The 116,649-nt window shown below is 39.6% G+C and overlaps 4 protein-coding genes and 1 pseudogene across 6 annotated transcripts; 3 read left to right on the top strand and 2 right to left on the bottom strand.

Moving 5' to 3' along the window:
• The first annotated feature begins 24,844 nt into the window (after nucleotides 1-24,844).
• Nucleotides 24,845-38,640, top strand: LOC129778819 (ero1-like protein). The gene is made up of 5 exons (XM_055785934.1): nucleotides 24,845-25,421; nucleotides 25,669-25,920; nucleotides 37,147-37,418; nucleotides 37,480-38,205; nucleotides 38,263-38,640. The coding sequence occupies exons 1-5, from the start codon at nucleotides 25,242-25,244 to the stop codon at nucleotides 38,312-38,314; spliced, it is 1,482 nt and encodes a 493-aa protein (XP_055641909.1). The 5' UTR covers nucleotides 24,845-25,241; the 3' UTR covers nucleotides 38,315-38,640.
• Nucleotides 38,641-46,865: 8,225 nt separating this feature from the next.
• On the top strand, nucleotides 46,866-113,018 carry LOC129780401 (cilia- and flagella-associated protein 298). 2 transcript variants are annotated; one of them, XM_055788653.1, is made up of 4 exons: nucleotides 46,866-47,053; nucleotides 47,113-47,507; nucleotides 47,565-47,792; nucleotides 105,138-113,018. In XM_055788653.1, the coding sequence occupies exons 1-4, from the start codon at nucleotides 46,915-46,917 to the stop codon at nucleotides 105,249-105,251; spliced, it is 876 nt and encodes a 291-aa protein (XP_055644628.1). In that variant the 5' UTR covers nucleotides 46,866-46,914; the 3' UTR covers nucleotides 105,252-113,018. The 2 variants fall into 2 exon arrangements, with proteins under 2 accessions (XP_055644628.1, XP_055644629.1); XM_055788654.1 differs by lacking the exon at nucleotides 105,138-113,018 and adding an exon at nucleotides 62,661-62,770.
• LOC129780712 (U4 spliceosomal RNA) lies at nucleotides 63,535-63,617 on the top strand (annotated as a pseudogene).
• Nucleotides 67,833-76,478, bottom strand: LOC129780400 (protein tipE). Of its 2 annotated transcripts, none has more exons than XM_055788652.1 (4): nucleotides 76,262-76,478; nucleotides 75,821-76,190; nucleotides 75,524-75,760; nucleotides 67,833-69,297 (listed from the first exon to the last, which is right to left on the bottom strand). In XM_055788652.1, exons 1-4 carry the CDS (start codon nucleotides 76,476-76,478, stop codon nucleotides 69,249-69,251), a joined length of 873 nt encoding a protein of 290 aa, XP_055644627.1. In that variant the 3' UTR covers nucleotides 67,833-69,248. The 2 variants fall into 2 exon arrangements, with proteins under 2 accessions (XP_055644627.1, XP_055644626.1); XM_055788651.1 differs by having other exon boundaries at nucleotides 67,840-68,320.
• Nucleotides 76,597-81,352, bottom strand: LOC129780399 (uncharacterized). Its single transcript, XM_055788650.1, has 3 exons — nucleotides 81,212-81,352; nucleotides 77,690-79,095; nucleotides 76,597-77,329 (listed from the first exon to the last, which is right to left on the bottom strand). The coding sequence occupies exon 2, from the start codon at nucleotides 79,053-79,055 to the stop codon at nucleotides 77,700-77,702; it is 1,356 nt and encodes a 451-aa protein (XP_055644625.1). The 5' UTR covers nucleotides 79,056-79,095; nucleotides 81,212-81,352; the 3' UTR covers nucleotides 76,597-77,329; nucleotides 77,690-77,699.
• Nucleotides 113,019-116,649: the final 3,631 nt, after the last annotated feature.

Raw genomic sequence — 116,649 nt, 5'->3', positions numbered from 1 at the left:
AACATGGAAAAGTTGATCAGGCGCGAATGGTTACATCAAACTGATCATGTAACTAGAATCGCAAAAGAAAGATCAGTTTGAATAGTGCTTAATAGGCGTAGGTGTCGACTTCGGGACAGACCACACAATCGTTTGTAGTTTGTTGTCGAGAAAAATGTACGCACTATGGGTGACTGGAGACTGGTGGCACAAAATCGAGAATCCTGGAAAACTATGATTCATTCGGCTTTAATAATGTGATATTTTGCATTGATAGCCGTAAAAGTAGGCATGTTAGCATGCGAACAAAGCACAGAACAAAATGGTTAATCATCGATTGTATTGCAATTGTGTCAATGCAGCTTCGATGCGCTTCTAATATTTGCATTTCATTTATCTCCAAGTACGGGTTAATTTTTGTCAGAGGCTTGGCGTACTTGAGTGTTGTCTGTAACAGGTCTCCATGATACGCCACACTGAATTATCCAATGGATTAAGATAAGGACTGGATGGCAAATACGACGATAAGACTTCGCTGATGTACCTCTTCCGTTTGACCACTCACTACGATGTCATCCAAACAACCAACGCTACACGGCAGGCCGGCGAACATCGTCTCCATCAGCTGTTAACCTTTGCGGGTGTTTATGGTGAGCATCGGTTGACTTTCCGGATCGACCTCTGGTAACGGGTAACGGTAGTAAGTACTGATTCGGCTCGATCACGCTATTGAGATCGGTCGGAAACTCAACACAAATCCAGACGGTACCATTGGATTTCCAAATCACTATGATTGGGGATTGGGGAATCAGTGAAATTCACCTTCTTCAGAATACACTGGTTCTCCAAGCGTCTTGTCTTGTCTTCTACTAAACCTTCCATGCAGTAAACTATCGGATGCTTCGGTTTGAGTTGAGTGTTCGCCTGACCCATATGAATCCATTCAGTTGATCCCTAGAATATCTAGACTAACGTAAGAAGAGGCGAAGAAACACTACTCCTCTCAGTGGCTTCGTTGAGGGAAATGTTGCACCACATTCCGGAAACCAGATCGAGTGGTTCGCCAAACCGATTTTGACCCACGATCGGCGCGAAGTCATCGAAATATCGGATCCAGTGTCCGAGCGCAAAGCGACACGTTGTTGACCTCGAGCATTACTGGCTGATGTTCTGGACCGTCACCGTCTTCGTCGACGGTTGCTGTTTTCCGTTACCGACAAACACGGCATGCGTTGGATGAATACCATGATTGGAAGCAAGCGCAGTAGCCCGCTCGATGCCCTACTTGGCTGCACTTGTTGCATTTTTTGTCTCAGGAGCGGCATTCCTTGTTGTAGTGCACCAGCGAGATGGAAAATGAAAGGTGGGAAGATTTTTTAAATCTGTGACGTCACAAATTTTGTTTATGTATGTTATTTTTCTTATAATAGTCCACTACATAGGAAAAGTGTTGTTATTAAAAGTAAAAATAAGCAAATGAAATGAACGTACTAGTTTTTTTCCTAAATCAATGCTAGCGTTCAAAATCAGAAGTGCCCGACATTTTAACAGAAACTGAAATTTCAGCATTTTTGAAGTGTTCTAAACTTAATTTCAATTCAATTCTACTTCTCGTTACGTCGACCAAAAACGTAAACGAACAAAGTCAGAGTCACACAATCTTTTGTTCCTTTGTCCGATAAACATTTGACAGTGCATGGGAAAAAAGGTTGCAAGTTTTTTTTCATGTAAAATGAAGTTGGAAAATAAATTGAATTGACTCCGTATGACTTTTTTTTATCCCTTTTGTTTATTTTAGGCTCATTAGCATTTTAGCTGTAACAGAGCCGAATTTTAATCGTGTACATGTCACATATTTATCATATCTATAATTAGCACATTACACAGTTGCCATTTTTCGGCGTTAGAATATTCCCTTCTATACCATTGCAAATGGTACATATTTACACAATAGCCATTTAGGCGAAAGAGTTTTCTATCTGTTCTTCCATTATCCACAGTTAAGACTGGACAGCGGAGACAGTCGTTGATCCATTGTTGAGTTATTTATAGAACAGCAGCCCGATATTTCTGCAGAGCAGAGCAGTTGTATGGATGAATCGATCTTATTTCGACCGTGGATCGATCTCCATCGCTGATGATTGTTGCGTGGACGTAATTATTCTGTAACAATACAAAGATGGCCAATGGGGGCCCTGAGTTTTGAACTCACGATCGATCGCTTACTAAGCGAACGCGCAACCAATGTGGCTACGGAGACCCCCTACTCCGTATGACTTAGATTGAGACGAACAATTTTCCGCTTGCGTCTTAGTTTTAGACGACTGAAGTTTTCAGCACCCTAATTGTGAAAAAAGTAATTACAATTGCTGACAAAAGTCAAAGTTCCATAAAGTTGCTCTAGAACATAGTAGACATTAGAATACTATTTCTGAAATCAAAGAAAAAATTAAACATTTTAGTTCGTGATATGTTTTGTTTTTTTCAAAATGCGAAAAATATGATTTGGAAATCTGTAATTAGCTTCTGTATATCCTCTTTCAACGTTATTCGTAGACACATTCAATTTTGTAACATTTGAGTAACTGCCTGGTATGCCTGGTATGTGAACTTCCTATCTTCCTGGCTACTAACACAATCAAAGTTCAATACGACCAAAACCCGTGAATCTTCCCACCTTCTATTCTTCATCTCGGTGCACCAGGACGTCTTAGGTTGCTCACGTTGATTGAACGAATTCGATGCTTCTGACTGATGCTTTGACTCTGGACGCTTGACGTAGGCAACGGCATTCATCGAGAAAGATGGATTTTCCGCTAGCATAGGTTGATTCAGGTTGATTAAGTTGTTACACTCATCTACGACTTTTTGTACTGTCAAATTGACATTCTAGTTCAGCTTGCTTTCTAACTTCGGCATCCTAATTTGACTCCAAACCACAGACGGCACAGACATTTGAACTGCTCTTCTGTTAATTCCGAAAGCTTGTTAAACTTACACGAGTATACCAGGTAATCGTCACTCTCTTTCTTCGTGAGCCGGAGACTGTTGATTCAACAGTGTTGAATCGCCGGCGGAAGATGGAAACTGTGGTTTCGAATGGCGACTCCAACCTATGGACGGGCTTTGTACACAAAACCTCAAGAGCGTGCCTCGGCAGAATGAATCTATTGAAGTGTTCCAGGTCGGGTGGGCTGAACTTCCGCAGGAGTAATTGCACTCAAGGTCGACACACTTGGAGAACCTTGCATCGAACGTGTGGCCGTTGTTTTTATCGTACACGACATGTTGCTCGAGAGTGAATCCAACACCATTTCGTCGTAGGAGAGAATACGGATGGCAAACAGTATCTGTTCGTATCTGCGCTTACGCAAACTTTCTTCACCTCCCCTATCATTGCTGAATCGTTCCATGTAACGGTCCAGAGACGTACAAACTATTGAGATCAAAATTCTTTGTTGCGGCAGCGGCAGCTTCTTTGATTAATTAAATTAAATTAAATTTATTTCACAAATACAACAGGCAACATTTGCCCTAATGTTAGATACTTAAGTACTATTATCTTAATCTATTTCTACAAAGCCTACTAAAACTATTACATTAGATGTTTCACATTATGTGAGAGCAACAACATACCATTTTTTGGGGGACGAACGAGAGAGATGACAGTCAAAACAGGAGCGACAACGGTTAAACACACGGCACATGCTAGTTAAAGGTTCGTGGTATCCGTAATTTGTTCGTGTTGAGGAGAGGTACAGAAAATCACGAGAACGCAAATTACGACGATTAACATTGAAATTGATTAACTGGAGGAGCTCAGGACAGTCGATGTTCGAAGTAAATAGGGCCTTGGCAACGTTTCTTCGTGAAACTAGTGAGTCGAGTCCTATTAGCTTGCATCGATCCTCGTTGCTAGGGAGATTTATCGGATCATTCCATGGTAAATTTCGTAGTGCGAATCGAATGAATTTCCGCTGGATCGACTCAATTCGCTGAACGCTATTTTGGTAGTAAGGCGACCACACCACACAAGCATACTCTAGAATCGAGCGAACTAACGGACAATAAAGAGTCTTGATGCAGTGCACGTCCTTAAATCGCTTTGTGACGCGGAAAATAAATCCAAGTGTTCTGGATGCTTCAGAGATGATGTAGGATACGTGATCGCGAAAGGTTAGTTTCGAATCCAGCATAACGCCGAGGTCTTTAATAGTGCTAACACGATCCAATTGAACACCATGTAGCTTATATTCGAAGCTTATAGACGAACGCTTGCGTTCGTTGCGATATTACCGAACACTTAGATGGATTCAAAAACATCCTGTTGGTTGCGCACTATTCGGCGAAGATGTTGAGTTGCTCTTGTAAAATCTCAGCATCACCGGTGCAGTTCACTGGAAGGAACAATTTGAAGTCATCTGCATACGAAAGTTTGAGACACTTCAAAATAAAGTTGACATCGTTGAGATACAACAAAAACAAGTAAGGACCAAATTGACCTGGGGAACACCAGGTGTTACTCGGAAAGGAGTAGATATTGTTTCGCCTAATTTAACTGACATTACACGGTCAGTGAGGTAGGAGTGAAGACATTTCAAAAAGGGGCCGTTGAATCCAAGACGATGAAGCTTAGCTACTGCGATGTCATGGTTGATAATATCAAACGCTGCCGAGAAATCAGTGTACACCGCATCAATTTGTTTTCTTGAACTGAAAAAAAATGTTCGAAGAATGTTTCTCACCGATGAAATGTGTTATTTGCGAGTCTGCTGCTTCTAATTACATTCAATAATTTTCAAATGTTCATTTCGATTACTGCTATTTTTGCTTCGACGTCCTGACAATGTATATATATATATACTCAATAAGTTGAGTTGAATCTATTGCACTCAATTTGCTACAGAGTTCATCTATGAGTAGTTCAATTTTTGAATAACTTCTTATATATCTACTTTCCAGAAATTGAAATGAACCACATCTGATTTTTTTTCACTCGAACGATACAAATATAACTTTTGATTCCGCGGTCATTATTTTCATTTTCACTTAGCACTTACGTATTACAACACGTCAAATACTTTGAAACTATTCTACAGCCACTTTCAATCTTCTTCTTCGGTTTTAAATATTTAACACATCTGTATGGAGCATGTTACATCAAGACACTGATGGTTGCGAAAATGTTAAAAGCAATGCGAAAGTGGAAGAAATAGTCGATGGATTGGAAAAGGTGTAAATAGAAAAGAAAGAAAGCAAAAGATTATTTGATTTGAACTGTTTTGACTGAAGCGAGTTCCTCTTCTGCCACAAGTCTCTTGTTTTGGGAAGAACGTAAGTGCCGATCACCTCATGTCAGCAATGCGCGTAGAAAAGCAATTTGTACTGAGATCTGATTTATGATTTATCTTTATAATGACTCATCTTCAACTCTCCTGTAATAGCGCGCAAAATCGTAACTCAACTGTGCGTGTCTCTGTAATTTTACTATTGTGTATTTTAGGCGTTATTGCCTAAAATGAAAGAACCCCAGAAAATATTTTTTCTTTAACTCCATTCAGTTTAAATAGTCATTTTATTCAGCCACCTCATTGATTTTCGGTATGTCATACCTATGCGCGAGTATAGGAAGGTTGATTGATTCATTCGACATGAAACGGGTGTAACATGTGCAGTAATAGCGCTGAATGGCTTAATTCTGGAATACATCTAAAATAATCTGTCTGTTTTCCATGGCAATAGTTCGCTTATGAAATATTACACAATGATTATGCTTTTCATCTTCATGAATCGTGCAAAAGAACTTTGAATCCTTTTGAAAATTAGAAGAAACCGATTTTCTCCGATACATTTCTTACTTTTAGAATATCATACTTTTATTTTTTACATTTTTCATTTTTCTTTCTCTCTAAAATCAGTTAACTAGACACGAGACAAGAGAATGAGCTCAGTTCAAAAGATATCGTTAAAAAAAACTTACACTGACTTCCGCTATTAAACCTCCATAGAATTATTGCAAAATACGTCCTCTTTGAGGGCATATATGACCTAGGTGCAGTTTCCTGCAGTTCTAGAAGATATTCAATTATTTGTAAGTCAGCGTCAATCGCTCCTTAATAATCTTTTTTTTTGGTAGAAATCATTGAGAATAAAAGAACCTCACGCATATTCCGCTATTTGATCACTTATCTTCCAGAAGATAGTCCGGAGTATGTTTACAATTTTGTTTACAATTTTCGTTTCACGTATTGTTCTAAACTCAACAAAAGTGGAAAGAATGTCATCGAAGAAAAAACAAAAATATGGTGAGTAGCAGAACTGGTTTCTGATAATGCCCCAAAAGACCTAGCTTTTGCTCCAAACATTTCTGGGAATCCAATTTAGCAACCCTACTTAATGAAGATAGCAACAAGTGCTCAACGCCTGTTCAAGCACTGACTCTTTTTGATGAGTGGTTTGAATGGCAATTTCTACGATCCAAAATTGTACTGCATGGACCACCAGACCTTTTCTTTCGGCGTTCAAAATTATATCCACGTTTTAAATGAAACTATCCACAAACTTAGAATTCGTTTTATTTTCCAGCTTGACTCTACAACGTCTTCTTATCTACTACTCTGGCCATCTCGCTAACGGTCATCGCGAAGCTGTATCGCGTGATCGTTACACGTATCCTTTTTCTGAGCACGATCGTTGTCCGATAGAGATGGTCATTTTTATTTATTTATAACAGTTTTAATTCATTGACAAATTCATTTTAATTTGTTTAAGTCTTAACTGTTGCAAAATAGCTTTCTAAACCGGTTTTTTTTCTTGTGTTGGTACGACCTTAAGACGCACATCAGTCAGGTTTTAGTATTCACCTGATATGACCTCGTGCGACTTTTTTTTGTTCCTCAAGTTGAAATGGGCACTTCGTGGAGAGAGATTTCGGTCGACCGAGGAGATCAAAAAGAATGCGACGAGGGAACAAAAGGCCATCCCTTCGTCGGCCTACCAGGGATGCATGTAGGACTGGGTCAAGCGTTGGCACATGTGTGTTGCTTCAGAAGAATTATATTTTGAAGGAGATAAAATAAATTTGCCTGAAATTTAACTCTTTCTTGTTTTATTCAAAAATTCCCGGTACCTTCTGATCATAGGGTAGATCTGACGGATCGGAAATATATTGCGCTTCGAAAGGTGGTAAACCGTTCACATAAAGATTGCTTTCTGTATGTCCTGAAATAAGCAAAGAATAAAATCATCCCGGAAAACATTTTGGGTTTCGGAGGCATCAGCAATGAGTCATTGACATTCAGGACTCAACCGTTAACAGTATTGTTAAAACCTTGCACATAACTAAGCCTACAAGAACGAAATTGATCTGTAAATGGGACATAACGGCAGTTCTGGACAAAGTACTTACAAACAAAAATTTTCAAATGAAAATGCAACAGATAAATCCTTCTTCTTGATTGCTATGATGCCAATCAAACTAATTGATGTTGAAACAGGAGAAACCTTGTTTCTCCTGTGGCGATGGCACAAACATATAATCGGCTGTAGATGTGTGTATGTCAACTGGGAAAAAGTTCGTCACGATAAATATTAAAACCATAATACCAAGAAAAAAACGCTTGCAATGTTTGCTCGATGCAATGAAAGTTCACAAAACTGACCTTCTGACAGTTGCCGAAAGTTCAATCAAACTAGACAAAGCATTTTTTAAACTTGAGTATGCAATGAACCCTCTTCTCAGCTTAGAAAAAGAACCCGTAAGACATAAATTTTGGAAAATCGCGCAAATCGATGAAATAGTAACAACTGATAGATGTCTCTCATTTTTTCGTATTTCGAGTATGGTTCTTGAAATATTTCTAAACAGCCATTCCATGCCAAACCTATATAGTGATTCTCAGATAACCGTGAAAAGCGATAGTTTTGTTCCTTATCGCAAAATATTAGACCTATTTTTTTGTTAGATTTCCCATTTCTTTTCAAGGGTGGTCAGAAAAATCACTACTAGAACTACTGAACTACTAGACCGATTCCGATGATCGACATACAAAATTACAGTCAATAAGCGATATACCTGCGCTATATTGTTTTATATTTTTTTCTTGAAAGCTGAGGTTTTTTCACATAACATATCCAAAATTCAGGAAGGCGTTATTTTTTGTTCTTCAGTTATGATTTCTCAAAATTAACCGATGGTCCAAAACATCATCTACAGCAGCTACATGAACTTCCAAAGAGAGCACTCATGACCAGTGATGTCCATATCCTCTTTGTAGCAAAGATAAACTTAAATTCTCGCGTAACTTTTGAAAACGTCCTAAGTAACAAATGTAAACAAATCGAGTTAATGGATTCACACTATTAGTTATCAATCATTTAATGCATTGAGAAAACAATCGTTCAAGTATCTATCCTTTTCACCTTTTTATCGCCGATACAAAAAATGACCAATGTACAGATTCGAATTTTAAGCACTCGACTGTTACTTCGGACACCACTTTCCTCTGACGCTCGATACATCCGAAGTAACAAATCAACCAATACAACACGAAATCGCACTTCGGTCATTTTGAGTTTTTGTTATTCTGGGTGTTGATATCGTTTTTAGTTCAATTCAACGAGTTATAACAATAATGATCTGCTTTTAGCACGAAGTGCAAGTATTTGGATCGTTGTTTAGTAGTTATTTTCAGATTCTCATCGTGCAACGTTATTTGTCCAATGTACAAAGCGGGCAGTCAAAACGTCCAATGTATCATTTTTCGCTCGAAGGCTTGAATTTCTAACTAAAATCACATGACAACAGTTACGATTGGTTTTTCAGAGTTATTATTGACTGCTAGTGGTAAAAGTAGTGATAAAGATCGATTCCTTTTGAAACAATTCGCGGAACAATATTCCGATCTTCAACTCCGTTTTCCTCGAGTTGATGTGAATGTTACATAGGACCTTTTCAAAAGTTACGCGAGAATTCACCCATCCACTCCGTCATTCTCAACGAGAACGCTCCTCTTTAGCCTATAATCACCACACTTCTAGATATGTGCGAGCGCAAGAAGATGGAAGAGCAGTTTAGTTTTTGCACTCAACACTTGGCTGCTTCAGAGTGTGTAAAGAGAACGTGGGGAGGCTGACTTCAGCGACAAATTGAACACATTATCTTATCCTAAATTCTGAAGCGCTACTAATATTATTATGTTCAATTATGTATAACAGACGGCGCCAGTGGTTGTGTGGTTAGCGTAACAGCCTCACAATCCGATCGGCCTGGGTTCAATCCCAGCTGGCGTCGTTGGGATTTTCTGAGGCGAAAAATCTCTGGTTACATCATCCTTCGGAGGGGAAGTAAAAGAAGTTGGCCCGGCTCATGAGTTGTTGAGTCTGATAGGTAGGAACAGGTGGAGTCGCCTCCCTGTTGTCGGTGATTTGCACTAAAGTGGCGGAAATAGGCCGACGAAAAATAAGCGAAGATAAAAAAAAATAAAATTATGTATAACTAAATGTTATAGCTATTATTGATTTGGCGATGTGGATGGCAGTATCCATATAACGCTAGCAAGTATAAAGTGTATAGTAAAAAAACATGCTGTATTAAGGTGAAATGGAAGTTTACATAGTTACCAGGGTATGCTTGTTTACATTGTACTACGTAAATATGTATTATAATACATTTCTATAATTGAAAAATATATATAATCGATGCAATAATAGTTGTCATGTGCTTACATGTGCTTACGATACGGATAGTTTCTGAAAGAAATTTTTCGTTCAAAATAAATTGATTGGGTGTGTTTTTCATAGAAATTTACATTCTTTAATTGAATCTTCGTCGTGGAACCATTTTTGCATTACTTTCGAAAAATTGTATACGTTAACTTAAATAAGCATTCTGGACAGTATGATTCAACCCTCCCCGGTTTGGTTTCAGAAATATATCAATAGTTAGTGAATCTAGTCTTTTTCGCCCTTTTGTTTCGTTCGCATTCAATGTATAAAAAACATCTTCAATCAGTTTCCGAAAAATGTGGGTTAATGAAGAAATTGATGAAACTCCTCAATACAGGAAAAGCTTAGCATCAGTTAGCCTGTATTTGTTGTTTTGTTTTTGTGTTGCATTTATATCAATGTCTCCGCTAGAAATTCTAGAGTTGATTTCTCGGAACTCGTTTTCCAACTCCTGATGATTTCATTTTTTTAAAGATAAGAAGCTTCTATAAAACTTCCTGTAAAGACGAAAACCTTGAATCCTTGCAACGCCCAGCAATAGAGCATTTTACAGAACATCATCTTCAGAACGGCTTTTAGATTTTCCGAATAAATCTGAAGAGTTCGGGTGTTTCAGTATGGAATGTTTTATTCAACAGTAAAATAGGTTTTGAAATCGAGTTGTTCAATCGATTAATGATTAGTTTCGCTATTTGGTCTCGGTCGTGGTCGATTCGGATATCGACGAACAATTTCATTTCGTTGAACCTCTCTAGGATACGTTACGCTTTTCCTGTATTGAAAATCTGTATATTCTGTATAAAACTCCAAAAATCTTTGATCTGTAACTACAGCTTCTTGGCCTCAAAAAGCTGAAAAATCTGTAGGAATACAGATTATTCTGTAGATATGGTAACCGTGGCAGCGATAGCAGTGCAACGTTGTGTGTGTAAAGATATTGGTCATTTGTAGCGCCCAGTGGCCGAGTGGTTAGCGTCTCACATTATCATGCCGGGTGTTCGGGTTCGATTCCCGTTCTGGCCGGGGGATTTTTCGTCAAAGAAATTTCCTTCGACTTGCACTGTGGTCACGCGTATTCAAGAGCTTGCTCCTCGGAATACATTCAAGGCGTGTTATTTGGCTTAATAAATTTCAACTAAGCATTAATAAATGACGCTAGTTAATTGAGATTTTTGAGACGGCAAAAGTTCCACAGGGAACGTTAACGCCATTCAAGAAGAAGAAGCGCCCCGTTATAAATATACTTTATAAGATTATAATCTAACTAGAATATAGGGAAGAATCCAATAAGGTTCCTCGAATAAGGACATTTTTCCATTAGCATGGAAAATTACATAAATCATACGATAGGTAGCAGTAGATACATAAATAGAAAGTAGGTAGCGAAATATGTGAACACCGCCAATCGTTAGAAATTAAGATTAAGAATATTGCATCAAGAGAAATTGAAGAAGTATACGAGAGCCTGAATTCACAGCTTGGAATAAAAAGTTGTTTTGATTTTTTTTAAAAAAGTGCCTTGGACCGCTTGCGCGCTTCACATTTAAGAAACTTTGCTTACTTGAAATGTTCAAAAAATAATTAGACTACTTTTTGAAAATGGCCAATGTTTTTCCTTAATTTTTTGACGTAGGACTACGTCTAACCGGAAGATATAGGGGGTGAAATGAAAATCTAGGCACTGAACAAGTAGGAAAAATGCAAGATTTGGAACGCCTATAACTCGAGCATTTCTCAATAGATCGCAAAGGTTTTTGCATCAATTGATAGGAAATATATCTACGCATCTATCATAACGAATAACATTTCATTTTTCTTGAGATAAATAATTGAATAATTGTGAAATATCACGCATTGTCCAAATGCACTTTGTGTCCATTTTTGATTGGTCCATTTTGTGCTCCTCAAATCGTACCGACCAAAACGGGCAGCCAAAGCAGCAGCGAAATACAATGAAGCACGATTGAAAAGGAAAAATAAAAAAATGAACGAAACATTGGTCGCAGTCTCACACATGCGTAATTCTCGAGCCAGCCAGTCAGTTCCCCGCTCCGCTGCCGTAACGATCATTCTCATTCAAACCGTACACCACATCGGTTCGCATCACAACACATCAACAAACCAACCCAAGCAGCCATGTCTGGACATGGTAAAGGAGGAAAAGTGAAGGGAAAGGCAAAATTCCGCTCGAACCGTGTTGATCTGGAGTTCCCCGCAAGGGTAGCTAGGCCGAGCGCGTTAGTACCAGTGCACCAGTCCACCTAGCCGGCGTTATATAGTTTCGGCCGGCGAAGTGATCAAGTTAGCTGACAAAGTTGCTCGCGACGATAAGAAAACCCGCATTCTGAACAGAACACATTCGGTTCGGTGGACATCAAGACAACAGGCAGTTGCAGCGAGTGGCGAGTGGCAAACGCAATCGCAAAACGGCAGCTGGTAGCAGAAGAAAAAAGTTTGTTTTTTATACAATCTGCTTTGGTGGCAATTCCAGAACAAGGCAGCATCGAGGGCGTTCGAAATGGTTTTTTTTCAAAACCACGAGTACTAAGTTTTCTTAATTGTAACCATTCCATAAAACAAGGCGCTTTTCAGGGCCATTAAACCTTCCCAAAAAGAGTTTACGAAATACAGTTTGCTTTCTAAAACAATATCCCAAATAATAATAAAACACAAATTGATTTTTTCATAATTTGTTTGCCAGGATCTGATGAGTATGTGAATTTGGCAGTTGTTCTGAGCTTATTGATGGTTGGGGATTTTCCCGATTATTCAATTTTCACCAATTCTTAAATTGCTTCCAGATTGAAAGTACAGTAATTTACATTTGGTTCGACATTTAGCTAATTGGACGGACATGCAATGCGACATATTTAGTTGGACATTTTTGTAAACATAGAGTGCAGGGTCCAAATTATGATCCCACATTGAAAGTCGACACTGTACCACTGTCATCGCAAATGTTCAATTACAGGTTAAAATTACCTCCAATCCGACACTGAGTGGTGGTAATGCGACGTGCCATTGAATGTAATTTACTGTACAATATGCCACAAGCTGGATGTGAAGAAATTTTCCAACTGTGAAAGCTATGGCGAATGGCAAACGCAATCGGTAAACAGGAAGGTTTAGCCGAACAAGATGGGGATATCGAGTGATAACAAAACAATAAACTCTTTACATTGAAGATAATTTTGTGATCCTGAAAAGGACCCTTTTTAGCCTGCATGTGAATCCAACGAGCGAACAAATCGTAATGAATGTATTTTTTTGCCATCGCTGCCTTTTAACGCTCTTTCGTTCGTCTCGTTGGACTCGCCCCTTTGGCTGAGTCTGCCGATTGGTCTTTATCCTGTGAGTGTGTACCGCTAGAGTACAAAACGCGCGGACCCCAAAAAAATATCTCATTTTCTTTCAAGCCGTAAATCAGTGTGGTTGTATGGCATCGTTTCACATCACATCGCATCAACGGATTGATGCCGGAGCACCAGTATACCTAATAGCGGTTATAGAATTTCGGCCGCCGAAGTACTCGAGTTGGCTTGCGAAGCTGCTCACGACAATAAGAAAACCCGCCTACAGAACAGAGCACATTCGGTTCGGTGGCAACAACTAGTTTCAGCGAGTGGCAAACGCAATCGCAAAACGGCAGCAGGTAGAAGAAGGAAAAAGTTTGTTTATACAGACTGCTTTGGTGGCAAAACCAGCCACCGTAAAACACGGCGCTTTTCAGGGCCATTAAACCTTTCAAAGAAGAGTTATTAAAAGTTTTTCACAATACCAATGCATTCTAAAGTGACATAATATGACATATAATATAAACTGATTTATTTTGGTTATGCTTGTTCTTGAACTTATTGGTGGTTGGGGTCTTTCAAATTGATCATTCAGTGTTCACAAACCCATGCATGGTTTCCGAATTAAAAGTGGCTTCACATTGTATGCAGGATGGCATTAACGAATTTTCTCGGTAGCAAGAACTGCTTTCTTTGGTTGATAACTGATGTTGAAAATTGACTGACGTTACATCTGCATTGTATAGAAAAATAACTAAGGAGCAACATGATGAGCTATGTATTTCCTGCTGCTCTGTTCTTATTTTAAAGGACTTTAGTCCGAAGGTCATCCGTCCCTGTATTTACTGTTGGTTTTTCAGAACGCTTATAGCTCGTTTATTTCTCGACAGATCGTAGAGTTCGTCTCCAAAACCTCAGTTCTTTTTCATTTTTATTTACTTTGTTTGCGGAGACTACAAATCTTACAATTCATTCGTCTCTGAAACCACAGTTTAAGGTACGGTAATGTGCTCAATAGTGAAATATATGATAGTGAATGAGCTGATGACCACCTATGCATTCCCTATCACAGCCATCATTTTGATTGTACGATATGTGCATACGCCGAAAGATGCTCGGCGTTGAACATTTAATAAGTACAAAGCCTTCAGAAAAAAATCATGAATCAATTTTGTAAAAAAAACGCAAAAACACAACACCAAAGGTTCTTTTCAGAACCCCCAATGTGTTCATAAAGAGTAAACAGTAAAGTAATCCATTTTTGCAGGTAGATAGGTAGGTATTCACGTAGGAGAAGAAAATAAAACAATATATTTAAAATATATATTTAGCAAAAGCTGTCCCCTTTGTATAGTCCTACGTCACTCCGGTTATGTCCCCGACATTACCCACCCGTCTTTTGACGTAGGACTACGTCTAACCGGAAGATATAGGGGGTGAAATGGAAATCTAGGCACTGAACAAGTAGGAAAAAATGCAAGATTTGGAATGCTTATAACTCGAGCATTTCTCAATAGATCGCAAAGGTTTTTGCATCAATTGATAGGAAATATATCTACGCATCTATCATAACGAATAACATTTCATTTTTCATGAGATAAATAATTGAATAATTGTGAAATATCAAGCATTGTCAAAATGCCCTATGTGCCCATTTTTTATTGGTCCATTTTGTGCTCCTCAAATCGTACCGACCAAAACGGGCAACCAGAGCAGCAGCGAAATAGAGTGAAGTACGATTGGAAAGGAAAAAGAAAAAAATGAACGAAACATTGGTCGCAGTCTCACACATGCGTAATTCTCGAGCCAGCCAGTCAGCTTAAAAATCCCCGCTCCGCTGCCGTAACGATCATTCTCATTCAAACCGTACACCACATCGGTTCGCATCACAACACATCAACAAACCAACCCAAGCAGCCATGTCTGGACATGGTAAAGGAGGAAAAGTGAAGGGAAAGGCAAAATCCCGCTCGAACCGTGTTGATCTGGAGTTCCCCGTAAGGGTAGCTAGGCCGAGCGCGTTAGTACCAGTGTACCAGTCCACCTAGCCGGCGTTATATAGTTTCGGCCGCCGAAGTGATCGAGTTAGCTGGCAAAGCTGCTCGCGACGATAAGAAAACCCGCATTCGGAACAGAACACATTCGGTTCGGTGGACATCAAGACAACAGGCAGTTGCAGCGAGTGGCGAGTGGCAAACGCAAAACGGCATCAGGTAGCAGAAGAAAAAAGTTTGTTCTTTATACAAACTGCTTTGGTGGCAAATCCAGAACAAGGCGGCATCGAGGGCGTTCGAAATGGTTTTTTTCAAAACCACGAGTACTAAGTTTTCTAAATTGGAACCATTCCATAAAACAAGGCGCTTTTCAGGGCCATTAAACCTTCCAAAAAAGAGTTTAGGAAATACAGTTCAATGCTTTCTAAAACAATATCCAAAATAATAATAAAACACAAATTGATTTTTTCATAATTTGTTTGCCAGGATCTGATGAGTATGTGAATTTGGCAGTTGTTCTGAGCTTATTGATTTTCACAAATTCTTAAATTGCTTCTAGATTGAAAGTACAGTAATTTACACTTATCTCGATATTTAGCTAATTGGACGGACCTGTAATGCGACATATTTAGTTGGACATTTTTGTAAACATAGAGTTCGGGGTCCAAATTATGACCCCACATTGAAAGTCGACATTGTACCACTGTAATCGCAAATGTTCAATTACAGGTTAAAATTACCTCCAATCCGATACTGAGTGGTGGTAATGCGACGTGTCATTGAATGTAATTTACTGTAAAATATGTCACAAGCTGGATGGGAGGAAATTTTCCAACTGTGAAAGCTGTGGCGAGTGGCAAATGCAATCGCTAAACAGAAAAGTTTAGCCGAACTAGATGGGGATATCGAGTGATAACAAAACAATAAACTCTTTAGATTGAAGATAATTTTGTGATCCTGAAAAGGACCCTTTTTAGCCTGCATGTGAATCCAACGAGCGAACAAATCGTAATGAATGTATTTTTGTCATCGCTCCCTTTTAACGCTCATTCGTTCGTCTCGTTGGACTCGCCCCTCTGGCTGAGTCTGGCGATTTGTCTCTATCCTGTGAGTGTGTACCGCTAGAGTATAAAACACCCAAAAAAAAATGTCTTATTTTTTTTCAAACCGTAAACCCGTGTGGTTGTACGGCATCGGCATCGTGGACGTAACAAAGGAGGACAAGTTAAGGGAAAGGCAAAGTCTCACAAACCATGCAGGTCTCCAGTTCCCTGTTGGTCGCATTCACTGATTGCTCCGCAAGGGTAACTAGGTTGAACGGATTGGTGCCGGAGCACCAGTATACCTAACAGCGATTATAGAGTTTCGGCCGTCGGAGTGCTCGAGTTGGCTTGCAAAGCTGCTCACGACAATCAGAAAACCCGCATCAAGAACAGAGCAGCTTCGGTTCGGCGCTCATCAAGGCAACAATTAGTTTCAGTGAGTGGCAAAGTGTTTCTCCGGCACGTCGCATTAAATGTAATTTACTGAACAACATGTCACAAGCTGGATGGGAAGAAATTTTCCAACTGTGAAAGCTGTGGCGAGATGCAAACGCAATAGCTAAACAGGAAGGTTTAACCGAACAAGATGGGAATATCGAGTGATAACAAAAACACAACACCAAAGGTTCTTTTCAGAACCATCAACATATTCATAAAGAGTAAACAGTAAACTAATCCATTTTTCAGGTAGATAGGTAGGTATTCACGTAGGAGAAGAAAATAAAACAATATATTTAAAATATATATTTAACAAAAGCTGTCCCCTTTGTATAGTCCTACGTCACTCCGGTTATGTCCCCGACATTACCCACCCGTCTTTTTTTAATTTATAATTCAAAATATATAATACCTACAAAATTTTGTTCAAAGAATGAGATGTAGAAAATTGTTTAAATTTTCAGAAAAAATATCAATATATATTTTTTTAAATTACACTGAAAAAAATAAATTTTAGAAATTAAAATTAATTTTTCTCAAAAACGTATTTTTTCAAAATTAAAAAAAAAATATGTATGAATAGCCCTTCCCAATAAGTCATACATCGGAAGATGAACACTTTTACAGGAAAAAAAAAGTTTTTCTAACACCAACTATTTCATGTTTTCTTTGAAAAAATTACAATTAATTCTAATTTTGTTTAAAGTTAAGAGACATAGTGTATTCGACAAAATTCTAGATGAAAATATGTATTTTTGTCGAAGACGTCAACTTTCTATTTCTTTCTATTTCTATAAAAAAATACCAAATGTTAGTTGGAGGATGAAATGTAGGAAATTATTTATTTGTTCATTGAAAAATATCAAACTTTTTTTAAGTATTGAAAAAAAAAATTAATATAAAAATTCATTTTTCTCAAAAATATGATTTTCAAACTTCTGAATAAAACATACTTAAATAGCTCATATAATTACCAACAAGACATCCATAGATCGGAAGAAGGTCACTGCTATAGGGAAAGAGTTTTAGTCGCAACATGTTTTCTTTTCATTGTTTTCTTTGAAAAATTACTATGTATGTTTAACTTGTAACATTTATATGTGTAAGCTATCGCGATTGACATGTTCCGCAAACTTCTTTCTGTTTAGAAACATTGACAAGTTTGACATGTCAAACGCGAGAATTTACACACAAAAATGTTACGAGTAAATTATTTTTTTTCAGGAGTCGAACATGCCATATATTCCAGAAATTATAAAATATAGAAAGTTGGTCTCTTCGATAAAAGTTCATATTTAATGAGATTTAAAACTTTGTCGAATACGCTATATCTCTTGACTTTAAACAAAACACGAACTCGCCAACTCGTCTTAGGAGTTGGCAGCACTATTTCAGATTGAGTGATTTTTGAAATGACTATTTTTTTAAATCGAACTTAAGTTTTTGAAACAAAAATTTTCACAGTACAGTATAGCTTGAAATATATTTTCTATTTTTTTTTATCATTCAAACAATTTTCCACAAGTCATTCATAGAACACATTTCTGTAGGAGATGCCGCATTTGCCACATATTTCACAATACACCCTTTCCAGATAGCAGCCCATTGTCAGTTTGTGATTAGATGAATTCCAAAATGAGTTAATAGAGTTAGCTTTCCACTAATTATACTTACGATTGCTATCTTTTTCTGATCATCAGACAACACAGGAGGGTCAAATTCGTGCATACGTGGGTCGACAAATAGGGCAGCAATAAACGCCGGACTATCAAACAACATTCCTTGTCGATTTTGTTGTGCTTTGATAAATTGCATTGCTAATGAGTTCTATCAATTCCCAGCATAGTTATATAGTTATATATCCTGAATCCTTTTTTTAATGTGTACAACAAAAGTGCCCTTATATCCTCTCCTTTTCCAAAAGAAACTGTGTCACCCTTCTAATCTCGAGTCGACCGCGAGTAATCGGTTTCCTACTTTATTAACCCTAGATTTAAGGAAACATGTTGTATAGCTAAGTATAGCTAAGAGTTCGGCTCCTTTAAACCTATGTAACTGAGCCTGTAAAAATAAATGACTTAAATAAAATAAAAAATTATAGGAGGTTGTGTCCAAGATACGACCGCATTGTTGACGTAGAACTACGCTGTTATATTGGGCCTGATTCTCGAATACACTTCGAATACACTTCACGGTGGAAATGGAATGAAACGTATCCGCAATGACAACGGTACGGTGTCGATATCTGGATACGAGATTAGTTTCCCACTAAACTTATCATAATAATATCAATTTATCTTCAGATTAAATTTTTGTATGAGATTATTATATCACATGAAGAAAACAAAGGTTTCTACTCACATTGAATACCAGTTTGATACGAAGAAGTTAATTTTTATTAATGATTTTTTTATTTGAAAAGTGCTCATTTGTACCGTATGTCAAACTGGCAATCAGATATTTTTCCAATTTCCACCACATATTTCAATGAAAAAGGTTTTTATTTAGTGTCTAAACTATCAAACACAACAAACAAGTTTCCAATCTGAGTTATTAACTTAAGAGAAAGTCAATGAAAAGAACGTTTATCAAGTGATTTGATTCTGCTTGTTCATGCTATCCACCACTAACCGACTATGGCGCTGCGCACAGTACAACTGTAGCCATGTACAGCGGTAAAACAGGTCGGTACAGGTACAGCCAGGGTTGCCAACTATTTTTTTGAAAAATCAGGGAGAATGAAAAAAAAAATCAGGGAAAATCAGGATAGCTCATATTGGGTTGTCCGGAAAGTTCGTACCCATTTTTGAGAAAACAAAAGTATTATTTTTTGAATTTTATATGCACAGTGTTGTTTTGCAAACAATTCAGGAAGTGCTGAAATCTTTCAGGTAGCCTAACAATTCTAAACATTATTTAATTATGGAAGCTAATTTGTTCAGTTGGGAGCAGTATTTGTGGGAATGTATCGACTGGTTGCTTGGTAGAAACTCACAATACAGAATTCCTCTTCAATACCACCTGAACCAGATCATAATTGTTTTTCAGGTGAAGACCGGGTCAGTCTGATTATTTAAAATGACCTGTTTTCATCACCCGCCACGATTTGCTTAAAAAAAATCGATGCATAGATGAAACGCACAAGTCGTAACGATTTACGTAACCATGTTTCAACTGATGCACATGAACGGAGATTTTAAACATATGTAGTGTACCTGCTAATTCATTTGTCGTGTCTCACGGATCATTCTTACAACTTCTTGCTTTACAAACAATTTAATATATTTTCTTCAAGAAATAAAACACTTTTTAATAATAATTACAGTTTAATAAAAAAGATGCTTACACATTCTTACTTCTAAAATTCTTGTAAATTGGATGTTATTTGCTGCGAACATGTAATGAAACCTGTATCGTTTTTATTTAACTGTACATAATTTTTGGTCGCTAATATTCCTTTCATCGTTTTCGTTCCAATTCTGTTTCTAATCTTCGTTTTATTGAGATTGAATTGCAAGAACCTTCGGGCATATGATTCTTATAGATTATATTTCTTTCACGTTAACTTCAAAATTCAAAAAATGTCGACATTGTACCTTCGAAAATGCGAAAAGTATAATCGAAAGAAAAAGTAAAAATTATATAAGCGCGGATCGTAGAGCTTTTTTATGTAGACTATTATGACAGTTTTCATATACAACCAGCAAAACTCCCAGTATATTTATATGGATTTTTTTTTCTGACCAAAAAATAAAAAGTAAAAAATGCAAAAAGCAAAAAGAAAAAAATCAGGGAAAATCAGGATCATTTTATAAAAATCAGGGAAAATTGAGTGTTTGTCAGGATATCAGGGAGCGTGCCAAAAAGTCTGGGAAATCCTGAAAAATCAGGAAGGTTGGCATCTCTGGGTACAGCGATTGTACCGAGTTGCTTGCATGGTTCTAGCGCTGTACATGGTGACAGACATACAATTTTCGAAGTACAACGCAAGTACAGCTGTATGTCTGTCATAAGTATAAGACGATTCCTTTGCTTTCGTTTGAACGATGAGAACGATTTATTGCAAGAGATAGTTAAGAAACACCTAAATTAGTGGATTTAATTAACATTTTGGAAGTGAAAAATTTAAAAGATAGTGGATTTGAAGGTGTTATTAATTTTATCCGAAAAATTCATCATAAATGTGCGCTTCTCGCTGTTTATGAAGATTCCCCAACGCTGTAACACGTTTACCTGCACAAAAGTCCGATGAGGATAGAGGCCGAGTCATGATGTTCCATGTCTACTTTATACCAGGGACAGACATACAGCTGTACTAGCGTTGTACGTGTACAGCGTTGTACAGGTACCATCGTAGCATGACAGACATACTTTGGTTGTACATTGCACCGCATGTCAAACTGACAATCAAAAATTCGACCAATTTTCACCACATGTTTCAATGAAAAAGTTTTTTATTTAGCGTCTGAAACATCAAACACAACAAACAAGTTTCCAATCTGAGTTATTAACTCAAGAGAAAGTCAATGAAAAGAATATTTACCAAGTGTTTTGATTCAGTTTGTTCATGCTACCCACCACTAACCATTTGTGGCGCTGCGCACAGTACAACTGTAGCCATGTACAGCGGTAAAATAGGTCGGTACAGGTACAGCGATTGTACCGAGTTGCTTGCATGGTTCTAGCGCTGTACATGGTGACAGACATACAATTTTCGAAGTACAACGGTAGTACAGCTGTATGTCTGTCATAAGTATTAGCATTGCTGGCTATGGCCGATGATGGGGTATGTATGTCGACTTGAGTTCAGTGGACATTTGTACCACATCGATAACACAGGTTGACAAATTACCACACAACTCCCATCTACCCCAAAAAAAAAATACATAAATCTGTTTTTTTAAAATTATTTTTACTAGTTTGTTGAATCAGTAAACAAATATATCTTTTTTGTTTTGGTAATTGTTGATTTATTTTAAAGGATTTCATTATGTGTTGTACAGACCTCGTTGTGTATCCTCTAATGAGTATTCTTTTTCCTATCAATCTAACGTAATCTTTCAGGTGTTCCGGTTCTTTTCTTTCTCGGAAGTCGCGTGTAGAATTTTTAACTAGATTTTTATTAGGTTTCTGTTGATCCCTCGACATATTTTCATCTTCTTCACGACATATAGATACTATTTTTGTTTGTGACAAGTGGTGCTTCGTTGTGTTCCGTTTTTCCCTGACACATTCGAGCACTTCTGCGTATGTCCTCACGCTTCGTTCCTGCCAATTTATCCTTATGGTCTCTTTCAATGAGGGGAATCCCTTATCAATGACAACTTTTTCGAACAGACAACAGACTTTTTCCGACGAAAACAAATTTTCAATAGGATTGAGAGCAGACGGATAGAGAGCAAACACAAAAAAAGTGAACGTGGATTTCGGCAGGAATAATTGCTGTGTTGACGTGTTGATTTGCTAGCGGATAACCCCTTATGATCAGATTTTCACAATAAATAGTGCTGTATTTCGGATGGTGAAGAATTATAGTGTTTGTTATAGGACTCAGATCTTCAATAATATCAATAATATATCAATAATATATCAATAATATATAATAATATATCAATAATATATCAGTTGGCGATCTAACGTACAAATCTACACCTACGCGGCGCTGCGGTGAAAGTGATGATGGTTTAAAATTTTGCCATGTGAGCTTATGGAAGGTTTGTAGTTCTTTCCATGAATTACAATGTTATAATCATAAAAGATTATTTGATTGCGATGAGTTTGTCTTCTTCTTCTTGAATGGCGTTAACGTACCCTTGTGGAACTTTTGCCGTCTCGTCGTATGCATTAGCTAGCGTCATTTATTAATACTTGGTTGAGATTTCTTAAGCCAAATAACACGCCTTGAATGTATTCCGAGGGGCAAGCTGTAGAATACGCGTGACCACAGTGCATGTCGAAGGAAATTTCATTGACGAAAAAATCCCCCGGCCAGAACGGGAATCGAACCCGACGCCCGGCATGATAATGTGAGATGCTAACCACTCGGCCACGGGTGCACAATTGACGAATTTACGTTGGATTTACAACCAGATGGCGCAGCGAGTGAAATGAGGATGTTTTGTTTTTTTGGTATGAAATTCGTTCAAATTTTCTAGAAAAATCAGAATTTATCTTCATAGTTCCCGGTTTCATGTATTCTATCCACGCTGAAAAGGCTAGAAAATCATCATTTTACAATGTGTTATGTACATTACGAGGAATGGCTTGTTCTAAGTATTGTAACTTTGATTTTTTTTCAACTAAGTAAACGATGAATAGAGTGTTTTGCGCTAAAAATACTGTAAATCCTTCTCGTATCGACCCCTACATAAGCAATGATATCAGCCAATTTGATATGATATCGTTTTCAACGCAATTATCCATAGTATCAATAATCGGTATGCATTATCAAACTTAAAATTTTTGAAGATTATCTATGACTTTGGTCAAATCACGTGTTGAAACCATCCTAAATATATATAACTCTAACATTCTTACCATATACTGACGACATTCAATGGCTGCAATGAATCTAAATTGAAATAAAATGAATAATCACAACTGAATCTTGCTTTTCAGTGCGTAAAATAAACAAATACCCTCACTTTTGTGGTTCTGAGCTCTAATGTAGATGTCGCATGAGCTGATTTAGCTTTGCGTAAATTCGTCAATTTGTTTTTGTGTTTTAGGTCATCATTATCATCATTTTCTTAGTTCAAAAACAAAATCCAGATGTCGTTTACGTTTTGCGTTAGATTCAGGGGTATGACTAAAACGTCAAATCCCTCATATTGCCAGTGTACCCAATATTGCTGCGGTTCACTGACATTTGTGTTCTGTCGATTACTGTTGTTTACAACTCGGTCCAGTTATATAGTCGAATAGTGGCTAACTTTAAACTCCATGTTAAATGTGAACACCTCCATGTGAAACTGACATATGAAAATCGCTCATGCAGTTAGAAATAAACATACTATCTCCGTGATTTCAACGATTTCAATCATCGCAAATGATATGTTGGTAAACAAATGACGCCATATTGATTTTGATTTTGGGTAGCCTATATTCAATTGATGTATTGGCGATCTAACGTACAAATCTACACCTAGGCGGCGCTGCGGTGAAAATGATGATGGTTTTAAATTTTGCTATGTGAGCTTATGGGAGGTTTGTAGTTCTTTCCATAAATTACAATGTTATAATCATAAAAGATTATTTCTCGCGTAACTTTTGAAAAGGCCCTATGTAACAAATGTAAACAAATCGAGTTAATGGATGCACGCTATTAGTTTTCAATCATTGAATGTATTACAAAAACAATCGTTCACGTATCTATCTTCTTCATCTTTTTGTCGCCGATACAAAAAATATCCAATGTACAGATTCGAATTTTAAGCACCCGGTTGTTACTTCGGACGCCACTTTCCTCCAACGGCCGAAACGTCCGAAGTAACAAAGCAGTCAAAACAACTCGCAGTCGTACTTCGGTCGTTTTGGAATTTGTTTCTTACAGGTGTTGTTATCGATTTCAGTGCAATTCAACGAGTGATAACAATAATAATCAGTCTTTAGAACGAAATGCTGATATTTGGATTGTTGTTTATTAGTTAGTTTCAAATTTTTATAGTGCAACGTAATATGTCCAATTTGCAAACGCGGGCAGTCAAAACGTCCAATGTAACATTTTTCGCTCCGAGGCTTCAACCTTAATCTCAAATCACGGAACAAAAGTTACGATTGGTTTTACGAAGTTATTCTTGACAGCTAGTGGTGAAAACAGTGATAAAGATTGATAGCTTTTAAGACAATTTGCGAAATAATGTTCGGGTCTTCAACTACGTTTTTCTCGAGTTGGCGAAAATGTTACATTGGACCTTTTCAAAAGTTACGCGAGATTTCATTTATAGTGAACCAAGGCGCCTAGAAGTATATCCTAAGGTGGGCCAACTTCCTAAAACCACTCTTCAGCCATCTTGGAAGTCTACTGTGTTTTGTTTGTAAACAAAACACAATACGCTAGGGCCGAAGCTCGCTCGTGATCAGTCGATCTCTTTCACGCTACAAGCAAATAATTCCCCTTCTGCTTTCTTCCGTTCTGTTTTCATATACCGCTCCCCTAACCAACTTAGTGACGAAACGGCCTCACCTAGTACCATAGACCCGTCTTGTAGTGAACATGAGACATCTAGATGTCAACTTGGTTAACCTTCTCCTTCGCGACGGAGGCGTCTCGCCGCAAATGTGTGGCATATCGCAACCTTCACCGTAAACAAAGCATGTCTCAAAATGACATTTCATTCGGTTTCTTTTTTTCTTTTTTTTTACGCGCTACATCAGGAGGATGTGTGGTGTGGAACTCACTGTTTATCAGCGGGTAGCTCACGGCAGCAACGTTTCCCACAGCGCGTTTACATTTCAGTATGCGTTACGCCTCCGACGAAAACAAATTTCCAATAGGATTGGATGAGAGCAGACGGATAGAGAGCAAACACAAAAAAAGTGAACGTGGATTTCGGCAGGAATAATTGCGGTGTTGACGTGTTGATTTGCTAGCGGATAACCCCTTATGATCGGAATTTCACAATGAATAGTGCTGTATTTCGGATGGTGAAGAATTATAGTGTTTGTTGAGTCCTATGAGATCTTCAATAATATCAATTTTGACTAACGAAAGTGAATAAAAGTGCTGATCTTGCCAGGTGTAAATAAAAACATTCGTAGCTCATGGTATGAAAGGGACAATGTCAGTGTCAACGACATTCACGCGGACGGTATTTTTCCCTCATCAGTGCCGGATTTCGTGGAGAATTCCTCTATTTTTGATTGTGCTGGGCATAATCAATTATTCCAGTGGTTATTTCTTTCCTGATGGCGACAGTATAGCCAAGGATCGATTCTGTTTCTGTCAGGTAAGTAACAATTAGGGGGAACCGCCCACTCACCACAACCTGAGGTCTAGGTTTTTCGAAGCACACCGGAAGAAATGTTCCGATTGTTGAAAATTGCAAATTGGGGTAGTGCCGTGACCGCGAAAGTTCAACGACTTTGAATTTTTTTACGCGTATACTTCCACATGTGTTCTCCGGAAAATAACTTGAACTACTGATTTTCTCATACGTAAATTACTAATGCTGATTGATTTCAACGTTTTCTCAGCTCCAGGGTACCATTGATGACTGCAGTTGCAGTGTCGACACCGTGGATTATTACAACAATGTGAAAATTTATCCACGTCTGCGAAGTCTTCTGGTTAAAGATTTTTTCCGGTATTATAAAGTGAACTTGGGGAAAAAATGTCCGTACTGGGTCGATGACAGCAAGTGTGCAATGCGCTTCTGTCACGTACAACATTGTGAGGAAAAAGATATCCCGCCTGGACTCAAGGGTGATGTTTCTTCGTATCATAAGGTTAGTTGTAACATCCGCGAATGTGTTGTGTATGACGGATTTCGCGTCAACTCGTCTATGGGATTGGCATGACCCTCTCAAAACCTAATGAAACTTTCTTGGCGTGAAGACCTTACCTAATCAAGCAACTTGGCATACTTATAGCGAATTCGTTTTTGTTCAGTTTCAACCCTAGTGCCGCACTAACTGCTGTCACTCATAGTGATCCCCGATAATCGTTCGATTAATCGATTAATCGAATACTTCCTACAGAAATCGATTATTAATCGAACGAATACTGCGCAACCAATAATCGAAGCGAACGAATAGTTTACGTCGATTAATCGATCCAAACCCAGAGAAAAAAAACGTATGGCCGCTGCAGTTTTTTACTGAAATTCAATCATTATCTTTGACGCTCCTCTGGGATCGTAAACAAAGCTCAATGGCGTCAATGCGAATTGAGCTTCGTTAACGAGTTTAGGGGAGCGTAAAAAATAATAATTGATATTCAGGCGGAATGAACACTTTTTTGATTCAAGATGGCTTTCTAGCAAATGAGGAACATTAGTCTAACTAATTATTTCGCTCAGTGTAACGATTAATCGATTAATCGATTATTTGGGGCGATTAATCGTATCGAATAACAAACTGCTGAAAAGTATTCGATTAGCTGATGAACGATTAATTTAAAAAATCGGGGATCACTAGTCACTCAGTTTCGCACTCAGTGTCGCACTAGTTCGCCCCGAAAGCTGTTAAGCCGGGTTCAGACGGTGCGAGCAAGCATACGAGTCGGTCTAGTCAGTTACTGCAGTGCAGCTACTCACACCGTGTGAACACATCATGCCAGTTATTGTCATGTGTGATCCGGCGTGCGAGCTACTTCAAAGTTTTTTGAATTTACTCGCACTCGCATGCTTCAAAACGTCAAAAACAGAATTTAGCGTTCGAATCAGGGATGCCAAATGTAAAGAAATGTCTCTATTTTTAAGATATTTGAAAATATGCGAAGATATTTATAGACTTGAAAATTATTGGAAAAACAAATAAAACCCTCATAGTTTCTTAACGAAATCATTGTTATTCTGTTTTGCACGCTGGCGGGGCACGCTTTCTTTTTGAGATAGTTTTCTGGAGAATGTCTAATATAGAATCATTATCAGGCACAATTTTCATTCAAAATTCACTCACAACTTGCGAAAAAAAGTAAGGTTCTAAGAATCAGAATACATATTCGATTTAAAAAAGTACATTTTCATTCATTATTTTAATTTTTGACGCGTGTGAATAAAATTTTAAAAAGTCTTCTAGACTATCATTTAAAGCATCACATACTTCCGGAATTATCTTAGCTATGGATGCTTTCGAGATTCTAAAAAATATCGACAACAATCTGAACAATATTCCAGAAGAAAGGCATATCAATGTCATTTATATTATCACTCTTGCAGGTACAGCATCCTTCATGAGTGTATCTTGGCGTTGTATTTGTGGAGCAATTAAATTCAACAGTTTTTCCACTTGTTCAGGTGTTATTCTCAACACTGCTCTGTAATCTCTATAAAATTGTGTAATGATACATTCAACTGAAAACCTAAGATGAAAACTACCAATAAAGAAGTCGATTTCGGACCAATCATTTGACAAATTCGGACCTGATTGCTGTTTCTGACTATTTGATGGACATTTGAAAAATCGCCTGGCATCCCAGGTAAACCCGTGCCGTAGTATCTAGTTTCTCGCCAGCAGCTCACACTATGTGAACGGACAAGGCGAGTCAACCAATTGTCAAGCGAGTCCACCGGGTCAGTAGCTGCTCATTGTCAAGTCAGCTACTAGCAACGTATAAATGGGCCTTTAGTTTCGCACTGAGATGTTTCACGGGTTGGCACTCGGGTTCACCAATACAACTATACTGAACTGTCAAGTTCCGAGTATTGTTTTGGAAAATCTGAAAATAAAGAAAATGGAAAACCTGCTGCTTTTGCTTTTGTATTTTTGGAATCGTAATCCAATTCGGATTCTGATTTTGAAGAGTATATTCGAGTAGACAGCATTAAGCTACGTGTTCTTTCATTGGGAGGCGGAAATAATGATGGATATTCAGGTGGAATAAACCTGCTTTCAAAATCATGATCTAATGATGATTTTATATTATAATAGTAATTATTTGTGGATCAAACAGGAAATGAATTGACAAATGGTTAAGTGAGTGTTAGAACTACATGTGTTAGGGAATCAAACAATATGAAGTAAAAATTTTCATTCAAACTTTTATATTTTTACACTGCACTTGGTCCTTCTGATCTGATAGAGAATAATTTACCTCCCAAGCACGAATATCGTCGCCAGATGTCGACACTGTACATTAGTCGTAGCAAATATAAACAAATCAAACTATATAACGCACACCAACAAACCACCGCATTCGTGAAACTGAAAACGTTTTTTTATTACAGAGTCAGTTTGGCACTGACTCAGTTTAAAAACGAATTCGCTATTAGTTTTCCGAAATTTTTTCCAGACTAACATATGGAAAGAGCCAAATATTTTTGACCATTTTTTTATAATTTTTTTATTCAAAAATGTTAAGTCCTAGAAAAAAGTGATCCATGGAACAGTTTTAGGAGAAAAATTTAATTTTCAGAAAAAAATACTGAAAATATATTTTTTGGAATCCTACACTAAAAAAATCGATTTCGAAAACTAATAGACGGGTGGGTAATGTCGGAGACATAACCGGATAGATGTAGGACTATACCAAGCGGTGTGCATTATTCGAATATCATGGAGCACAGATCCCAGAATGACCAACTTTTCATGTACAAAATTATAGAAAAAAATCAAAGGATAAAATAAAACCTCAGCACTCAGCAAACACTCAAACGTTCAGATAATACGAAACGAAATACGAAAAAATCAAAATTTGTCGTGCAAATGTCGTGCGGTGCAAATGTTGTAGGGGTCATTGTTCAGCCGCCAACGAACACACACTTGATGGCAAGCATATCGTAATAGGAATTTACCGTCTGGTATCGTGATATAATTGGGCTTTGCACTCCTCATGAATAACTGTGTTCTACTAGTCAAGTCCTTCATTTGATACCCATATTGATGGAGTTAAGAGAAAATACTTAATCCGCCATTTTGTGGTGGCGGCCATTTTGGATTTGCATTTTTAATAAATAACTGTGTTCTACTATTCAATCCCTTTTGATTTGATACCCATATTGATGGGGCTTTGAGAAAATATGTAATCCGCCATTTTGTAGCGTTCACCATCTTGGATTTTCAAGATCGCAGATTTCAGATCAACTGGTCAACAGGAAAGGGGTCAAATTTCAATTAATGTGGTACAGCGCCATATACAAACATGTTACATACAAACATACAAATATGTCACAGATACAAAAAAAACCGTTTAAAAACTCCAGAATTCTATCAAATTGAGCGCGATCAGCCACTCATTCACCGGTGCGACGCTTCCACCGCTTTTAACACACCTCGATAGGCTCTCCTGTCCCACATCCCATTGAAACTCCTGTCTCTCACTCTTGCGGTATTGCACCGCATACATATCCGGCAAATGCAGCGATATCTCTTGCTGACAATCAATTTCAAGATATCGTCCATCCTGCTTGGTGTCCGATGATAGAATGTGGCCAAGCCCCACCATCGCTCACTTTATATAGCCATATAGTTAACGTTGTAGCGATCGCCTATATTTATTTAGAATCTCTTTTTTGTCTCCCTCCTTCACCTTGTCCATACGTCTCGCCCGTACCCGTGGTTGCTTGTAATGAATAGCTGTTTGCTGCGGGAGCGCAGGCAAAATGTATGCGAAAGTAGGGAATTCTTTCTTCCAATTTTTCATCAATTTGAACTTTATATGAGCTGAAATCCGTAATGTGTAGCATATAAACAATTGCTGAGGATATTTCCTACCAATATGTGTATTTAAAACCAAAATCCATTCATTGATTGAGGAGGTATTAGCGTTCAAAAACTGAACACTTTTTCACACCGAGATATTGAAATGGGCCCCTATATTGAAAGGTTAGACGTAGTCCTACGTCAAAATTAGCGTTCTCAAAATGGTCAGCTCAGATTTTGATGAAGTGGTGGATAAATTGTAGATAAATATGTTTCCTACAACTCTTCCATGCATCGCAACTTGTGCATATTTAAGACAAAAAGGATTTCTAACAAAAACTTTTTCAATATTTTATTGAAATTAAGTTCATTTCTTTTTTCAGTACAGAAAGCCAACCCAAAACAAAAAAAAATCCTTTATTTCAAATCAAATGTGATAAAATTTATGACATTTTTTGTCATTAAATTCATCTTTATTCATCTGATCTTATAGAATATAAGTTAACATGTACATGGTATAAGATCCAATCATCATATCTTTCCTGTTTCTTCTTTTTATCTAACATTTTGAAGATTTTGGAATCATCTACTAAATTTGAAAACCTTTTAGCTGCGATTTTATTTTCATCTACAGGAATAAACATTGACATTTTTGTGTTCCCGATATTAATTTCGCGTGATTGAATAGTTCCTAAAGCTCACTTGCCTTTTTTGTATGCTGTTCTTTGGATGACCGCAACTTAGTTTTTGATATCAATTTTTTTCAGTGTAGAATTGGAAAAAAAAATTTTTTTCAGTATTTTTTTCTAAAAATTTAATCAACAATTAACAATTCTTAAAACTTCCATAGATCACATTTTTGTAGTACTTACCATTTTCAAGTAGAAAATTGTTATAAAAAAATGGTCAAAAATATTATGTTTTTTTTTTTATTAATTCGTTTATTTTGACAGGCTCGGTTACTTAAATTTAAAGGAGCCGAATTCTTAAAAATAATTTTAAAACTATATATATATATAAACAATTTTCTTACATCTATGGTTAGTAAGGTGGAAAACCGATTACTCGCGGTGTACTCGAGTTTAGGAAGGTGACATATTTTTAGGAGAACGATGGGATATAAGGAAATTGTAACAATGTTGATCATTTCACACTCATTTCATAAATCTATTCGTATATCTATAGTGTATTTACATTTCAACTTATTCTACTATTTATAGCAAGGGGACGAATTACCCGCAAAGGAAGGAAAGGAGGGTATAAGGATGTAGGGACAATCACACACGAAGATCTATAGCTTTAAGGAAAACATATATATGGGACATGTAATCAAGGTCTAACCGAGCCAACACATCTCTCACCGGCACATTGGGCTGTCTTCCTCGGGCCCGAAGGGAGTTTTCTAAATTCGATCTGGCTACCAGATACACCTCGCACGACCAAACAATGTGCTCGATGTCGTGATAACCTTGGCCACAAACGCAGAGATTGCTGCTGGCAAGATTGAAACGAAAGAGTAGTGCATCTAACGAACAGTGATTGGACATGAGTCGGGAGAAGGTGCGAATAAAGTCCCGACTCAAGTCTAGACTTTTGAACCACGGTTTGAGGCTAACCTTAGAGATAATTGAGTGAAACCACCAGCCCAATTCATCTTCATTCCACTTGCGTTGCCAGTTAGCGATGGTATTTTTGCGGACTGAAGAATAAAATTCATTGAAGGCGATTTGACGCTGATAAATATCGCCTTCAATTGCTCCTATCTTTGCTAATGAGTCAGCCCTCTCATTACCCGGAATGGAGCAATGTGAAGGGACCCAGATAAAGGTAATGACATAACAGCGTCTGGATAAAGCACTCAAAATTTCTCGTATTCTCTCAAGGAAGTACGGCGAGTGCTTTTCCGGCCTCACTGAACGGATAGCTTCGACAGAGCTAAGACTATCCGTTACAATGTAATAGTGTTCAACAGGTCGTGAGGCGACGCTGTCCAGCGCCCAATGTATTGCTGCCAATTCAGCAATATACACTGAGCAAGGATTCTGAAGACTGTGTGAGGTGCTAAAAAGTACATATTATCACAATTGATACCCCCATACTTTTCTTCGAAGATCGTTGGAGCGATCCTCGATCGTTGGTAATCTGAATATCCATGGATATCTTGCCTCATGGACAGATCAAAATGCACAGAGGAATTGATGTAGTCAGGGAAACAAATACGGTTGGGAATATACGGAGAAGGATCAACCTGCATGGAGATGAATTCATGATATGAACTCATGAATCCGGAGTGAAAATTTAGCTCGATCAGCTGCTCAAAATTTCCGATCACCAATGGGTTCATGACATTACACCGGATGAAGAACCGAAGAGATAATAAATTGAAGCGATCTTTTAGTGGGAGTAGGCCTGCCAAAACCTCGAGACTCATGGTATGCGTTGAGGGCATACATCCCAACGCGATACGGAGAATTCAGTATCTTGAATTCGCTCGAGTTTAATGAGGTGTGTTTTGGCAGCTGATTGAAAACAGAAACTGCCATACTCCATCACTGAGTGAATAGTTGTTCGATACAATATTATAAGATCTTCTGGGTGGGCTCCCCACCAGGTGCCGGTAATTGTACGGAGAAAGTTTATTCTTTGTTGGAATTTTTTACTCAGATACCCCAAGTACATTTGGAGTCGAACCAGACCCCAAGATACTTGAATGACATAGTATGAGTGATCGGTTTACCCAAAAGTTGAAGCTTTGGTTTTGCTGGTCTATGCTTCCTAGAAAAAACCACCATCTCTGTTTTCTCCGTGGAGAATTCGATCCCTAGCCCAATGGCCCAGGTTGAAAAATTGTTCAAAGTATCTTGTAAGGGTCCTTGCAGGTCGGATTCGTTTGATCCTACGACAGACACCACTCCATCATCTGCAAGTTGTCTTAGGCTCAAGCAAACCATTTGTCATGACAATTGTCATGCGAAAATGCGAAAACAGAATAGAAACTGAGAGAGGTTGGCGTCGACATCATGCCTCATACCGTATGTTTCTATTCTATTTTTGCATTTACGCATGACAATTGTCATGACAAATTGTTTGCTTGCTTAGGCTGCAATTTTGTGTAAGGCAATTGTCGATGTCGCTTACATAGAAGTTGTACAAAGGGGGCTTAAACATGAGCCCTGGGGGAGGCCCATGTAAGAGACCCGACTTACTGCCAAATCTCCGTGAGAAAAGTTCAAATGTTTCTCACAAAACAAGTTATATAACATATTATTCAATAGAGGCGGCAGACCCCGAGAGTGTAATTTGTCCGACAAAACCTCTATTGAAACAGAATCGAAGGCCCCCTTTATGTCTAAGAATACTGAAGCCATTTGTTTTTTTCGGCGTAAGCCATTTGAATTTCTGAAGAAAGCAACGCAAGACAATCATTCGTCCCCTTGCCCCTGCGGAACCCATATTGTGTATTTGAGAGTAGGCCATTCGTTTCAACCCATCGATCAAGGCGAAACAAGATCATTTTCTCCAACAATTTCCGTATACAAGACAGCATTGCTATTGGGCGGTACGAATTGAAGTCGGACGCGGGTTTCCCGGGTTTTTGAATAGCTATAACTTGTACTTGTCTCCAATCATCTGGAACAATATTATTTTCCAGAAACCGATTGAATAAATTCAACAAGCGATGTTTCGCCACTTCAGGGAGGTTTTTTAGCAAGTTGAACTTAATTCTATCCGATCCCGGAGCAGAATTGTTACATGAAAGAAGAGCAAGAGAGAATTCTACTATCGAAAACTCGGAATCAAGATCGCACCTACCTTGTGGTATATCTCGAACAATTTTTTGCACAGGAGCGGAATCAGGACAAACCTTCCGTACAAAATTAAAAATCCATCGATGTGGATATTCTTCGCTTTCATTCGTTGAAGAGCGATTTCTCATGTTTCGAGCCACTTTCCATAATTTTTTCATTGACGTTTCTCGTGACAAACCTTCCACGAAATTTCGCCAATAAGCACGTTTTTTCCCTTTGATTAAGTTTTTAAATTGATCTTCAAGGGCTAAATACGTTTGAAAATTTTCAGGGGTTCCACGTTTCCGAAAAGTTTTAAATACATTCAATTTTTCTACATAAAGCTTGGAACACTGGCTATCCCACCATAGATTGGGAGGCCTTCGACGAATAGTGGAACCTGGTATGGGTTTCGTTTGAGCGCGAACCGCGCTGTCATAGATCAAACGAGAGAGGAAGTTATACTCCTCCAATGGAGGTAAACCACCTCTGGAATTGATGGCTAGAGCAATCGCGTCCGCATATTTTTTCCAGTCAATGTGTCTTGTGAGGTCATATGCCATGTTTATAGATTCAGAAGAATTCGACCCAATGGTGATGGAAATTTTGATTGGCAAGTGATCACTACCGTTGGGGTTCTGGATTACATTCCACTTGCAATCTAACGATAGTGAATTCGAGCTAAGCGAGAGGTCAAGAGCACTTGGGTTAGCAGGAGGTTTAGGTACACGTGTTGTTTCCCCAGTGTTCAAAACGGTCATATTGAAGCTGTTACAAAGGTCATATATCAACAATGAACGATTGTCGTCGTACTGTTTCCCCCAGGCAGTTCCGTGAGAGTTGAAATCTCCTAAGATCAATCGTGGCTCAGGAAGGAGTGAGCACATGTCATCAAGTTGTTTGCGGCTAACCGCAGCTCTCGGAGGCCAATACAAGCTGACAATACAGAGGTCTTTGCCTCTGATGTTTGCATGACAAGCAACAGCTTCGATCCCTCCAATAGGTGGAAGGTCAATTCGAAAAAATGAGTGGCACTTATTGATCCCCAATAGTACCCCTCCGTATCTGTCATCGCGGTCCAAGCGTATAATATTAAAATCGTGGAAAGAGATATCATCTCGCGAAGAAAGCCAAGTTTCGGACAGAGCAAAAACATCACAATTGAAGTTATGAATTAAAAATTTGAATGTATCCAGTTTAGGGATAAGACTACGACAATTCCACTGTAAAACAGTGATATCTCCGACCTCTCTATTTAAATTAGACATCAAGAGAGATAATTATTGCAAGGAGGGGCCATGTTTGCATCAATTGTTGCAAAATTGTCTTTAATACTGGAAGCATTGAGATGACAATGGTGATGGAGTCGGAAACATTAAAACACTTGAAGATTTGATCCAAAAGGTCAGACAACTTTATAAATCCCGATTGGGAAGTTGAACTGGACAGAAAAATAGGGACAGTTGGGGTTTTTGATGTCCCCTCGAGTGCTGGGTCGTTCGAAGATGAAATATTCCCACGGAAGCCAGGAGGAACCTGATTTTGCTTGTCCGCTGCACTCGATTTTTTAGGCAAGCTAACAGAGGATATAAACGTGGGGACTTGTTCTTGAACTTTGGGAGTGGTCACATTTTTGCGCCGGGGATTCCCTTTGAAAATAAACGGTGTGCCCCCGCTAGCTGTGTCCGCTTCCATTTCATCAACTGGCAACGTGGAAAAGGTATTGTGTGTTGAGATTGTTTGTTCTTGTTGTTGGGTCGCCCTTCAAAATTTCCGCAAATGTGCGCTTCGAGCGTTCCTTTAAAGAGCGCTTCTGTTTCTCCCAGCGACTCTTGTAAGTTTCTCAAACTGAGAGCTCGTGTGGGGATCCCCCGCAATATGGACATTTATGCTCAGTCGCACTGCAGGATTTCCCCTCATGTTGCTCTCCGCAAGTGGCACAGCGCTCCTTGTTGGCACAATAATACGAAGTGTGACCAATTGACTTGCATTTGTTGCAAGTCATGGGCTTTGGCACGAAGAGTCGCACAGGTAGTCTCAATTTGTCCACCATAACGTAGTCAGGGAAGGCGGCACCAGCAAAGGTGATTCGAAACGAGTCGGACGGCGTAAATTTAGTTTGGTCCCCATCATGGGAAAGTTTCCCGAGTTGGCGACAGTCCAAGATTTTCACTTCCATTGAGGGGAGCTTCTTGAACTTGCCTTTTCCTTCTGCTTTTATTTGTTCGCTCGTCAGACCCGTTTCAGTTATCACCCCCTCAATTTTCCGTTATGGGAGGGTATAAATGTTCGATATTCGAGAGTGAAATGTTGATCAGCAACAATCTCGTTTGCGTGTTTCCGGTCATTCACGACAACTCGCAATTTGTTCGGTCTAACCCTGCGAATTTCAGATACAGAAGTGTATCTGGCCAGATCTTTCATGATCTGAATCATGTTAAGGTTTTTTCCTTTCGGTTTTGGCCGGAGGAAAACAACCCACGGGCCAGTTCCAGGTGCATCTTCTGGATAAACTCTGACACGTGGAGCGGAGACAACAGAGGGGGAAGACGAGGACGAGGACGAGGACGAGGATGAGGATGAGGATGAGGACGAGGATTGTGTTGGATCGGAAGCATCAGAAGGGGGAAGCGAAATCGATGATGGGAGAGGGGGAGTGGAAGTAACAGTGGGTTGAGAAGGGAGGCTTGCAATTTTCTTAGAGGGGGGCTTGGTAAGATGGGCGGATTCGTCCCCAGAAGAATTATCTTCCTTATGAGGGACTCGTTTATGTTTTTTCCCAGATCTTGTATGAGATTCATTATCGGAGATCTCCATCTCGGGAGATCCTCCACTATTCTCCATTTTACAAAAATTTCTGTCTTATTTCTAATTTATTATTGATTTTAACAATAATCTCAAAAGAAATAGCAAAAATAAATTATGATAATAATATTAAACAATGAACAAATGAATTGAATATTAATAATAAATATGTGTACCTTAATATAAAAGTTGTTCCAATAATGCGCTCTACTGCCCTAATCAGGGAGAGACAGAGGCTACGCGCTACGGAGACAACACAATAGCGCAAGAATAGCTTACGGAGCCACGTGATGATGAATCCCGTTTGCGACAGTCACGCGATAGCGATCCCGTTATGCCGAATCAGTTCAACAGCCGCAATCCGGCTCGCTGCAAGAGCGCTGCTTCCTTTGTTCCCTCGTTCCACTTAACAAAAGGTTAGGTCGAAAGCGGACTGCAATGACCTTCACTCGTACACGATTCACTCGTACCAACAGCACAATAGCAAAAGTGGCAACGCACAATACCGACACTGAACTTCACTCGTCAAGAGTTGGATAGCGAATGAAAAAAAATATTATGTTAGTCTATATAAATTTTCGGAAAACTAAGTATGACAAGTTGCTTAATTAGGTATGGTAAAGTAAGGTAAGGTAAGGTAAGGTGTGGTAAGGTAAGGTAAGGTAAGGTGAGGTAAGGTAAGGTAAGGTAAGGTCTTCACGCCCAGAAAGTTTCATTCAATTTTGAGAGGGTCGTGCCATCAAACTATTTTCGATATTCATTTTTCGGATTTTTTCAGTACATGAAAGAAGTCCAAACATTGACGAATTGCGACGAGGACTTGGATATTGAACTCGGTTATCTCAATACGAGCATTAGCGATAAAGTGCACAGAGAATTCAAAAAGTGGGCCGATTACGACGAAGCTCAGGATAACTTCTGCATATTGGACGATCATGAGCCAGGTTCGGAATACGTAGACTTACTGTTAAATCCTGAGCGATACACCGGTTACCGAGGGGAGTCTGCAAGAAGGATTTGGAGTAGTATTTATCTGGAGAATTGCTTTCAGTATGAATATCATGATTTGCACCAACTCGATTGGATAACATTTTCTCCTGTTTATTTTCAGATCCCATTCGGTTCGTAGAAAAAATCCATACTCGGCCATGATTCCATACAAAAATATGTTCAACAACGAAGTCTGTCTGGAACATCGTGTTTTCTATCGAATGATCTCCGGTTTGCACTCCAGTATAAATATTCATCTCTGTGCGAACTATTTGCTCTCCGAGAAGGTCTCAATGGATTTTGTTTCCCCGACGGGAATCTGGGGTCCCAACATGGAGGAGCTTGAGCGAAGATTTAGCCCTCTGACAACGGACAACGAAGGGCCACATTGGCTGAGAAACTTGTACTTTGCGTATCTCGTGGAGCTACGAGCGCTGGCCAAAGTTGCCCCTTATCTGCGGAACGAGGAATACTTTACGGGACGTGAGAAAGAGGATCGAGAAGTGAAAATCGCTGTCGATGATTTGCTCGGCGTTGTGGAAGAATTTCCATCGCATTTCAATGAGTCCGTTATGTTTAGCAGCGGAACTTCCTCGGTGAAACTGAAGCAAGAATTTCGTGAGAAGTTTATGAATATCTCTAAAATCATGGACTGTGTCGGTTGTGATAAATGTCGTCTGTGGGGGAAATTACAGGTGCAGGGAATGGGAACGGCTTTGAAGATTTTATTCTCAGGAAAGTTCGATGAAACAATCGAATCCAGTATAGCACTTAAAATTAATGCGGAAAACACCCAGTTCAAATTGAAGCGATCGGAAATTGTGGCGCTTTTTAATGCGTTCGGAAGGTATGTATTTTCTCAATTTCATTTATCATATCTCATATTACATATTTATGTTTGCAGGCTTTCAACGAGCATTCACGAATTGGAAAAGTTCCGACAGAAAATGCGATGAGCCCTTCGAATGTTTAACTTAGTAGTAGTGCTTCAGGCTAATAGTAGAAAATGAATTCGTGATAAGGGGTGCTTTCAGCAGAGGCACTAAAGCTCATAATATGACACTAGTGAATTACAGTGGTTGGGGAGACTATTCAATTATGTGTGCCGAAATTTGTTGCAGTAACACTCCATATATTGTGAATAAACGATTTGAGGTTTATGCCCTTTTATAAATTATTCAGACAACGAGTGTGTGAATATGGTTATCGATACCATAGACGTGAGATACTTATACATTATTTATATAGAAGACTATATTGATTGTGATTTTGTAAATAAATGGATGTCAACAAAAATCCTCTTTTCTATTTGATTTGTTTTTGCATCTTTATTTATTTTTTATTTATTTAGACTTAACGTCTTTTCAACATGGCCTGATTCACAATTCTTCTCCAATTATGTCGGTTCGTGGCTATCAGTCTCTAATTCCGCGGACACTCCACGATCACCACATCCTTCCACTTGGTCTAACCACCTTGCTGTCCTCGTCGACTCGTATCAGCCGAATTCCCGATGAACACCATTTTTTTTGCAGGATAGTTGTCCGACATTCTTGCAGCATGTTCCGGACTAAAAACGGGACACTTAAGCAAAAAAAAACAAAAACCCATTTTTTATTAATTTTATTGATTTTATTGAGTGAGTTATTGGGGTAAAAATTGATTTTTTGGACCACCCTAATGAAAAAAAAGGTCTAATATTTTGCGACAAGGAACAAAACTACCAATTTTAACGAAAGCCACCCTATTGCTTCGGGCAGGAATGCCTGTGTACAGCCTTGCACCAAAATGGATTTTATTTTTCGTAATTATTGATTGTAATCGTTTTTTATTGTTTCCATGGTTTTGGACTAGAAGGCGCTATATTTTTCCTTGAAAGCTGAGGAAACATTGTTTTTTTGAACCATCGATTAACTTTGAAAAATCATAACTCAAAAACGAAAGAAATAGTATCTCTGATATCGAGATATGTTATGTGAAAAATGATCAGCTTTCAAGAAAAAATATGAAAAATATAGCGCCATTTTGATCTTGTTCCTTGCAAACACAACACAATTAACGAGATTGCAGCGTTTACGAAATAAGATCATGCGTTTGAATTTAAGATGTAGTAGATACCAGCGTTTCCAATGTTCCAGTTTAAACTGGATTCTTCCAGTTTAAACTGGATTCTTCCAGTTTATTTCAATCGATCCAGTCAGTTAAATCCTGAAATCTTCCAGTTTTTTCAATTATTATCCAGTTTTATCCAGTTTTTTTATATATGTGTCAGTTTCACCCATTATATGTAAAATAAATTCACAATGAACAAACATCCATCCCTCACCAATCTTATCAATTGACTTTTGTTTTTTAACATTTATCGTTCGATCGATCCAAAGTGTACCGATTTGTCTCAAATTCCGAACATTTAAGCTTTGTTGGCCATTAAACAGTGTCTCATTACTAGGAATGGTACTTTTTCGCGAAATTAATGTGGTTTTTGGATACAATAAAACCTTTTCTTTCAGTTTACACCATAAAATTGATTTACAAATACATATTCATGGTGAAAAACTAAAAATATGTTTGATCAAACAGCAATAATGCAAAAAATAAAAATCATAATTTTTTGAGTTACTAGTTCGATTCAGATGATCGATATATCAAACTAAAGCCAATTAGCTGTTCTTCATGAAAAACGCGCCGCTGTTTTTGGTCAACGATCAACAAACGCGGCATCAACGTACGGATTGCTTTTTCATGTCCAATGTGTCGTGCCAAATGTATTCCAGTCGTTCTTTTGAAATGCCTACGACCTCAGCTAACTCGCGTAACATCACTTTCCGACCGTTCAAAACGATTGTTTTACGATTTCTGGATTCGTAGCCTCCTTTGGTCTTCTAGAGCGAGGTGCATCTGCGGTGCTTGTGCGGCACATTTCAAGCTAAGACAAGACCAGACAACTGGCTTCTTACTCTTCTTCGTCATCCAAAAACGAAGCCATGACATGAAGATGCCAGAGCTGCCAAATATTATAAAATATCGGATTTTTCAAATTTCTATTTTAATGAATCGTAACATTTGGTTGGTGCGAATTCAATGATTATTGCATATTTTCAAATAGACAATCTCAAAAATATGCTTTAAAAGGATAAAATAAGTCTTTTAAATACCCATATCTATAATATAATCGTTTCCAAAACAAATTTGGGATTTTTTTTAGCAAATAAATCTAATCTGACAACCGTTACAGCGTTATGCAGATTCTCATTGTCTGAACCAAAACATTCTATCTTATTATATGAGCAGGAATACAACCAAAACAACGTTAGGAAGCCATTTTATTCATACAAAACGTAATTCAAAAATAAAAATGAAGTGTAAAGCCTTAAATTGTGAGCGAAGGACGGATACTCATCCTGAGTATAAATTTTATCGGTTCCCTCAAGACAAAAATATTCGGAAAGAATGGATTCGATTTTGCGTGAACAGTGAATTAGAAGTTCCATTCTTTGAAATCAAATCAAGCACAAGAATATGTAGCGTAAGTATTAAAAACTAATTCTAAAACATATCCTAATACTAGTATATATACAGGCTCATTTTGTTGATGGGAAATACAATGAAAATGGAGTTACGAAAATTCCGACCTTAGCTGCATCCGCGAATGAGGAATGGGAAGAGATACAAAGTATTGAGAACGATTATGATTTGGTTGACGTATATGAAGGAGATAAACAACTACAGGAAGAAATATTTCGTTTGAAACATCAAATTTCCAAGCTGAAAAGGTAGTGTGTCAAAAAATATGTTATTTTCTAATATTTTATATTGATGTAACCGTTAATAGAATTGTAAAACAATGGAAGAAAAAATGCGGATATCTGACCTCGAGAATTCGTGGAAAACAACCCTTGAAGAAGCTTTTCAGAGAAGATCAAATTAAGCTATTAACAGGAGAGGTTAAAAAAGTGAAACGTTGGTCCAATGAAACGATTACGGAAAATTTACAAATTCGGTTTGCATGTCAAGGTGGATACGACAAGCTTATTCAAAAAGGCTTCCCGTTCCCATCCACGAGGACTCTACTACGCCAAATTGAAGGAGTTCGTTTCAGTCCTGGTATGTAATTATAATCATATGTCTCATCGCATGTTAATATATGAAATGATATTTTGTAGGTATTCTTGAAGATATATTCGAGCTGCTACAACATAAAGTCTCCACAATGTCGGTTGAAGAAAAGGACTGCGGATTGGTTCTAGACGAAATGAGCATAGACGAGGCAAATGAGTTTTGCCAAAATACGAAGCAGTTTGTTGGAACAACAACGCTTCCTATGTCCCAAACTTTAGCCTGTAAAGCTTTGGTATTCATGCTAGTTGGAATCGCAGCGCGCTGGAAACAGGTGGTTGCTTTCGAGTACACCGGCAACTCTATACAAAAAGAGTTTTTGAAGAATGCTGTATTGTCTGCAGTTTCAAGAGCAGAGGGAATCAGTTTGCGTGTCCATTTTATAACAACAGATTCCGGGTCCGAAAACCAGCGCATGTGGAAGGATTTGGGGATCGATATTCGTCGCAAAAATGAGACATTAAATGCTGCGATACCTCATCCAAACGCTGAGAACAGAATGCTAGAGATCATACCCGATCCCGTACACGTATTTAAAAATACAGTACATGGCTGGTTGAACAATGTCTACCTGAAAGTTCCGGATTGGTATGTTCGTGAAAAAAAGCTAACATCCAATATTGTTCATCGAGACCATTTAACCACAATCGTGAACTCCGAAATAAACAACACGTTGCGGCTTTGTCACAGACTAAAGGCCTCGGATGTGTGCTTTGACAACAGAACATCTTCAATAGATAAAATGAAAGTATGCAACGCAACAAAATATTGCAACAGGACGGTGGCTGCAGCATTGAAGTTTCATGCGGAAATACGAGAATTACCGGAGCTTCTTACTACCGCATGCTTCATAGAAGACTTTGCTCGATGGTTCGAGCTTATCAATAATAGGGCAGAAGAAAAAGTATTTTGTTTGAATGATCCTATGAAATATGACGAGGATATCGCTCATCTGATGACCATGGTGCGGTTAATGTATGATCTCCAAGTAGGACACGGACATTGGAAACCATGGCAAACAAGTGTAATCGTTTGCACGAATGCAATTGTGAGGTTGACAGATCGGCTTTTGCATGAAGGACACCCACAAATATTTACATCGCGGTTAGTCCAAGATTGTCTGGAGAGTCTTTTCTCATTGATTCGTGCAAAGCAACGACGCCCAACTCCATTGCAATTCAGCAATAACTTGAAAATTGTGACTCTTTCGCAATACATGACCGTAGTACCGAATGCTTCGTATACAGCCGATACACAACAACATCTTATTGGATTGATAGATTTGCTATCAAAGCGGCGTGAAGAATGTTCAGCCCAGAAATTGATGGACAATGAAGCAGCATCGACATCATATCGAATTTCAGCTTCATCTAATTCTAGTGATAATGTGGATGATATGAATATTGAATTCGACTATGAGTACACCGTCGATGAAGCGAAAACTTTTCTCGACAGAACAGAACAAAATTCGTTGTTCTATATAGCTGGTTTCATCATCAAAAAAATTATTCAGCGGGAAAGAACATGTCAGCAGTGTAACAAGAGATTGGTAGTCAGCAAAACACAACCTAGATTGTATCAACCGTCTCTTTTTTCATATTTGCGAGCTACAGCTTCTAACTCTCCCATCTGCATAGTGAATGATGAGACTTTTAATTTCTTCTTAGCAATGGAAATTCTATTCCGAAATATGAAATCGCATTTGGAACCTAACGAAGCTGATTTGCCGAAGAAAATGGCAGGAGAAATGTATGTTTTGCCATCCACTTTATTCCATTGTGAAAAAACAAGGAATGACATTATAAAAAAAATTATATCTTTTCGTTTAAAAAGCGGAGAAAACAAAAAAACAAGGAAACGAAAATTTGATAGCAGGAGCATGGCATGGTAGAAATAAAATATATTAGTATCAGAAACCAAATAGATTATTATTAAACTAAACTTATGTCCATTTCCATTTTAGTGTTGTCCGAAAACTCATTTTTTCCACTTTTTCCCAAAAATGACTTTTTCAAAAAATCATAACTTTTGAACCTCTGAACCGATTCAGATGATCAATAAATCTAATTGAAGCCAATGAGGTATATTTTTAATAGAAAAAATATTGAAAAAAGTATTGAACTTGGAAAGAGGGTTCTAGAGAGGTGTTTTTTTCGTTTTAGAGTCATTATTTTGTAAATTTAACATGTTTTAAGTCTTCGTTCAATATTCTTATGTGACTAGACTAGACCTATGCGACTAGAATCCTATCTTTCCGGTAAGTGTGATATTTTTTCAAAAAAGATTGGCTTATTGGCTTCAATTTAATATGTCGATCATCTCAATCAGTTCAGTAGTTCAAATGTAATAAATTTTTGCAAAAAATTATTTTTGGATAAGAGTGGAAAAATGATTTTACGGACGACCGGTTAACTTTGAAAAGTCACTCAAAAACACAAAAAAGCCTATCTGATATCGAGATATGTTATGTAATAAATCCTCAGCTTTCAAGAAAAAACATAAAATATAAAAACATAAAAACAAAAAACATAAAAATAACAAAAAACAACTACAATCAATAGTTACGAAAACAAAATTCGATTTCTTGGTAAGCCTAATATTTTTCCAAAAAAGATTAATTGGCTTCAATTTGATATATCGATCATCTAAATCGGTTCAGTGATTCAAAAGTTATGAATTTTTAAAAAAGGCACTTTTAGGAAAAAGTTGAAAAAAATGATTTTTCGGACCACCCTAAAATAAGAAAAGGTCACCCTAACGAAAAAATAAAAAATACGGGTCTAATATTTTGCAATAAAGAAAGAAACTACCACTTTTCATGGAAATCTGAGGAGCACTATATCGGTTTGACATGAAATGGATGTATATATATATATATATATATATATATATATATATATATATATATATATATATAAATTTTTCAATTCAATCAAAATATAGTAACAAAATAATTAGGTAAAACGTGTATACAATTCCTTCACATTTCCTCTAAACTAAGTATCGTAATATCAATTAAATTAATTTTTTTTCTAAATTCAATACAAACCCAACGTAATTTATTTTTATTGGCAACACTGGAAAAATCGACTTTGTTTACAAAATTTATCGAAATCGACCAATCAGAAATCAGAACGACTGACAGAAATTTGGTCCGTATCTGACAGAAATTTGGTCCGTAAAAGACCCCCTATTGTCTGATCTTATCTTAGATTTCAAGTTAACTAAACCACGTATAGGGCTCTGTTCCAGAAGACGAGACGAGCAGACGAGCGCTCGTCTCTTTTGTTTTCATATTCCAGAAGCCGAGCTCGACTAAAAACAGACGAGTAGCTCGTGAGGCTTGACGACCGTTCGGCGCTCGCCGATGAACCAGTCGAGTCGTCTAGTTTGTTTGATGTGTTTTTGCACCTTGTGGATTTAAAGCATAGGTATTCTTCTGTTCGCCTTTATCTTCAAAAATTAGTTCACGGTTAAACTAGTATTGCATAAGCTATGTAACTGCAACCATCAAATACAATTCAGTAATTGCAAATTTTTACAGATTTTCAAATGGGCATTTTCCGAATCACACAATCAAATGTAAACATTGAAATTCATTTCCAGGGATGCCAGGTTACTGTTTTGAATATATTTCACGACACGAAAAGTGTCTTCACAATCATATTGAACGAAGAAAAATAATTCAAATTCAATTTTTGAGCAATTTGGCTGAACCAATGTTTTTCTTTACTGATTTATATTTCACAATAATGCGTTTCATTCGTCCTACCTATTGTTTCGAGCTTTATTGCAATGAATGTGAACACAATTTGAGTACATTATTGTGCAACTGTTAAGGGAAATATTAATGGAAATCGTGGATTAGGTGAATAAACATTAGCCTCAATAAGTCCAAAATAACGAAATGTCTGAGTGATGAAACCATATGTTAGTAGAAAAAAAATATCAATAACACAAAAAGATATATGAAACTTATTACTCTTTATTGATTTTAGGATTTTGGCACTGAGAAAAGAGTCTCTGTTGATCAATTTTTGAAATGTTTGTTTTACTCAAAATAAAAACATGTCTTCACATCTGACATCACTGATCATACCGAGATAAACTGTCAGGAGCCTTTCCAGTCTACCAAATAAAACATTTCAATGAAACTCGTATCCGCGTTGACGGCATTGAGCTTCGTATTACGAAATGGGGGAGCAGGCATGACAATATGGGTTTGCAAAAGACATAACCGTGCTTTTAAAATAAAAATTGTGAATGAAAATTATTTTTACCAAACCAAATTAGTACTCTAGGTAAACTAAAATCACTTTTGCTTGCAAGTAGTAAAAAAATATCATACACAAATTGTGTTTAAAGATAATTTTGTATTATAATGGCAAGTTTTGGTGAGAATATCTGAAAATTGATAGAAAATAGTTCAAATTGGGATCAGAACAGCGTACTTATAGAAGGCAAATAACGCAAAGAAAAAAATTTCATTCAAATTTTAGCAATTTAAAACTGCCTTAGGGTCGACTAATCTGATAGAGAATAGTTGACCTCATACAAACTAATATCGTATTCAGATGTCGACACCATTCCGCCGTCAACGCGAATACTAGAATAGGATATTTTGCTCGTCTCGACAGTGACTGAAGCTGAGACGAGACGAATTGCTCGTCTCGTTTTCTGGAATAGGGCCCATAAACGGTTGTTCTCGAAGGAGTAGAAGTGGAATAACATTTCATCAACCACTGCATTGATTGTTCAGGAGTTTTTTCCATTAGAAAACACAATTTGACATTTTCTATACGAATGCTCAGATAGTGACACTTAAGCAACTGTAGATTGTGAACAAATAAACGAAATGTCATGAAACACATAAGCTAATGAACCTCTTGAAATGAATCTTGTTCATTTTTTAGTGGCGGCATCTGTTGAAAAATCCCAGGACTTTTCAACCCATGTAGATAAAGATAGAAGATATAGGAATGCCTTATTTCGCTTGAAAATTTATTCCCACTCTCAACCAAAAATCAATTTCGATAGCGCAAACATCAAATGGATTCACAATGCTTATCATAATGTAATTGTAAAACATATGGGAATTCAATTCTCCGAATTATCCGATCTTCTTTCAAAGTTTTTTCGGAAATTTTCCGATTTGTAATGCCTACGACTTACTGACATATGTCAGAAAGATCAACACAGTTACTATGGAACTCGCTTTCGCAGATAACCCGCACTGCGGATCGTCTGCTCGCAGATAATAAAGATTCTACTGTATTGTATTTTATTTCCGTTGGTATCCATGCTTACCGAGCACGCAAAGCGTATCCTTGGAGATTTCGTGCGTTGAATAAGTTTGTTTGTTTTGTAGTTTCCATTCCTCATTTGAGCACAAACCGTGTTTGTCGTGATACGTAAAACAAAGTAACTCTCGAGAAAAAAAATGGTTTTATTACACGTGAAACGGGGTGATGAAAATCAGTTTTTATACGAGACTAATCTTTCCATAGCTGTAAAAGATCTCACCGCTCAACTAGTAACCATCTACAATGGACGATTGAAAGTTAGTCGCGTTTGTGCAGGTGGGTCATAACTTTCATTCTACCGTGTTCTCGAGTTTGAATCAATTTCAATCCTGTAGAAATGGAGGAATTATCCAAACATGGTATCATGCTGCCACCGGAAATGTTAGGACTTACTGACGAACAGGTAGAGGAGCTTCATTTGGTTGACGAATGGGGAGAAAAATGTGTCCCGTCTGGAGGTTGGGTGTCAAACCCAGACCCGGTGGGGCGCCGAAATGGTCGCCAGCCGCAAGAAAAGATGCAGGAGGTCCTGGAGAAAGCAATAGCAGACGCTAAGCAGCTTGTATCGAAAAAGCGGATGGATCATGGACAAATCATGCAACAGAGAATAGTTCAAGATGCTCTGGACTTGTTACGAGGGGCAACAATGATTGTTTATCCAATGCAACTGCCGCCGCACGATCCGATAAGAATGGAGTTTACAAACACTGAAGATCTCTCAGGGACACAGGTAGGATGAATCTGAATAGAAAATAATGGTATGTTTCATTAACGATAAGTCTCGTAGGCTTCTCTTGATGTGATTGAGCCATCCAAAGCTCAGTTATGGTTCGCTGGGAAACAAATGCTTCCCGAGTGCAAACTTGGCGATATAATTGGAAACAACGAGAAAACAAAAATTATCATAAAACTCACCAAAATTAACGAAGGAGCGCCCGGCAGAGAGCCCGTTGTTTCGGAAGAGGCTCGAAAACAAATGATGTTGCATGCTTACCGTCGACAGGAGGAACTCAAGGTAAGTGAAAACTTTGTTTTGGTGTATTTCCTTGCATGTTCATTATGAACAAATAGAAATCGAATATTGTTTCTATTTTTCAAGTGAAAAGTGTCGGAGTGTATATTATAAGTAGCTAATATATCATTTTTTTTAAATTTTATTTTAATCACATTTAGTTTTCTCATACTTTGATTTCGTAATTGTTGGGAGAGCAACTAAAACTTAAATTTTGATAGAAAAAAAAAACTCAGGATCCATTTGTGAGAAGGTAATTGATCATCTCGCGTTAGAAAGTGAAGAAACCGGGGTTGAAGCAGAACTTCTAAGCAGTAGAGTCCGAAAAAATGTATTCTACAGTAAATTAAGCCACACGGAGGACCTGTGAAGTTCAAAACAACAGAACAACAGTACTCCGTTGGTTGTTCTATATTTTCATTAGAAAGTGCAACACGTAACCTTTATTCTACCATTTCTTATCGAGATTGGACTGATTTTAAAGTTCCGAATTCCAAGCGATGGATTATTTAGGATTATTTCTGATCTGTGACGCTCTTATAAGATACAACATCAAACTTTCGGTGAACTAATCTTTTTAATCATTCATCAGATTTTTGGTAACTTCAACAAATATTATCAGAGATGCCAATCCTCCTGACTTTTCAGGATTTCCCAGACTTTTTGGCATGATCACAGATATCCTGACGAACTCTCAATTTTGCTTGATTGGCCTGATGATGATCCTTATTTTTCCTGATTTTGTTCTTTTTACTTTATCAGATTACACTCTTCTTTTTTAACGCGATTTTTTGCGTGATTTTATTTTACGCAATTCTCTCAAAATTATGCGATTCGCTCGAAGTTATGCAATTTTTTTACGTGGTTTTCTTGAAATTACGTGATTTGGTACTGCCTACAGTTGCTTTTTTGGAAGAGAAAGAGAAGAATGAAAATTTGCGAGAGCATGTGCGAGTGTGGATGTGACGAGCGCGCACTGGGCACATAGGGCAATCTTTTTTACGCAATTCTTTCGAAATTACGAAATTACTGGGAGAGTAGAACATGTAAACTGCCTGAATAGCGAAAGATTCTGGGGCAAAACTGTGCATATAAAAAGTAACAAATACATTACTTCTTGTAAAAATACTGCTTCTAGTTTCCCAAAAATTGGCACGAACTTTTCAGACAACCCTGATTCCTTCCTGACTTTTGAAAATAATAGTTGACAACCCTGCCTATAATTATTCCATCATATCTCTCGACATAGGCACATTGTAATCATAGTTCTTTGCGAGAAAACGGGATTTTAATAAAACTGCGAGACCTTAGGTTTATTCTTTATATGTTGGAATTTACTTGCTGTAAAAGTTCTGGGCAATGAATGTGCGACAGTATGAAACCTGATGTAAACAGTTTTTGGCAATCTTTCGATGATCATACGATATTTCTATTCCGATCAGTTTGCAGCGATGCTCATATTGGTAGCGATGGGGAGATTATGGTAGATGACGCAAAGCTGTCGGGCGGTCTTCCGGCAGTTTGTCGGAACTTTCACCATTACTGTCGAAAACACACTTGTTGGAATGTTTTTAATTTTTTCTTAGCTTTATTTATTAGTTATTTCTCCGTTTTCGCTATGAAGTTGTTGGAGTAACCCTCCGCTTCAGGTTCTTGATGTGACGCAACTGGAGGACGATCGGAGGGTTGACGGACTTCTGGAAAAACATCTATCTTCAAGTGGTTCATCTCCTCCAGCGACTTTGTCGGGTAATGGGCAAATACTAGATCCGGCTATCATCCTCGTCAGGATGATGTTTTTGGATGAAGGAGGCAACTTCCAGCACAAAGTGTGTAAATTTTGTCTCCACCGCGAGTCCCGAACGGATGAATAGTGACTTTAATATCTCCATCCCCTTCTTTGGGAACTTGGTTTGGAAGATGTACTTCACCAAGCTTACCTCCTTAGTGGGGGACGTAAAGTAGCTGGTTTTCTGCCAGTCGTTGCCATCCAGCGTTAAATGCGTCTCGTCGTCCACAACGACCGCGACTTTCCACTTCGCCAGAAAAATTTAATTCTTCATCACTTCAGCCTTTGTTTATGGGTTACAGTTTGCTGTTCCGACACGGCCGGTCTTGACTTACGTTTCCGCATGATAATGTCCATATAAACTTGGTATTTTTTCACTGCCTGGCCCGTTGATCCGATCTCTCGGCCCAAACCCCGGAACGATGTAGCCACCTCTCCCTCCGTTTTCTGCTTTAGTTTTAGCTGCAGTTTACGATCGCGTTGCACTGTTGGACGACCGGAACCAGGCATCCGTTTAACGTTGAAAATGACTCCAGAAGTGGAAGGATATTATAGATACCGGAACGGGTGTATCCGGTGGATTCAAAGTATTTGACGATGTCCACTTTCCTCCCAACGTGATGGAGTTCTCAGTACGCACAAATCATGGAGCGCAGTTGCTTTACTGTTTTCGTCTTCTGCAGTTCAACTGATTTTTTTTTCCAAAATATATATTTTTATAAAGGCTCATATGGCGTTAGCCTCACGGGGCCGGGAGTTCAATACAATTTTTCTTATTATCTATGTTAGTAATATGTAACCGATTACTCGCGGTTGGCTCGAGGTTAGTATTACAAGTGTTTTCGTAATTGGGATGTTGCTGTCTCCAATGCTCTGTACGTGTGCCCGACACGGGATACTTCCTATTGGGATGCAGCTGACCATTAATCAGCAACGCACCCCTAGTCTGTACCTCATATCTAGCGTGGTGCGTCTTTCTCGACTCGAGGAATCCAGGATAGAATGGTCACTAGCCGGCGCAATCATCAGTTCGTGTAGAGTTGTCATGAGCGGTACAACCTTTGGCTCTTGTTGAATGATCAGTGGACTGCACAACCTTTGGCCCGTGTATCTGTAAAGAGTGTGTGTATGTATTGCCGCGACTAAGTAAAAGTTTATCGATCGGATAGGAGGGATATGAAACGGGAACACAACGAAGGAAACATCATTAAACGTTGACATCGGCGTTTCTGAGGAACAGGTATAGATGAAGCAGAAGATCAGGATCACGGCTACTTAAGATATCCCGGACGGGGATATCCGATTGTCTGCCTTGTGCTCTTAGTGCTCTAGAGAGCTGAGAGCGAGCAGCATGGAACTGGATACACGACCAGACAACATGCTCGATGTCGTGGTAGCCATCGCCACAATCACAAAGATTGTTTGCTGCGAGCCCAATGCGATAGAGATGCGCGTTTAGGTTGTAGTGATTGGACATAAGCCGAGATATCACGCGAATGAAATCACGACCTACATTCAATCCCTTGAACCATGCCCTCGTCGAGACCTTAGGGATAATCGTGTGTAACCAACGACCGAACTCATCTCCACTCCACATGCGCTGCCAACTTACGAGCGTATACTGACGAGGAATGTGGAAAAATTCATTATAAGCAATTTGCCTTTCAAAAAGAGTGCCTTCTAAAGCGCCCACCTTAGCTAGCGAGTCCGCTTTCTCATTCCCCGGAATCGAGCAATGAGAGGGAACCCATGCTAAGGTAATCGTGAATAATTTTTCGACCAAAACACTCAATAGTTGTCTTATTCTTGTTAGGAAATAAGATGAGCGTTTATCAACCTTCATTGAGCGGATTGCCTCTAATGAGCTGAGACTGTCTGAAAAAATAAAATAGTGGTCGATGGGCAATGTTTCAATGATCCCCAGTGCGTAGTATATCGCACCCAGTTCAGCAACATACACGGAACAAGGATCTTTGAGTTTGAAAGAGGCACTGGAATTTTCATTGAAGATGCCAAAGCCAGTGGACCCGTTTATGAATGAACCGTCAGTAAAGAACATTTTATCAGATCTAACTATGCCCCCATATTCTGCCGAAAATATCGGCGGAATAGAATCTGAGCGTAGATGATCTGGGATTCCATGGATTTTTTGTCGCATGGACAGATCAAAATTGACAGAGGAATTGCAGAAGTATGGGAAGCAAACTTGGTTGGAGATGCCTGGTGAAGGGTGCACGTCGTGGGTAAGGTACTCATGGTATAAAGACATAAAACTTGACTGAGGAATCAGTTGGAGTAGATTTTCGAAGTTATCAATCACCAATGGATTCATGATCTTGCAACGGATGAGAAATCTGTAGGATAATTCTGTGAACCGAAGAGTAAGCGGGGGTACTCCTGCCAAAACTTCGAGACTCATCGTATGTGTCGAATGCAAACACCCCATTGCTATACGCAAGCAACGATATTGTATTCTCTCCAGCTTGAGAATATGAATCCTGGCAGCTGATCGGAAGCAAAAACTGCCATATTCTAACACTGATAATATCGTTGTTTTGTATAACTGAATGAGGTCTCCTGGATGGGCTCCCCACCATGTTCCGGTTATTGTTTGGAGAAAATTGATTCTTTGCTGGCATTTCTGTTTCAAATACGCAATGTGTATTCCCCAGATACATTTAGAGTCAAAATATACTCCAAGGTATTTGAAAAACATCGAGTGCTTGATCGTTTTGCCGGATAGGTGAAGCTGGAATTGGGCGGGTTCGTGCTTCCTAGAAAAAACGACCATTTCGGTTTTCTCCGTAGAGAATTCGATACCCAGCTTGAGAGCCCACGTGAACAGATTGTTCAGGGTATCTTGCAAGGATTTTTGCAGAAAGGCGGGATTAGTACCCGTGATGGAAATAACTCCATCGTCTGCAAGTTGTCTCAGCGTGCAGTCTCTAGTTAGACAATCATCTATATCATTGACGTAAAAACTGTACAAGAGGGGGCTTAGGCAGGAGCCTTGTGGTAGGCCCATAAAACTGTATCGAGAAGATTTCAAGCTGCCATTATTGAAAAACATGTGCTTTTCTGACAGTAAATTGTACAGGAAATTATTCAGAATTGGTGAAAGTCCACGATTATGAAGTTTCTCTGAGAGAATTTCCATGGAAACTGAATCAAATGCCCCTTTGATATCGAGAAAAACGGAAGCCATTTGTTCTTTGCGAGCAAATGCGATTTGGATTTCAGAAGATAGCAACGCGAGACAATCATTTGTCCCTTTACCTCGGCGGAAGCCAAACTGCGTATTTGACAGCAAATTGTTCGCTTCAACCCACTTGTCCAAACGAAGTAGAATCATTTTCTCTAACAATTTACGAATACAGGATAACATTGCAATCGGCCTATACGAGTTGTGATCGCAAGCCGGCTTGTTGGGTTTCCGTATGGCTATCACTCTCACTTGTCTCCAGTCATGCGGGACAATATTCAGCTCCAGAAAATTGTTGAACAAGTTCAGCAAACGCTGTTTTGCCAAGTCGGGAAGATTCTTCAACAAGTTGAATTTAATCTTGTCCGACCCCGGAGCTGAATTGTTACATGAAAGGAGGGCAATTGAGAATTCCACCATCGAAAAATTCTCATAGTCGCATTGGAGCGGAATGTCGCGTACGACGTTTTGTGCAGGAACGGAATCGGGACAAACCTTTCTTGCAAATTTGAAAATCCTACGGTCAGAGTATTCCTCACTTTCATTTGTATGGTTCCAGCCACGCATTCTCCTAGCCGTATTCCAAAGAGTGCTCATAGCGGTCTCCCTTGACAAACCATTGACGAACTTTCGCCAATATCTACGCTTTTTTGCTTTCATCAGACCTTTTAGTTTGGCTTCTAGAGCTTGGTGCTTTCGAAACCATTCCACTAGTCCAGTTTTCCGGAATTTTTTGAATGCGGATGATTTTTCAAGGTAGACCTTTGAACACTCCTTGTCCCACCAAAGTGATGGAGGACGACGTCGTAAAGTGGTAGCAGGAACACGTTTCTTTTGAGCTTGAAGTGCGCTTTCGTAAATCAAACTCGATATAAAATTATACTCTTCGAGTGGAGGAAGTTCATGCATTGAAACAAGTGCTTCAGATATTATTTCTGCAAATTTTCTCCAGTCAATATTTTTCGTGAGGTCATACGCAATATCGACTGACTCACGAGAACCTGATTCATTGGCGATCGATAAAATTATTGGCGGGTGGTCACTACCGTGGGGATCTTGGATTACCTTCCACGTGCAATCCAGGGATAACGAAGAAGAGCAAAGTGATATGTCTAGCATGCTTGCCAGTGCAGGAGGGTTGGCTATTCTAGTTGCTTCCCCAGTATTCAAAACTGTCAATTTGAAGTTGTCACACAGATCATAAATCAAAGTGGCACGGTTGTCATCGTAGAGTGAACCCCATGCTGTTCCATGGGAGTTGAGGTCACCTAAGATTAGCCGCGGCTCCGGCAGTGCCTCGATGATATCAAAAAACTGATGGCGGCCAACCATAGTTCTTGGAGGAATATATATCGAAGCAATGCAGAGGTCTTTGCCATTGATTTGTGTCTGGCAAGCGACAACTTCAATGCCTGTCATCGATGGGAGAGTGACTCTATAGAAGGAGTGGCATTTTTTGATCCCCAATAGTACGCCACCAAACGAGTCATTTCGATCGAGGCGAATAATGTTGAAATCGTGGAAAGAACTATGAATTAAAAATTTAAATTTATCTAGTTTAGGGATGATGCTTCTGCAATTCCACTGTATTACAGTGGTCAAATCCTTGACCTCTTGCACTGAATCAGGCATCGAGGGAAATGAACGCTGCTAAAAAACCACATTTTTCTTTCAAAAATGTTCTCACAATCGGAAGCAAACATAATACTATGCTTTTAAGAGGGTCATTTATATTTAAAGCATTTAAAATATTGTCCACCAGGTCAGAAAGCGCAAGCAAGCCAGATTGTGGCTGTTGCCTCGACCGCGAAAAAGGAACAGACGTGTTGGGCTCTGCTCCGGGAAGTGCTGAGGACCCCTGGTGCGTAGAAGAACCGCTTAAACCAGGAGGTACTTGCTTCGGTCTATTCTCAGCACGTTAGATACGAGGTTTCATTCCAACTTGGGAAGTTTCGGTCTTCTTTCTGGGGAGTGATGGAAAAGAAGTAATTTTTCTTTTCCTAATGGCACCCTGCGATGTACCGGAACTTCCTGAATTGGGAGCGTCTGCAACAGGCTCGTCGTTCTGCAGAATGGAGTAGGGATTGTCCTGAGTCGTTGGAACGGAACTCTTAAGCATTTCTGCATAAGTCCGCTTGGAACGTTCCTTTAAGGAACGCTTGATTTTTTCCCCTTGTTGTATGTACACCGGGCATTGAGAAAGATCATGGGGGGCCCCGTCGCAATGAAGACACTTGCGCTCTTTTGCGCAAGAAGTCCCATCATGACTCTCTCCACAATCTGCGCAACGTTGTTTATTGCAACAATAGGCGGCCGTGTGACCGAGTTGCATACATTTGTTGCATTTCATTACCCGGGATACAAACAACCGAACAGGTAAACGAAGAGCACCTATTGCAACGTAGTTTGGAAGAGCGGAACCCTCAAATGTCCCTCGAAAAGAGTTTGTCCGATTGAGAACTCGTTTGTCATTTTTAAGTGACACAGACTTCAGTCGATCGCATTCAAGAATCTTCACACTTTTAAGTGAGGAATTCTTGAAGCGACCGACACCATCGAGTATCTCTTTTCGAGTCAAACCCTTTTCGTTTATTACACCGTCTATTTCAACGTTGCAACAGGGTACGTATACGCGATACTCAATCGCAAAGAGATCACAGCGCGTTATTGCATTCGCTTGGGTCCTGCAAGAGACGACAACTCGTAATTTGTCTGGCCCCATCCGAGTAATTTCAGTAACTTTGGAAAATTTCTGCGTTAGTTCTTTTGAGATGCGAATGACATTAAGAGGTTTTGATTTTCGTCTAAAGTATACAATGAATGGACCTTTGAATCCCTCCGGGTATTCCTTTAGACGAAAATCATGTTTTTCATCAATTTCCTCATCTTCAGAACTTTCTACTTCATACACAGAATTTTCCTCCTCAACGTCTGCTTCATCCTACTGCTCTTCAGGAGGTGGGTCAGCATCAGAAACATTCAATGACGTGGATGGGGGATCCTCCCCACCCTCAGCCATACTAATTCATTAGTCACCTGTTCGATGTGAACAGTGTAGAATAATAATAAAAAATAGACAAAAAAATAAATGAGTAAATCAATTATATTTGTATTCAAGGTATATATAAATTATATTTATTTCAATTTTTTATTGTATAAAATTCAAAAATGAAAAAAAGTTTCAACAAAAGTTCAACGGTAATGTAAGAAAGATGTACACCCCTAATGCCAACGCTTGCCGATTTGGTAAATACAATGTTGGACAATGGTGTAAATCGTACACAGGAGGTTGAAGGAATGATATATGGAACAATAGAAAAATAAACTTCTACTTGCCGCTGATGTGTAGCGTGTGATGAATGTGTGTTGATCTGAACTGGATCCTCAGCGTCTCGATCGTGCACCACTTTTAATTGAGCTCGCTTCACTCGCAAGCACTGATGAAAAAAAGCACAATATAGATCTGCGTGAAAAAAAAACACCGTTATCGGATCGATTCTCAAACTTGTCCGATCAGCTCGCGAGTTCTCGAACGAAAAAAACTGATAGCGCTGTTAAATTTTGTTCGAAAAATCATGGGTTACTATGATTGACGATGCACAAGTGGTCACTTCATTAGGTGAACGCATGAAAAAATGGTAAAACTTGTCCATTTTTCCAGAACTGCAACCACCCGGTGAATGTAGTATAAGTGTAAAAACCATGTGTAATCCATTGTTGTATAGAGTTTCTCTGTTATTTCTTACTATATGAGTCCACTTCGTGTTTCGTGAAGAGCTCTGAGGTAAACTATAATCTCTCTGAGTAAATACCGTCTCAAAACATAGGTTTAGTACAAGATGATATTTGTCGCTTTTGTAATGCCGAAAGCGAAACCTCGGAACATTTGCTCTGCAATTGCGGAGCTCTAACAAGACGCAGACTTCAACACCTTGAAAAGGCTATTCTGGGGCCCAAGGAAAATTGGTCTGTGTTGCCGATCAGGATTATAAATTTTATCAGGCAGATGGGTCCTGATTGGCACCTATATCGCTACAGCTTTCAGTCTACTTGTTAATCAATAAGTAGTAGATAAGCTTGAAGAGTAGTAAAAAAGGGGCATACCACAAAAGTTTAAAATAATGGACGCAGTGATTCACACCCAATAAGGTTACAGAAACAGAGTCTAGCCTCTAAAGGTAAAGGTAAAAATCCGGACACGGGAATATTGTTGGAGTTTTTAAAATGCTTTTTATTTTGCATAGTTCAATGTAACATCTATACATTAGTAGATATTATGGTTATTACTTGAACTTTTCTTTTTGATCGGTTCATTATCTTGTGCACGAGCTCTATTGTCGCTTGTTTGGCTGTCAATTTCCATTTGTAGTGACAGCCTGCTAAGTCCGGCCACAATATACAATCAATCTCATGCTTTTTCATCAAAGACAGTAGTTTCTTCCGTCTGCAGTCCTTCTGGCAAACTTGATGATACAATCTCCCAGAAGTAACAGAAGTTTCGTTTTTCAAGCCACAACTGCAGTTTGCTTGCCAGACAAGAAACTTTTTGAGTGATTGGGACTTTTTTTAGTTTATATTCAGCCATTCTATGCCAAACCAATATAGTGATTCTCGGATTTCCATGAAAAGTGGTATTTTTGACGTAGGACTACGTCTAACCGGAAGGTATAGGGGGTGAAATGGAAATCTAGGCACTGAACAAGTAGGAAAAAATGCAAGATTTGGAACGCTTATAACTCGAGCATTTCTCAATAGATCGCAAAGGTTTTTGCATCAATTGATAGGAAATATATCTACGCGTCTATCATAACGAGTAACATTTCATTTTTCTTGAGATAAATAATTGAATAATTGTGAAATATCAAGCATTGTCCAAATGCACTATGTGCCCATTTTTGATTGGTCCATTTTGTGCTCCTCAAATCGTACCGACCGAAACGGGCAACCAGAGCAGCAGCGAAATAGAATGAAGCACGATTGGAAAGGAAAACAGAAAAAAAATTAACGAAACATTGGTCGCTGTCTCACACATGCGTAATTCTCGAGCCAGCCAGTCAGCTTAAAAATCCCCGCTCCGCTGCCGTAACGATCATTCTCATTCAAACCGTACACCACATCGTTTCGCATCACATCACATCAACAAACCAACACAAGCAGCCATGGTTGGATATGGCAAAGGAGGAAAAGTGAAAATAAAGGCAAAATCCCGCTCGAACCGTGTTGATCTGGAGTTCCCCGCAAGGGTAGCTAGGCCGAGCGCGTTAGTACCAGTGCACCAGTCCACCTAGCCGGCGTTATATAGTTTCGGCCGCCGAAGTGATCGAGTTAGCTGGCAAAGCTGATCGCGACGATAAGAAAACCCGCATTCGGAACAGAACACATTCGGTTCGGTGGACATCAAGACAACAACAGACAGTTGCAGCGAGTGGCGAGTGGCAAACGCAATCGCAAAACGGCACCAGGTAGCAGAAGAAAAAAGTTTGTTCTTTCTACAAACTACTTTGGTGGCAAATCCAGAACAAAGCGGCATCAAGGGCGTTCGAAATGGTTTTTTTCAAAACCACGAGTACTAAGTTTTCTAAATTGGAACCATTCCATAAAACAAGGCGCTTTTCAGGGCCATTAAACCTTCCAAAAAAGAGTTTAGGAAATACAGTTCAATGCTTTCTAAAATAATATCCAAAATAATAATAAAACACATTGATTTTTTCATAATTTGTTTGCCAAGATCTGATGAGTATGTGAATTTGGCAGTTGTTCTGAGCTTATTGAAAAACAGATCTGATGAGTATGTGAATTTGGCAGTTGTTCTGAGCTTATTGATAGTTGGGGACTTTCCTGATTATTCAATTTTCACCAATTCTTAAATTGTTTCCAGATTGAAAGAACAGTAATTTACAATTAGTTCGAAATTTAGCTAATTGGACGGACATGTAATGCAACTTATTTAGTTGGACATTTTTGTAAACATAGAGATCCAAATTATGACCCCACATTGAAAGTCGACACTATACCACTGTCATCGCAAATGTTCAATTACAGGTTAAAATCGACACTGAGTGGCGCTTCGGCATGTCGCATTGAATGTAATTTACTGTACAACATGTCACAAAGCTGGATGGGAAGAAATTTTCCAACTGTGAAAGCTGTGGCGAGTGGCAAACGCAATCGCTAAACAGAAAGGTTTAGCCGAACAAGATGGGGATATCGAGTGATAACAAAACAATAAACTCTTTAGATTGAAGATAATTTTGTGATCCTGAAAAGGACCCTTTTTAGCCTGCATGTGAATCTAACGAACGAACAAATCGTAATGAATATATTTTTCTGCCATCGCTGCCTTTTAACGCTCTTTCGTTCGTCTCGTTGGACTCGCCCCTTTGGCTGAGTCTGCCGATTTGTCTCTATCCTGTGACCGTGTACCCCTGAAGTACAAAATGCGCGAATCCGCTGAGAAATATCTCATTCTCTTTCAAACCGTAAATCAGTGTGGTTGTATGGCATCGATTCACATCACATCGCATCAACGGATTGGTGCCGGAGCACCAGTATACCTAATAGCGGTTATAGAATTTCGGCCGCCGGAGTGTTCGAGTTGGCTTGCAAAGCTGCTCACGACAATAAGAAAACCCGCCTACAGAACAGAGCACATTCGGTTCGATGGCAACAACTAGTTTCAGCGAGTGGCAAACGCAATCGCAAAACGGCAGCAGGTAGAAGAAGGAATAAGTTTGTTTATACAGACTGTTTTGGTGGCAAAACCAGCCACCGTAAAACACGGCGCTTTTCAGGGCCATTAAACCTTTCAAAGAAGAGTTATTAAAAGTTTTTCACGATACCAATGCATTCTAAAGTGACATAATATGACATATAATATAAACTGATTTATTTTGTTTATGCTTGTTCTTGAATTTATTGGTTTGGGGTCTTTTAAATTGATCATTTAGTTTTCACAAACCGAATTAAAAGTGGCTTCAAATTACAACACATTGTATGTAGGATGGCATTAACGAATTTTCTCGGTAGCAAGAACTGCTGAAAATTGACTGACGTTACATCTGCATTGTATAGAAACATAACTAAGGAGCAACATGATGAGCTATGTATTTCCTGCTGCTCTGTTCTTATTTTAAAGGACTTTAATCCTGTGTTAATTTACTGTTGGTTTTTCAGAACGCGTATAGCTCGTTTAATTCTCGACAGATCGTAGTGTGCGTCTCCAAAACCTCAGTTCTTTTTCATTTCTATTTACTTTGTTTGCGGAGATACAAATCTTACAATTCATTCGTCTCCGAAACCACAGTTTAAGGTACGGTAATGTGCTCAATAGTGAAATATATGATAGTGAATGAGCTGATGACCACCTATGCATTCCCTATCACAGCCATCATTTTGATTGTACGATATGTGCATACGCCAAAAGATGTCCGGCGTTGAACATTTAATAAGTACAAAGCCTTCAGAAAAAAATCAAGAATCAACTATGAGATAGTGAGAAAAAATTGAGAAAGTTTGTAAAAAAAAAGCAAAAACACAACACAAATGGTTCTTTTCAGAAACCCCAACATGTTCATAAAGAGTAAACAGTAAACTAATCCATTTTGCAGGTAGATAGGTGGGTATTCACGTAGGAGAAGAAAATAAAACAATATATTTAAAAAATATATTTAGCAAAAGCTGTCCCCTTTGTATAGTCCTACGTCACTCCGGTTATGTCCCCGACATTACCCACCCGTCTTTTTTTTCCTTGGAAAATATTAGACTCGTATTTTTTTATTTTTTTATTAGGGTGCCCATTCTCATTTTAGGGTGGTCCTAAAAATCAATTTCCACTTTTTTAAAAAAATGACTTCTTTCATAAATTCATAACTTTTGAACTACTGGACCGATTCAGATGATCAACATATCAATTGCAAGCCTATGAGATAGTTTTATTTAAAGAAATATTAAACGTGCCAAAGAATGAATTTTGTTATATTAATTATTAATTGTATCTGTTTTTTTTATAGTGTACTGTATTTTTTTTTTTTTTTTTTTTTTATAGTGTACTCGATTAAAGATACAGGGTGCTATATTTTTTTAAAATATTTTTTCTTGAAAGCTAAGGTTTTTTTTACATAACATATCCAGGAATCAGAAAGGTGTTTTCTTTTCTATTTTGTGTTATTATATTTCAAGGTCAATATGCAAAGTAGGTCAATTTTGGATCATCAGTTAATTTAAAAAAATCACAACTCAAAAACGAAAGAAAACGCCTCACTGCCTTTAGGATGCATTATTCAAAAAATATCAGCTTTCCCGAAAAAAATATAAACAAATACAGCACCCTCTATCTTAACCCGAGTAAACAATAAAAAAAACAAATACAATTAATAATTACGAAACAAACTTCATTTTTTTAAATATTTTTTAAACGAAAACTGCCTCATTACTCGCGTCATTTTTATTAGCAGTACATAGTTGAGATTTCTATGCCGGATAACACGCCTTGAATGTATTCTGGAGTGGCAAGGGAGCAATTGGCTTGTATCGGCTATATCGATCATCTAAATCGGTGTAGCAGTTAACCCCTTCCTGTATTATTTAATACGTTACACATCAAGTGATTTCACTACTCTGCTGAGCGTTCTAGCGCCCTATGTTATGCAAGTACAACACGAGTGAGACTCGATGTTGTACGGGAAAGGGTTAAAACGTTATGAATTTTTGAAAAAAGACATTTTTGGAAATAAAAGTGGAAAAGTTGATTTTTCGAACCACCCTAAAACAGAAATGGGCTTGAAAATACGGGTCTAATATTTTGTGATGAAGAATAAAATTACCACTTTTCGCTAAAATGTGAGAACCACTATATCGGTATTCTTATCACCCACACGTATTTATTTTAAACTTATTTATCAATACCTTCAAACGTTCACGTTTTCTTACTAAGCACAAGTTCATGAGCCCAATCGCAGAACTGTTCGTTGATTGATCTTCTAATCGACCCCGTTAAATTTACCTTTTACTAAAAAAAATCCTAGTACTTCTACCAAAACTCATCATTATAATATCAGATTATTTTCAGATACAATTCTCGTTCAAGATTTTTTAACCACTTTCAAATAACATGTTTCTCCGTTACATGGAATAAATGTTTGATACAGAAAATATGATAGAATAAAGACAGACCCTCCCCTCTTCGCTCCTTAGAGAGTGTCTATTCACCATAGAAACATTTCGTGTCCCTGAAATCTTCACATGCCACATTTGGCTCCATTTGCAGATTAGTTTTCGAGTTATGCAGAAATTTGTTTTCCATTTGAATGACAGCCCGCCCTAAGAGAGGGGGAGGAGTGTCGAACTACCATAGAAATATTTATTGCATCCTAAAACCCCCACATGCCAAATTTGGTTTCGTTTGCTTGATTAGTTCTCGAGTTATGCAGAAATTTGTGTTTCATTTGAATGGCAGCCCTCCTTAGAGAGGAGGGTGGAGTGTCTAACCACCATAGAAACATTTATTGCACCCTAAACCCTTTAGATGCCTAATTCGGTTGCATTTGCTTGATTAATTATCGAGTAATGTAGAAATTTGTGTTTCATTTGTATGGCAGCACCCCCTTAGAGAGGGGGGTTGAGTGTCTAACCACCATAGATTCATTTATTTCACCCTAAAACCTTTAAATGCATAATTCGGTTGCATTTGCTTGAATAATTATCGGGTAATGCAGAAATTTGTGTTTCATTTGTATGGCAACCACCCCTTAGAGAGCGGGGAGGAGTCTCAAACTATCATGAAAACCTTCCCCGCTCTTAAAAACCCCTACATACCAATTTTCATGTCGATCGGTACAGTAGTTTGCTGTCAGAAGTAATTTTTTTTTCTCTCTATGATTAGTGACTTTCAACACATTCCGGCTGGTTCGTCACTTTTACTTCCAATTTTTGGAAGAATGTCGGGAGTGAGAATTGAACTCGTGATCTCTGCGTGAGAGGGATGGATGTTACCACTGCGCCAGATCGCCTCCTGTCAGAAGTCATTGAAATGTCTTATGTGAATTCATCGAATGCTTCACTGGAGTAGGCCACCTTCTATGCATATACTAAGTGCATTACTATTATCAGTATAGATTTCTCGTTTACACAGCATCAAACGGTGACAGCCTTTGAATATCACTGTTCGTGTTGGGCAAGGATGCCAGGTGATTTTTTCAAATGAGGGGCTTAGAATGCAAGGGGTGTAAGTGACTTGATCGATTTATTCAACTCTTCATCAACTTATTCTTTAGTTAATAACTCAATTGCCAAAACGTTCCAATTTAAGTTTGGTATAGAATCTGATAGGTGAGATTCTGACCTATCTTCCACATTGTCAAATACAGCTGGGAATGTATTTGCAGCTAAGCTATGACCAAACGAGAGAGTCGAGGTAGAGAAATCGATCAAATCACTTACACCCCTTTCATTCTAAGCCCCTCAAATGTCTTCACATAGTACGAAAAAATGTCTACAAATTTATTCACAATCATATCGAAGAAAACTAAAATTCATAAATTACTTTTAAGCAATGTTTGATAGCCTATTCAATGTTTATTCTAATTGGCATTGTTATAAAGCGCATTTCATTAAACTTACCTTGGGGTCTTGAAGTTTATTTCAATAAATGATAACAAAGAGTATATTCCGATTCCGATTGTTGTTGAGTTCATTTTATCTAATTGTGGATTTTTTCTTGGAAAAATTTGAAAAAGCGAGTGAATGACCCCGAGACTAGCTTTGCGTAGTGGCGATATCTTAACCAATGAGGTTTATCCGAGGTGTGATTATTGCTAGTTGAAAATTAAAAAAAAAACCGAAACAAAAGTCTCCGTTGACTACTAAGAACAAAAGTAAACAAGTGACACTGATGAAAAAGCGAGCTAATGACACTGAGACAGAAGCCCAAAAAGAAGTATCTTTTGACGATATTTTCGGCCATTAGTTAGAAAATTATGGAAATAATATCTCTAAAAAATTCACATGCGCTATAATACTGAAATGTATTCACATATTTCATAATGTCTCCAAAATGTCTTCACAAAATCGAATGTCTTCACAGTAAGTCAAATGACTTCAAAATGAAATCATGTCTTAAAACCTGGTGTTGGGTGATTTCTCGATTTTAGGGGCCACACAGAAAGGTCGATAACAGGGTTGCCAAGTGTTTTTAAGTGAAGTCTGGATTTGTCTGAATATTTTGTCACTTTTTTATGTTTTTTGGTTTTTGAATTGCGATTCTTTTTAATTTTATTTGACATATATGATACATATGGAACGGTTTTATACTGATACTGATAAGTATAAACTGGTATATCTATCATACATACAACACTATAATTCAAAACATCTGGAAGCGATAAAAACGTCGTGAAATGCAGGATACGATTGGAGCCACGGAGACTTACCTGGCAAGTGCTTGTTCGTATTATTTATTAGTTTGAGGATACATGACAGAATTTGTACTAGTCTGCACCATCTACATTTATCACGAAACTAAAAGAGATTCGTAGAGCATCAGCACTACTAAGGACTCTCTAAGCAACCGCTTCTAATAAAAGCCATCTATTCGCACAAAGATGAAAGGACTTCAGAGGCTTTATTTTCAGAGCTCCTAGAAAATTTGTTGCTTCGCAGGGAACTACAGCTTAGGTTGCCATAAATGTCATGACACATCTATTTAGTTCCATCTGAGATGTCGTTGGGTAATGGCTAAAATTTCATTAACCTTCACGAAAGTTGAAGGTGGTCAGAAGAGTTAATGTTATATTAGGTTTGGGGAAAAAGTAATCCATTATTTTTGGGTGAAATTCAAAACTATTTTTAATATGCTTCGGATTGTCCAATTTGGGTCAAATATGCGTTTTGTTGTAAAATTTGTGGCTATTCTAAAAGTAGCTTCATAATGTCTTTATCAAAGTGGTCTTGGCCCATATTGACGAAAAACTCTAGCAATAGACTTTTACAATCGTCTTTTGATCCCATTTTCTTGTCTCTCTGGAAATTTTGCAATATGAGAAAAATGTGATAATCGCTTGGTGCCAGGTCCGGACTATATGGTGGATGCATTAAAACAACCCAATCAAGCTCTCGGAATTGTGTGCCTTGCGTTGTCCTGATGGAACACAACACCTATTCTGTTTGCCAAATCTGAACGTTTCTGACCAATCGCTATCTTCTAACAATTCATTTATTGACAGTAGAGAATCTAATTTAGTGTATTGCACTGAAATAAGAATTAAAAAAAATTAATAATTTTTTTTTGAATTAAACAAAAGTGAAAAAAAATGAAACATAAATTAAGTTGCATGTATTTTATCGTTGCAGTATCGGCACCATAAACACCATTCATAAAAGAAAAAAATGTAAAATGCACCAAATTTTCTCTTTGTTGACCTCCATTGTTAACACTCTTCAACTCACAACTGAATAGAACAAACAAAAAACAGCAAGAAATTTTTTTTAGCGTGGAATGTCAACTTTACAACGAGCTTTAACTTGAAATTGTATGATCGATATTACGCGAGATATTTATCACTAAGGCTAGCTATCAAAAAAATAATGGATAACTTTTACCCCAACCTAATGTTATAGCTATAAATCAGGAGAAATCTGGACGAATTATAAAAAAGTCTGGAATAGACAAAGAATACTCTGGATGACTGGATAATTTGTAAAAGTCTGAAAAATCCCAAATAATTTTAGAAGGTTGGTAACGCTGGTCAAGAATACATTAGCAAAGAACTGTCTTTCTGCAAGAGGTGAAGGATCAAGATGAAGTATATGGTTTCTTACATATAGAATAGAAGGAGAAGACTCATACGATATTATGTGACCCGGTGTCTCAGAGGTACAGACCTTTGCTTCGATCAACTACTTTAGATGTCGATCTACAGGGTGCGTGACGAGTTTTTGCAGTAAACGACATGAATTAGCAAATTAACGCCAGTTAGTACTATATGCGATAAATATATTCTGTAATATGTAATATTTTCTTTCGTAAAATATGGGAATTGTGAATTATCTCGTTCAAAAAATCGCCTCCCTTCTCGATGACTGTTGATACACCCAAACTAACGTTGCTAGAAAGCATTTCATTTTCGGCAGAAACCATGTATTTTCATGTCTTGTAGCGTCAAATGAGCAAATAATGTCATCTGTTGCCCAACGCTTTAAAATGTTTGTAGATATCTCTTTCTTTTTTCTTTTGCACCCAAAAAAAGTCCAAACGACGTCAACGAGGATCCAACCAAGACCAAGGTTCCGGCTAGAGTGCAAGACTGTTTTACACGACCACGCTATCTACATAGCTAATGATGCTGTCACGCAGAAGTGTGATAATATTACATCTCATTACAAATTGAAGTTGGAACGTGTTTTATAATTTTACTCTTAGAAAACACTTTCCAGCATACAGGAGATCTATATCCATTTCGGTCTGGGCCGTGTACATATGTGGCAAAGTATTGCGTGCTTATTTAAAACGTGTCTCTTGTTTCGCCCGCTCGTATTAATCTTATATTACCGTACCATATATATTATAGAAATGCTTACCAATATTTGAGAGTCAAGACATTTTCTGTTATTTTTACGCTCATTTAATGTTATAAATCGGGATGACAAAACATGAGCTAAACATCAATTTTGGGTGTAGACGCTTCCGGAAACTGCCGCATGTACGTTTTACCATATTTCGATTCATAGATATCATGATCTAAGTTTTGAGCGACCTTAGTGTGGTGTGAAGCGTTCTATTGATATTCCGCTCGACGATACACACACAAAATAATCCAAAGGATTTATATCGAGAATACTAGGGGGCCGAATCTCCTTCTCCCAAAACTCCGGATCATTTTCAGCTAGCCATTTTCGTGTTTTCTTGGCATTATGAGCAGGTACTACGTCTTGTTGGAAGATGAAATTACGGCCAGCGGCAACCTGCTTCATTCACGGGACAACAACATCCAGTAGAACACAGAATACATCGGCTGTTACTTTTAGTCCTTGATCGAAGAAATACGGGGGCATTACATTCCCTCGCCTTTTCGCCTCACCGAGATTATGCCTAGAATCATGGGTAGGAAACTTCGTTGACATGACGATATGAAGCTGTTATTCTTTCGATTCACCTTTTGATTCTGATTAAAAAAATTTCCATCAGAGATTACAGAATCAATACAATGAGGATGCTTCAACCGACTCAGGAGTTTTTCAACTTTCTCCAATCGCCGTGATTTGGTCGCAGCGTTCTAGAATTGACCTCTGCGTAGCGCATACGATTTATGGTCAATGTTTTTGGCCATTAATCGCCGGGTTGCGAAGTCCAAACACCCCATTCTCCTCATTGACCTCGCTGGATTCTTTTTGATTATTTTTCCCACTTTTTTTACCCTGCTACGTTTAGCGGTATTGGAACGGCACTTGTATTTCTTCCGGGCAGGTGCGTATTATGGTTTTTCACTTTTCTCTATATAATACATTTTTTTTCCGACACTTTTACCGACCGAAGTATCTTCTTTACGCTTGCTCCGGCGCACAATAAAACGACGACGGCTGATCGATTACTCTCTTGTTTCGACATCTTTACGTTTACTCAAGACTGTTTGCCTACGTCTGATACGTAACCGAGTTAGCCATCCAGTGCTGCCAGATATATCTGAATCTTGTTCCGCAAGCATGAGAAATTGCTATTCGAATTTTCGTCACACACCCTGTACAAAACGACAACAAAAAAAAAATCTGCTTGATTCTATACGTCGATGAATTTATGTTGATGGGAAGTGATATGAAAAACATTCTGACCAACAACGATTCTTTGTTGAAAGATTTCGAGAAATCATCTGTTTTCCATAATTCTCATACTTATTTCATGTGTTTCATGTATTAAAAAAAATATTTGAAAACAACATGGATTCAAAGTATTTCCTGTAACATTGTCATGTGAAAAAGAGAATAAAACCATTGATAAGTTTCAAAGCGCTTTTTTATTTGATAAAGTTTTGATATCTCAAAAATTACAAATCTGGTTCACGTGCGATTTCGTATCATGAGGACAATACCAAAATGGTCAAGCGTACTTTATTTGCTAGTCTATTTAAAAATATGCTCTCTCATTTTTCAAGTAGCGCGTGTTCCTAACTCTTCTGGATTGAGTTAAAATATCAAACTTTGAAGCACTTAACGAGTTTGATCCCACACGGATCCATGTACGAATACTAACTATCGTTAAAATATATGCGAGATAACTGTTAAATTCTGAGCTTAAAGTGGTTTTCCTATTGCAATGTATCGATTAACGAAAAAAAATCTTATGATTCAAAAAAGCTTAGAAAAATTTACCGGTGCTGTTGTTTGAAATACCTGATGAAGTAAACATCTAGAATGTTATGTGATTGAATAAGAGTTCATCGATTTGAAGCGACGCTCCATAGTTGCTGCTGGTTACTCGGGTCCCGATGTACAGCTCGAACCTAAATTTTGCTTATATAATCTTCTGGACGATCAATGCTCCAAGACTCTTTTCTTTTTGTTTACCAAAATTTGATGACACGTGTTGTTTGTTATTTGTGTTTTTGGTTTATGTTGATTATCAACGGAATAGGGTGTGTTGGGAGAGGAAAGAAAGTATGTAAATAAGGATTAGCAAATGTAACATGTGAAGTGTTTTTTAAGGAAAAAAAACTAAAAAAGTATTGTAAAGTTTATCAAAAAAATGAAACTATACAACGTGTTTGGAAGGATTCATATAATTCTTGTAAATATTGGTCGAGGAATGTAAAATTTTAACTATGTTCGCTTCTACAGGAGTGTGCAGGAAAACTGTGATTCGGCTTATATTAAGATTTTGTTCTGTTGTTATCACACAACATATTCAAAACGTCACAATTTCCCGATAGGTTCTAAATTATGACGCGTTTTTTCGGTTCTATGTACATTGGATCGATTATTTTTGCTTTATACAATATTTACAGGAAGTTTTTGCGTGAAAAGAAGCACTAATTCTATTAAACATTTTAAAGACAGCGCGTCGATATTTCAACGATATGCAGCGATGCTGTGTCCACAATGAGAAAATCATGCTCATATAAATCAACTTAATTTGAATTCGTGGAAGCAACGCATGATGTTAGAATCTGATGGAATTGCAATTATTCAAGCGAATAATGTATCGAACTACAGTGGCATTAGAACTTGCCGAATAATATTTGTAAGAAAGAACATGCAGTTGCAAAACAAATCTAATCGAAAAATATAAAATATTATATACGAAAAGTTGTTACTGTCAGAACTGGGAAATTTTTTGCATCAATTGCTTTTGATGTGTAAGTTCGAAGCTAGCCATTTTCGCGATAACTAAAGAAACAAGTGGTGTGTTGAGTGTGGTGAAAATGTTGTTTTTCGCTATTATTTGGAAAATTCTGCCGCTGCAAGGTGAAATATCGAACAAAATTCAGTAGTCTAGCTCGTCTTCCTCATCGTCACTACGGCACAGAAGTTTGCTATAAAATATGAGAGAAAAGAAGCGAAAATGGTTTTCTCCGTGAGATATGAATGTTGAAAAAAACGAACAAAATATGTTGGTGGTGATTACTTTCTACAGATGTGAATCTAATTAGAGCATTATAGTTGAAGCTGTGGCTGGTTCTGTTTGGATACTGTATTTCGGCGAATTTCTTTGTTTTGACGTAGGACTACTTCTAACAGCAATATTTGAGGAGAAAATGAAAATATAAAAACTGAACATGTACGAAATAATGAAAGATTTCGAACCCTTATAACTCGTCCATCGCAAAGATGTACATATAATATCAATTGATTGATTTTCTGAGATAAATCATTGAATAATTGTAAAATGTTAAGCATTATCTAAACGCGCTAAATCCCACGTTTTCATTGGCCCAATTTTTGCTTCTCAAGATGAACCGACCAAAAATAGTGTCGATCCATGTGAAAGGTTTCCCGGATGAGCACCATGATCCATGATGCTTCTTTATGCATCTTCATCGAGAGGGGTCTGAAGTGCGCCATCCGTCGTAGCGCGCAGGTCTCAAGCTGATGATTCCTGTCATGAGTACCAAAAGGCCGTGATGGAGTGTGCTGAAACAGCGGAACTGTGAGTATTTCTCTCACGATATCGATGCCGAGAAACCGCTCATGGTTTGAACATCATGGACTTATCGGTCGAACTCGAGAAGAACCAAATCAAGTCGGTCCAAATCTAAAAAATGAAGCGGCACGACCAATTCCGGATGTACCGTGATCAACTCTTTTTCGTTCACCTCGCCAAGAACTCGACGTGCTTGAAGGATCTCAAGAACATCCTGGTGCTGTCTCACATTGCGGTCGAATGGGATCGCTACAAACTGGCCATGCTCATGGTTTCATGTTCGGGCATGGCATCCCATTGTGTTAATTCGCGGCAAAACCCACGATACAGACGCATGTGAACACATGGATGACGCTATTCGTTTTTGCGTAAACTGTAAACTGTAAACTGTGCGTGCACGTTGACTTCCTCAACGGGCACGAAATCGACGAAAATCGGAATCGAATCATCGCGCACCTCAAGCCCAAAGTAAACATATTAAAAATTTAAAAAAAGGCTCGATAAGACCAGCTCTAGGACAGGGGCGTAGACATTGCACATAGAAGAAATATTTTCTGTCAACTGCTTCCAAGCTACGAGCTGAAGATCATCAAGGCCGTTGGGATTGAAGTATCAAATCAGTTGATACCTTCACCATAGTAGCAGCTTACTGCTTCAAACAAAACAAACGCACAGGACGGCTCGGCAGCAAACCATCGAAACGATATCATCAAACTGATTCGGTGACGACCTAAACATGTGAGGCAACAGTTGTTGCAACCGAAACAGCTTGATCCATAGTAGCAGCTTACTGCCTTAAACAAACAAACGCACAGGACGGCTCGGCAGCAAACCATCGAAACGATATCATCAAACTGACTTGGTGACGACCTCCTGCATAATGATCTTCAAGAAGCACATTAAACCATCTTGATTCTGCACGACCCAGTTGAGCCAGTCAGATGTCCAAGCGAACATCGACATCTTCATCAAAAACACGATAAACATCCCGGAGATTGTCGTCTACCAGGAGTTCAGCTCGAATCACTACCCGGTGGCGACTGGAATGGGCTCCAAGACATATCTTCAACTCTGTCGAAGATATTTTTTGTCTACAGAATAACTATCGAGCTCTAAATGCTAACTTCCACTTAAATGCACCTCCTGGACCATTGTGCAGTGTAGTCAAACCCAAAGTCTGGCTGAAACTTATTGCGGCCGGACGCGCCTTGTAGCGACCGTTACTTTCTCCGTCTCTAGGTTTCATCCAAAATGCACACCAACAAGAAATCGTTGATCTATTCTTCGGTAGGTTCTCCATTGCCCAGGTTTTGTTCCGTTCCAAGGAATCCATCGCGTCCTGTATGGCCGGTTGCCACTTCAGCCAATCGGCTCTCTTATTCAGCTTCGCGGTAATGTCAGAAATGTTCTCAACGTATTCCATCGCATCTAGAGCGATACCAGCAGAAGTCATGTCGTAGTTCTTGGTCCAAGCTGGTGGCTGTCTAACGCGACCAGAGAACGTCATATCACTTTCTCGCTGGTTCCTCCGTAAGAGTTTCGTCGTTGTTTCTTAATTCACACTTTCTTCGTTGGATTTCTCACTATCTTCATCGTCTTTGGCAAAAGGACCCACAGCACTCTCTATCCATGATTATTCCTTCTTCATTCTTGGCTTCTTCTCAGCTCCGATGACTTTTGCGCTAGCAGGACTTCTAACGCTGGGAATGAAGCGGTCTGCACCGTCTCTCTCCAAAACTCAATTCGATTCATTCGCTCGCTGGCACCGTTCTGCTCCGGATAGTATGTCATGGTGAAATCCTTCTTGATTCCTTTACTTTTGCTAAACGGTCGCATCTCTTTGTAGGTGTACTCCCCGTCGTTATCCGAACGTAGACGGAACATATTCAAACAAATTTTGAAGTCATCTGCGTCTCGTAGCAGCGTTCGTCCTTCGACCGAAACAAATACACCACCGTGAACTGGGACCAATCATCAATGAAGGTGACGAAGTACCAAGTGTTCATTGTATCCTGTCGGATCCAATTCGACAGCTACTCGTCTTGAAGCGTAAATGGATTTTGCGTCCGATTTTCGGATACGTACCTTCAAAAACCATCTGCATAGCTGCAGATTTGATCTTACTGATCGAGAACACATTACAACGGACCTCGTCCCCTGAAAACTCTGCCGTCAAACATTCGCCACTCTTCGCAACAGCGGTTACTGACAGCTGCTACGCAAAGCGCTCAGAAAACAAATACCTTAGACTTACGAAAGCCGCTGTTTGTTGAATACACTCACTGGTCGCGTTCATTCCCCTGAGATTTTAGATCAACAAAATCAGAACGTACCACCAGGATCCTTTGTCTGCGGTGCAAGCCGGGTGGCGCTAAATGAACTACAACAAACTCCGAGCGTCTGTTCACCATGGCGGTACGGTTCGAGCAGCGTCTGTGTGGCATCCAGCGGCTGAATACGAAATGCTTTTCCTCAAAGCTATATCTAAGATGGCAAACCCGTCGCGGAGGATAGGATCCTTAGGCTGATAACCCACTGCACCCGAAATCAACAATATACAGTCAACAGGTATCGAGTTATGGAGAGAAAAATGCTTGTAAAATCAATGAAACCCATCGAGTTAGGAAACATATCGAGATGCAGAACATCGAGTTAGGTAGAATTGACTGTATTACAGAAACCCAAGATATAAGAATACGAACTGATTTAATGGCGACGACTTTAAGCATTAAACAACGGACACGAATTTGAACATGGAATGTTTCGACCCTGGCGCAGCAAAGTAAGCTGGCCTGTCTGGCTAACGAGGCGAGGCGCATGAAGCTCGACATCCTGAGGCTGAGTGAAGTCCGTTGGAGAACACCGACTACCTTCGGGACAGGTACTACTGTACTCTGGCATACGTGGTGACAACGTTCTACACCAACGTGGAGTTGGCTTCCTGCTCAGCCTGCGGGACCACGTGGCACTCTTGAGGCAGGGTGATCGTATCCAGATTCAGAACACGGGTGCGAAACCTTACAATAATCCAGAGTCACCAACGCTGCAGAGCCACAGGAGAAGGAGAGCTACTACAGTCGCTAGATGCCGTCGTGGATAAGATTCCGGAAGGCGACGTCAGGATCCTGATAGGCGACTTCAACGCGAATATAGGTTTCGACAACATGGATTACGAGCGCGTCACGGTACGCCACGGTCTAGGAGAGATGAGTGAAAACGGCGAGCTGCTTGCAGAATTTTGTGGCAACAACGACATGGTAATTAAAGGCACGCTCTTTCCCCATCGATCAGCACACAAAGTTTCGTAGGTCTCAAGTGACGGTGAAACTGAGAATCAAATCAACCCCATCTGCTTCAGGAGAATGTTTGGACGGAGCATGCTTGACGTGTGGTATAAACGCAGTGCCGACATCGCTTCCAACCACCATCTTCTTATAGTAGAAATCCGCCTACGCGTCGCGCGAGTTCAACGGAGGGAGGAAAAGCTAGGTCGTCGATTCAACACACGCCGACTATAAGATCTTAATGTGAAAATGTCCTTTATTGATGAACATGGGACCCGAGCCGAGGATGTTCTTGCAGGTGGCAGCGTCGAGGACCAGTAGACCGCCGTTAAGAACACTTTCATCGCAACCAGCGAGAATAACCTGGGTTAACTGCACACTCGGAGGAAAGTGTGAATGAATCTCGGAGGACACCTGGAAGAAGATATATGATTGAAGCGAAGGCAAAGTCGCAATCGTGCGACAAAGCACCAGGAGGGGAAAAGATACAGCTCGTCGTCGGTATCGTGTTCTCGACCTGGAGGTAAAGCGCTCGTGTCGACGGAACAAGCGGGCGTGGGTTGACTCTCTTGCTAACAAGGGGAGTGAGCTGATGCAACCGATAATCTTCATAACCTCTACGATGTGTCACGACGCCTAAAAGGAGCAATGATAAATTCCATGATGCCTGTGAAAGACGCGACTGGTTAGTTGATAACCGATCCACTTATCAACAGAAACGCTGGTTCGAATCACTTCAAGGAGCTGCTCCAAGTGCCCGCGAGCAACCAGTCACCAACACCCCAGCGTGAACCGCCTCCAGTGAGACGTATTTCCCGTGTCAACACAGAGGCGCAGTCATTGCGAGATATAGAAGCAGCATTCAGAAGTACGAAATCCAACAAAGCTCTGGGGGCTGATCGCATATCAGAAGAGATGCTCAAAGCTGACCTCGCACTATCCGCAGAAATCTTGCATCATTTACTCGTAAATGTCTGGGAAACTGCAACGATTCGAGCGACTGGATGCAGGGCATCCTTATCAAGGTTTCAATCATAGAGGCATCATGCTGCTGTGCGTCCTCAAAGTCCTCAAAGTTTTGTACAAGGTGTTCTTAACCGTGTTGAGGGGAAAGTAGATGCGACGCTCCGATGGCAGCAGGCGGGATTTAGAACTAGTAGGGTCTCTAACGACCACATTGCTACGCTGCGCATCATTATCGAGCAGATCAATGAATTCCAGGAGTCCCTTCACCTGGTGTTCATCGATTACGAGAAAGCTTTCGACCGCCTCAACCACGATAACCTCTGAAGTGCCGCAAGGGAGTCCCGGATGAACTAGTCAACCTAATATTAGCACAGTACGAGGCCTTTGCGTGAAGAATCTTGCACAACGGGGTCTTGTTTTACCCAATGCAGTTCGCGGCTGGTGTGAGGCAATGTTGTTTACTTCCACCTGCTCCCAAGAATAAGTAAGTGAAATACTTTGGCGGGCGAACTACGGCATGATTACAGCAATAGTCAGTCTTCAGCGTGCATTCAATGCAGTATCTATAGTGTTCGATTTTAGCGTACACATAGCGTAAGAGCTATGTTCTTCGGTTGAAAACTGCCGTTGCTGTCGTTTCCGCTGCTACCACGGAACCAATCCGGTTCGGATTTTCTGTTGCCGTTTTGTGAAAGGTGCTACATAGAATAATTTGTGGATTTTTTGTATGGGAAAGATGGTTTCGGAATCGTTGAAGATTATATTTTGCTGAGAGAGACTGGTTTATTCATTCTGCGGGTAAATTATCGACATTATAATTTGAAAAATTCGTGCAAATAAAAATAAAATAATGTATTTAAAAAGAACTGTTCCCTTGATGTAGTCCTACATCGCTACATCGCGTCCCCGATATTATCCACCCGCCTTTTGAAGGCAATAACAAAATCCAAACACAACTTGCTGATTGAAATGGATAAAATTTTAATGTAGAGTATCTATGCTCTACGTATGATTTTTGGTGTCAGTTGTGCAAACTACAATATAACGGGAAATTATCGAAAAAAATATAGTGTATGAAACGTAGTTTGGAATAATTCATTTAACGTACGCATATCTAAACATAGACCTGGTCTATTGCGCGTCTTAGGTTATAAAGGCATCATGATATTCAAAGTTTGGTGTATGGTTAGAACTGAAGAGCACACAGACACAGACACATATAATTTGCGAAATGTGCTTAAGATGGGTCGCTTTATATATTTGGATTTGTTTAGAAACGGGATATGGTTTTAGTTTGGTTCTGAATATCAACTACCTTCAAAGATAAAGAAGCATTTGCAGTGTTAAGCTACCCGAAGTCATACTCACTTTTCTTTAGTGGGATACTTTTCTGCGTAGACACGTGGTGATTTGTGGCACGCCTTGTCACAACACGGACAGTACCAATAGCTGAGCACTCCAATCGAGACAGCAAATAGGACGTTTGGAATAATCAACGAAAGTATAAGATGCTTCAGATTGTCATCCCAGGAGTAACGAGCGACCACCATTTCGGGATAGGCACGACTGTAGTAGCAAGGAAAGGGATCCCCAACATGAGAGTATCTGCGAATAAAAATATCATTCAAACCAATGTTTACCATTTCAAACAAATACTAGACGCACCCGTATTTCTTCGCAAATTCGGTACAGTTAACCCGTGGAGGATATCCGCATCCTTCCGTGTTAACGAGAAATTTTGTATCCATTACGTCCCACTCGACGCTGTTGAGGTCTCGCGGGTGCTTTTGCCAATCATGATATGGAATTTTGGTGTAATTGACAAGCAGCTGATGGCATTTCACGGCTGCGGTTGTACAACCCTCTCGACATGAACTCCAGGTACAGTTTCGCATGCCTTCAGCACATACATGATCGGTAACTACACAGGTAACTGGCACTGGATCGTAGTCCGCCACGATGGTAGAGATGGCAGGATCCACCACAAACGGTATCAGAAACAGAAAAGCGAATACTGATAAAATTGCGGTTGTTCCTGGTGGGAAATAGAAACAGAATTCATTATTCATATTCGCTTCAATTGCGCCGATTAGCTCCCATACGTACCTAGACATAACGATGCGTAGAATTTGGCTTTGTCTAAAAGTTCCGAAATGATTTCCTCTCGTGTGGGGGGTTTCGGCTCTTTGCTGGATTCTGCCACACTCTGTCGACTGTGCGTAAGGCTAGTTTTGCTGTTGTTAATACTGGCCTTACTCATTGTAACCAAACTAGGAGCCGCCGATAGCGTCGATGAAGATGACCGAAGCTCGTTTGATCTCATCTTGCTTTCCGTTTTGATATTTTTTTTAATTTGCTCTAAGTGAGTTATGTTTATGTTTTCTTCTCTTATTAGTATTATTGATGCTGCTGTATTTTGTAGCTGACTTTGCTTTGTGTAGTTTCTGCTGCGTATTGTTTATGCGTGAATTCCTAGTAAATCGTATTCAATGAACTATTCTCCGTACATGCTGGTTGTAACATTATACGAACTGTTAAAGTGTCATTGTTGATAAATCACGCATTCCTCTGTAGTTTCTCTTTCTCGTAGATTTGTTTTTTTTTATTCTGCGTGCGATTATGTTCTCGTGTTTACCGAGGAAAGATGTTGTTCCTTGGTCTGTTCATCACTTATCAATCTTTCAAATGAGCCTAATCAAACCGATGATAACAAATGTTGTAGAAGCCTCACGAAGCTTAATATAAAACACCGTTTGCAGTTTAGTTGCTTGCGTTTTTCTGCTAACAAGATCGAATGTTTGAATTGATAATATCGATATCAAAATAGACATTTGCTACTCTGTTAACCCAATTATAAGTATCTTTCCGTCTGTTTGGTAGAAAGATTTTGTCTTAATAACCTATCATGTTAGTAGTAGGATTAAAAATCGAACAATATTTTGTAGCAGATTCGAGTTTTGTAGTTACTGTCGATAGGAAGTACTGTGCAGCCTTCACTACCGGTTTCACGAACAAGAATCTTTTGGTGTTTACTCAATACAATGAGGAAGAGAAACTTATCAAGATTTATCTATTCGTTTGGAAAAAGAATCTATCGAACTTTATATGCAAATCAGTGTAACGAAAATACACCAGATTGATGGACTGGACTGTCTTCTTGTAGTAGAGGAATGCCTGGAAGAAAATAAGGATAGAAAATAATTGTAGTATTCATTGATGTTAAAATGATGATATGATGAGCCAATTTTCCATTGATCGTTCCACAGCCACCAAGCTGTAAATCTAAAAACAACAAGGATCACATGTAATACATAACCCGTTTCACGTTTCTTCATCAATTGTGTACGATCGACACGGTCTGAATCCTTGTTGTTTCGATCACTTGCATACGGTGGCGGTGGAGGCGCTACGAATAGATTTTCTCTATTGCCGTTACCGTTGTTCGAGTTAGCAAATTCGTTTGTTGGAAAAATGTCTCAATCATAAAAAATCTATCAGAAGCTAGTAGCGGATAGGTTAGTGAGCTATTCTTACGTGATGGATCTCAAAGAGCCATAACCGAGTCTCCGCCTCCACCGCCATCGCTAGAGTTGGCCTTAGCTTTATTCTTGGCACCGCCGTTCGCCACTGCTGGATCTTTGTTGGCACAGCCGACGAAACGCATCTTCGCGTCATCCCCGACATGAATTGTTCTCTGGCAGAAAATCAACGTCAAACAAGAGACTGCAAACAATACCGTCGGAATGACGAATCCGATCAAGAACTGTTTATACGTCGTTTCGAGATCAAATCGGGCCACAACCATACTCATATCGTTCTGAGAATAGAAACAGGGAAACCTTGCCCGGGCGTTATGATCCGTTCCATCTTTTCCGTATTCTTTGAGAAAATCTTTGCATTCGTCCTGGAGTGTATTCACACAACCTTCCAAGTTAATCATCAATCTAGATTCATTCGATATAGTTAAATCCTGTTCCAAGGGGGCTATGGTTTTGAGCGGGGTAGAAACGGCGTAGTGTAAATAACTCAGATAGGTGAAATTGGTTAAATCAGTAAGTTCGTCCTTTTCAAGTAGTGATCCATTTACGCAATCGGACGCATGGATGCCGTTCGTGGTGTTTTGTATTGTATAACAGGACGCCATTATTACCTTTCCGTCTCCTTCATTCCAAACTTCTTCATTTAATGCTGTGTCAACTGCAACTGAACATTGCGAAAGATAAACTTTATCTCCACTCAATAAAATCATGTTCTTATTCCTGGTCGGAATATCCACACAACGGCGGTCACAATTGTATGGAGTTCTTATCTTTCGACATGTTCCACGATTGCACGAAAAGAGTCCGGTAATACTGATACATGTTATTTTTCCGCGTCTGCCTGAACATTTAAGCGGTGCTTCAGTATTTTTGAAGACACATTCGAATGCATCGGTAATATTAATACACATTCCATCCGTGCAGTTGAACGTTCCTGTCAGATTTTTACATTCGTCCGCTATGCATCGAGCTTTCTTGGCGTTTTCCTGATCTATCCCATAACACGTTTTATTAGCAGAATTTGTACAATTTTGGAACAGTAAACTGCTTCCGTTAGTGCGCAGCTGGACAAATATCTGTATACAGGCTCCTGAGGTCTTGCTGAGACACCATTCGCCGCATGATCCCCACGAACAAGCGTCCATGTTCAAAGCTTTGGTCGTGGTGCACATGACCGGCGTTTCGTCGATGCCGCTTTTGAATGCACGCGATGAAGGCATATAAATGGCTACCGTCAGATAAACAATTGCCACAGTACTCAGTACGAAGGTCAACTGACAGATACAAATCATACCACATATCCCTGTATCTTGCGGTGGAATGATGAGGTCCTCCTCGGGTACTGGTTTCTTTTTCCCCATAATTTGATATTGCTTGTTCACTTAATGGTTTAAGCTATATCTGTATAAGAAACAATGGAAAAAATGGGTTTGGTGAAAAAAAACTCAAATTGAAAATATTTTTGATGCAGAAATACGTCTTTCATGAAGGGTGCCAAATTAGAAAACAGGCCACGTTTTTATGAAATAATGTAAACGTTAATAACTATTTTTTGACGCGAACGGATTTTGGCGATTTATATACCCAACGAATAGGAAATTCCCTATAATTTGTTTAATATGTTATATATTACAATCCCCTGGTGTGTAAATGGTTTAAATGGATGAAAACTAAAAGCATTTTCATTTTCCCATATATTTGTTAAGCTCATATGTGAGCTTACCTACCTGTGCCGTCAATAACGAGCAACGAAGGAGAATATTTGGTAGAGTATAAATATTGGATCTTTGCTGAGGTTAAATTTCATTCTCTTCATTCGTTAGGAGACAGTTGGATAATCCAGTTCACTTTTCTTTACGCTTTTTTTCTGTACGAAGCCTGAGTTGGACACTTCGCGTAGTGTGTGATGAGCTAGAAGAAGAGGAAGGCAGGCTGGAGCCCTGCAAAAAATGAACGCATTGACAGGGGTAATAAATTTTCAAGTCAAGCGTCATCTAATGATGAACACGATGGTGGCGCGGTGAAAAGTGCTCACACAGAACCGAGCCTTCGCGACTGTGACATCGCATCGAACGGCACCGAAGTAGGCGACTTCGGACCGACGGTTGAATATGAAAACCCTGCTATTCAGGCAGCAACCAAAATCAAGCTTCCGCCGTTGGTGGTGAAGGCGGTCGCTCTCGTCAAACTCATCAGTGATTTCCCATCGATAGGCGTTACAGTAGAGTACATGCTGGGGGTTATTCTGAGAGTCAAGTCGGCATAAGTGACATTTTTCCCTTCGGAGTTATATGACAATTCTCACCCAATTCTAAGAGTCGAGTGACTCGGAAGTACAATGAGAAATGAAAAGAGTTCATTGCACCTGGTATTTTTCTAATTACGCCGATTCTCAGAATACAAACACGTGCGCAAATTGACTGTCACGTCGTGAAGCGACTCTCGGAATAGACCCCGCTATGTGGCATCGGCACTAAAGTTATCCTCTGCTCGCGGAATGAATATGACCTTGTCGTGGCGATTTTGAAGAATGCCAAAATGGAGTTTTTCGCCCACGACATCCCGGGGAACATACTCTTCAAGGCTCCGCCTGCCTATCTTCGACCCGAAGATGATTACCGCTGAACTCAAGCTGGTCGCAACCGCCATTTACCGGATGAAACGTAAAGATGAAAACTAGAAGATGTACCCGGATTGCCTTTTCCTGGTGCATTTCCAGAAAGAGATGGTGACGCTGAATGCCCTCAGATCTCGATCTCGTAATCAGAAATTAGATGTTTAGAATGGACCATGATTCCCGCAGTTGCTTCTAACTAAAACTTCAAATTCTTGTTGCTCTCATTTGACGAAAAAGCACCTCAGAATGAATCACTTTGTATGCATATGTATTGCGGTAATGTCGTGATGAAGATGGAGTCACATAAATCATGTCAAAAGAAAGATTTTTCAACGCAATTTTGATCTCAAACGGCATCTAAATTGTAGAATAGAGTAATTTTCCAAATGAATGATTGTGTTTGGAGACATGCATCAGGTCTATTTAGCTTTTGCTTAACTTTAACTTTTTACATCCATTGTATTAATTGTGTCAATCGTCCTTGATTTCTTAATGCAGTATTTTTTCTTCCACATATTTTGTTTTTCATCTCTCTGACAGCTCCGTAGGACAAGTAGAATCATCGAGAACATGTTATCCATGAATCAATTTTGGCAATTCTTTACTCGGCAATCATATCCATCATGAGTTAGTTTGCTTTTTCAATGTAAAATATTCATGTAAAACTTATTCGATCGCCTTTTAACACGCAACCCTTGCCTTCAAACCACAAGAGACGACATCTCCCACCATTCATCCATTGAAACGATTTTTTTCGTATGCTGCCATCATTCTGTCACGCGAAAATCGATTTTTCCAGATGTGTTATTGCTTAGTTTAACCTGGCAATAACTTAGATAACTTTATTTTTATAAAAGGTTTTGTGAACATTGGATAAAATTACGCACAACTAACACTTACTGTTGCCTCTTGTTACAGAACAATCAGCAGGATTTCCGGGGAGAGATTTCCCTTCGATTATCTTTCGTTACTTCTTCTGCTTTCCCGAGGACTTTTGTACATCAAGTGGGTAACACTTGCATCTAGCATTTGGTTAGAACATGTTTCTTAACTAAACACTACTTTTATGTCGCTACTAGAAAATTTTCACTGACTTTTTCTGATCATGTACATTCTTGGTTCTTACTGCAGGATGAATGAAACGTTTTCGATATTTCGCAGGAGGAAAAACGATACGATGGTTATGCGCAAGCGCACCATCGGTTGTGAGAAATATGATTTTATTTTTTTTTACGCAAGGATAGGAATTCGCAACGGCTACAAACGCGTCTATTGTGACGTATGGTAGTGCTGGATTCTTGTGGGTTCTGTTGGTATCCAAAATACGGTGTGGAAATGAGAATTCAAAAAATCGGTCTGAGATGCCTTTCCCTGAATTAAATAATGAAATGGAAGAAATGTTCGGCGAACGAATAATTTTCGTTAGATTATTTTTGTGGGGCTATGTGAAGTCTCTGAAAATGACAATTGACACCTATTATTCGTACTTTATTCCAATTTATAATACCTTGCCACTACGATGAAAAACACTTACAAATAATAAATATTTTATTTATTTTATTTATTCACAACATTGCGAATAAATACGGTCCATGGCTGCAGTTGCATGGTTTGCAGTCGGGTTACATCAATTCTTACCAAATCCTGTTCCATCAAACCACCTGCTTCGCTGGGCTTCTGTTCGTCTTATCCCCACTTGATTCGATCGGAACAACATGTCCCGTCCGTCACACTCGCCAAACTTGGCGACATTCTAGATGCTGGGTTCGTTGTAGAGTTGTACTATTCTGTGGTTCATCCTACGTCTGCATACGCCGTTCCCTGTACAATATTCCATCATACAGGTTTGTTCGAAAACACCAAATGGTTGCGAGTATATATATAGAGATTTGTGGAGCCCATTGTAGGTACTATTTCCGTTGATTATGTGTTTCCGAGTTTCACGCCTTTTGTTGTTAACAGTTGTTATCATAGAGCCAAGGTAGATAAACTCGTCGACCACTTCGAGCTCGTCGCCGCCCGTTGCAACGCTACTATTAAGAGGAATTCTGATACGACAACCCCTCTTGCTAACTTGCGTTTAGTCTTAGACGCATTGATCCCAAGCCCAGCCGGCCCTGTTTCGCCATGTTTCTTTATTTCTTTATTTTATTTTATTTAATCCATCTGACATCAAATTGTCTTAATGGACCTAACCAAGTCAGTATCAAATACACGCATTGCGAGTGTCAACTTATTCTGAAATAATCATTTAATCTAATCCGAAGCGCATTGCTAGCGAGATTAAAGTCGAAGATGTGAAAAATCCTATTGAATGTAGCAGACATAAACTCCATCGGATCATGCTGGCCATACAAACTATTCCGGAAATCGAGCCTAAGGAAATTACGATGACGTAGGGTGCGTTCTGGAGCATACATGTTTAGATTAGCTAGCAAGAAAGGGGAGTCAATCTCGTTCCTCAGCAGCTTCGCAACAAACATGGCTTGTGCTGCAGATCGCCTGTTTTCCAGAGTATCAATTCGCAGCAGATTACAGCGTTCCTCGTAAGGAGGCAATTCCCTTGGATTCCGCCATGGAAGATTCCTCAAAGCACGACGTACGAACTTTCTTTGTACAGATTCAATGCGCGCTTTCCAAATGCTGGGGAAAGGGCACCATACAACAGAAGCAAATTCCAGGATAGAACGAACCAGCGCACAGTATAGAGATTTCAAGCTAAGTGGATCCTTAAATCCATTGGTTACCTTCAGAACAAAACCGAGCTGTTTGTTTGCCCTGGAGATGATGTCGTTGTAGTGGTAGATGAAAGTGAACTCCTTGTCAAGCATTACACCCAAGTCGCGCACTTGTTGAACCCGCTCGATGGCTTTGCCGGATAACATGTAGGAGAAATTGATGGGATTCCGCTTTCTGGTGAACGATATAACTTGGCATTTCTAGATGCTTAACGTCATACAATTTCGTACACACCACGTCTCAAAAATGTTCAGCAAGCTTTGAAGATGATGACAATCATTTATGTCTTCGACAATAATTAATAATTGAACATTTCAACGCCATATACATCCCGGGGAGCATCCTGGACAGATAATCTCACCTGTTCAGGTTGAGCTGTATAACTGTTGAAGGCGCGTTTGAACTGTCGTGCAAATAGTTCGCATTTTCCACTGATCGAGTCAGCAGAAAGTTCGTCAAGATACATTGATGTCGGGAGACCGTTTTCATTTCGCTTTGAGTTGACGAACGACCAGAACCGTTTTGGATTCACACGTAGGCAAAAATCCATTGTATCTCCTGTACTCATTACTGGTCCGATTGAACTGCAGCTTCGAGTGTTGAGAACGTTGACTGCAGTAGGAACGTAGAGCAGCAGATCGACGACGTTTCAGCAAGCGTAAACGGTTGGTTGACCATGGCGGTTTACACGGAGGAGACTTCAAAGGAACGTGTGCTGTAATCGCCTGAAGTACAGCGTTGGAGAAGAATCCAACTGCTCTATCGGTATTTTGAATCGTGTCCAGAGTATTCCAGTCGACCACGAGTAATGCTGCACATGTGTTTGAAATCGAAACCAGGATCGTTACGTTCTGTTTCGTATGTTACAGCCGTTGGATATGCAACGATTAGCTCGAGTGGAGGATGACGAGGATCAATCCTAGAGAGCGATTCAACGGATTCGCTAATCTGGTAACCAGGTAGCACGATGTCTTTTACGAGGACAAGATCAAGAGTCCTGTTCTCTGCATTCTCCAAGCTGTTAACTTGGGACAAGCCGTGGAAGCAGAAACCATCCAGAAATGAGCAGCTGGCAGCACACGGTCGAGAGCGATCCAGATCAACTGACGCGTAGCCATCCTCGTTAACAGCCCAGTGCACATCACAGAGATTATAATCACCAAACTGTAGTGCAATGTCGTTAGGAGAGAGATTCGAATGGATTGCGCCAATTGAATCGATGTGTTTACGAATAGCAGAGATGTCATTCTTTCTACTTGGTGGAAAATAGAGAACTCCAATACTAACGATTCTATCCATGGATTCAATCCTGATCCAGAGCTGTTCAAGCGTAACGTCGACCGGTGTTGGATCTATATAGGAGCTGTATCTAGACGAAACAGCAATCAATACTCCACCACCCGTTGATTTGCGGCTGTTTTGGGCATTGCGATCCGTTCTGTAAACAGAGTAGCCGTTCCCGAAGAGTTGCGACGAATAGATGCAATCATCTAACCAGGTCTCAGTGAGCACAACCATGTCGTAATCAGCATCGCTGATAGCCAGGAAAAAAGCATCGATTTTGGTACGTAATCCACGGACGTTCTGGTAATAGATGCGTATGCTACTGAAAGGTACAGAAGCATCAGGGGAGTAACCGTTGATTTGTGTGTCATACTTGCCGTATGGAGCAAGCTGGATAATCCCTTCGCCAGACCCTCTAGCAGGACCGGGACGACTGGTGAGCGCAGGCTGGATGGTCACGACTGCAGAGGGCGGCTCGGGAATTTCCAAAATGCTCGATGACGTGCGTCCCGGTTGAGAAGCCATGTCCAAAGGGCGAGAGGTGGGACTGGAAGTGCAGGCTGGATGTCCAAGGTCCAAGGTCCAAGGGTCCAAGGTTGTACGGGAACAATTTAAATCAAGCGAGGAGTTTTTGTAAACCCCTGCTCAACTTTATTATCTTGATTATTTACGAATTCCCGAAAGTAAACTCCGTCTGGCCACGTGTCTGCACTTAGAGCTACCTCACGATACTTTTCATCGACACCAATTTTAAAAGAAATGAACCGCATAGAAGATAAATCAGCATCCTTTTTTACAAGCATCCTAACCTCGATGGTTTCGTCGCTGGGGATACACTCACATGCTAATGCGAGAATGTCATCCTCCGTTGCATTCACAGCAATACGAGATAGAAACACCCAGCATTTTTGCGGCTCAGACGGAACTGTCGAAATTGAGGCAAAAGTTGCAGATGGTTTTTTTGTGCCACATGACAAACTAGGCAAATCAGGCGAACGCAGTCCAGCAGTACCAAATGATCTTTTATTGGTCTTACGTTTCAGCCCAGGCCAGCTAGTAGGAGGAACAGTGACGACAGGCGTGGTCGGAGCAGTAAGAGGTACAGAAGTTATCTTCGAGGTAAGAACCTCAATTTTCTCCCTGTTATTTTCTAGTTCTGTTCTGACTCCTTCCAATGCTGATCGATGCGTTTCGCTCAATTTATTAAATGCCTCAGTTAATGAAGTAAATGCATCGCGAAAGTGTTTACAATTCATTATTCCAGTGCAACCGTTGCAAAACCAGAATAGATTCTGGTGCTCATTTATGAAATCCATATCCGGGCGAGATAAGGAAACGCAGTCCAGATGTGCAACTTTATCACAGAATCCTTGGCATTTAATGAACTTCAGATTTTTTATCGGCTCAGAGCACTGAAGGCAGCTTGAATCCATTCTGAGGCTTTGAGCAAACTATCAGCCCGGGAGATATTCAACTAGTGTGATATATGAAGATGCGTGGAGAAAGCTTGAAGTTGCGTACAAGTATAGTTCAGCAACGAACACCAGATGTCGCTCCGAATAAAAGTAAACAATAGCGCGGAGGAGAGAAAGAAACTATGGTAGCTACTAGCGCAACAAACACAAAACTTTCCAGTCAATTAACTGCACTGCCGATTATACAACTAATTCAACTGCACATGCGCAACGAAGCAAAACATCGAATTGGATAACTAACGTAAAAACAACAAATTAAAATAATGGTTTTATGGCGATAAAACGTAAACAAAATTGACGATAAAAACATGGACTATATCAACAGATTTGTTGACTAAACCCACGACCATGTACTCTCATGACTCCAACGTACGCCACAACAGTTGTTGTATTGTGTCACGAAGATTTAGGTTGGTTAGGATAATTGTCATTAGGGAATCTGGACCCGCCATCGCATTCTCTTATGTCGGAGATATTACATTACCTGTCGCGTGGAAGTTTTCATGTTTTTGGATCCCCACTCCGGGCCGCTATCCAAACGTTGTACATAGTCACTGCCATACTACTACGATCTACTACGATCTTACTGGCATCGATTCTAGTGTGCCAGTTGACACTTCTTCCATTGATGCTGTTCACGGTATTTCTCCCGGGCTGTTTTCATGGGTTTTAACCTAACCCGCGTTGTCACCTGATTAGTCGTCTTTTACTGGGGTTGGTGATTCGATCATCACTATAACTACTAGTACCCCAGTCTGCACCGCAGAGTGGTAGGGGTATGAGATACTAGACGAGTGGTTCATGAACGGGATCCATATTATGCTTGCCTGTACACGAAATACCGGTGGTAGGCTTCATTCAGTCGTTTATCTACCAATTGTTGTTAGCGAGGGTGAACATCAGAATTCCTGTTCCTCGAGGCGCGAAGAATAATCGATTTCCGTTTAACATTTTCATACGATTTTATATTGGGAACATTTATTGGGCCAAAATATAAAGTTGAAATGCATATAAAAAATGCTTGAGGGAATGTCATGGATGAAATCCGTTGACTGAGCGATGGCTGAAACAAGACTATGTGCTAGAAATCGCAATCGTTTCTTTTATACCAAATAAGTTATCAACGGGAGGAGCTCAAGTTGCAATATTCCCTCTCTCCACTGTGTCCATAAAACGAGCGCTGCATTTGATTCGCAGTCAACAGAGTCAGAAGCAGGAATTTCCCTGCGCCGGTGTTGTGTGATGACAAGGACGGCAACTTGTTTACTGAGAAACCGATGGTTGCAGCCTGGTTGTAGGAGCACTTTCAGGCGCTATTGAACGGTGAGGAAATGAGCAAAACAGGAACAGGATGAGAATGAGGATTATTCATTGATAATCCTCATAATCCTCATTCTCATCCTCATCTTGTTCGTCATTACGAACAAGCTGTGGAGCCACCAACACAGGAGGAGGTTAAAAAGGCGATAAGTTAGCTGAAAAACGGCAAGGCCGCTGTGAAGGATGATATCCTGGCTAAAAGCGGGAAGCGAGCGGCTGTACGATGCAATACAACAGATCATATTGAGGATCTGGGCGTATGAACAAATGTCGGACGACTGATTGGAAGGCCTCATATGCCCAATCTACAAGAAGGGCCATCGACTCGATTGTAGCAACTATCGAGGCATTACGTTGCTTAACTCTGCATACAAAGTGATCTCCCGTATCATGTTCATCAGTATAACTTACAGACTCACCATCTGTTTGTAGATTTTAAGGCGGCATACGACTCAGTGAACAGAAACGTTGTGGCAGAATATGCTGGAACACGATTTTCCGACGAAACTAATTAAGCTGAGTCGTATGACACTGGAAGGATCGAAGTCATGCGTGCGGATAGCTGACGAGACATCAGCCGCGTTCGTAACATTAGATGGACCGAAGCAGGGCGACGCGCTCTCAAACCTACCGTTCAACATAGCCCTTGAAGGAGCAGTACGAAGAGCAAACGTGCAACGAAACGATACGATCATCACGAAATCTTACATGCTCCTTGGTTTTGCGGACGACATTGATATCATCGGTATCGACCGCAGGGGCGTGGAGGAGGCCTTCACTGCCGTGATCTCGCAAAGTGACGCAAGCGCCAAAATTGACATTTTACTTTTTATGTTATAAATCGATAAAGAATACCAAATCCTTTCAAACGACAGCGAAGTTTTATAGAAATGTGGAAAAATGACCCCGTAAAAGCTTGAAAACGGAATGGCGTAAGCGCCATTTCCACTGTGATGTGGCGCAAGCGCCACTTCCCTTATAATGTGACGTAATTTGGAATCTGATGCGATATGATTTTTAATCCGTCCTGATGGCATAGAATGAACGAGAAGGGACAACAAATTTCAAATAACAACACCAATCAAGGGACAAAGCATCTTGACGATGTTCACTTACCTCACTTGCTCAATGTCTTTTTCGGATGAATTGAAGCTGAGAGTTGATCGAAGGGTAATGTCTAAAATCTCCATCGAAACGCATAACAAAACTCAGAACATCCTCGCGTAAACTGTATTTGCTTTACATCGGATAATTTCGGACGTAATTATCTTATTCAACACGGATGTTTTCAATTTCATTTTGGATTGGAATAGAAGATGCTGTCCATAGTTGTTACAATCGGGCTCTTAACTACGTTGGCCCGCTCGACACACGCTACAAAGACGGAAAATGTGTAGAACTCTTCTCTCTGATGCTACCTCATGCTCCACTCAACGGTGGCATGTTGTAGAAAATATTTGGAAACATATACTCCCATACTTTGATGGATGAACGACAATCGGTTGTGGAAACAGCGATTAAAATTTGCTGTTTTCACAACAAACTGGCGTTGGTAACATAGCTTCAATAGAACTGCATTTTTTCAAAAACCGAGCCGATGGCAATGTTTTTCCATCAATTGTAAACAATTTGTACAGATCAGATTTTCGTAATGTACGCGTGTGCTGATTATACATGCAATTTTGCGAAAAGTCTCGTACTGAAAATTTCTCCCTCTGGCGCTTGCGTCACTTCGCGAGATTACGGCAGTTCAGGCCTTTTAAGAGGGAAGCGGCGATGTTGGGACTTGGAGCGTGGAGGTTCCGGTGGTGTTGGTGCTGAAGTGGAGATTGATGGGGAACGATTTGAAGTGGTTGATGAATCCGTTTGTCTTGGTAAGCTCGTGACATGTGACAATGATATGAGCCGTGAAATGAAACGACGAGTTGCAGCTGCGAACAGGGCCTTCTACGGGCACGTAACCAGCTAAGGTCTCCTAGTTTGCAAGCTCACACCAAACTAGCGCTGTATAAGACGCTGATCCTCCCGGTGGCCCTTTACGGACATGAAGCACGAACGCTGAAGGAAGCTGACCGATGAGTGCTCGGAGTTTTTGAGGTTAAAGTTCTGCTATCGATACTTAGCGGTGAATTGGAAGATGGAGTGTGGCGCAGGCGCATGATTCACGATTGTACCAAGTAAACAAACATGCTGATATAGTGAAGGTAATACGGCGTGGCAGGCTGCTGTGGGCTAGACATGTAGCTAGAATGCCTGACGAGAGAGCCACCAAAACTATTTTCAGCAGAGAACCAGTAAGAGGCCGACGATTTCGTGGTAGGCCTCGCACTCGGTGGAAGAGGATGCACGATCTGCTGGTGTACGAGGTGACTGGAGAACGGCTGCCCAAGACAGACGAAGCTGGACATCTCTAATTCGCTAGGTCCTAGGCCGGTGAACGGTCTGTTGGCCAACAAAGTATGTAAGTGTCCACGGCATACTTGATGGTTTTGTTTTTGTTTGTATGCGCCAAGGCGGCAACGTTACACGTGGTGTTCAAGGTTCCCGGAAAAATCGCACCCGAAAACAACTGCAACAGAAACAACCACTCAGATAAAGCATAAGGTCACAAGTAGGCTAGAAATATCCTGACGCGGAAAAATATCATGGATATAAGACGGTCTGTGATACTGTGCGCGAGTACACGAGCTATGATTTTGCGCGTCCAAACCAAAATACCTATAATTATGGATTTTTTTTCAGATCGTTGTGCAATAGTTTTGAATTGCGATGAATGATATATTTCAAAACAAAAATCAACCGGGCAAACGTATGCCGTCCGATGCTCAATAAAACTCGGTCGGACCTTACTGAAGGATAGTATCATATATTTAAAATTAACCGGGAAATCAGAGGAACACATGTTTGCGTGCGAGAGACCGCTGCTTCCGACGGCGAGTTAGGTCGACTCGGATCGAGTCAACCTGGCGGCTTGATCCGCCACGATTCCTATTCCTCGTTAAATGGGGACTTCGACTTCATTACATTGGCCTCAGAATTAATTTCGAAGAATAAATTTATAAGAGAAATCAATTTATTATCAATTTATAAGAAAAATGTTCTGCGCCACAATGTCTCTAGCCTTCTTGTGACATTACTCTTTTTCAGAGCGGTTATTTCTGTTGCAGTTGTTTTCTGGAGGAATTTTCAGGTAAAATGAACAGAGGTGCTAATATGAACACTTGTTTAAATTTCGACTATTTCCTTACGAAATAGTACATGCTTCATGGCTACTCTATCTATGAAGCTTCAAAGACATGGTGCTTCTAAAGCATGAATTATTTTAAAAGGGAAGAGTGGAAAATAGATCGTAGATCAACTTTGCCTTCAGCTCACGCAGTTTCGGAAATAGGAAATAGGAAACGTCTTTGAATGCCTTATACCATTCATACAACCGTGTTTTTGACATAGTTGAGTCACCAAATGTATTTATTAACTAATCACAATTGAGGGGCTTATTATGAAAGGGGTGTAAGTGATTTGATCTATTACTCTAAATCGACTCTCTCTTTTGGTCAAAGCTTAGCTTCAAATACATTCCCAGCTGTATTTGACAATGTGGAAGATAGGTCAGAACCTCACCTATCAGATTCTATAGCAAACTTCAATTGGAAAGTTTTTGCAATTGAGTTATTAACTAAAGAAAAAGTTGATGAAGAGAAATCGATCAAGTCACTTACACCCCTTGCATTCTAAGCCCCTCAATTATATTCACTTGCGTCGGTCATTTTTATAAAGTCCGAGATCTACATAATGGTTCACATCCCTCATATTCGGCATCATCGCATGTAAACTATGTTCTGCAATGCAATGCAATGCATTCTATTGAGTAACTATTCGTTAACATCGAACTTCTTAAATAACATAAAAAACTATTATAGTAAACAATGAAAACACGATGATTCCACGATGCGTGACAGTAAAGTTGAGGAAATATAAATATATAATCTCATCATCCACTGATTCATTTCGTTTTTCCTGTAACTAGCGTACGGTTTGTATAGCGGCATCGTCCTGTTTCTTGTATCCTGTTTATTTTTAAACGGTGAACTGCTCGAATCCAGCAGAAATCGCGTGTATTATTCATGACAGCTCGGGCGCCGGAGAGTATCTCTCTAGGTTCTCGCTACACAAAGGAGTATTGACTTGGACATGTCGGGAGAGCCAGGAAAATTTTCACAGCAGAATTCTTTCGTTATGGTCAGAGGAACATCCTGATGATCAGTTCGCGAGAACATTTTATTGTGATAATATCCGTAATATATGTATAGATGCTTTAGTTTACTACTATATTTCATTGCACATAGAAAAATGAAAAGTGATAACATACCAGGGTGTTACGGCGTAGATTATCACGTTGCACATTCCGGCAGTATCATTCAGGATATCTAATTTCTATGTTCGATTTTTCCACTGTGCGGTGAAACACTCCAATTAGATTGTACGGCAGTAGCCAGCCAGTCTAGAATTGTTTGAACAGAATACATAGATATATAGAAGACGAAAACGGGCAAGCATTGGCCAAACAGATCACACTTTGTACGTAGCTTCGAGAGTAGTCAAAAAGTTTAAACGAGAGCGCCATTTTGACGTTCAAAAATTCATATACAGTGTTACGAAAAGTGGTGCGGCATTGCCTCCAAATTATAATCGATGAGATGAATAGCGAGAAAATATAAACCAATGCACAAGTCGAATAATCATCCCGGGAAAGTGTAAAATACATGGAGGCGCATTATAATTTCGATTTTCTCTATATTATGACTGTGTTGTGCGTCTTAGTGGTGCTGTGATGTGAACACATAAACGAAAGAAGGAAAAACAGGCCATCACAGTCGTGTCAGTGAAAAGCGCTCTCCCAAACAGGAAAACTATCGTCGCGACAGTCCTTACGGAGGGGGTTGATAAATGAAATACTGTATGAATTGGTGCGTTATACTCAGGCCCACTACAAATTCGGTCATCTGATCGACGACGGGGAAAGCAATAAATAACCAAATCAAGATATATGGTTGGAAAATGAAACTCGAGCGATAGTGTGTTGTGCAGAAAAAATATGGGTTGCATCAAATCCTAGTGTAAGAAGAAGTTTCTAAAGTTGTCCGTGTTTCAATTTTTTTCCTAATCAATAATTATAAATAATCCACCGTAAGGATAAAGGGTTGTTCGTGTGAAAAGAACAATTTAAAATCAGTGAAAAACATGCAATAGTTATGTAAAGAGGCAAACACTTTCGAGCACATCGCTCGTTGCTGGAGAAGAGAGTCCAAGAGAGTGACGGAAAAACCATGTGAATGTAAAATACTGTACATAAATGTGGTGCCAACAAGCCTGGTGTGGTTCTTAACAAGCAAGTTTGTTCGAGTACGAGAAATACAATAAAGAGAAAAGTCTGACATGGAAAGCCAATGATGTTCTTCTAGCTGAATGTTATTAAGTTTCCAGTTTTCCAACATATACGAAATCTGAGTCATAGGGCAGCGTTTTTGGAAATAAATCCCTCATCAACGTTTTGCGTGGTTAGCTAATTTTGACCTGTGCTAGCAGTGAACGGATTCTTCACGTAGACCGACTCAGAAGCAGCAACCATCCACGGCATTCTCGGCCGCTTGGAAATACGCGATTTCATGACGTCTGTTGGCCAATGGATGTATTTCTGAGTGTGGGGTGCCGATGGCGCCCCAACGTTATTGGGCAATCAAATTGATATTTTGATACGTTCTCGTCGAATCCAAACAAAAACTATTCACTTCGAGAGATTTTCGGAACTTAAAACCTCATAATTATTTCTCATATCAAGGCAAGTGATTCTACATTACGGAGCGGCGGACGATTACTGGATTGAATCTTTGTAGATCGGCGTCAACGACAAAGAATCAAGTGCACATTTACTGTAATCAATCCGGAAACTATCGCTGCATAAATAATCTATTGCTTCGCTGAATCCCTCGCAGACGCAGACTGTCTACACGCAAAGCTTTGCGAGCCAACTGGATTAGTTGACACTAACAGCTAACCTGTGAGGGGCTATGGATGAGGAAATTGTTCCGCGTACATTCCGTGAAAAAGCCTTATTTTACACGACTGCCTTTTTTATCTTACTCGGCACCTTTAGCCTTTTTGCATTTTTGTTTTTGGTACCGTTCGTAATCGAGCCCGCTTTTACTACCATTTTCATGCAATTCGATGAGTCACCTGCGTTGTGTGTTACCGTTGATAATGTGCATCTGTACGGAGCAAAGAACTGCAGCTGGACATCTTGTCGTGAGGGCTGCACAAAAGACATCTACGAATGTCAACAGATTCGAGTTAATTACAAAACTAGCGCACAGCTAGCAGAAGAGGCAGCAGCAGAGCTCAGTGCCGTTGAAGAATCGACGTCGTCTGCTTCTAAAGTAGCAATCACACCAGCTACAAAAACCATTGGTGATAGTAGTGTTAGTAATGATAGTAGCAAAAATAGTCTAAAGAATAAATTGAGTAGCATATATCAAAATAGTGAAACTGATAAATCAATTTACACCACGGATGTCGACCCTCCATCTAGTCTATATGTTGCCAGCAGTTTCGACAACGGAGTGAACCGATTCGAGCGAGCTATCAGTGCTGATTATCCTTACAATGAAATGCTTCTGGTAGAAGAAGGGATCGATGGATTCGGTAGCAACAAAAATGGCATCATCAGTCCTATTATTGGGGAGGACGATACTCTAATGGAATATTCGGAAGAAATGTCCGAATCCATGGGCAATGATTCGGAGTGGTTTTTCACCGGTGCTCGACTATTCCCGAATGTTAAGGGCTGTGGATATCCACCAATGCTTAACTGTACAATCTGGACTAAGAAGTATTGGAAAATTGGAACTAATTTCACCTGTTACTACTCGCGCGTTGATCCTGGTCTGGTAATTAGCGATCTTGACATGTGGCAAAACACATTGAATCTTGTGTTTGCCATGGCAATTCCCATTCCATCCTTTATCATTTCGGTAATTTATCTGGCTTTCGCTTACTTTGTAATCTATAACGAAGATGAGGAGGCTGCACTACTCGATAAAAACAACGAAGAAGACGACGGTGAAGATGAATTGAATGAAACCGACGAAGGGAATGATAACCACATCAATGAGAGTGAAGCGGAAATTACGGTGAACCACATCAAGGAGAATAATATTGATGGCAGCAATCCAGCGATTACAACTACAACTACTCCGATTCAGCAACTCCCGAATGGGACGGCAAATTCGATCACTAATATGAACAATACAAATACCAATACAACAACAACAACTAATACAAATGGTTCGTCGAAGCCTCTCACACCGAATTCCACGTCCGATTTGAACTCTTTCGGTCATCAGCTGAAAGTGAAAATGGCCGATGAGATGTCGAGGGAAAGTATCGACGGAGGATTGCTCTCAAATTCTGCTTCTATTCAAGGGTTAGTATTCAGAATTTAAAGTTTGTATTTCAGTAATCCAACAAAAATCTGCAATCTTGTACAGTACATGCTTGCTACCTGGGCAACCCAGTTATCAAATTATAATCGCTGACATGTCAAAGGTTAAATAAAACTAAGGAGAACCTCAATAAATTGGTACCAGGACCAGTGTTGAAAAAATCGTCTTCGATAAGTTCAAATGCATAGATTTTTGGGCTATATTGCATCGGAAACCTATAAATTCCAAACGAAAATCAAAATGACAGATCCAAACAACAAGTGAATATGAGCAAATGAACTTTTGTTCTTCAATATGATTTGAAGTTTACTTTTCCACCCAGTTTCATTTTCGTCTTGATGATTAAAGACATCAGAATTGAATATCATTTCAGCCAAATGGATATCAGCTGTTGTTTACTTTTAACATTAGGCTGCTATGTGCGGTTGGTTTTTATTTAGTTCGAACTTTTATTATACTGCTACTTAAGTCTTTCAATTGCAATACAACGTTTAAGGATTGTTCGCAGTTTTTTGCTTATCAATATCCAAATGTTTTATGAGTCCGTGCTTCTTTGCAGCTGCCGGATGCCTTATGAAATACCCGATTCCGCAAATCACTTGACGGTAGCTACAGCCACTCGGTGTATTCATTCTGCATATGCCGTTGTTACCGTCTCGCCGAATAAAAACCTTCGTGATTTCTTGCAAAGTACATTTCATCGAACTCCACCGTTTTTGTTTTCTAAATGGTCCAGCCTATCTTTTGACGTAGAACTACGTCTTTCATTAAGGGTGTCATATCAGAAAGTAGGTAACGTTTTTATGAAATAAAGTTAACGTCAATAACTATTTTTGCCGCGAGCGGATTTTGGCGATTTACATACTAAACTAATCGGAAATTCCGTAAGATTTGTTTAATATGCTATACATTCGAATACCCTGGTTTGTAAATGGTTAAAATTCATGAAAACTTTAAGCGTTTCCATTTTCCCATACATTTGTTCTGTCCATTTGTGTGCTTTCCCGAACAGAGCTGTCAATAACGAGCAACTTATCGACGACCAACGGAGGGGAAATCGTAGGATTTAAAGTCTCCCTGAACAAAGGAAAAGTAGAAGAATGAAGGGAAATACTTGCCTAGAGTATAAACAGTGGATCTCGCTGAGGTAAACTTTCATTCGGCATCGGAATGTTGAGCAATTCAGTTCACTTTGAAAGGTTCTTATATCGAATGAAAGTGTTGGTGGGTTATACCCAATGTACTGGAAAAAAGGGTAATGAAGATGGTAGAGTTTCGAGCGACATAACATGCGCTGCCATAACTATTTCTCAAATAGTGACGTCAGTCGTTGTGTTTATCTTTGATAGCCCACCGTATCCATGTGAAAATGCTATTTTCAGGAAGTAATTTATCAATTGGAAACGTACATTTTTTCAAAGCTCCCGCTGAATACGAGGCTAATGTGATAGTGTGCAGTGAATATTTGTGAAATCACGTCGAAAAAGACGGATAAAAGTGATATTTCCATGTGCCATTTTCACTCCCCCACGTTCATAGAAACAAACGAAGTTTCATTATTTTAACGTTATGAAGTTGATGTTTCGAAAGCGCTCAATGTTGGTGTGTATGATGTGAGAGAATAAATGCCAATGATTCAAAATTTCACCGAAAATGTTACTGCTTTCGAGAACTAAGCATACGACTGCTCTCTGGAACTTTTTACCACATAAATCATCGAAATAAGCTACGATACAGTTGTCATCTGTTAAAAAACAAACAGTTGAATGATTTCATGAGAATTTTGGCTCAAATTATCATGTAACCGTTAGTATTTTCAACATTGTGTGTGCTAGATATGGGGTACAGACTAGGGGGGCGTTGCTGATTAATGGTCAGCTGCATCCCAATAGGAAGTATCCCGTGTCGGGCACAGGTACAGATCATTGAAGACAGCAACATCACAATTACGAAAACACTTGTAATACTAACCTCGAGCCAACCGCGTCGGTTACATATTACTAACATAGTTATAAGGCAAACATTGTCGAAATATTGAACTCCCGGCCCCGTCAGGTTGACGCCATATGAGCCTTAATAAAAATATATATTTTGGATAAAAAAAAATTGTGTCGTTTCTTCTATACGCGTTCCATACTGAATGCAAATAATTACGACACGAGATTTTGTTCGCCAATACAGATATACTTCGCGTATTACTCCACCTCGATATGTACCGCATTGGGTTATACCTAAGATATAACTGCAAGGTTGACGTAGGGCTAGTATTGGTTTCGTAATCATTTGAGTATATTGATTAAATCATTAATTAACCCTCTAACGGGTACCGGCATCTATATTGCCACCAACGATTTTATTTTTTCTCTTCTTTAACAATAAATTATCACTTCTAGCCTTATGTTTAATTTGTTCTGATGTCTAGCAACATGCCAGACATTTTTGAGCGCGAAAAAATAAAAAAAACTATTCATTTTGGAGCCATTTCTGTGTTAACAACTCCCAATTTAGAGCAGCAAGAGCAAACTTCCCGTAAAGTTATTGAGAAACAGTCATTTTGTTGAAGTTTTCAATATATAATATATATATATATATATATATATATATATATATATATATATATATATATATATATATATATATATATATTTTCCAAAATATATATTTTTATCAAGGCTCATATGGCGTTAGCGGTACAACCTTTGGCTCTTGTTGAATGATCAGTGGACTGCACAACCTTTGGCCCGTGTATCTGTAAAGAGTGTGTGTATGTATTGCCGCGACAAAGTAAAAATTTATAGATCGGATAGGAGGGATATGAAACTGGGACACAACGAAAGAAACATCATTAAACGTTGACATCGGCGTTTCTGAGGAACAGGTATAGATGAAGCAGAAGATCAGAATCACGGCTACCTAAGATATCCCGGACGGGGATATCCGATTGTCTGCCTTATGCTCTCAGTGCTCTAGAGAACTGAGAGCGAGCAGCATGGAACCGGATACACGACCAGACAATATACTTGATGTTGGATAGCCATCGCAACAATCACAAAGATTGTTTGCTGCGAGCCCAATGCGATAGAGATGCGCATTTAGATTGTAGTGATTGGACATAAGCCGAGATATCACGCGAATGAAATCACGACCTACATTCAACCCCTTAAACCAAGCACTCGTCGAGACCTTAGGGATAACCGTGTGTAACCATCGACCGAACTCATCTTCACTCCACATGCGCTGCCAACTAACGAGTGTGTGCTGACGAGGAATCTGAAAAAATTCATTATGAGCAATTTGCATTTCAAAAAGTGTGCCTTCTGAAGCGCCTACCTTAGCTAGCGAGTCCGCTTTCTCATTCCCCGGAATCGAGCAATGAGAGGGAACCCATGCTAAGGTAATCTTGAATAATTTTTCGACCAAAACACTCAATAGATGTTTTATTCTTGTTAGGAAATAAGATGAGCGTTTATCAACTTTCATTGAGCGGATTGCCTCTATTGAGCTGAGACTATCTGAAAAAATTAAATAATGGTCGATGGGCAGTGTTTCAATGATCCCTAGAGCATAGTATATCGCACCCATTTCTGCGACATACACGGAACAAGGATCTTTGAGTTTGAAAGAGGCACTGGAATTTTCACTGAAGATGCCGAAGCCAGTGGACCCGTTTATGAATGAACCGTCAGTAAAGAACATTTTATCAGATCTAACTTCCCCATATTTTTCCGAAAATATTGACGGAATAGCATTGGATTGAAGATGATATATATTATTATTGTTCTATTTTTGTCCGCATATCATTTGAGAACGAATCGTCCGATTTGATCTGTCTTTACATTGTTGTGTTCGTCTCTACCCATGTAATTTATGTACGGCTTGAAATGTCGGAAATCGACGACTTTTAGTTACAAATGTGTAAGAAAATGTTGTCTATAAATAAAGATGAATTGCCCTGATCGATGTACGCGCATCACTCGAGAAGGGATCGTCCTATTTGAGTTATCTTCATAATGTTTTAATTTTTTTTAATTTTAATTTGAGCTATCTTCATATTGTTTTTAAATGTTAGGTGTACCGGTAAGTTTCTTCGGTTTTACAACAGATGGCGTAACTTGATTATTATTCCAGTGAATCAAATTTCAAGACATTCGTTGGAAAGCTACTGTCATTGCGCGTCTTTGAAGCGTAAACAACATAGTGTTTTGCCATTTCGAATATGTGGAATTTCGTTCTAACGAGAGTGTTTTTGCGGGGAGTGTTACTTCATTACTTCAATATGAAGAAAAAAGCTGCGGAAAGTCATCGCATTTTGGTGGAAGTTTATGGTGACTATGCTCCAACTGAGCGAACGTGTCAGACTTGGTTTGCACGGTTTAAAAGTGGTAATTTTTACCTGGAAGATGAAGAACGTTCTGGACCACCAAAAAAGTTTGAAGATGAAGAATTGGAGGCTTTACTCGATCAAGATCCGTCACAAACGCAACGAGAACTTGTAGATACACTTGGAGTAGTCCAGCAAATCATATCCGATCGTTTAAAAGCAATGGGAATGATACGAAAGATATGATATTGGGTGCCGTATGAATTAAAGCCACGAGACGTCGAACGCCATTTTGTAACGTGCGATCAACTGCTCCAATGGCATGAAAGAAAGGTTTTTTTTGCATCGAATCGTTACTGGCGATGAACAGTGGATCCATTATGACAATCCTAAACGTCGGGCAACGTATGGATACCCCGGCCAAGCATCAACATCGAAGGCCGCGCGGGATATTCACGGCCAGAAGGTTATGCAGTCTATTTGGTGAGACCAGCTGGGTGTGTATGTCTCTACCGACGACAATTGATGCGTTTGAGCTGTGCACTGAAGGAAAACGGCCACAATACGAGCAAAGACACGATAAAGTTATTTTGCAGCACGGCAATGCTCGGCTGCATGTCGTGATACCGATCAAAACATACTTGGAAACGCTGAAATGGGAGGTCCTATCCCACCCGCCGTATTCTCCGTCCGTTCCGTCCGATCCGTCCGATTACTACCTTTTTCGATTGATGCAGCATGGCCTGGTTGACCAGCACTTCTCTAATTTTGATGAAGTCAAAAATTGGATCGATTCGTGGTTAGCCGACAAACCGGCCGATGGGCCAGAAAGATGGGAAAAAGTTGTGACTAGCGATGGGCAATACTTTGAATATTAAATTTGTAACCGTTTTTGCAGAATAAAGCATTAATTAAAAAAAAAACAAGAAACTTACTGGTATTCCTATTATAATATAATATATTATAAATAAAAAAGTAATGTTATTGTGTGACAAATTGAAGTAGTAGAACAAACGAAATTGAATTTCTTTTCTTATTGATAAATGTTCGGTTTCGAAGTTTTTGTTTCCTTTTTTTGTATGAAATTGATCCCACATCTGGTTATCTGGTACTTGGCGAACCAGTTCACTCTGTTCTGCTTCGCTATTGACGAGTGCTGCCCATGTTTGTATAGGAGACGTAAACGACAAAATGAACAAAATCGACTTTTTCGCTGTTTTGCATTCTACACAATGTAATACGTTCGCTCAACATGCAAACAAACATTTTTTGTTCGAAAACATTTGAGCAATTTTAAAAAAACGTTTCCGAAAAATCATTGTTCGTCCGCATAATAGACGTAGTTCCATACAGCCTTCATACATCGTTCAAATGTCAACAATTGTCAGTATTATGTGCTATAAGCTAAATCTACATTTGAATCACATTCTTTGTAGAGTCCAAACATGTCTGTCACGATAGTGTCTTATTACTTAGTGTTTCCTAATAAATGAATATAAGAACCCATTGAAACGCTGCTCATATAATTTATTTTGTGTACACGATGAACAAAGAGAAGCAATTGTGTTTTTTAATGTTACAATTACCTAAATTTGCATTTGAATCTTCAAATAGATAATGAAACAATCAGATCAGTATTAAAATTACAATAATATTGGTTATTAGCATTATAACTCCTCGGATACAATATTGAATTATTCCACATACTCAGCATTTACTCATACCGTTGGAGTAAGTCACTCCACCATCTTTGTGCGATTGATCTTGATATCGGTAAATCATGTTGCTAAAATTACCAACATCGCAAATTGCCTTTCGTTTATTTGTTTATTTGTTCTGGCATCAACAGACTACAGTGGTCCAAATGATACAATTATCTAACTCTAATTAATTCTAAAAACCGTTGTTTCAATGTAACACGCGAAATGTCAAAATCAAACGCCGTAGAAACTGTGTTGAATGCACGCTGAAGGCTTGCTATTGCTGTGTACATGCCATAATTCGTTCGCCGAAGTATGGTCCGCAGAAAAGGAACTCTCCGCAACCGTCGAGGTGGTACGTTGAGATTTAGGTGGCTTAAAATTTCTGGAGAATCGACGCGACCAGTGAGTGTATCCGCTACAAACAAAGACTTAGCTAGCTTTCTTCTGCAGTGCAGTGAATCCAGATGGATCAACAAGCATCGGGTTTCGTAACTAGGGAGCTGATGAGGATTACGCCACGGAAGCAGGCGAAGTGCGTACCGAATGAATCTTCTCTGAACGGACTCGATTCTCGTAATGCCAGTTTGATAGTGCGGATTCCAAACGATACTGCAGTATTCCAGAACAGGCCGAACTAGAGCGCAATACAGGGGTTTGAGACAATGTACGTCCGTGAAAGTTTTTGAAACCCGCAAAATGAATCCCAAGTTTCTAGATGCTTTATCTACAACATACGATACATGTTCTTTGTACGACAGTCTCGAATCCAGTATCACTCCAAGATCTTTGATCTTCATAACTCGTGGAATGGGAACACCAGAGAGAACGTATTCGAACGTGATCGGTTCTTTTTTCCTAGAGAAGGATATCGTGGAACATTTTAATGGATTTATAACCATACAGTTCGTGGCGCACCATTCGGCTACAATATCCAGTTGTCGTTGAAGAAACCAGCAGTCGGCTACAGAACTAATACGGCAATAGATTTTTAAATCATCCGCAAACGAAACGCGAGGTCCTTCTAATACCAAGCAAATGTCGTTGAAGTAGATTAGAAAGATCAGGGGTCCGAGGTGGCTTCCTTGAGGAATACCGGAAGCTGCAGAAAAAATGTTGGAGCTGCTATCACCGATGGTAACGCGAAGTTTTCGTTCTTTGAGATAGGATTTGAACCAATCTAACATCCTTCCTGTGAATCCGAGCTTTTCCAGTTTTGCGATTGCGATGTCGTGATGAATCTTGTCGAATGCAGCAGTCAAGTCCGTATAGATGGCATCAGTTTGGCTATTCCGTGACAAACTATCCAATATATAATTTGAAAATACTAACAGGTTCGTCGATGTTGAGCGTTTCGGCATGAATCCATGCTGGTCATCAGTTATGTACTGTTTGCAAAACGAGAAGACGGGTTCCATCACTACTAATTCAAAGAGTTTAGAAGCAGCACAAAGCGATGAAATACCGCGATAGTTATCGACGTTTCGCTTATCACCTTTCTTGTGTACCGGAAACATTTCGATTGTTTTCCAAAGCTCAGGAAAAGTTCCCGAACTCAAGGAAAGCCGGAAGAGATACAACAATGGCGTCGCTAAACTATTTATGCATCTTTTCAATAGCATGGATGGAATACCATCTGGGCCTGGACTAACAGAAGATTTTAGTTTAGCGGCGGCGGTGAGAATATGGGATTCCGCAACATCGAAGCTGCTGAAAGAGTAGCCCATTGACGGAACATTCCTGACAGCGGAAGCAACTTCCGTTGTAGATAGTGAGCGATCAGAGAACACAGTGGAGAACTTTTTCGAGAATAAACGACATATCTCTTCTGTATCTGAACTTGCCGTACCCTCGTATGACATTGTAGAAGGCAATCCATCTTCCTTGCGTTGTTTGTTGACGAATTTCCAGAACGATTTAGGATTTCTTCTAAAATTGTTTTGTAGATTACGTTGATATCGTCTAAAACAACTTTGACTGAGCTTGTGGTAAACGCTGTTTATACGCCGATAAAAGATCTTTGACATTGAAGTTCTTTGTATTGAAAATCTCCTCAGGGCAGCTCTTTTTCGCGATTTAAGGTTGCGAAGCTCCAATGTTTGCCAGGGTTGTCCTTTAGCAATGGTATGAACCTTTTTGGGAACGTGTCGATCAATGACATAGGCCAAAACATTAGAAAACGTCTGCACTGCACTGTTAGCGTCGTCATTATCTAAAATTTCGTCCCAGTTGATTTCATTCAAGACATCAGAGATGCTAGAAAAGTCGGCTTTGTAAAAATTGTAGCTCACAGATACAGGGTCGTCTCTTAAAGATATTTTACTCCTTTCGTACGATATCAGCAGTGGAGGATGATGCCGTACAACCTTGACTAAAGGGGTCGGAGCTAGTACCAAACTAGGAGCTTGGTTTGTAGAACTGACAAAGCACAAGTCCAGAATGCGAATGTTTTCATTTGGTACACTATTTATCTGTCGAAGAGTGGCAGTACTGTAGCTGTCCAGAAGATCCGAGGCAATTCGGGTAATCTGTGAGTGCGCTGGATCAGCAAATAGAAAACCGTGTGTTGAAGAACGCCATCTGAGACCTGGGAGATTGAAGTCGCCAATAATTATTATTTCATCGACTGCAGCAGCAAAACCACATATAGTTTCGACGGATTTGATGTGATCTCCAATCAAAGAAAAGTCATTGATACGATCGGGAGGAAAGTACACCACACAGAAGAAGAGGTTTTGACCAACGAGTTCAATTTCCACCCAGACTTGTTCTACAGTGCACCAAGTGATATCCTCGATAATCCGCGCCTTCAGATCTTTTCGAACTGCCAATAAAACGCCGCCCCCAGATGCTTTACGGCTGTTGTACAGAGAACGATCACATCGAAAAACTTCGTAGTGCTGGCCGAGAATCTGAGTTGAGGGGTTCTATCATCTAGCTTGGTTTCGGTGAACGCAATAATGTCATACGCGCCATCCGATGTTGCCAATAGGTAATCGTTGGCACACGTATTTAGTCCATCCACGTTCTGATAGTAGACGAGAAGATCGTAAGGTTGCGAATTGGTTTCCTGTATTGGAATATCAGTGCGCCGCTCAGTCCGGCGAGTAAGCGATGATCGATCAGGTGGAGATAGTCTGAAATCGATGGGCGGATCAGGAATCGTTGAGGGCAAAACGGAGTCATACTTGCCGGCGGTGTCGATTTGGGAGACCCCGTCACCGCACCCACACGTAGGACTAGGACGGCTGCGGGTTGGCGGAAATGGCTCGACTACGGTAGGGGGGTCAGGGCCTCCCATAATACCAACTTCAGTGCATCCCAGTGTCCGGTTGATACTCAGAGTCCGGCTGCCTAGCGAATGTCGATCAAATAACGTTGGCGGAGGTTGGCTGAAACCGAAGGGCGGATCAAGAATCGTCGAGGGCAAAACGGTATCATACTTGCCGGAGGTGTCGATTTGGGAGACCCTCTCGCCACACCCACACGTAGGACTAGGACGGCTACGGGTTGGCGGAAATGGCTCGACTACGGTAGGGGGGTCGGGGCCTCCCATAATACCAACTTCAGTGCGTCCCAGTGTCCGGTTAATACTCAGAGTCCAGTCTAGAGAAGGTCGCCTTTACAAATTCGATTAATTGAAAAGAATACGAACCTGCTGTTCTTATCATATCCCAGAGTATTTTTCAGGAAAAAAGTACTATCATAGACTCGCAACAAATCAAGAGCACCTTTTCCAGACATTTCGCTAAATTTCTTCCAAACCATTTTGATTTTATCTACCGACGGATACGTTTTGACTATTATCGGAATTGTAAATACTAACGCTACAAACAGAAGCAACCTGGTGATTACGTCTAGCTATGCGGACAAATGTTCATTGAAACGATTGATTTCCACATAAATAGACGCAAGCGTTTTCCAAATGGATAAAATATGTTATAATCCGCAAAATCACCTAGGCCGTCTTTTTGTCGATAATATCCTTCAACTGGACAGATCATTTCATCGGAAATTTGCATGGTTATTCTTGTAGGCCAAAAAACAACAAAAATGCATTCTCCCAACACTAATGGTGTTGTCGATTACGTCTCCTATGCAATCATGGGCAGTGTGATGGCTCGAGTCACAGTGTTCCTGAAGGCGAATGGCTAACTATAATTATCATAAGATGAGATTTAAGGTCTTGTTCTCTTCTGTTATCGATTTTGATGGAAAATAGGAGCACTAAAGTGATGTGACTCTCAGAATAAAACGGATGACTGTGTGATCTCTTGTCATTCGCGGCGCGGAATAGTGCGGAGTGTTTTCATTTTACTTAGTGAACACGAAAAGCGTTTGATTATTTCCAGATTATTTTTGCTATTGCTTCCCTATCTGCAAATATTCAAACTATTACGGTTAATAGTGATATTAAAAACTTTTTGAAAATCTTTTTCTGATACTGATACACATTTCTTTTTTTTCCTTTTCATGTTTTCATTCCAGAAACTTGAGCAAGACGATGACGACCAGTATCTCAACTCCTCCTGGTCCGATAGCCGCAGTTTAAAATGTCAAGTGCACGGTTTGGCTGATGTTAAGTTTAAATTTACTAAGTAAGGAACAGATTTTCTTGTGATAACACAAATACAGCATATATAAATTAAACACAAACGGAATATGTTTGTCAGTCCAGCATGCGCGATAATTTTTAAATGGGAGGCTACACTTTAAATATCTATGAAATATGATTTTTAATTATCCGAATGTAAGCTTTGAACTATTGTATTCTAATATGCACAAAGTGACAACAGACTAGGAGCGTCTAGCCGCAATACAAATGAAATGACTCGTCTAAATCGAAAGTTACAAAAAGAAACAAACTTACATCAGGTTTGAATAATGAATAGCGTTACATGATTATACTATTCACTCAATCCACGTGGCAATTTAACATATAATAAACGACCATCTGCTTTGTGCGTTTTAAATCTCACCAATTGAACAAGAACGATAAGTGCGAAACTTCGATCAACAAAAAAAGTAGCTCGAGTAAGACATGACACTTGCGTTTCTGGATTGGAAATCTGTAAGTGCCAATCATTGTGTCATTGAATTGTCTTTTGTAAATGCTCTCGCGAATTCATTCCCTAGCTTTGATTACATCTCCAACGCGTTAGTAAATTATGTCGGCTTTACACAGAGAAACACATGAATTTGGTATCGGACACTCTACAGGATATACTCGTATATTATAGGTTGAGAATGGCAGTCATTTGAGGCAAAGTGTACTGAAGACGATTTGATAATGGATATACATTTCAAGTCAACAAAATAACTTGAAGATAAAATGTTTCAAAACAGTACATATACATTATTTTGATATGAAGTACCTTTTAAGTGAGTTTCTAATTTTCGATGTAGAAAAAGGATTGAGTTTGAGTTATTTCAATTTTTGTAATTTTTGGGTTTCATCCTTCATTTAAGACAGAATATAAAAAAAAACTTCACAAAGAGGATAAATTGTTTGTAATAATGAAACACACACCAAACTTTTGTACTGCTTCCCGCATTATTTCAGTCGTTGCCTATTCGAGCTCAATCGCGTTAGGTTTATGAAGAATAAGAATGCTTTTTCTCTCACTTTGTAATTCGATGTGATTTTCTTCGTGTTAAGCGTAACAGGAAACAGGAAATCGTGGTTCATTCGAGGTAAAGTTTGAGATAAGGTTGCGGAACATTTCAGGATGGAAGCTTTAAAATTCGTTTAGTATATAGAGGAACTGCAACATATTTGTGTTGTAATAGAAGATATATAAGCAGAATACGACGAACAAACATAATGATAAGGTGTTGCTTACCTAGATCCTCTGAAAAATTCGTTACAGTACAAGATTTTAGAAAATAAAAACTAGAACAGCAAGATGTATATGGAGCAGAATAATGATTTCGTTTGTTGCACACCCATATAACGATTAAGTGAAAATATTATTTATTTATAACAGTATATTTATCTATTAGAAGCGGATTGTTTTTTGATCTAAATGTCTTGTAAACGCTAAAGTACGCACATTTGAATTCTTAGAGTACTTTTCTATAGTCAGAAATTGTACGGACAGGCTTGATTCTACTGAAGCTGTAGATTACATTTTAATAATTATCACTTTTGTGACGGAATGGTAAGATTGCTTTTATTCTTCTCAGTAATGCCATGAGAAACTTGTTGTGTTTTGACCATTTTTGTAATTAAACTAACATAATTGGAACAGAGTTAAAAAGGATGGTATTATGGAGGTGTTACGGGTTTTTCCCTAACGGAAGTAACGTGGAAGTCAAATGACCGTTACTTGTGCCCAAATTTCTCGATCAAATCAAACGGCTGTTTGTGTTTGGTATTGCGCACTTTCCAACAATTACTTCACAGATCCATGGTGTCCATGGCAACCTTGCAAAAAAGTACTTTCGGATTTATTTCGATATCTTATATTTCCTACATCAATCAGCCCTATTCTGTATTCCGACGGATTTCCGGGCCCTATTATAGAAATCGAGTCGATGAGAATTTTACTCGTTAACTCTATTTTACTATTATAGATATCGAGCAAATCGATATTCATCATCGACCGAGTGATAGCAATCGGTGCAACTGTCAGGATTTTTCGAGTTGCTTGGTTTGCTTGTTGCATATCTTCAGAGAATTATTTTGCTTTGGTTTGCGTCCCTGATATTTTACTTTGGAAAACATTTCTGAAACGCCTAATTGCAACATATAAAATTCGATCTCGGTAAGAGATTCTCGCGATTTACAAAATACGAAATTTTGTTCGGTGTGATAGTAATAGTGATTGCATCGACTTCTCGATTCGATTTATATAATAGGGCCCTCCATTCCGTTCGAAACCATTATTTCGTTTGAGTTATAATTTCGCATTCCCTATTTCGAACGAACACTGGGAGCATAGTGCCTTCGTTAAAAGCTTCCATCTTGGGCGATCCGTAGCTCTCGCCTTAACCCGTGTCCAGGTCAAACTTGGGTCCACTCCTCTCATCTCGTTTGTTAGGCTCCGTCGCCAGGAACCTCTGGGTCTGCCTCTGCTGCGATGCCGTTGCGGGTTCCAGTCTAGTGATTATCTTCAAATTCCAGTGCCACTTTTCCATAATGTTTGGCCGACCTACCGCCATTTACGCTCCTGGATCTCTGTTGAAATCGGCCAGTTGTCCAGTTGTCTGACCACCAGGCCCGGATTATATAACTCAGACATCGGTTCACGAAGACCTGAAGCTTTCGCGCGTTCTCTGCTAAAACGTCCCCATTCTCACATCCGTAAAGCAGTACAGATTTTACCTTGAAATTAAAAATCCGGATTTTGGTGTAGTGACTGATCTGATTCGACCTCCATGTCTTCCTCAGACTCGCAAAGGCAATCTTCTTGATCCGTGCGCATATATCGATGTTGGTCCCGCCATCCGACGCAATCTGGCTACCGAAATATTGAAAACTCTCGACCCTCTGCTTGCCCAGCAACTGTGAATCTGAAAGGCGTGACCGTGTTGATATCCAAAGCTTTCGTCTTACTGACGTTAATTTTCAGGCCAGCCGCGGAAGAGTATGCGGCCAGGTCGTCAAGTTTACTCTGCATATCAGAGCGCCGCGTCGATGATAGTGCAATGTCATCAGCAAAAGCAAAGTCGTTGAGGTGCTCCATCCTAATAGGCTTCCAAAGAAGCCCACGGTTCGGTTCACGATCGATAGTGCCTATAGTAATCTTGTTGATGACGATGAGGAATAGTAGTGGTGAAAGTAAACTGCCTTGCCTAACACCAGCCGCGACCCGGATTCGATCAGACAAGACCCCGTTGTGCAAGACTCTGCTGCTCCCTTGCGTCTCAGGGCGCTCCATAGGTTATCGTAGTTGAGGCGATTGAAAGCTTTTTCATAGCCGATGAACACCAGGTAAAGAGACTCCTGGAATTCATTGATTTACTCCAGAATGATGCGCAGCGTTGCAATGTGGTCGTCAAAGAGCCTACCAGCTCTGCTGCCGTTAGAGCGTCGGATCTATCTTCCCCTTGACCCGATTGAGTATTACCTTGCACAGGACTTTGAGAACTAGGCACAGCAGCATGATTTCGCCAGTTGTCGCATCCAGTCATAAATGAAAGCGGCTCACACTGGGGGTGCTGGTGACTGGTTGCTCGCGGGCACTTGCAGCAGCTGCTCGAAGTGTTCGAAGCAAAAACGTTAGAAAAAAATCAGCCTACGCTTGCTTGTCCCGTAGACATGAGCACATTACTTCCTCGTCGAAGGCACGATACCAACGACGGGCTGTATCTTTTCTCCTCCTGGTTCACTATCGCGACTTTGGCGTCCTTTCTATCCTCTATCTTCTTCCATGTGATCCATTGTTTCCTCTAGCTTCTTCCATGAGATCCATTATTTCCTCCGGGTGCGCAGTTCATCCAGGTTATTCTCGCTGGTTGCGATGAAGACGTTTTTGACGGTGGTCCACTGGTCCTCGAAGCTGCCACCAACCGGAACATCCCCGGCTCGGGTGCCAAATTCATCCTCAATGGACCTTTTCACGTTAGGATCTTCTAGTCGGCGTGTGTTATTGTTATTGTTATCGTTAAATCGACAACCGAGCTTTTTCTCCCTTCGTTGAATTCGCGTTACGCGTAGACGGATTTCTCCGATAGCAGATGGTGGTCGAAAGCGATGTCGGCACTACCTTTATTCCGCAAGTCAAGCAGGCTCCGTCTAAACATTCGACTAATGCAGACGTAGTCAATTTGGTTCTCAGTATAAGGATCACTTCAGGCCCACGTAATTTTGTTTGCTGGTCGATGGGGAAAGGACGTGCCCCCAATCACCATGTCGTTGTTACCACAAAACTCTGAAAGCAGTTCGCCGTTTTCACTCATCTCGCCTTGACCGTGGCGTCCCATGACGCGCTCATAGTCCATGTTATCGGAACCTTCTTCGCTTCGAAGTCGCCCATCAGGGTCTTGATGTCATCTTTCGGAATCTCGTCCACGATGGCATTTAACTGGCTGTAGTAGTTCTCCTTTTCCTGTGACTCGGCAGCGTTTCGCATACGTGTTCTGAATCTAGCTACGATCACCCTGCTGCTTATAGGCTCCCGCTTCGAGAGTGCCGCGTGGCCCCGCACGCTGAGCAGGAAGCCAACTCCATGGTGGTGTGGAACATTGTCACCGCGTAAGCCAGAGTACAGTAGTACCTGCTCCCAAAGTAGCCTATGTTCTCCAAAGTTCGGCCAACGGACTTCACTCAGCCCCAGGATGTCGAGCTTCAGGCGCCTCTCCTCACTTGCCGGTTGGGACAACATACCCTGCTGCGCCAGGGTCAAAACATTCCATGTTCCAAATCGTGTCCGTTAAATCAGTCCGTATTCTTCTAACTTGGGTTTCCGTAATAGATTGTTGATTTTGGATGCAGTGGGTTATTAGCCCCAGTGCACCCATGGCCGAGCGGTTAGCGTCTCACATTGTCATGCCGGGTGTTCGGGTTCGATTCTCGTTCTGGCCGGGGGATTTTTCGTCAGAAAAATTTCTTTCGACTTGCACTGTGGTCACGCGTATTCTAGAGCTTGCCCCTCGGAATACATTCAAGGCGTGTTATTTGGCTTAAGAAATCTCAACTAAGTATTAATAAATGATGCTGGTTAATGCATACGTTGAGACGGTAAAAGTTCCACAGGGTACGTTAACGCCATTCAAGAAGAAGAAGGGTTATTAGCCCAAGGACCCTATCCTCCGCGACGGGTTTACCATCTTAGTTTTAGCTTCGGGGAGAAGCATTTCATACTCAGCCGCCGGATGCCAGACAGACGCTGCTTGAGTCGCACCTCCATGGTGAACAGAAGCTCGGAGTTTTGTTGTAGTTCATTTAGCGCCACCCAGCTTTTACCGCGAGGACCCTGTAATACAACGAAAACACAACAATCAACGTGATCCAAAATATGTTTAGTTCTCTGGTAGGCTTTAAGTTTCGCATACAATAGATAGTTTAGGTTAGGTTTCAATTAGAATACTAGGTTATTAGCACTAGAATGCGCAAGTCAGTCAAATAATATACAAAAACGCTGCATATCGATTCAATACATTGTTTCACTACAGGTTAAAGACTATATCGATAAGTCTTTCCACCTCGAAATATAATCCAGCTGAATTATGCGGAAATGCGTTATAGAATTGGTTCTAGTTATAAATATCTTCTATTTCTATCGAGCATGTTTCCACAACGGTTGCGGTCAACAATTCGATTATTCGGTATCTTGTCCTAAATGCCTTCCCAAGTTTTTCATAAAAGTCAGATGAATACTGCCCCCTTTGTAAGTCTTCTTAAGTTGTTTTCCCGCTCACTGCGTATATATACTTAGATTAATTTTATACTTCCGTAAATTTTGTATAATTTTATTTTTCTGTTTACCCCTGAATCATTGCAGGGAACCTGTTCAATTCTGCCTTTTTCGATACATATACGATGCCTGATAATAAAAGAATGAGAATATTACTCCCTCGTCTTCTGACAACTGATGCGCTTACTATGCTGTTTTTGCAAGAACTAATGCGCTACAAGGCAATCATAGATTGCTTGAATATGCTCCTCTGGTAACTTAACCCATTCCCGATGAATCACTTAATTCGAAACGTTGACATTATTGTACATTGTGGTACTGAACTCGGCCTTAGAAAACCCCTAAATGGAAATCCGGTTTGGATTAAGTTCTGGAGATTGGGCGAGGACATTCCTATCAGATGCGGTGATATCACTCCCTTCTATCGCGTTCAAAGTATATTTTTCGCGTGAAAAAGAGTCAAATTAATTTCACCTACGCTCCCGCATGCTTGACATCAGTGTTCAAAAAACATAAGCTGCGATGCACTCGAGTTTAATTTTTGTCAACCCGCGATCATAACGAACACGTTTTCTTTCTTGCAACGAACCATACCAAACTCATTGAGCACGAGAGCGGTCTTTGAACACGGCGCAGAACTGAAACACACACAAATAAAATTCTAGCGCCCGTTTTGTCCTCGGTCGTTCTAAGCAAAGCATTAAAACACGGTGTATGACAGCAAAACATTTTACCTATGTTTCGGTGCGTGTTGATTCGCCAGAACGCATGTGTATACATGGAGTGAAAGTTCAATTGAGTGACTTGTTGCGCATCAGCACCGCGTTCTGAAGACTGCTTGTCATCAATCCCTTGAATGTTTACTGCGATAAACTCGTTGGCGCTATCAGCAATACAGGCGAAATGGAGCCGACACAACATTGGTATCACCTCAATTCAGTCACTTTATAACCCAAAACAGACTGCAGAAACTGTGTGAAATGATTTTAAATCTTGATAGCCCCATTATATCAATGAAAGTATTGGTACTCCCCCTCCACTTTTTTTATCGTTCTATTTTTTCATTATCAGTTAGTTTGTAATATGTTACCAAAGGACATTGATTAGCATATTCAAAAATCCACGAGTACCGAAATCCCCCGGCCTGAACAAAAATTGGATCCAATGCCACACTGTGTGCTATCACTATACCTATCAATACAGTCTTTGCCACGGTCCGTATCGTTAATTTGAGTATATATTTTCTTTTATCATGACATTTGCGGTGAATCCCCTCTGAAAAGTCGTATAAATCAGACTATGAAAGATTAAAAATTAATAGCTTTGCTGAAATTGTATGGATAAAATGAATATAAAGTTATCAAAAATCCACTGCGTAAAATTAAGAATAAGAAAACGCGATAATTTTAAAGAATAAGTATTTGAATCACACAATCAGCATTGCGGCGCAAAGTAAATACCTAGTTTTATTGCGAAATAGCAGTTATGAGACATTATTAAAAGTGACGACAAAAAAAACTACTATTACTGTATGCCACTTGGAGAGAACAAAAGTGCAAATACTGAAATTATGGTATTGTGCATATTCAGAGAAAATGATTACATCATCTAAGAAAAACGGAGACGACTTGTAAGTGCAACGCTAACGCTGAAAGATAATTAAGAGCCACTAACTTTTTATTGCATAACAAATGCATAGATGCAAATACACATCATTGAACAGATTCTCAGAATTGTATATTTTCAAAATATGTATTGCCTTGTCATTGCTAATAATTTAAGGATTATCAAAAGAAAAGGTATAGACGAAATGATAAAATATATTATGATTATTTAATAAAATATGAAAGCTTTAAGGTATTGTTGTTTCATTCTTTTGGAGTTGATTGGTATTGATGGCTAGTTGCTGTTGTTTTTCATATTCTCACGATTATTAGAAATTCGAACATAACACGATATTGTAGTATTATTCTTACATACTTACCTTGAGGATTTAGACTAACTGCAGGTATGTTGTTCCATAGGAGGTTCTGCCGATACGTTTGTAAATCAAACGACTTTCAGAAACTATGAACCTGTCGATAGGTGTTTTAAAGAAACGAACTGCTGTTATTGGAAAGATTCACAAACTCATTTGATGGTATCATCACACCTTAGAAACTGGTTTCTGAATAAGGTTTTTTAAATGAATACGCACCAAGAAGTACACTGAACGAAAAAAATGTAATTAGTTCTAGCAGCAGGAATACTGAGAAACGACTGCGTACAAACATTGCGGCGAAGTATATTGATATCTAGATTTCTGAGTAAAGTAGGGCAGAGTGGTCTCCAATGAAGCCACGTTCGTCACGTTGCGTCTCTCTATTAGTAACTCCAGGTTTATAGGCATGCAACGGTTTTTATAACTAGGCAGGTTAAACGGGTCCGTCCACCTGAGATGAAATATAGCAAAGCATAAGAGTTTGAGCGTATCTATTTACTAGATCGTGAAGGACGATCAACTTAAACAGCATGGACATGGCACGCAACACAACTATACCACGATAATGCGAAATGATCATATTGTATCCTTTCTTGAACACAGGGAAAACATACGACTGTTTCACAGTTCGGAAATATGAGAGTGGTTAATGATAGGTTGAGCGCTGTTGCGAGTAGATTAGCCAGTGGATGCAATGTTTGTGAATAAGTGATGGAGTTTCGTTTGAGCAATATAATACCACAAGAACGAGCCCGTGTCAGAGTATCGAAAGAAAGCCTGGTTCCAGGCGGACGACGACAGTTTCCGGAACGTTGAGTGGAAGACCGGCAGTGACCGTCCGACGAAAATCATGACGAAAAGAAGGAGGAATCTCTGAAAATGCTGTTCGACAGCAAGGACGATAAGAGTTTGCGTAAGGCCAGCCGGAAATTTCGCTGCTCCCATTCCTACATCCACAGAACCCTCGATCAGGAGGGCATCGTCTGTCGGCAGAAGACTAGGTCCCCAGAGTACACTGACGAACATCAAAGTCGCATACTCCCGGCAATGACCGGTACTATACCAGCGACAAGGCGTACACACCCCCCTGGGTGAAGTACAAATGCGAACATAAGTTTGAGAAGAAAGTTATTCTGTATACTGCCATCCCCAACAAAGAGATTTCAAAGCCCCGGTTTAACAAGCCGAGCGGACTTGCCATCAACCAGAAGGTGTACCAAGAGGAGTGCCTGGAGAAGATTCTGGTTCCGTTCTTAGAGGAGCACCATTCTGATGGGAAGCACGTCTTCTGGTCGGATAAGGCGTCTTCCCAACACGTCAAGAAGGCGTTGGCGTACAGATACCGTACGTACCCAAGGAACAGAACCCGACCAACTTGCCCCAGTGTCGCCCGATCGAGGTTTTTTTCAGCTCCCTCAGTGCCCTGGTGTACAAGAATAATTGGCGGGCCACGGACGCAGCTGACTACGAGGTTCCGGAAGATGGATGTCAGTGCCGTCCAGCGCTTTTATGAGAGCATCTCCACCAAATTGCGCTGTACGGCTGAACACGCCCCTTTGCCAACATTCACTGACTTTTTTTTTTAACTATTTTCACAGCGAACGAATTATGATGATTTGCATACCAATCGAATTGGAAATTTTCTAAGATTTGTTTGATATGATCTACATTACAATTCCCTAATCCCTAAACGGTTTAAATCAATAAAAACTGGAACAATTCTCATTTTCCCATACATTTGTTCTGCAGATTTGTGTGCTAACCCTACCCGTATCATCAAGAACGAGCAACTAATACATTTTTTTCTGTCCGTTTTCATCTTATTTGGTATAAATAAGCCATCTACGACTTGTACCCAAATCACTTCTCGTTTGGCGAACTATAACCATCAGCGAATTGAATTTTGTTATTGAACTACTCAAAATGCTTAATATCGAAGCCGCTAAAATTACATCTGCACGCGTAATCATGTATGATTTTCGGTTTCTGTTTCCCTTTTCCACTTTTGATCAGTATTCATTGCCATAGAATGGTTTAAATATCATAGAATAACATGAAAGTTTTGACGTAGGACTCCGTCTTTCATTTCTATACCGGGGTGTAAAATCAAAGTTTCGAAAACGAAAGCGTTACGTCGGAGACCGAGATTTTGAGCGTTAATAGCTCCTAAACAACTGAACGAAATGGTATGATAAACACTTCATTCGAAAGATAAAATGTCTACGCGTTCTATACTTGTTACTTTTTGATCCAAAAAACTTGTTTCAATAGTCTTAAAATTGCTTTCAAAACAGGCTATTGAAATCACCAATCGGTATATAAGCGAACGCCGCTCGGAAATCCACTCAGTTCTAATTGAACAGCGATTGGAGCATGTTGTCGCTGTTGTGGTGAAGCTCTTCGTTTATCATGAAAGCGCGGATGAACGGTGCCACCAAGAGCCTGTTTGTGCACCTTAGGCCAGAAGAGAACCCATCAGGAGGAGAGTGATGCCACAAACGGTTCCCGGGAAGAGTTCGGAGCAGCCGCCACACACACACATACACGCGCGGAATTCTTCGTTTGGATGCCATTCAGCATCGAGAAAATTCCGGAAAGATCTAATCATTTCTGGAAAACAAACTGCCAGTTCCTCTGGGAATTTAAAAATACATTCATGTGAAAGAGTTTATTTGAATGTTTTCTATCCATGTAACACTGTGACCAAATATGTTTCAATCAAGTGCTATTAACAGATGGTTATCGAGTTAGCATTAACCACTGGTGGGCTTCCAGTATCGAGGAAAATGTGGAAATATCTAATCGTTACTGAAAATAATCTGCCAGTTCCTCTGGGAATTTAAAAATACATTCATGTGAAAGAGTTTATTTGATGTTTTCTATCCATGTAACACTGTGACCAAATATGTTTCAATCAAGTGCTATTAACAGGTGGTTATCGAATTAGTATTAACCACTGGTGGGCTTCCAGTATCGAGGAAAATGTGGAAATATCTAATCGTTACTGAAAATAATCTGCCAGTTCCTCTGGGAATTTAAAAATACATTCATGTGAAAGAGTTTATTCGAATGTTTTCTATCCATGTAACACTGTGACCAAATACATTTGGTTTTGTGATTTTTCAATCAATCGCAATTAACATGATAGCTTCTGAAGATTATTCTTCCTCATCAGTAGGATATTTCCGTATCCAATATTGTATGCGCCCGCAATCGATTATTGCTCAGTCGCCGAAGGTTCCGAGCTCAGAGAGTTCATTCCCTTCTAGTTTGCCTTCCAAATTGCCATCGTAAACCACACCTTCTCTCGATTCAATCACACACAAAAAGCATACTTAAGCGATATTCTGGTGGTGAGGCACATTCATTTTTCGTGAGGACATCGACAAGACAACATCGTTGCCTAACGTGCTGGAGGAGGTGGACGGCGAAGGATCGACACATACACGCGCAGAACTCTTTCCGTTAGGATGCCATTCAGCATCGAGAAAGTTCCGGAAAGATCTAATCATTGCTGGAAAATAATCTGCCAGTTCCTTTGGGAATTTTCAAAATATATTCATGTGAAAGAGTTTAATTGAATGTTTTCTATCCATGTAACACTGTGACCAAATATGTTTCAATCAAGTGCTATTAACAGGTGGTTATCGAGTTGGTA

The sequence above is a fragment of the Toxorhynchites rutilus genome, chromosome 3 (genome assembly GCF_029784135.1).
Source record: "Toxorhynchites rutilus septentrionalis strain SRP chromosome 3, ASM2978413v1, whole genome shotgun sequence".
NCBI classification, from domain to species: domain Eukaryota; kingdom Metazoa; phylum Arthropoda; class Insecta; order Diptera; family Culicidae; genus Toxorhynchites; species Toxorhynchites rutilus.
Note: the sequence above shows the minus strand (reverse complement) of the source record. Positions and strands in the feature narration are given on the sequence as shown.

Coding starts and splice junctions, on each gene's coding strand:
- LOC129778819 (XM_055785934.1), top strand. CDS start 25,242: ATGAAAGGGACAATGTCAGTGTCAACGACATTCACGCGGACGGTATTT. Junction 25,921..37,146: donor ATGTTTCTTCGTATCATAAG/GTTAGTTGTAAC, acceptor GGATTTTTTCAG/TACATGAAAGAAGTCCAAAC. Junction 38,206..38,262: donor CTTTTTAATGCGTTCGGAAG/GTATGTATTTTC, acceptor TTATGTTTGCAG/GCTTTCAACGAGCATTCACG.
- LOC129780401 (XM_055788653.1), top strand. CDS start 46,915: ATGGTTTTATTACACGTGAAACGGGGTGATGAAAATCAGTTTTTATAC. Junction 47,054..47,112: donor AGTTAGTCGCGTTTGTGCAG/GTGGGTCATAAC, acceptor TCAATCCTGTAG/AAATGGAGGAATTATCCAAA. Junction 47,793..105,137: donor GTCGACAGGAGGAACTCAAG/GTAAGTGAAAAC, acceptor TTTTCATTCCAG/AAACTTGAGCAAGACGATGA.
- LOC129780400 (XM_055788651.1), bottom strand. CDS start 76,478: ATGAGATCAAACGAGCTTCGGTCATCTTCATCGACGCTATCGGCGGCT. Junction 76,191..76,261: donor CTACGCATCGTTATGTCTAG/GTACGTATGGGA, acceptor ATTTCCCACCAG/GAACAACCGCAATTTTATCA. Junction 75,761..75,820: donor GAATTTGCGAAGAAATACGG/GTGCGTCTAGTA, acceptor TTTTATTCGCAG/ATACTCTCATGTTGGGGATC.
- LOC129780399 (XM_055788650.1), bottom strand. CDS start 79,055: ATGGGGAAAAAGAAACCAGTACCCGAGGAGGACCTCATCATTCCACCG.